The following is a 128,835-nucleotide window of genomic DNA, read 5'->3' as shown; positions in this document are numbered from 1 at the left end:
GGGACCAGCGGGCGGAAAGTTTCCTCGGAGGAAAGAGGCGTGGCGGGGCGGGGCGGGGGCGGAGGGAAAGGGCCGCGGGAAGGGGTGAGGGAGCGCCCGCGAGGAGGGGGAGCCGGGCCCCGGAGCCCCGCTCGCTCCCACAGGAAACCGCTGGGGAGGCCGAGCTCCGGGACCGCCCCGCAGATGATGATGACAATAACAGTGAGGATGGTGCGGGCCGGGCCGCAGTGTCCCGAGGCCTTAGTCTTTCTCAGCCCCCCAACACCCCAGACCATCGCTGGGGAGCATTTCCCCACTTAGCTTAGGTGAGTAAACTTGAGTCTGAAAGTGGTTGGAGGACTTTACCAAAAGGTTTAGGAGTAGAATCCACTGCACTGTCCCCAATTTTAAGAACCTACTTATGAAACATCCTGTATCTTGCTCTTCCCAGGGATGCCCTCACCCAGGAAGACACGCACGCGCACACACACACACACACACACACACACACACACACACACACACACACACACACACACACACACACACACACACACACACACACACCCCTGCCCCAGCTTTGGCGTGTCCAGCTGGCCAGTGCTAGACTGTGGGTTAATGAATGTTGGATTCCAGCTGACTGCCAGGCCGGGTCAGCCTTGCAGAACCCAGCCCAGGGCCTCTGCAAGTCTCTGTGCTCCCACACCAGACCTGGAGCCCCGTCCTTCCTCACTGACTCCCCACACAACTCACATATATTCACCTAGGTCCAGGGTTGGTGTGGACAGTGTCTAGTGATCTCTGCTGGCTGCCCAGGGCTTCTTCCTGCCCAGACTTCCAGCCAGCCCCTCCTGCAGGGCCCCCCTTCCTGTGCTGAGGCTGGGGTGAGGGGGAGGCCTTCTTGGCCCAAGCCTGGGAGAGGAGGGAAAGAAGGGGGGAGAGGAAATTGCAGACATAGCTGAAGGCGCTGCCTGAGGCTTGTGGGCCCCTGACACCCCCTCAAACCCCCAGCCCCCTCCAAGCTGGAGGATCCTCTCCTGGTTCTAGGACTGGGTTCAAGCAGAGGTCAGATCTGTAGATGATGAAGATGAGGACTAGCTTGGGGGGTTGGGAGAGGCTAGGGGCAGATTCTGCCGCCCCGACTGTGTGTCCATGTGTCCTAGCATCTGTGTGTCTCTGTCCCCACATGAACCCATCCCTGGTCAGGAGCCCTGTGTTGTACCTCCTAGAGCCAGGGCTGCACTGACAGCCAGGCTGCCACTGACCTGCACTGTCAGGGAAGGTCATCTCCAGTGGAGAACAATAGAAACAGGGTGGTGGGATGAACACCAAGGGATGTTCCAGTTGGGGATCTGAAGTGAGAAGGGAATCCTGAGGATGTGGAGTCCAGGAAGGAACGAGGGTCCTTAGGTCAAAGCCTCAGGGGTGGGATGGGAGGGATGGGGCAGGGCCCTGCATTGCGCCTTAGGGGGAGCTGGGAATTGAACCCAGGACCTTAAGCACACCAGGCATACATGCTACCTCTGAACCATGTTCACAGTAGAGCCTCACTTTTAGAGTGTGCAGTGAGGGTGCTGTTTCCACTAAAAAAGTTTCCACTAAGAAAACATCCTGGGTGGGAGAAATAGCCCGGACAGTGTGATAGCAGTAGATGTCAGGCAAACAACGGTCAAGCCTGAGTGGGTCTGAGGATCTGAAGGCATGTTGGTGGGCATGTTAGAGACAAGTTTCATTGGCCTGACTGCCCCCTAGGAAAGCTTATATGAGTGGGGTGTCAAGGGTCATTTGTCAAAGCTGGATTGGAGAGGCTTTTTTGCACAGCTACAGGCAAGTGACTGCAGGCAGCTGGGCTGGAATGTCTTTGAGAGTCCTTGAGAGTCAAGCTGGGGAACGCCCAGAAGTGAGCTCACCCACCTGGGAGCAGGAGCGTCAGGGCGAGAGACTCAAGCACCCAAGCCTGGAGCCCTGGGCACTCAGTCATTGTGGGCTCCTGGCATGGGTAGTGGTCCAGGGTAGCGCCTCAAGGATGGACTGGGAGGCAGATTGAAATAGTTCTGAGGTGAAGGGGGCTGACCTTGGGAGCAACCCCCAAAGTGCCCTAAGTCTGGGCACCCCTCCTCCATCTGACTAAGATTCCGGGTTCCTCTGTGGTGCTTCCTGACAGCTCTGGCCTCTGGCGCAAGCTACTGCTGGCAAAGGTCTGGATGAGCGCATGAGGGGTATTTGGGTGGATGGGCAGAAGGAACCTTTGCTGAGGAACATAGTGGGGAGCATGCTATCAGGGAGGAGGAGCTGCTGGTCCCTGCATAGGACACAAACCATCCTGGTGGGATGTGCACCCCAGCCCCACCAACCCTTCTTTTTTTGGGGGCCACACCCCATGTCATTCAGAAGTTACTCTTATCTCTGTACTCAGAAATCGCTCCTGGCAGGCTCAGGGGATCATATGAGATGCAAAGGATTGGGCCCGGAGAGATAGCACAGCGGTGTTTGCAGATCCAGGACCAAAGGTGGTTGGTTCAAATCCCGGTGTCCCATATGGTCCCCTGTGCCTGCCAGGAGCTATTTCTGAGCAGACAGCCAGGAGTAACCCCTGAGCACCGCTGGGTGTGGCCCCCCCAAAAAAAAAGATGCCAGGGATTGATCTCAGGCCTAACCCAAGTAGGCGGTGTGCAAAGCCAATGCCATACCACTGCTATCACTCCGGGGCCCCCAGCAACCCTTCTGCTTGATCTGTCATGTACCTGTTTCTTGCCTGCCCATCTCACTCCTACTACCTAACACCCCCAGCTCGGCCCTCCTGCTGTCAGTGCAATTAGACTTGTCACCAGATTTCCTTTTTTGGTTTTTGGGCCACACCCACTGATAATCAGGGGTTACTCCTGGCTATGCACTCAGAAATCACTCCTGGCTTGTGGGACCATATGGGAGCTGGGGGATCAAACCAAATCCTAGGTTAGCACGTGCAAGGCAAACGCCCTACCGCTTGCACCATCCCTCCAACCCCTAGAGGACAGATTTCTAAGGTTGGGGTATGCCTGAGATCCAGAACCTGGGGGTGGGGATGGGGAGCCATACCACCTGGCTTGTTTCTAGCTCAGTGCAAGATCTGACTTCCCTGCTTACTGCCCGAGTGGTCAAGAGCAGCCTATCTTCACCAAATGTCAGGGGTTGCCTAAGTCTTGAATGAGGGAAGGAAGAAGGAAACTCAGGGCCTCTGAGCAGCTCTCTCGGCACTCAGGACAGCTGTGGGAAAATCTGGGAAGTGCTTGTAAAATAAATGGAGTTTGGCTACTGATGAATGGAATCATGGGTATTGATGAATAGAATCATGGGTATTAATGAATGAATGGAGTCATGGACACTCATGAATGGAGTCATGGGTATTGAGGGCCCTTGTGGAAAATGGCAAGTGCTCTGCTAACTCTTCACCCCACCTTCAGACCATCCTGGTCAGCCTGCAGGATGGAAGGGATGCTCAGGAAGGTCCACTGCTGGTGTCCCACAGAGTTAGGGAAGAGATTGGTGAGGCTGAGTTTGAGGAGCCCCACCCCACGCCAAAGCCTCTCCCCAGACTCAAAGCTGCCTTTGGATCACTCCTCACTCCAGTTTTTTTTTTTTCCCTTTCAGTTTTTGGGTCACTCCCGGCAGTGCTCCAGGGTTACTCCTGGCTCTATGCTCAGAAATTGCCTCCGGCAGGCTCGGGGGACCATATGGGATGCTGGGAATGGAACCACCAACCTTCTGCATGCAAGGCAAATGCTTTACCTCCATGCTATCTCTCCAGACCCTCGTTTTGTTTCTTCTTCTTCTTCTTTTTTTTTTTTTGTGTGTGTGTGTTTTTTGGGTCACACCCGGCCGTGCTCAGGGGTTATTCCTGGCTCCAGGCTCAGAAATTGCTCTTGGCAGGCATGGGGGACCATATGGGACACCAGGATTCGAACCGATGACCTCCTGCATGAAAGGCAAACGCCTTACGAAAGGCAAACGCCTTACCTCCATGCTATCTCTCCGGCCCCTCGTTTTGTTTCTTAAATGAAATTTATGATTAATTTGGGGCTGGAGTGACAACACAGCAGCAGGGCGTTTGTCTTGCAAGTGGCCGACTTGAATGGACCCAGGTTCCTGACATCCCATATGATCCCTGAGCCTGCCAAGTGCGATTTGTTGTTGTTGTTGTTGGCCACACCTGGTAATGCTCAGGGGTTACTCCTGGCTCTGTGTTCAGAAATCGCTCCTGGCAGGCACAGGGGACCATATGGGATGTCGGGATTCTAACCAACGCCGGTCCCAGGTTGGCCGCTTGCAAGGCAAACGCCCTACAGCTTGCGCCACCGCTCTGGCCCCTAGAAATCACTCTTGGTAGGGACTGGAGAGAAAGCACAGCAGTAGGGCTCAGAAGTTGCTCCTGACACGGGGGGTGAGGGGGACCATATGGGATGCTGGGATACGAACCACTGTCCTTCCTAGTTCAGCTGCATGCAAGGCAAATGCCCTAACCCTATGCCATCTCTCCAGCCCCTTATTTTTGCTTAATTTTATGAAAAAAAAAAAAAAAGCATAACAGTATACCTTTGTGGTCAGTTGCCTGAAAGGTGACAGCTGCTAGCACAACGAAACACTGTACTCTCATCTGTTCATGGCTCTTGGGAAGTGCTGAACACAAGTGGGCATGTCCCTGCCACCTTCCCGCGACAGCTGCAGTCCAAGAACAGTGTGGTGGGGCGGGTGGATTGCACAAGCCTGTTTGTACATCAAATGGACCTACATTCTTAGCTCTGGTCCCGCTTTAATATGTCTTCTTGACCCTGCATGAAAGAGAAGCTGTTGCCTTGTGGGGGTTGGTGGGGTCACTGGCCTCTCCTTCAGCTAGATCCCAGGTTATGGCTAGACCCCCAGCTTCCCATTCCACATAGATGAGAAACAGTTTGGTGCTCAGAAATAGCTCCTAGCAGGCAAGGGGGACCATATGGGACACCGGGATTTGAACCAACCACCTTAAGTCCTGCATTGGCTGCTTGCAAGGCAAACACTGCTATGCTATCTCTCTGGCCCCTGGAAGTGTAGCATTTCAATCTGGAGACATAATCAGTCCTTAAAGAATAATGCCTGGGGGCTGGAGAGATAGCACAGTGGTGTTTGCCTAGCAAGTAGCCGATCCACGACCATATGGTCCCCACCCCACCCCCCACCCCCGTGCCTGCCAGGAGCTATTTCTGAGCAGACAGCCAGGAGTAACCCCTGAGCACCTCCGGGTGTGGCCCAAAAACCAAAAAAAAAAGAGAATAATACCTGATTGTCCATACACAGGCAGGACAATAAAACTGTTAGAGAAGTCCTTTCTATGGAGGTGACTTTTTGCTTTTGTTTTTGCTCACACCCGGCCAGCGCTCAAGATTATTTCTGGCTCAGCACTCAGAAATCGCTCCTGGCAGGCTCAGGGGACCATATGGGATGCTGGGATTCGAACCGCCATCTGTCCTGGATTGGCTGCGTGCAAGGCAAATGTTCTACCACTGTGCTACTTCTCTGGCCCATAGGTGACATTTTTATTTTGCCTTGTTTTTGTTTTTAGGCCACACTTGGGGATATTCAGGAGTAGCTCCTGGCATTGTATTTAGGAATTACTTTTGCCAGTGATTGGAAAACCATATGGGTGATTGAATCCAGGTCGACCACTTAAAAGGCATGTGTCCTTTTATTTTTTTTTGGTTTTTCTGGCAGTGCTCAGAGTTTACTCCTGGCTCTATGCTCAGAAATCGCTCCTGGCAGGCTTGGGGGACTATATGGGATGCCGGGATTCGAACCACCGTCCTTCTGCATGCAAGGCAAATGCCCTATCTCCATACTATCTCTCTGGCCTCAAGGCATATGTCTTACTAACACTTCAGTCCCATGGAAGAGACTTTTGGTTTTGGTTTGTTTTGGTTTGGGGCCACACCCATTAGTGTTCAGGGTTACTTGTGTGTGTGTGTGTGTGTGTGTGTGTGTGTGTGTGTGTGTGTGGTTTTGAGGTCATACCTGGCAGTGCTCAGGGGTTATTCAGAAATTGATCCTGGCAGGCTCAGAGGACTATATGGGTTGCTAGGGATATAACCCAGGTTATCCAGCATGCAAGGCAAATGCCCTACCCACTGTGCTATTGCTCTAGCCCCTCAGGGTTAACTCCTGTCTGTACACTCAGAAATTACTGCTGGCATGCTTGGAGGACCACATGGGATGCCAGGGATTGAACCTGAGTTTGCTGCATGCAAAGCAAACGCCCTACCTACAGTGCTATCACTCCGGCCTCATGAGGCCCCATTTTGAACAGAGGGAATGACAAAGGAAACCACATAGATAGCTCCAGAATAATTAGCTAATGCTGGGGCTAGAGTGGTGATAGATCTATCACCTACCTGCCTTGTAGACCTAAGGCCAGGAGCTGGATTCCCAGCCCCACCCCACTTCCCAAGCAGTAAGCACTGGGGATCAGTCACACAGCCATGTGCCATCTGCAGCACCACAATCAGAGTATGTATGATCCTTGGTCATTGCAGTGACTGAAGGGAAAGGCAGGAAACACAAGTGGAAAACAAGAACAGCTGCTGCTGCTGGCTGGGCATACAGAGCCAGAGACCAGAGTTGGGTGAACAAGGGCTGAGAGGAAGGGTGACAGCTGTAGACCTTTAGACAAGATGCCTCTGGGCATCACTGCAGGAGACAGAAGCCGGAGGGTTTAAGGAAGGAAACTAATTTATTACTGGGGATCAAATGCAGTGCTTTCTATGCAATTCATGAAGTTGACCACTGAGCCCAAATAGATCTAAAAAAAAAAGATTGGTAGTATGCTTGCTTTGCATGCAGTCAACCCAGGTTCTACCTCAGGATAAATTGTTCCACTAGGAGCAATTCCTGAACAGAGTGATGAGAAAATCTTGAGCACTGCTGAGTACGCCCACCTCCAAATTCTCTGAAATAAAATTATTTTAAAAAGTTTTTTTTTTTTTGGTTTTTGGGTCACACCTGGCAACGTTCAGTGGTAACTCCTGGCTCTACGCTCAGAAATCGCTCCTGGCAGGCTCGGGGGACCATATAGGATGCCGGGATTTGAACCACCATGCAAGGCCTCCATGCCATCTTTCCGGCCCCTCTCCTCTACTTTCTAATACACTTTTCTACCTCCTGAAAATATAATTGTTTTGTCTTGTTTTTTGGGCCACACCCGGCAGCACTCAGGAGTTACTTACTCCAGGCTCTGTGCTCAGAAGTTACTCCTGGCAGGCTCAGGGACCATATGGGATGCCGGGTCTCAAACCTGGGTTGGCCATGTGCAAAGCAGAAAATGTCCTACCCGCTGTGCTATCGCTCAGGCTTCTTCAAATTAATAATGTTTTAATAGTGGCATCCCAGTAGTGCTTGGTTGGGTGAAGTGTTTGGGATATAACTATGGCCTCCAAATAAAACTTTCATTTGTTGGGCCACAATCAACAGTGCTCCCATTTGACCTTGGTGGTGTTCATATGTGGGGGATCATACAAAGGACTAAGGATAGACTGGAGTTAGTTACATGCAAAACACTGTAACCCCCAAACATACTTCCCTGTCCCAATAAAGAACCTTTATTAAAGCTTTATATTTTTCCTCCCCTCCTCTTAAGCTTTATTTTTAAAGTAATTTTGTTTCTTGGGTCACACCTGGCAGTGATCAGGACTTACTTCAGGCTCTGTGCTCAGAGATCACTCCCTGATACTACTAGAACTAGATGATGCGGACTAAAATAGGGTTTCCACATGCAAGGCAAGTGTCTTAACTCCCGCACTATCTCTTCAGCTTCGAAACATGACTTTAAAGTCACTTTGGTTTTTCGTTTGTTTGTTTCTTGGATCATACCTGGCAGCACCCAGAGGTTACTCTTGGTTCTGCACTCAGAAATCACCCCTGCCAGGATCGGGGATCATATGGGATGCCAGGAACTGAACCGGGGTCCGTCCTGGGTTGGCTGCATGCAAGGCAAACATCCTACCACTGTGCTATCCAGCCTTGAAGTCACCTTTTTATTTATTTTTTATTTTTTTGTTTTCGGATCACACCCGGCAGCGCTCAGGGGTTACTCTTGGCTCTTCGCTCAGAGCCAAGGCTCTTCGCTCCTGGAAGGCTTGGGGAACCATATGGGATGCCAGGATCCGAACTACTGTCCTGCATGCAAGACAAACACCTTACCTCTGTGCTCTCTCTCCACCCCACCCCCCCAAGTCACTTTGGTTGCTCTAACCAAACCTTGATTAGGAGGAGTGGGCATGGGGAAAGCAGGTGTGAGTTAAGGGGCTGGTGGGGTGGTTATATGAAGGTGGAGAAGTGTCAATGCACTCATCTAGTTGAGAGGGAACTGCTTGTACACAGGATTGCTTGGGGTGGGGGAACAGAGTGATGGCAAAAGGTCAAAGTTGGGGCTGGAGCCATCGTACAGCAGGTAGGCCTCCTGCCTTGCACGCAGCTGACCTGGGTTTGATTCCCAGCACCTCTTATAGTCCCCCAAGCCACCAGGAGTGATCCCTGAATGCAGAGCCAGGAGTGAGCCCTGAGCACTACTGGCTGTGGTCCCTCCCCTCACCCTCCCAGAGAAGTTAAAGCTGTCTTGGTTTCAGCACCCACTCAGTTCAGTCGAGATATGCCTTTCCCACTCCGGATGTCTGCCCTGGTGAGGACATAGGAAAGGGCTAAACCCCCTGGGAACTTCATGACTTACTGAACTCTGGTCTGACACAGTCTGCCAGCCACACCCTCTCTGCATCTTCCTTCCTTTGCATCCAGTTTCCTAAGAGCCCTCTGGCGTCTGTCCCAGTTACACCTGGAGGTCTGTATCCTTTCAGCACTTAGTACCTCACCAGCCTCACCCCCTAGCACACAGGCCATGGGTCTGATGTGCACTGAGAGGAATGAGACAAGAGCTCTGGAGGGCCTGCAAATACTGCTCCGCCCCAGTTACTGAGACTCAAAGTCTCAGCCCATGTGAGACTCACTGGTGTTATAGCGAGTGCTGTTCTGAAACAGGGTGGGGATTCTAGATTCCCCTACACAGAAAAGAAGCTGGAGGTTGGGGGAAAGGCCTGAGGCTGCACACTGAGATGTGGCCAGAGCAGCAGCTGGCAGAGAACAGGAGGGTTGGGACTATGGTGCCTTCTGCAGGTACTTCCTGGACAGCCTGAAGCTAAGGTATGGCTGGCTCAAATGTGGAGAGGACTGTGTGTTTGCCGTGGAGCTGTGGTTCTGTGAGGGGAGGACTGAACTAGGGACCAAGCCTTCCCTTGGAAGAATTCGCAGGGGGTCACCTCCCCTGGCTGTAAGGACAACACAGCTGAGACCTTTGTTCCTTCTCTGACCGTGGCCTGTGTATGGATTCTGGAATGGAAGTGGTTCTTCAGTATGCTGTGGGGGGCTGGCCCACTTTTCCGCCTACCTCTGCTCTCATTTTGCCAAGGCTCTGTCTATGTCTATATTTAGGCAAAGGGAGGAAGGAAAGAGGAAGGAAGGAAGGAAGGAAACCTCTGGGCTGGCGGCAGAGGGGAGGGAAGGAGGTGGAGCAGGAAGAGGCCAGCCTAGTCTCTCCTTACCTCAGCTGCCCTGGCCATGGCCCTGTGGGCACACTGACAGTTTTGGACAGTCCTCAGTGCGAGAGAGGATCAATGCTCGCATGCATACATGATGGACACCCCTGCCATGGACAGCCAGGCACAGGGCCAGCCAGGAGGGAATTCCCGAGTTCCTGGGAGTTTCTGGGGCTGAGTCCAGCACTGTAAATGAAACGGGTGCAGGTGTAGCGGGGATGCAGAGGGAGGCGCAAGAACACAAGAACAGCAACAGTACAGGCTCCAGTGGCTCCAGAGCAGGAGATTTTATTGCTGACATGCAGGAAGAGTCCTCATGTAGTACAAAAATATGTCTTTATACAAACTTTTTGTGACTTTTTCCGTTTTGTTTTCTTTACAATAGGACATCTATCTCTCAGCGTGTGATGTGAGGGTTGGGGACAGCCCCCACCTCCTCTCCTTTGCTCTGCAGAAACATGAGCTGACCTTGGGAGGGATGGTCCATCAGGGCTCTGCAGACCGGTGGGTATTGCTTTGAGATGGAGGACGGTGACCCCTCCGGGGCAAGCAGGCCCCCAGGTCTGGGCAGGCTGTGGGCACTGGGGCTCAATCTGGTAGGAGCCTCCAGGACAGTCTGAAGCTGGGAACCCGAGCTTGCTCCTTTTCGAAATAAATATAGAAAAGAGGACAGCCCTGGCCCCCAGCAGAGGCCCCTGGCTCTCAGTAGCCGGCTGGCTAAGAGGGCCAAGCTGGGGGCCCAGGGTGGGTGAGAAGTGCCATAGGCGGGAGGCTGGAAGGCTCCCCACAGACCCACTGAGGCAGAGGCACAAGACGCCCATGTGCTGGAATGGGGCACAAAAGGGGAGGGGCATGGGCGGCCCTGCTACTGCTGGCAAGAGGTGGCCCCATTTTTTTCAGATGGGGAAACTGAGGCACAAGGAGGTTTGGGAACTTGCCCAAGTCACTCACAGTGAGTCAGCTTTTGGGGGGGTGGGCAGCTCACACCCTAAGAAGCATGGTCCTGGGATCCTGCTGCCCTCCACACTGGGGAGTAGGCTAGACAAAAAGGGCTTGAGGGCCTGGGACTATGTGGGGCAGGGCGCGTGGCCCCAGGAGAGTGGGGGATCCTGGTGAGAACAGCCTATCTGGCAAGACAGGCATCCACTTCAAAATCTCGGCTCAAAAGGGCGGCAGGGCTGTTCTCAAACCAGGCATGGCCCCCAGGTCTCCCTGGAATCCCCATGTCCACGATGATCCTTGGCAGGGGTCCAGAGGGGAGAAACACCTATTCTAAGGGGTCAGCACTATCAGCGGGAGTGCAGGAAAGTGGGTGTGGTGGTGGTGGGGGTACCTGACAGCCCAAGATTTCTGAGAGGGAGAGAAGCATGGAGAAAGGTCCCATCAAGGAGATGGAGGAGCCTGTGTCTGGAGGAGGGGGGTCGGCAAGAAGGGGCTTCTCTGAGCCTGGGGTTGAGGGGAGGCCATCTGGGGCTCCCTGCATCCAGCTAGGCTGGGGCCAGGGAGTGGACATGGCTGAGCCACCTGGAGATGGGAAAGAAGTTGGTTTCAATACAAAAATAAATATATTTGAATTCCACTTAAGATGAGGTGAAGGTTTCCAAAGCGTGGACCAAGGGACCTGGAGACCAAAACAGACTGTGGGAGGGGTCTGGGCAAGCCCAGGTGGGCGTCCGTCTGTCCGTGCGTCTGTCCATGCAGGAGCCGGCAGCCAGCGGCACCGTTAAGGGCCGTGCCGGAGTGGGTGGGGGTTGGGTGGGTGGGAGGCCTCCCACCCCCTCTCCCGCAGTCCAGAGACAGCATGGTTAGAGACAGAGGTAGATTAAAACGTCATGATTAAAAGCAGATTAGTTTTCTAGGCTTCTCAGATTAAAAAACAAAAAAACAAAAAACAAAAAAACAATCAAGCAATCGTTCCAAAAGGTAGCTTCATGGTACCTCTGCTGACCCAAGTGTCCTGGGCTGTCCATGCCTGGGGCCGGATGCAGCCGGAGGCGCTGAGCGCTCGGCCACTGCCCATAGCCAGCTGGGTGTGGGTATTCGGGTCCCTGCCCGAGGCCACTATTTCCGCAGGTAGCGCTGTGCCAGGATGGCTGCATCCAGGGGGTTCATGGGCTGCGCGTCGTGGCCTAGCCGTCGCACGGGAGGCACACTGCCGAACTGCCGCTTGGGCACCCAGCTCCGGGCCTCGTGCACTGAGCTTTTCTCTTCAGCCAGCAGCAGCTGCTGCCGCATGTAGTTCTCAAACTCGTACTGGGAGCATTCCTCTGTGACTTTCGCCTGCAGGTGGAGGGGGGAGAGGGTTGTGGGTGCTGTTCAGGGAGCCCAAAGCCCTGCTGCTAACCTGGACCCCTACTAACACAGCCGGGCAGGAGTGGCAGACTCCGTAGAGCTCTGATGGGCACCTCAGTATGCCCAGTGTAAAGTGAAGCAGGGCAGGAATTCCCCAGAAAGTTTCCTAAGGCACATAAAGTATCCAGAGGGGCTGAGCCCCACAGGACCCTTTTCTCTGCTCCCCAAGTGACCAGGAGATGGTGAGCCCTGACAGGGCTCAGACTTGGGGTGGAGGCTTTTTGAGCTCCTTCACTTCAGACCTGGGACTTAGAAATAGTTTGTTCCCTCTGAACCTGATTCCTTATTACATACTGAGCATCGAAACACACGCTGTAACCAGGCAGGACTGGGAGGAAGGGCAGAGGGGTGCTAGAGAGAGGCCAGGCTGTGAGCAGCTCAGCCCAAGGAAAGGGTGTTGGACTCTCCTCTGGATGCTCATCTCCATTTCCTTCATGGCTGGGCCAAGCCCTGCCCTCAGGGGGCACCTCATACCACCCACCATACCACCCACCACTGTGGCCATGTGGCACCCAGGTCTCTGGCCCCCTCCCAGCAGGATCCAACACTTTCTCCAGTCCTGAGAGGGGCTGGAAGGAGGAAGTGAGCTATCGGGAAGCAGGAAGTGGTCTGGGAGAGAAGCCTGGGAATCAGTGAGGCAGGGAAGCATGACTGTGTGAAAGGCTGCACATGTGAAGGACCGGGCAGATACTGCCCACCAGTTCTTGGCGGTGCTCCCACCACTTACCTCCTGCCCGCTGTCTGCACCGCTCATCTGGTCATCAATGTCAGGCACCACTTGTAGAGGCCCGCTCAGAGACGACAGGGACTGCCTGCAGGGGCACACCACTCTGGTCAGCCCAACTCCTGGCCAGGTGCCCCTGCCCTGACATCAGGAGCCCAGCTCCCAGGCTTCTTCTTTTCTCTCTCTTTTTTTTTTTTTTTGTTTTTGGGCCATACCCAGTGATGCTCAGGGGTTACTCCTGGCTATGCACTCAGAAATTGCTCCTGGATCGGGGAACCATATGGGACACCAGGAATTGAATCAGGTCAGTCCTGGATCTGCCGTGTGCAAGGCAAATGCCCTACTGCTATGCTATCCTGCTGACCCTCCACACCTTCCTAATGTGAGGGCCCCCCTTCTCTGAGCTCTCCTAGAGGCAGACACTGCCTTCTTGGCACTTCACTCATGTCGGGCCCACCTCAGGCTGGCATTCTCTGCTGTACAGTCAAGCCTGACTTCCACCCTCCCAGAAACCCTGGGACTCTGCCTGCCTAGAGGGAACAGAGGCTCCCGTAGGCTGTGCTCCTGAGTGGTCTGGCCCACACCCACTAACTCACCAAGAGGCGATAATGGCACTGAGGGCCTCTAGGACATCAGCAGCAGCAAGGCGCTGCTGGGGGTCGAGGACTAGCAGTTTGCGGATGAGACACACGGTGTTCTCAGAAACGCGCCCGTCCCTGGCAGGCAGAAGAGAGGGTTCAGTGGGAGGCAGAAAAGTGAGCAGGTGGGGTGCTCCCCCCTGTGGCCCGCAGGCAGGACTTACTCAGGAATGGTATACTCGGCCGCCTTGATCTTGCGGAAGAGCTCCTGCGGGATGCTGTCGTAGAAGGGGAACTGGCCGTACAGCATGGTGAAGAGCACCACGCCCAGGGCCCACATGTCACTCGGCTTGCCCCGGTATGGCCGGCCTGTGGGCGCAGGACATGCACTCAGCGATGCCAGGATTCCCCCACCTCGTGACTCCCCAACCATACCTCTGGCCACTGTCCTGCCAGCCTCCCCAGCTCTGGTCAGGTCCGCTTGGGTCCTGAGAGTACTCAGGTCAGCAGGACAGGGAGGGGATCCCCTGGCCTTGCAGGTCTTCCCCAGTACACTCCTGCTCCTCCTGGCAGTGGTACCTTGAACAAATCCCTACCTGCTTCTTCCTTGTTGCACAAAGCCCTGAGAGGGCCCCTTCTCAGTGTTGCCACCTCCCACTGGTTGTGGATAACAGTGTGGCATTGGGCAAGAGTATTGAGGTGAACCCCCTCAAGATTCCCCCAGAATCCACTACTGGGGAGTAGGGGTTCCCCTCTCCTTTCCAAGGAATAAACTAATCCCAGGGAGACACTCAAGGGAGGACATCAGGTTCTGGAGGTGAGATGGGTGAGGGCACCATGGGGGTGGGAGGTATGTTCTGGAGGTGAAGCAGAGGTGTACTTGTGATCACCAGGCCTGTCTCCCACATAGCTGCTTTCCCTTCTCTGGCACAGAGAGGCCCAGGTAGCTGACTTCAAGGTGCAGTGGAAGGGCCTCTGCAAGTTTCCACCAAAGCTGCCCTGCCCTAAGCTCGCTCCCACCCCTGCAGCATGGCCACTGGGCAGCAGCAGCAGCTCTGCCATTGCTGCAGTCCTGTAGGGCCATGCTCTACCTGCTGCTGTCCCCTGGGCCCATTCCAGTGGCGCTCACAGCAGCATCATCTTCCTTTCAGTAGTACCTCAGGGGGGACCCCAGATGCTTCCAGAGGGGCAGACCTTCTTGGCCTAAGGCAAGTACAGAGCCCAGAGTGTAGACCTACCACTAAGCACATCAGGGCTGATGTAGGCAGGGCTCCCCCTCTGGTCCTTCAGCAGGTCCCCCTCGCTCACCAGGTGCTTCCCAAGGCAGAAGTTGGTGATGGTTATCCGATGAGTCCTGGGGGCAGGAGTTTGAGTAAGCAACTGGGTGTCTGCACCCAGGGGTGCCATATACAAGCCCCTAGAATCACATTCCCTGTCCTCAATGCCTTTCCTGGGATGTTTGGGGGTACCAACAAGGGCCAGTCGACCTGGTGTCACTTGCTGGGAGCTGAGTCCCCTTGACCAGGCGAGTGTTTCAGGTGCTCCCTAGTCCTACCCTGGCAGAGCCATAGGGCTTGGAACCAACCAGCTCTCAGAAGACCCAGTAGGGAGACCCAAGCACACAGTTCCCTTCTGGATATGAGAGGAACATAGAAGGGCCTTGGGGAACCTCTTAGGTACGATACCCCCCTCTTTGGTCATTAGCATCACGGGGCAAAGGGCTATGTTTAGAGTTTGGAGGTGTGGGGCCTGGAGAGATAGCACAGCGGCGTTTGCCTTGCAAGCAGCCAATCCAGAACCAAAGGTGATTGGTTCCAATCCTGGTGTCCCATATGGTCCCCCGTGCCTGCCAGGAGCTATTTCTGAGCAGGCAGCCAGGAGTAACCCCTGAGCACCGCCAGGTGTGGCCCAAAAACCAAAAAAAAAAAAAAAAAAAAAAGAAGAGTTTGGAGGTGTGATGGATGCCACTTCTCCCATCAACAGTGACCTGCGAGGGGACATGCCTCACGAGGCCATGCAGACAAAGGAGATCACCTAGTCAGTAAGAGTTTGAGGTGCCAAAGCCACCTCCTTGGGGTAGACACCTGCTGGATGCCCATGTGTCCCAGACCTGCGGTTCAGCTCCATCAATGCAGACCCCTCACACTCGAGCCTTTGCCCCAGCCTAGAAACTGGAGCCTCTATCAGTGCCATCATAACGCTGCTTATTAGAAGGGCTTAGACTCCGTCTCAGCTCACACAGGGAATGAAGGACTGAACACCCTCACCTTGGGGGCTGGAGTCCTGCTGGACTTCTCCCAAGCCAACCCCAGAGGAGAGCCCGGAGAACGCAGGGAGACGGTGCCCAGGGTCCAGCCCATATCTAGGGCTGAGGACTGTGTTCCTCATAAGCTGGTCCCTGAAGTCTCTCTGAGAGCCTTTGAGCTGGCTGGAGGAATTCTGCTGGCAGACTCTGCCCAGAGCCAAACAAAGGCCGGCCTGTCCTCTGCATTCCAATGGGAAACGTTGACTCTGGCTCACCATGCTGGCCCACCCTTTGGATGCCACAAAAACTGAGCCAGTGGCCATGAGGTGGCCAGAGCTCAAAGGAGTAGCAAAGGGTCTCTGCCTAGGCTCCCGAGTGCTGGGAAGCATCTACTCTACTTGGCGCTGAACCTCCCAGGTCACTGCCTGATCGTGGGAGAGGTCAGGCCCCTGGGCCAGAAGTCCCCACAGAGCAGAAGCACTGGCTTTCTCTCCGCAACACAGCTGGCCATGACAGAGGGAAACATCCCACACGCAGGCTCCCAGGCAAGGGGCCCCACACAGACTCGGATGGGCTGAGGGAAATTCCTGGTCTGGTTCTTGCTGGCCAGTCCCTGGACGTGTGGTCACAGGCAGGCTATTTTATCTCTCTTGCTAAACCTCAATCTCCTCATCTGACTCCCCCAGGACTGTACTAGGATTTAACAAAATCAGATAATCCAAGGGAAGCACTTAGTCTGGTGCCTGGTGTCTGCCGCCTCTTCCAAGGCACGTCCACAGAACTAAGGGGAGTGCCCATGAAAGAGATGGGCTCTTTCATCTGAGGTGGCAGCTGAGAAACACACAATGAAAGCACCTGTGTCACTGCATTGAGCTCTGGGACCAGGCAGCCCTGGGTTCAAAAAATAAGGCAGGTCAGGTGGGTGAGCTTCAGGGGTAACCAGCAGCAAAGCTCAATCCTCTGCTATTTGAAAGGGCTGGAGCCTTCCACAGGAAACCTCACGGTCAAGTGCTTAGAATCTCCAGATCCCCAAAGCTGGGCCACACTCCTGTCCTGCCATCCCCCAGCTCCTTTGCTGAATTAGATCCCAGATCTCCAGGGTCCCAGACCCTGGCCTGGTGCCTTTAGGAGGGGTGAGGGCTGGAGGGGAAAGCTGTGTGTCAACAGGCCCGTGGGGTGAGTCACGCGTCAGCTATGGCCTCTGGGATACTGCAATGTTTTTTCTCTTTTTCTAGGAACTTGGTGTGCAACTTACTACAGAGAGAGAAGGAAGAGAGAAGCCACAGCAAACCTCAACCCCAGAAGGGGATTTCAGACATCAAGCCAGGCTGATATCCATAGCAGGGACCTATCCCAGGGTCTCTCCTTATCCCTCTCCCCTGGGAAGCTGCTGCTGGACCCCCCAAGTGGACATTGGGAAAGAGGCTAGGAACAGGCTTAGGGCCACCAGAGTGGGTGCCTGCATCACATCCTATGTCCTCATCAGGAGCAGCCTGAAGAAACAGGCAATGAAAACCTGTTTGTCCTCAAAGGTGAGAGCCAGAATGAAGGACGCATAGCCTAGACATGGCATGTGAAGGGGGTACTGAGGCCTGAGAATACTGGTGCACACATAAGCTCTCTCTCCTCTCTGTCTCTCTGTCTCTGTCTGTCTGTCTGTCTGTCTGTCTCTCTCCTTTACTCTATCTCTTTCACGCACACACACACACACAAACACACACACTTTTTTTTTTTTTTTTTTTGGTTTTTGGGCCACACCCGGTGACGCTCAGGGGTTACTCCTGGCTATGTGCTCAGAAGTTGCTCCTGGCTTGGGGGACCATATGGGACACCGGGGGATCGAACCGCGGTCCGTCTAAGGCTAGCGCAGGCAAGGCAGGCACCTTACCTTTAGCGCCACCGCCCGGCCCCCACACACACATTCTTTTTTTTTTTTTTTTGGTTTTTGGGCCACACCCTGTGACGCTCAGGGGTCACTCCTGGCTATGCGCTCAGAAATTGCTCCTGGCTTCTTGGGGGACCATATGGGACACCGGGGGATCGAACCGCGGTCCGGTCCGTCCTAGGCTAGCGCAGGCAAGGCAGGCACCTTACCTCCAGCGCCACCGCCCGGCCCCTCACACACACATTCTTATGAGTACACAATCACCACATATACACACAGTCACCATGTACACACAAGTACACATGCAAACACAAAACCCAAACTACAACATGGACACAATTAAGCACACATATCTGCAACCTGGGAAACACAGTCTCCCTCAAATCTAGGCCTCCCCAGACCTCCGGGAGAGGTGCGACCTTTGGATTCCACTCCCCACTTGCAAGCAGATGGAGAAGAGCAGCAGAAGCCAACCCTGTATAGGACCTGAGGTCAATGCCCGTGGAGTTAGAGAGAAGAAGTCTGAGGGCCTGTTCCCGTAGCAACAAGTGTAAGTAAGTGTGTGTGTGTGTGTGTGTGTGTGTGTGTGTGTGTGTGTTCGCTCATGTTTGCGTGTGCGTGCCTGAGTAGAACCAGGCAGTCTCAATGCTGAGTTGGGTAACTAGCTCGACTGTCGTCAAGGCCAGCCTGTGGGATCTTTTCTCTTGCCCTCCTTATAGGCAGTAGTAGGCCCCTCGGTTGCTTACCACACGAGGGTCTCTTTCCAGTTCTGGTTTTGTCACGAGGGTTCACATGACAGGCCCCTTAGCAATCTCTAAATTCCCACTTTGAGGGGGGACCCAGGAGCTAGGAGAGGGGCTTACTAGAATAAAGGACTAGAACAAGCTCCCTTAGCCCAGACAGCCCTGGACCATGGGTTCCTTCCTCTTTGTGGAGTGCAATGGGCACAGGTCTCATCTGCTTTACCTCTGACCTGCAAATCTTTCCTCAGCTTCCCGGAACTGAGAAAAGCTGCTGTCCTGATCCTGAGAATTGGGCATCAGCTCATTGCTGCTCTTTTCTGAGGACCAGGGCACTCGCTATGGGTTTGGAGTTGGGCACTGGCATGGAGGGGCAGCAGTGACCCTGTGACATCTTGAGTGAGTATAGTGGTCCAGGAATCCTCTCTGTCCCATGAGCAGCTTCTTTTCAAGTCACCTGCCACCCCCAGCTGTGTCTGTTCTGAGATGAGCTGTCACCATTACAGCGTTCCACACAGGATGGGAACAGCTCACGGGTAACAGGGCAAGGCAGGAAGGATGGCGCTGAGCAGGCCCTTCCTGTCCATTCTGGGCACTCATGAACCTACAGCCCTTTCCGGCCTGTGATAAGAGGCTAAGGCAATGCCTTGCGGGGTTTCCCTTTGAGGCCAGAATTGCCAGACCCCCAAAGACAAGTCAGCTTCTTCACTCTCTGGGCCTGGAGGTGTGGCCCTGACCTGTGTCCTGGCCTGAAAGCTGCCTGAGCTGCAAGAAGGTGCAAGCTGAGTCCTCTCTAGCTCAGTCCTGCCTAGCAGACCAGCTGACTCCCCTTGAACCCACACTGGACATGGCCTCACATGCCCTTGTGTGGCTGCTTATCCCTGGACTTTTTTTTTTTTTTTTTTGCCCTGGACATATTTATATTCACCAGAGTCCTTTCAGATACCAGATGATGGGCCATAGTGACACCCTCCCATGGTCCCAGCCCTGTGGTCATCAACACTCCACTCGAGCAAGTGCTCAGGCCCTAGGCAGCAACAGCAGAAACAGGTACCTCCCTGTTCCCTGTCTGTCAGGGTTCAGGAGGAGCTGGCTGTGTGAAAGTGTGCATGAGAGAAACCAGACCCACCTCTTATTGAGCACCATGTTCCCGAGCTTTAGGTCGCGGTGTACAATATTTTTCTGGAAAACAAAGAACGTCTCATTGGAACTGTGAGGGTGAACACAGAGGCAGAGCTGACCTGTCTAAGGCGCTGGACATCAGGAGTGCAGGAAAGGGGCCCTGTCTATCCCTAGTGTTGTGCTGTGAGCCCCTAACAGATGGGGCCCATTCTTATACCTCAGGACCCAGAGCAGGAGCAGAGGACAGGTAGGACAGGCAGTGCCAGCTGCCCACTCTCCTTTTGCTCATCAGACACCATCAATTAGGGGCCAGGATCAAGAGGAAGTCTTCACGCCTCTGGGATCCAGAACCTCTGACCTGAACACAGCAGCAAGGCATGGGCACAAGCTGTCCTGACTTGGACCCCAACCCAAGGAAAAGCTCAAGAGCTCAGATGCAGTCTGATGGCTTTCCCATGGCCACTGCCTCCCTCCCTGGAGACCAGCTCAACCTCCTAGGTTGTGAGTCATCCCAGGGTGGGCAGTGGACAGCTCAGCTCACCTGGTGCAGGGCCTCCACCACGCGCACCACATCGTAGAAGATGACCACTGTCTCCCGCTCACTGAGCCGCTTCTCCTTGATGACATAGTGCTGCAGGTTCATCAGATCTGCCGTCTTATCACTGAAGTCGTGGGCACACAGGCAGTCAAGGACCAGGCAGATGCGCTTCTTCATCTTCTTGACCATCCGCCCAGACTCTGTGTCCTCCATGAGTTCACAAGTCCGGTCCTGGAAGGCACAGGGTGGGTCTGGGGGTGAGCTCTAGAGAACCTATTGGGATCCCAGGGGAGAGACTCTGAGAAATAAACCAGTGTGGGTGAGCGTTGGGGAACCTCAGGCCTGGTGGGAGGTAGGGGACTTAGAGGTGGCATGAGCCATTGGGAACCTGTGACAGAGGGGCCAATTTTCAGGGCACCAAGGGCTACACCCAGTCAGGAAGACCCCCCCCATCTCCAGCTTCATATCTTGATGCTAATGCAGAGGACTCTGCTGTAGATAAGCACATAAGGGGTGTTTATGTAATGACACTGGACTTGGACATGCCTCTTGGATACCCCCACTATAATGACAATTGAACCTGTACACACCCCATCATGCTGGGTATAAAGGGGGGTGCCCAGGATAGTGACCAGAGAATTCTGTTGTTCTGCAGGGGGCCATAGACAAAGCATCCCATATACCTCACCATCACCTCCCTGGCTGCTAGAGTAGGTGGACCCCTCTTTGTCTAGCTTACTATTAGTGGTCATATATCTGTTTGGTCCTGGTACCCTCCCTTGTTTCCCCCTCTATTTAAGAGGCGGAGCTAGATAAATCAAGTTATGTGGTTTTGTTTGATCTACTTTTCTTTCTTAAACCCGGGCCTCCCAGCCCCACCCCACCCCCCACCTCTGCTGGTAAAATTCCATCCATCTCTCCCTCTCTCAGAAACCAGGCAGCAGGGGCAGCCTTAGCTTCCTGGGGAAATAAAAGATAGAAACTAGGTTTCGCTTTCTCTCTTTTCTCTCTTAGTCTCCTGTGGGCGGTTGCTACATGTTGGCATCCCTGGGTGGGTTCTTGGCCCCACCAGGCAGTGAGCCCTACCCACTGGTTTTGCAGCCTGGGTCCTGGCAGCCTCAGGCCCCTGCACTTGCAGCCCTGTAGCCCTGGCAAGTTGGGCCTCTGCAGCCTTGCAGGAGCTGAGCGACAGGCAGACTTTCAGCTTAGTGTGGTAATCTGCCGGATAACAGTGAATTTCTACAAGGGCGCACACAGCATATAGAAGTCTACTTCTATGTAAATGCAAGAAACCAGCCAAGACTGCTTTCAACTTCCTTCCCATGTCTAAAGAAATGGACATGTCTTAAGTACTCTGTCTGCTAAGAAGCCTAATTTCATCTAGCCTCTGGGTAAAACTGGTGAGATTTTGGCCATGGTGGCCCAGTGGTTAAAAGGAGACTCTGATTTATGATGGCTGAATTCAGGCTCCAGCAAAGCCTGGTGCTAGCTGCAGAACCTGGACTGGTGCTCTCTAACCTTATAGGCCTCTTGTTTCTCCTCCAGATATTGGAGCCTCCAATCATTACTCCAGAATTGCTGGGTGGGAGAAGTCATGAAGCTTTTGTTAAGAATAGGTTGTGCAGGGGCCGGGCGGTGGCGCTGGAGGTAAGGTGCCTGCCTTGCCTGCGCTAGCCTAGGATGGACCGCGGTTCGATCCCCCGGCGTCCCATATGGTCCCCCAAGAAGCCAGGAGCAACTTCTGAGCTCATAGCCAGGAGTAACCCCTGAGCGTCACAGGGTGTGGCCCAAAAAAACCAAAAAAAAAAAAAAAAAAAAAAAGAATAGGTTGTGCTAGCACAGAATCTATGGTTACAGGTTCTGGACCCATTTTCCTTATTTAAAAGTATTTCAGCTAGGGGCCAGAGAGATAACATGGAGGCAGGATGTTTGCCTTGCATGCAGAAGGATGGTGGTTTAAATCCTGGCATCCCATATGGTCCCCTGAGCCTGCCAGGAGCGATTTCTGAGTGTAGAGCCAGGTGTTGCTGGGTGTGATTCAAACACACACACACACACACACACACACACACACACACACACAAAAGTATTTCAGTTAAGACAAAAATCAGATGTGAACATGACCAAAAAGGATTCAGCCCGAACATACAAGGATGACTTAACATATCAAGTTTTCACTATTTATGGATAACCTGAAGTTATATTTATTTATTTGTTTGTTTCTCGGCTCAGGGATTATTCCTGGCTATATGCTAAGAAATCGATTCTGGCTTGAGACCATATGGGACACCGCAGTCCGTCCTAGGCTAGTGCACCCGAGGTGGACGCCGTAAGGCTTGCGCCACTGCTCTGGTCCCCTGAAGTTATATTTAGAAAATCCTAAAGACTATAAAAATGTTTCTAGAGTGGCCGGAGAGATAGCATGGAGGTAAGGTCATGCATGCTTCTGCATGCAGAAGGTCAGTGGTTTGAATCCCGGCATCCAATATGGTCCCCCATGCCTGTCATGAGTGATTTCTGAGCATAGAGCCAGGAGTAACCCCTGAGCGCTGCGAGGTGTGACCCAAAAACCAAAAAAAAAAAAAAAAAAAAGTTTCTAGAAACATGGGGCGGGAGCAGAGGCGCAAGCAGTAGGGCATTTGCCTGGCAGACACTAATCTAGGACAGATCTCAGTTAGCATCCCATATGGTCCCCCAAGCCAGGAGTGATTTCTGAGCACATAGCCAGGAGTAACCCCTGAGCAGCATCGGTGTGGCCCTAAAGGCAAAAAAAAAAAAAGTTTCTAGAAACAATAGATTTGTATTGTAGGATAGGCAACAGTCATGGTTTTCCTATATAAAAATAATGAAAAAGGTATTACAAAATAAAGGGCCCGGAGAGATAGCACAGCGGCGTTTGCCTTGCAAGCAGCCGATCCAGGACCTAAGGTGGTTGGTTCAAATCCCAGTGTCCCATATGGTCCCCTGGGCCTGCCAGGAGTTATTTCTGAGCAGACAGCCAGGAGTAACCCCTGAGCAACGCTGGATGTGGCCCAAACCCCTCCCCCCAAAAAAATAAATAAAAAATAAATAAATAGGGGGCCGGGCGGTGGCGCTAAAGGTAAGGTGCCTGCTTTGCCTGCGCTAGCCTTGGACGGACCGTGGTTCGATCCCCCGGTGTCCCATATGGTCCCCCAAGCCAGGAGCAACTTCTGAGCACATATCCAGGAGTAACCCCTGAGCGTTACCGGGTGTGGCCCAAAAACCAAAAATAAATAAATAAATAAATAAATAAATAAATAAATAAAATAAAATCCCAGGCCAGAGATATAGCACAGTGGTAGGGTGTTTGCCTTGCACACAGCTGATCCTGGATGGATGGTGGCTTGAATCCCGGTATCCCATGTGTGCTTGCTAGGAGTGATTTCTGAGTTCAGAGCCAGGAGTAACCTCTGAGCACTGCCAAGTGTGACCCAAAAACAAAATAAACAAACAAAAAAAAAAACCCAATAACAAAAATAATAAAATCCCATGGGCTGAAGCGATAGCACAGTGGTAGGGTGTTTGCCTTACACGAGGCCAACCTAGGATGGACCAGGGTTCAATTCCTGGCATCCTTTATGGTCCCCAGAGCCTGCCAGGAGCAATTTCTGAGCACAGAGCCAGGAGTAACCCCAGAGTGCCGCAAGGTGTGACTCAAAAACCAAAACCAAACCAAAACAAAATAATTGTGCTTCAGAAAATTAAGTACTTTGAAATCAACTCAACTAAAGATGTGAAATACCTATACAAAGAAAACTACAAAGTATTACATTAAGAAATAAATGGTGGGGCCCGGAGAGATAGCACAGCGGCGTTTGCCTTGCAAGCAACTGATCCAGGACCAAAGGTGGTTGGTTCGAATCCGGGTGTCCCATATGGTCCCCCGTGCCTGCCAGGAGCTATTTCTGAGTAGACAGCCAGGAGTAACCCCTGAGCAACGCCAGGTGTGGCCCAGAAACCAAAAAAAAAAAAAAAGAAAGAAATGGCGGGCCCGGAGAGAGCACAGCGGTGTTTGCCTTGCAAGCAGACGACCCAAGACCAAAGGTGGTTGGTTTGAATCCCAGTGTCCCATATGGTCCCCCGTGCCTGCCAGGAGCTATTTCTGAGCAGACAGCCAGGAGTAACCCCTGAGCACCGCCGGGTGTGGCCCAAAAACCAAAAAAAAAAAAAAAAAGAAAGAAAGAAATGGCAGGAAGGGAGGACAGGAGTGATAGGATAGCAAGTAGGGCATTTGCCTTGCACGTGGCCTACTGGGATTGGATCCCAATATCCTACCTATATGGTTCCTTGAGTACTTCTTTTTTTTTCTTTTTTCTTTTTTTTTGCTTTGTTTTTTTTTTTTGGCCACACCCAGCAGAACTCGAGTTACTCCTGGTTATGTACTCAGAAATCTCTCCTGAGGGACCATATGGGATGCTGGGGATTGAACCTGGGTCCATCCTGGGTTAGCCGTATGCAAGACAAACTCCCTACTGCTTTGCTATTGCTCTGGCCGGAAAAGTAATTTCTGAGCTTAGAGCCAAGAACCCCTGAGTGCTGTTAGGTATGGGAAGGGAGGGAGGGAAGGTAGGAAGGAGGGGGAAGGAAGGAGGAGGAAAAAGAGAGGGGAGAGAGGGGGGAGAAAGAAGGGGGAGAGAGAGAGACAAAGAGACAGAGAGACAGAGAGCCTGCCTGCTTCTCATAGAGGCAGGATGGGAAGTGGCGGTAGAAGGGACACTGGGAACATTGGTGGCAAGAAATGTGCACTAGTGAAAAATAGGTGTTGGAACATTGACTGAAGCTCAGTCACGAACAGCTTTGTATTTCACAATAATTTAATTAAATATAGAAACATAATCCAAGAAAATTACCTAAAAAAAAGCAGATGCAATTAAGGACCTTTATCCTAGTAGTGGGCTATCACCTCTGGGATCCCGGGTACTGAAGCCCACCTTTCCCCCCGAAAGAAGGATCATTCACACTTCTCCCCTCCCACTCCCCCAGACCAGGCATAGAGGCAGAAATACATGGATGATTCTAGAAATACTTTCTATTATCCCGGTTCCTTTTTCCAAAATTGACATAGCACTTGGGCTTGGGACTTGAGGCGAAGCTCTGAAAGCTAACACAGATGGAACACCAAGAAGAATCACCTACAATTTGCTTTCATGTTTGAGGGAGAGTCTTAATTTTTCTGAGTTGCCTAACAATACTCAATGTCAACTTAATAAAGGCCTTGGAGGGATGGATGTACAGGGTGAAGATACATTCCACTGATGCCTCGGGAGATGGTGCTGACAGGGCATGTGTGCAGCTGGGAATGATGGTGAGGACAAGCCTGGACCAGGGCATGCAGCTGGGAGCAGAACTTTCATTCCTGGGTATTCCATGTTTCAGACAAGGAATCATGGCTGAGGGACCCATGTGACTTGCTAGGATACATCATAGTTCAGGGATGAGCCCTAAATGCTGGATGTACCCCTGGTCCATCTGACAATCACAACATTCTAGCTGATCCCAGCATGTTCCTGGCTCTGGGCTCTGTTTTTTTGAGTGAGAGTGAGAGTGAGTGAGTGAGTGAGAGAGAGAGAGAGAGAATGTTTTTGAGTGTGTGTGTGTGTGTGTGTGTATGTTTTTGAGTGTGTGTGTGTGTGTATGTATGTGTTTGGTTTTTTTTTTGTTTTGTTTTGTTTTGGTTTTTGGTTTTTGGGCCACACCCGGCGGTGCTCAGGGGTTACTCCTGGTTGTCTGCTCAGAAATAGCTCCTGGCAGGCATGGGGGACCATATGGGACAACGGGATTCGAACCAACCAACCTCTGGTCCTGGATCGACTGCTTGCAAGGAAAACGCCAGCCCATGTGTTTGTTTTTTCTTTTTGTTCTGGACTCTGTAGTTGCTGACTGAGTCCTGTCTCCCTCAGTCTGACCCTTCCTGCCAGGGACACAGTTAGTGCAGTCTATTGGGGCTCTTTTTTTTTTTTTTGGAGACACACACAACAGTGCTCAGGGCTCCGTTTTTGGCTCTTTTTCTTGGCTCTCTGCTTTGAATTACTCCTGGTGGTGTTCAGTGGACAACATGGGATGCTGAATATTGAACTCAGGTTGGTTGCGTGCAAAGCAGTGCCCGCTGTACTATATTGTTCCAGCTCCTACTCTCAGCTTTTGGGCCATTGCTGGACACTACCAGGACTCCAGGGAACACAGCTGATCACAGACTTCTCTAGCAGGCCCGTGGTCTTTTCCTAGTGCCCACCCAGCCAATTCTGGACAGTATGATGGTGTGTCTTTAAGTAACTTCCTGCTTTCTTCAGTTCTTGGAAAAGCATAAACTGTGGTTATTCCCACCAGGCTGCGATCATCTCGGTAGGAGCCTGGCTCTGTTTGACTTCCAGCCCACCCATGGGCAGAGGCCACCCTGCATATACCTGGAAGAGTCCGTGGTGGTGTACCACGCCGTCCTGTGTGTGCAGGAGGGACAGCAAGGAGAATTCGGTGTGTAACAGCATCTTGCCTTGCCGCTCCTCTTGGCTTTCGATTCCTTGGTCCCCCCTCTCCTCAAGGGTCAGAATCTGCAATAAATATGAAGAAAAAAACCCAAACCCCCAAAGGCCTGACTTTACGAGGCACAGGAGAAATGGGGCTCACGCCTCCCCCACCCCATCCAGTGACACCGGCATGCACACACCCACAGGCACGTTCGAGGTGAGACAGTGGGTAATTCATGGGCAGATAAAGCACTTTAAACTGGGACCTGTTCAGCGCGAGACCCTGTGATCTTTATTGCTTCCTGGGAAGAAATAGCGCTACTCTTGCTCACAGAAGGTGCAGGTGTGAAGACAGAGGGGGGAAGGAGTGGGCTAGAGAATGGTTTCTAAGTCCCAGGGGTGCACACACATGCAGTAGCACAGACAGACACGTGCAGGAGAGCCAGGAGACATACACACTTGCCATACACATTAGTGCAGACACATGCACACATACACTCATGTGTACAGACATGCACACACACCATGCCTCACCTTCAGCTGGTAGAAGTCATCTGTGCCATCTTTCCTTGCCAAACACTGTACAATGCTGGGCACTGGTGAGTTGCCCAGGCGAGGACCTATGGCATGGAGAGTCACTGGCTTACTACCTTTCTGTTGTGGGTGAGGGGGTGGGTTGGGCCATACCCAGCGGTACTCAGGGGAGCAGATAGGGGTGTTGGGGACCAGAGTGGGGTCAACAGGATCCCAGGCAATTTCCTCCCCCACTATTATTGCTCAAGCCCCTCACTGGCTGACTTCTTAGACCTGTCCTGTGGCCATGGCACCAGCAGGTCTTTTGGAAAGATCCTGCAGGAGGATACCACTGTCACACAGTCCCTAAATTCACCCCTCAAAAATGGAGAAAATGTGAGTGTCTGCCCAAGGCATCCCTGATTTTCTTTTCTTTTTTTACTTTTTGGTTTTTGGGTCACACCCGGCAGTGCTCAGGGATTACTCCTGGCTCAGAAATTGCTCCTGGCAGGCTCGGGAGACTATATGGGATGCCAGGATTCGAACCTCTGTCCTTCTGCATGCAAGGCAAATGCCTTACCTCCATGCCATCTCTCTGGCCCTCGCACCCCTGGTTTTCTTTCTTCTTTTTTTTTTCCCCCCACTACCACAAATTATGCAGTCGAGTTTCTCACATTTGGGGAAATCGCAGGGGTCAGCACATCCGGAGTGCAATGGATAAGCCTCACCCTGGGAAAACCACTTTCGTGATCATGGTATCTCCCCTGCCAGGTAAGCATACCCCTGGTTTTCAAAGGCAGCTTTCTCATACAGGACTTCTACAGTGGGTATCCCACTGGGGAGCCTGGGTTTAAAGAGGTTCACTTGCAACTTGGACTCTGAATTGGCAACTCTGAGGGGAGGGGGGGCAATCAAGGAAAGCAGTCACTACAGCAGCTTTTGGAGCCTTTGTATTTTGGAAGTTCTGTGCTGTGGTCCTGTCTCAGCATTCAGAAATGGCCCAAATCCTGATCTGCTGAAAATTCTATCAGGGCTCTAGATTCATAGTATAGAATACAAACTCCTTATTTGAGGGGGGGGGGTGCGCTAAAGACTTGTCTAAAGAATTTTGCTTTTCTCTCTTGACCTCCTGACTTTGTTCTCCAGCCTCATGTTCTAACTTCTCAGTACTATTAGTTCCAGGCTTGGAACCAGAGGAGTAGTACAGTGGGTAGGACTCTTGCCTTACTTGTGGGCAACCCCTCTGGCACCCTATATGCTCCCCCGATCCCTACTAGAAGTGATCCCTGAGTGCAGTCAGGAGTAAGCCCTGAGTACTGCTGGTTGTGGCCCCAAACCAAAACAAATAGACTCCTATCTTAAGATCCTATCTTTTTTTTTTTTTTTTTTTTGGTTTTTGGGCCACACCCTGTGACGCTCAGGGGTTACTCCTGGCTATGCGCTCAGAAGTTGCTCCTGGCTTCTTGGGGGGACCATATGGGATGCCGGGGAATCGAACCGCGGTCCATCCTAGGCTAGCGCAGGCAAGGCAGGCACCTTACCTCCAGCGCCACCGCCCGGCCCCAAGGTCCTATCTTTTGTTTTTGTTTTTGGGCCATACCCGGGGTTACTCCTGGCTATCTGCTCAGAAATAGCTCCTGGCAGGCACGGGGGGACCATATGGGACACCGGGATTCAAACCAACCACCTTTGGTCCTGGATCGGCTGCTTGCAAGGCAAACACCGCTGTGCTATCTCTCCGGGCCCTTAAGGTCCTATCTTTTTTTTTTTGTTTTTTGTTTTTTGGGTCACACCCGGCAGTGCTCAGGGGTTACTCCTGGCTGTCTGCTCAGAAATAGCTCCTGGCAGGCACAGGGAACCATATGGGACACCGGGATTCGAACCAACCACCTTTGGTCCTGGATCGGCTGCTTGCAAGGCAAACGCCGCTGTGCTATGTCTCTGGGCCCTTAAGGTCCTATCTTAAGGTCACTATATGTGCTGTTCTTTCCAGAACCTTCTCGTTGCATTTCCCTCTCCATTTTGGGGTGGTTCAGATGTCACTTCCTCATACAGACTTGACCTATGTGCTATTCTGAGGCTTTTTTTTTTTGGGGGGGGGGGGCATGGTTCAGGAATCACTCCCGGCAAGGCTTAAGAGAACAAATGGAATAATGGGGACTCAAACTAGGTTCAGCTATGTGTAAGGCAAGCTCCCTATCCACTGGATTATCCTTTTGGCCCTCCTACACCCTTCCTATACTCATACACCAACCTGTTGACAGTTTTTTTTTTTTTTTTTTTTTTTTTTTTTGGTTTTTGGGCCACACCCGGTAATGCTCAGGGGTTACTCCTGGCTATTCGCTCAGAAGTCGCTCCTGGCTTGGGGGACCATATGGGACACCGGGGGATCGAACCGCGGTCCATCCAAGGCTAGCGCAGGCAAGGCAGGCACCTTACCTCTTGCGCCACCTCCCGGCCCCCGACATTTTTTTTTCTTTTTTAAGTTTTGGGCCACACTTGGCAATACTCAGGATGTACTCCTGGCTCTGTGCTCAGGAATTACTTCTGGCAGATCTGGGGGACCATATGGGATACCAGGGATCAAACCCTAGCAGCAATGTGGAAGGCAAATGCACTCCCCACTGTGCTATTGCTCTGGTCCTACTGTTGACAGTCCTAAGGCCCTTATGACTGGGAAAGCTTATGAAGAATTCACAGTTTCGTTTGTTTTTGTTTTGGGGCCACACCTAGTGGTGCTTAGGGGTTATCCCTGGGTCTGTGCTCAGAAATTACTTCTGGTAGGCTCAAGGGACCATATGGGATGCTGAGGATAGAACTTGGGTCAGCTATGTATAAGGCAAATGCTCTATCCACTGTGTTATTGTTCAGGCCCCTCATACTGTTTCTTTATATTATGTTCCATGGGGGCAGGGGGCTGGAGCTGTGGTGCAAGCCATAAGGCATCTGCCTTGCACGCACTAGCTTAGGACAGACTGTGGTTCGATCTCCCAGCGTCCCATATGGTCCCCAAGCCAGGAGCGATTTCTGAGCGCATAGCCAGGAGTAACTCCTGAGCGTCACTGGATGTGGCCCACACACACAAAAAAAAGTTCCATGGGGGCAGCAGTTTGCCTGTCCAGTCACTATGGTATCCCTGAGAATATCATAGGCCTTTGAGTGGGCTGCAGAGAACAACTAGCAAATTACTGTACCAAAATGCTGTTCTAAAGCAACACTCACACCCAGTCCCAGCTGCCAGGAGAGAGGGGGGTGTGTGTGTCTTTATTCCCTTCTGAAGCTGAGCATAGGCATATGGACCTGCTTCGCTCCTTCAGACTAGGGGATACCCCCAATTGACAGCATTTCTGTGCTAGCTCCACATGCACTAGGAGCTAGAGCCCTGCATGAAGTGGATCATCCCTTTTAAAAATGGTCAGAGGAAAGCTTTGTGCACCCTTCTCTAGGACTCTGAGTTCTGTTCTAATGCAGCTTGGGTGCTTCCATGGGTGACACCACAGGGCAATTAGAGGATTCTCTTTGGGGAGATGGTCTGGCTCTTGGCTGAGATTGATCTAAGAAGACTATAACCAAAATGTAACTTGGACCAGGCAAGAGAAGGCTCTGGGTCTTTACTGCCCAAACTCCGCTGCACATTCAGGGTGAGCTCAAAGTGAGGGCTGCACGCCATGTGGGTGGCCAGGCCAGATGGTGCCAGCCAGGGCCACCCTGGTCCCTCCCCCAACACCCACTGCTCTGAGGCTTACCAAGGATGAATGGCCCAGCTCTCTTCGCATTATTCCCGGAAATTCCACTTCCTAGAGCTTTCGCTCTGGCCGACGTTTCCCCAGCTCCTCTGTCGGATGCTCTCCGCTTCATCCTCGGCTCTGGCGAGACAGACAAGATTCCTCTCACTGAGTGAACAGGCGCTGAGTTCCTGTGACCCACTCCCCCCACATCCCAGCAAGTCTCGGGCTTGGGGCTGCGTCACACAGCTGCTGCTGTCACCTCCTCCCTCTCCCGAAGGGGGCCTCCCAGGTTCCCGTGACAAACAGAACCACAGCTCTTTACTTTTGCACTCAGGATTAATGAGGGGATCGAGTGGAAGTACTTGGAGCAGCGTGGACAGGCCACGGAGGTAGGCAGTCAGAGGAGGGGAGGATCAGGGGTCATGTGTTCTCTGCAGATGCCGAGACCACCGGGGGGGGGGGGGGGGCCCAGGTAAGAAATGACACAGAAAATCCACACTAGCTCCAGGGGACACAGGACTGTGTGTGCACTGCTGAAAGGCTGGAGGCAATCCAGGGAGGGAGAGATGGCTGGGCTAGAGGAAAGAGATTCAGGGCCTGGAGAAGAGCACAGCTTGTGGTTTGTGGGTGCGTGCACAGTAAGTGTTCATGACGTTAAGTGTTCATACTCAAGCCCTGCTTTGAGACCACACAGAGGATGAGGATCCCTTCCTCCTACCACAAATACATTAAGAGTGTGAGTTCCATGGGAACAGAGCTCAAGAAAAAGTCACGGTTCTAAATCCCCACACGGCAATGTTCTCCCCAGCTCCCAAGACAGCTGCAGAATCCTCAGAGAAGGATGTGCTGACCACACCCTGACTCCGGGATGGCATATATGTGTCCCCAGCCTGGATAGGGTGGCTGTCACTCACAGGCCCTTTGGATGGCTCTTGGGAGGTCGTGCCCACCTGTCACTCAACTGTTCACAGAGTGAGCAAGTGGGTTCCAGAGCCTGCACACAACTCGTTTTCTGAGACTGTCCACCAGATGGGTCCTCCAGATGCTGCCACTGTTTCCATCTAGAATTCACCCAATATTCCTAACCTGTTTCACCTACTTACTAGTGTCATGTGTTTTCTTTTTCTTTTTTGATTTTGGGGGCCACACCTGATGGTGTTCAGGGGCTACCCTCAGCACTGTGGAAGGGCCCTTCCCAGCAGTGCCGGAATTCGAACTCAAGCCTCCCATATGTGAAGCACATGTTCCAGCCTGTTAAGCCATGTCCCGAGCCCTTGGAGAATTTCTTCTCACATGTGTGGAGTTTTTTTTTGGGGGGTGGGGAGAGCAGTCCTCAAGGTGCTCACAGATCATGCCTAGCTGGACTCTGAGAACAATATGGGATGCTGGGAACTGAATCCAGATCATCTATGTGTAAGGCTTGTCCGGCCCAGTGTACTAATACTCCAGGCCCCATGTGTTTCTTTTATACATTTCCAGATCAAAGTATTTTTTAACTTTTACCACTATTTTTACATTAATCTTACTGATTATCTAGAACTTTCGATATCCTGAGGCTGAATTGATTGAGGAAGCTATTTTCAAAGATATTACTGAGTACCTGCCTTGTATGAGGAGGCCCTGGGTTTCTTCCCAGACATGAAAAAAATAAAAAGCGGGGCCGGAGAGATAGCATGGAGGTAAGGCGTTTGCCTCTCATGCAGGAGGTCATCGGTTCGAATCCCGGCGTCCCATATGGTCCTCCCGTGCCTGCCAGGAGCAATTTCTGAGCCTGGAGCCAGGAATAACCCCTGAGCACTGCCGGGTGTGACCCAAAAACCACAAAAAAAAAAAAAAAAGAAAAAAAAAAAGAAAAAAATAAAAAGCTCTTTTAGGATGTTGCCTCTTTTTCCACATTTCTCTTTTTTTTTGGGGGGGGGGGAGTGTAGGTGGGATTGGGTGGGTGGGGCACATCTAGCAGCACTCAGGGGTTATTCCTGGCTCTCTGCTTAGAAATTACTCCTGGCTGGGGCTGGAGAGATAGCATGGAAGTAGGGTGTTTGCCTTGCATGCAGAAGGACTGTGATTCGAATCCGGGCATCCCATATGGTCCCCTGTGCCTGGCAGGGGCAATTTCTGGGTGTAGAGCCAGGAGTAACCCTTGAGCACTGCAGGGTGTGACCCACCCCCCCCCCAAAAAAAAAGAGGGGCCCGAGAGATGGCGCTAGAGGTAAGGCTTGCAAGTGCTAGCCAAGGAAGGATCTTGGTTAGATCCCCGGTGTCCCATATGTTCCCCCCAAGCCAGGGGCAAGGGCAATTTCTGAGCGCTTAGCCTGGAGTAACCCCTGAGCATCAAATGGGCGTGGCCCAAAAACAAAAGAAAAGAAATTACTCCTGACTGGGGCAGGAGAGATAGCATGGAGGCAGGGCATTTGCTTTGCATGCAGAAGGACTGTGGTTCAAATCCCGGGATCGCATATGGTCCCCGAGCCTGCCAGGAGCGATTTCTGAGCATAGAGCCAGCATGTGACTGTGTGTGCATTGTTGAAAGGCACTGAGCACTGCCGAGTGTGACCAAAAAAATCCCAAAAAAAGCAAACAAGAAATTACTCCTGGCAGACTCAGGGGACCATTGAACCTGGATCAGTCCTACTATTAATGCTCTAGCTCCTCATTTTTCTTTTTTCTTAAATGATGCTAAAAATAAAGCCTGAGGGCTTCTGACTTGAGAAACACAAACACTGAGCCACATCCTCGACCCCTGGCTCTTTAACTTTTGTTTGAGTTAAAAAAAAGTTTCTGGGGGCCAGAGAGATAGCAGGGAGGTAAGGTGTTTTCCTTGCATGCAGAAGGATGGTGGTTTGAATCCCAGCATCCCATATGGTCCCCAGAGCCTGCCGGAGCGATTTCTGAGTGTAGAGCCAGGAGTAACTCCTGAGTGCTGCCAGGTGTGACCCAAAAACAACAACAACAAAAAAATTTGTTTCTGGAACCGGAGTGATAGCACAATTAGTAAGGCACACAACACAGCCTTGCACACAGCTGACCTTGGACAGACCTGGGTCTTATTCCTGGCATCCCCTAAGCCTGCCATGGGCGATTTCTGAGCACAGAGCCAGGAGTAACCCCTGAGCACCGCCAGGCATGACCCCCCCCAAACAAAACAAAACAAAACAAAACAAATCTGTTTTCTCTTAAGTCTCCCAAGTGTTGCTGGGGCACTGGGGGAAACTCATGGCATCCCTCTGTTCGATAATGTTCAAGACCATCATGGGATACTTCAGGCACCAAGAATCCAACCTCAGCTCTCTGCAGTCAGGCACATTCTCCAGCCCTGTGCATTATTTCCCCAACCGAAAGACATCTTTTTGTTTGGGGTCACACCCAGAAGTGCTCAGGGGTTGCTCTTAGTGGTGGGTGGAGAACCAGGTAGAAGAAAACAGGCCTCCTGAGTTATTAGATCTCTGTCCCCAGAAAGTTACTTATGTTTACAATAGTTCCAATGTCATCATTTTTCATTCGTGGTGCTACTTGTTCCAGCCCACCACCAGTGTCAAAATCCCTCCACGAGGGGGACATACCTGACTGTGCTCAGGAGTCACTCCTAGTGATGCTAAGTAGACCATTCAGTTATGGTATCAAATAGGCTGGCTGTGTTCAAAGCAAGCACTTTGCCCACTGTACGATATCCCCAGTCTACAAGGTTATCTTTGTATGTAGTCAGATGATTGTCTTTTTCTTGTTTTGTTTTTGTCGCTACTTCTGGAGCAGGGCTACCTTTACTCCTGAGAACAAGTAGACAGGCTCCAGTTGGGCAAAACCCTCACATGGTGTCTCACAAAAGTGAGAGGCATAAAGTAACTCTTGAAAAATCTGCAGAGCTGGGGGCCATGAGGGACAGATCCCTGTTTCCATTGAGAGTCACCAGACCCTGTGACTCAGCAGGCCATGGTGGTCTCCTGCAAGATATCTTCGCCGTTATCTTGGCTGGGTATTTGTGAATCCAAGAACAGTCCCCAGAATGAGAAATTACTTCCCATTCCCTTGTCCCCTTTTGGGGGAAGACCTTGGTAATATTTATCCGCAGCTAATAATAATCCACACAGACAAGAACGATAGGGTTTAAAAGATCGGGCAAGGAGAGCCAGAGAATCCTCCTGCAGCCAGCAGCTTTTTCACAGAAGGACCCTCACTCCTGTTCCTCAAGCTATTTATTGCCAACTTCACAGCGCCCCACCTGGAAGGGTTAGGTGGGGCAAAAGTCACAGAACAATCCTAAGGAAACACTTTTAAATACAATTCCAAGAATCATCTTATGGAAACTTTTTCATATGCTACAGTCTCCCATGGAGTGGAGGCCATGGTGATGCTTGGGCCTGACTTCTGCCCCAGTGGGGCATGTTGGAAGCATAGCCAGAGTCAAGGACATAAAAGCAGGGAAGAACCACCCTGCTTCTAAGGAAGCTCTGAAAGCTGGAGAGCAAAGGGTCTGCAATGAGCTTTGGCCTCTACCTGGCCAACTTCTCTGCCTCCTCCATCTCAATGTCACCTTCTAGGGTGGGTAGGCGGCTGGGCAGAAGAGCCCTGGCACTGCATGTGTTGGAGCTCAAGCCCCATGTGGGCAGATGTCCCCAAATAGGCACAGAGAAGGGGTGTCCCTATCTCAGAGCAGCCTGCCTCAGAGTTTCTACTACTCAGTCTCACTGGGACTCTCTGGAGAATTTACACTTTGTGACTGGGATCAGATGCTTCATGGATGACTCGTACCAACAGAATCTAAATTTCATGAGACAAGAGAATGTGGGCACCACTGCCCCCACGGCCTGCCTAAACCTTACGCCTGGAAGGAGGACATCCCCTAACCCTGGCCCTGCTCTCTGCTTCCCTGCAGCCAAGTTACCTCCTCTCTTTGCAGTTCCCTGGAGAGCAACCAGGGACATGGGTACAGCTGTGTGACACTGCCTGCCTGCACTCTTACGCACAGGCCTGGTCTAGACAACAGTTTGTCGGAGCAGCTGCAGCACAGACAATGAGTGGGCTCTGCCTGACCCCACCCACCCCGCTCAGGATTCAACTCAGTGAGCGGCATGGGACCTGCTCCAAGCGGCGGGTGGCAGAGGAATGGCGGCAGATGGGCAGGGTGGGACAGGTTGGCAGGGGAGTGTAGCAGGCAGACTCCCTTGCTGAGTGTTCCCTCGAGCCACCACAAGGCAGACCTACAAAAGAGAATCTGCTGCAGGCCTCGGGTAGGGGAAGTGGTGGCAGTGTGCAAATATCCAAAGACTCTGCAGCCCCCCCACTCATGGAAGACAGACCACCCACAGATCCTCTGAAGTGACCTTCCAGAGACACATCTGCCAATAGTCCACAGACACTCCAGGGCAGGGTGTCTGTCTGCAGGGTCCTGCCTCACATTGTGATCTGAGATGCTGAGACGCTGGTCCCTAAATTGGAGAGGAGGGCCCTAGCACATGGTCTCGCTAAGGGAGTCATTTGCCTAGAGTATCCCAGCCCAGCCCTGGTTCAAGCCTAGCTAGGCTGCTTTTTTTTTTTTTTTTTTTTGGGGGGGGGGGCACACCCAGCAGTACTCAGGGGTTACTCCTGGCTGTCTGCTCAGAAATAGCTCCTGGCAGGCACGGGGGACCATATGGGACACCGGGATTCGAACCAACCACCTTTGGTCCTGGATCGGCTGCTTGCAAGGCAAACACCGCTGTGCTATCTCTCCGGGCCCTAGCTAGGCTGCTTTAAAAGTCTCTGGAGTCAATCTGGTTTGCACTACATACTTCAGGAAGTTCAGTGAGGCACGGGGGGAGGGGGGATGAGGGTGTACAGGCAGGAGAGAGGCCTAAAGAGAAAGTAGTACCTACCCTCAGGCCTGAGAGCAAAGGGTTCCATTGGCATGGCCCTGTCTGGGCAACATGATGCAGGTCCAACAGAAGAGGGCCAGAGGGCCTCTGTTGAGACAGCTACATAGCATGCCAGAGGAGGGGTACTTGCTCTACTCTGTCCAAGGAGTTCACAGACTGTCTCCCCCAAAGCTGGCAATGTTTAGTCAAGCTCCCAGAAAGGAAAGAAACCAGACCATTGGGATCCAAGGGTATGTGGCAAGAAGAGAGCTAGGTGGGGAAAAGCATGGCCCAGGTCATGTGACAGGGGCCAGAGTTAAGGTGCTTGCCCTGCATACAATCAACCCAGCAATCCACTGAGCCTCATGAAGAATAATCTCTAAGCACAGACCCAGGAATAAGCCCTGAAAAAAAAAGCCTGAGTACTGCTGGGTGTGGCCTCCGAACAAAAACAATAAACCAAAAACAAAACATGAAGAGGACACAGCTTCCAAAAGGAGGTGGGCATAGAGCTGGGACAGGAGGATGGAACGACAGCCTTGCATGCAACTGACCTGAGTTTGATACCCCACATCCCATATGGTCCCTGGAGCACCTTCAGGAGTGATTCCTGAGCACAAAACCAGGAGTTAACCCCTAGGCACTGCTGGATATAGCCCAAAAGTTAAAAAAAAAAAAAAAAAAAAAGGAACTGGGCCTGCCCCCCGTTCAGCCTCTCCTCATTCTGCCATGATTGAGTAGCTGAAAACTAGTCAGGGCAAGAAGGGCTTCTCAGCCAGCACCAGGCCATGTACCCACAAAATCAGAGTGAGTCTCATCCCCAAGGAAGGGGAGCAGCAGTGAATGTAGCCATTTGGGGTCAAAGCTCTGTTCTCAACCTCATTTTAGGCCACTGGACTCCATAAACAGAGCAGTAAAGACAGAGTATAAGGGGCAAGCACTATTGCATCAGGCTCCCCACATGCCTGCTGGATGTGAGTGCATGTATATGCGTGAGTACATGAAGGCGTGTGCATGTGTGTACATGTATCAGTGGCAGCAGCAGCTGCTTCCCATGACTGGTCAGGGTCAGTTTGGGCTGACTGCATCAATATTCAAGTTGTCCCTGTCAGCAGCCCCTCTCTTGGGTGCATGTTCCTGGCTCTGTCACAACAGAGCAAGCACAGAGTTTGGTGGGCCTGCCTTCTGGGGGGTGTTTGCCAAGGGCAGATCCTGCACCAGCCCCTGGCAGTGAGAGCAGAGCTATGCCTGCTGTCAGTCCTATATGCCATGCAGGGTCAAGGGTGTTGGGGTGTTGTGTCCAGATCTGCCATAGCTCCTAAGAGAAAGCAGAGAAGACTGACAATAGGGTGCTGGATAAAGCCACATGGTCAGAGATGTCTTAGTCACTATAGATGTAGAGAGATCATCTGTAGAGCACTGTGGTGTGAAGGGAACTAGGTTCTTGTCATCCCATGCTCAGCCCAGACACCCTCAGACAGAAGGGACTAACTCATAGGCTGGAAACCCCCAAATCACTAAGAATATTGGAGGCAGTGAGTGCTGGGCTAAGCATGCCATTAACCAGTCACATTAAATTGCTTGTTCTGGGGTCAATGAGATAGCACAGTGGATGCAGACACCCCCATATAGTCTTCTGAATCTTTTTTTTTTTTTTTTTGGTTTTTGGGTCACACCTGGCAGTGCTCAGGGGTTATTCCTGGCTCCAGGCTCAGAAATTGCTCCTGGCAGGCACAGGGGACCATATGGGGCGCCGGGATTCGAACCGATGACCTCCTGCATGAAAGGCAAACGCCTTACCTCCATGCTATCTCTCCGGCCCCAGTCTTCTGAATCTTATCAGGTATGATCCCTGAGCACAGAGCAAGGGACAAGCCCTGAACATTATTGATATAAACGTTCAAACCAACAAAATAAAGCTACTTGCTTATTTTATATCTGCAATACAGGCTCATGACTGGCCTTAGGTCTTCTTGACCTCCTGCAGAAGGCTCAGCACTTGAGTGCTAATTTCTCCTGCTTATGCAGAAAAGATAGGGAGTAGATTAGAGTACAGGGAGCAGAAAGAAGAAAGTGACCAGATTTTTTTTGGTTTTTGGGCCACACCCGGAGGTGCTCAGGGATTACTCCAGGCTGTCTGCTCAGAAATAGCTCCAGGCAGGCACGGGGGACCATACGGAACACCGGGATTTGAACCAACCACCTTTGGTCCTGGATCGGCTGCTTGCAAGGCAAACACCGCTGTGCTATCTCTCCAGGCCCGAAAGTGACCAGATTTAAGAGACACTGAAACCTTCCTGTTGGCTGGTCTGAAACTATATGCCTAAAAATATACTTAACTTGAGGTGGGGAGGAGGAGATTTGTGTTGTAGCTGAAAGGTGGAGAGAAGCACGTGTTATAGCTGAGAAGGTAGAGGAAAATGCGTGTGTGCATGCGTGCGTGTGTGCTGTGTGTGTGTGTGTGTGTTAGAGCAAAAAGTGATGAAGATACTGTCAATCCCAGATGCACATACTGGGGTGTGTGTGTGTGTGTGTGTGTGTGTGTGTGTGTGTGTGTGTGTTAGAGCAAAAAGTGAAGATACTGTCAATCCCAGACACACATACTGCTGTGGGGGGTATAGGGAATGTCTGACCTTCTGACCAGAGGCAGGCACACAGAATCTCTCCGTCCCTGTTGTCTATGGGAGCACAGGATAAACCAGCTGGACACAATCAGCTGACACAGGAAGTCCTATCCAGGATGTTGAGGTCACCTGAATGGGTCCTACATTGCAGCCCATTTGGGGGTGAGATGTTGAGATGGAGGAGGAGGCTGGAATTAAGAACAGGCGCCGCGAGTCTAAGATCACTTGGAACAAGACTGGAGGACGGAAGCAGCACATACACTGGGTTGTGACACTTTCAGTATCAAAGGACCTAACTTCTGAGTATGTGCATTTGTCAAAACAAACTGTACAGTTAAAATAGCTGTGAAATTCATTGTGTATAAAAATATCCCTCATTTTTTGGTTTTATTTTGTTTTTAGCACATGCCTGGCAATGCTCAGGGTTTACTCCTGGCTCTGTACTCAGGAATTTCTCCTAGAGGGACTGGGGAAAACATGAGATTTTGGGAATCAAACCCAGTTTAGCTGCATGCAAGGCAAGCACCCTAACTTGTTCAAGTACCTCTCTGAATCCTTTCTTTTCTTTTTTTTCCCTAAAGCAAGGTGCAAACTTAACCAAACGATCAAAATAAATATCACCAATAACAGAATACCACCAGGTTCTTTTGGCTACTGAAAAGATAGCAATTACTACTGCTGCTTTGCTAAAGGCATAACTTGAATCTGATCCAGAGGTAAACCCAAAGTGAGGACACCCACTAAACAGCCTGTGGCTCTAGAAACAGTGTCACTGACATGTTGGGTCTGGTCCAAATACCAAAAGAAAGTCATAGACCAGAGAGTACTTTGGGCAAATCACTAATCCTGCAGATGACTGACCCGGGTTTGATCCCTGGCACCCCATATGGTCCCCTAAGTCCTGCCAGGAATGATCCCTCAGCACAAAGCCAGAAATAAATCCTGAGCCCCACTGCTGTGTCCCGAAAATAAAACACACAAAAAGAGCAAGTGCTGAACCAACAGTCAACTTTCAACATATAACCTGGTCACACTGAAGATTGTCTTGCACAGGTTAGTGAAAGCCAGGGGGAAGGGTCACAATGTCCCCATTAATTCAGGTCTCTGGAAGCCAAGGAGGAGGTGAGACTGAGGGAATAGCACTCAAAGCCCTGCTGCAGTAGGATCAGAAGAACCCCTTTGTGGGTACATGGCTCCCAGAGGCAGAATTGGAACCTCGAGCTGGTTAATCTGGGCAGGCTTGCCCTGAGTAGTTATAGTTAGTTCAGTCTCATATGCCCCTTCTGGTCTCTACCCCAAGCTATATGGTAGGAAACGAGGCAAGCGATCACCAGGTCTGCCACCTGGTGGCAACTTCTGGCAGGGCATCTTGGGAGGGGCAGGGCCTCACAGGTGATGGTATTTAGTGGGTACTAAGGGAAGGCTTTAGGAAAGGGTCTAGGAAAGGAAGACCCGGACCCATCTCTCAGAGCCCAGCTAGCTGCAGTTTCTCTTCCATACATGGTCTACGTCCTGCAGTCTCTCTTAAGTCTGTCGTCTCTGCTTCTGATTTGGGATGGTCTTTGGGTGTGTGTGGGGGTGGGTGTGGGTGTGTATCTTTTTTTGGGGGTGTGTGTGGTGTGGTGTGGGGTGGGGTGTGTGTGTGTGTGTGTGTGTGTGTGTGTGTGTGTGTGTGTGATGTGGGGTGTGTGTGTGGTGTGGTGTGGTATGGTGGTGTGTGTGTGTGTGTGTGTGTGTGTGTGTGTGTGTGTGTGTGTGTATCTCCTCAATGCCAACCTTATGGTTCTATGTACCCTGAAATCCAGTTCCACCAAATGACTATTCCCTGAGAGTGCAGGAGTATCTGGCGTGGCCCCATCCCTGGTGGTCTATTTTTCACACACATTCTCAGGCTCCCAAGAACACTGCTCCACCCTTGGTGTGAGAACCACGAGTTTTTCTGCCTCGCTTTCTGGGGTTATGGTCCCCCATGAGTAAGCAACCCGGATTCACTTCTGCTTCCCTGCACTCCCCCCATTAGCTAGCAAATTGCTGATTTAGGAAATGCAGACTGGACAGAAGCAGAGATACTCAGTGAAAGGTCATGGCCAGAGGGGCACCCAGGAGAGGTGAAACAGGAGGCCAAAGTGATAGTAAAGAGTAGAAGCACTTGCCTTGATTGTAGCCAACCGGGTTCTATCCGTTGCACCCCATATAGTTCCCCCAAGCCTCACCAAGAGTGATCCTTGAGCACAGAGCTAGGAGAAAGCCTTGGGTAAGTGGGTACAGCCCAAAACCAAAACAAAATATAAAAGAGGAGTGATTACTGCTGCAGATAACTGGACTGGGAAAGGCATTAGGGCACATCAGTCCAGGAAAAGGCCCAGGTCAGAAATGTAGGCCTGGGGCCGGAGAGATAGCATGGAGGTAAGGCATTTGCCTTTCATGCAGAAGGAAGGTGGTTCCAATTCCTGTGCCTGCCGGGGGCAATTTCTGAGCCTAGAGCCAGGAGTAATCCCTGAGCACTGCTGGGTGTGACCACCTCCCCCCCCCCCAAAAAAAAAGAAACGCAGGCCTGAGGGGCCAGAGTGATAGCACAGAAGAAGGGCGTTTGCCTTGCATGCAGCCAACCCAGGATGGACCCCAGTTCGATTTCTGGCATCCCATATTGGTCCCTGAGCCTGCCAGGAGTGATTTCTTTTTTTGGGGGGAGGGGTTTGGGTCACACCTGGCAGCGCTCAGGGGTTACTCCTGGCTCTACACTCAGAAATCGTTCCTGGCAGGCAGGCTCGGGAGACCATATGGGACGCTGGGATTCGAACCACCGTCCTTCTGCATGCAAGGCAAACGCCCTACCTCCATGCCTCAGGAGTGATTTCTTAGTGCAGGGCCAAAAGTAACCCCTAAGCACCGTCAGGTCTGACCCCCAAACCAAAAAAGAAAAAAGAAAAAAAGAAATGCAGGTAGGCCTGGGGTTGACCTGAGATACTTTTGCTGCTACAGTGCAAACCCGGTGAGAAATTAAACACCTTAAACAACTTGCCCAAACTATGCCCAACTTCTCTGGGCAAAGGGTCAGTCGGCCCTCTTTCTGCGAAACCCCAGCAAAACTTATTCTGTAGCAAGCTGTGAGAGTATGTGTATAAATGCCAGCTGGCCCCTTCCCACTCAGACAAGTCAGTCCCCTGGCCTAGTGTGGAGACCCTTCTGCAAGTCAGAAAATTCCACACCACTCTTGTTTTCCCCAATAAAGAATTTGCTGAAGAGATAGTACAGCAGGTAGGATATTTGCCTTGCACATGGCTGACTTGGGTTCAACCCCTGCCACCCCATACAGTCCCCCAGAGTCCATCAGGACTGATTCCTGATTGTAGAGACAGGTGTAAGCAATGAGCACAGATACGAGTTCCTCCATTAAAAAAAAAAAAAGAAAGAAAGAAAGAAAGAAAGAAAAGAAAAGAAAAGAAAAGAAAAGAAAAGAAAAGAAAAGAAAAGAAAAGAAAAGAAAAGAAAAGAAAAGAAAAGAAAAGAAAAGAAAAAGAACTTGTGGCATAGCCATGCAGCTATCTCCAGATGGCAAGAAATGATGAGTCTGGGGGAGAGGGAGCGAAGCCTGGGAGCAAGATCCACTGAGACAGCCCAGGGCCCTGCTTCACCCACCAGATCCTCCATTCAGGAACATGCCCATTCCCTTGGAAATTCCCACCCAACTTTGGATGAATTTCAAACTCTGCACCTACTTACATAGTCACAAAAACTTGTGCATAAAGCACTTATTACTTCTTATAAAGAATGTATGACTAGGGGCTGGAGAGATAGCATGGAAGTAAAGCATTTGTCTTTCATGCAGAAGATCGGTGGTTCGAATCCCGGAATCCCATATAGTCCACCCCTAGCCTGGCAGGAGCGATTTCTGAGCATAGAGCCTGAGCACTGCCAGGTGTGACCCAAAAATAAAAACAAACGAACAAACAAACAAAAGAATGTATGAATACATGTCTATAATCATCCTGTCTCCCAAAACCAAAACACATTTCCTAGGAAAAAACTGAGGCTCAGGGTCAGAGAAATGGCTCAGTGGGCTGACTTAAATGTTCTGCATGCAGGAGACCTGGGGTCAATCCCTGGCATCACATGGTTCCCAACCACTTCGAGGAGCAATCCTCAGACAGAGCTGAAAGCAGCCCCCATCCCTATCCCAGTAAGATACAGATAAACTGAGATAGCTAATGTGACCTGGTTAGTGGGCTGAAACTTGGATGTGCAGACTTCCCAGCTCCCTATGCAGGACTCTAATTCAGGACGCTATTCAATGGCCTTTTGTCCCCAAGGTCGGCCGTGCTCCAGGGATGCCAAGCTCAAAGGAGACAGTGCTCCAAGACTTCCTTCTCATAACCATTCTCCCAGAACCAGGGGGTAACCAAGGCCTAGAGGAGGAGAGCAGGGGAAGCTGGGGAAAGCAGAACTGCAGGCCTAGTCAGACTGACAGGAGCTCCCCAAAAGGAGACACATGCAAGGCTGGGCTTCTGAGGTGTCTCCCAACCCTCACCAGTAAGTGGTGACTCTCCATTCCCCAAACCAAGAACTCTTTGAGCCATTACCAATGTCCCACAGACTGGTCTCCACACGAAGTAATCTAAAGAGGCAGGAGGAATCCAAGCCCATGATACTGAGCGTTTCAAGCCAGGACAGGACCCACTGCCTACTGGGTCATGTGAACCTGAGTCTAAACTTCAGCTTGTTATTCTATGTCCCTGGGTCAGTCATTGACCCCCTGTGAGAATCAACAACCCTACCTGGGCCTCAGTTTCCCTGTCTGTAAAACATGGGGGGCTACCCAGTACACACTAAAATGCTCCCTGTCAGTCTTCCCATTCAGTGAGGGGAGGGACCCCTAACCTGTGGGGTGGGCTGGGGGAGGCCCTATGCTTCTCACTGTTATTTGGGGCCCCTCTATGAGTGAGTGACAACTCCCAGAGCAGACTTGAACCCCATGTTTGAGCCACCTCCCTGTAAGTCACTGGTGCTGTGTGCATCATGCCCAGGATGGTGTGGGGGAAAAGGGAGGTGGATCAGTAATGTTCCCCACCCCCACTTAGCCAGGGTGACCTGGGACAGCCCTCCCCCTCCACCCCTACCCCAGTGGCCACAGCACAACTCAGCTTGTCATTCTCTAAGAATTATCATTCTCTAGGCTACTTCAGGGCACTGTAACCCCAGTCACCCAGGCTACAAGGCAGGGGTGCCCTTCTGCAGTGCTCTCAAGGAGGGTGCTCCCGCTGGCTCTCAGGCACAGAGGGTGCCCTGCTTTCAGGCGTGGATGGGGGCGAGTACCTGTGGCAGCCAGAGAGGAAGTGACTCAGCTTGGGGAAGTGGGTGGGGCGCTGAGAACTGGCTGCTCCCCTCACACATCCACACAAAGGCAGGTCTCAGGGCTCCTCTGCTGAACTACAATGAACTGAAAACACAGCCTGGGTGCCAGCAGGGGCCCAAATATCCACTGCCCCCAGGAAGTGGGCCCAGCTCTCATCCCTTGCAGGAGTAAAGATTCCCACACTAGCTTGTAGGACCAGCTCTGCCTTCACCCCCTGCCCTGAGACTGTGCCCAGAGGACACACTTCAACCCAAAGTGGGAGGGGGACGGAGGAAGGGCAGGGGTTCACCGAAGCTGCTTGCCAGCCTACCACCAGCTTGCCCCTCCCAAGCGCCTCCGGAAGCAGCTGATGTGACAACAAGAACTCCGTCACCATCACAGTGTGTGGGTGTTGGAGGAGGAAGGGGGCAATCTCTGAGCTCTTCCCAGATTGCGGCCTGGGATCTCCCATCCAGTTGAGCACAAGGCTTGGGAACTATTCTGGACTGGGTATTGCCTTCTGCTATGTAGAGTAGGGAGGCCTGGGTACTCAGGTCCGCCTGCCTTGACGCTCTTAGCTTAGAAGCAAAGATGCCACTGGTGGGACCCTGGCCTGAGCCCAGGATTAAGGCCCCTCGGTGCAGGCTACGAACTCTTGCTGTGCAGTGACTCAGGCCAGAAAAGGCCTGTGAAGGGTCCCCTGAGGAATGCAGACTCCTGCCACCCACAATGGCCCAGATTACCGAGGAGCAAGCAGCAGGCAAGAACAAGCTACAGGCCAAGTCTAAGAACCCCTTTGTGTCCACCCCGTGATCTGGATTCCACATTACTGCGCCCCGCAGTCACTTTACCTCTGGTGAGGACACGCAGCCCTGAGAACAGCTGGGGGGTGTGGGCAGCACCAGACCAACCTTCAGTTTTTTCCGTTTCATTCCAGCTTTCAGAGTGACAGGGAACGGGAAGCCTGCACCAGGCCCAGGTGCCTGTGATTCTCTTTGTACTGTTTTTAACAGCAAAAATCATTACAATCTTCCTGTGAGAAAAGCAATTTGGACTGGGGCCAGCAACCTGCCTTTCCTTAAGTGCCTGGAGCAAAAATTGAAATCAATTTCACAACTTGGACAGTAAACAATACAGTGGAGCCCCTACTGTATCCTTGCTGTTGAGAGCTGTGGTGGTGGCACAAGGGCTGGGCCCACAGAGGGAGACAGCTAGATCTGACATCGGAGTCCCTCACTTGCTGGTGAGATGGGTGGGCACAGGCCTCACCTGTTCTGAACCAGAGACTGATGAAAGGCATCTTAGGCTTTTGTGAGTCTCACAGAGCAAAAAGCACAGAAGGACAAAATCAGCCCACTACATTCATTGGCTCTGGGGTGCTGGGTCCACTGCAGGTCACAGTGCACCTAGACAACACACAATTGACCTTATCTACACACACCAAGGTTCCCAGTCCTTATCTACAGGCACCAAGGTTCCCAGGACGACCATGTGCAGTGCCCCCCAACAACCTAAGCAATAAATTCAGGCAAACCAGCAGAAACACTTCAGATTAACTTCAGAATGTGGTCAATTCTGAAGCTTTTGGCCTTTGGGTGTTTGGAAACCTTTAAGGGTTACTATAATTTTCATGGCCCCCACATTCAGTTGGGCAAGCCCATAGAAGAACATGATCCCTTTTAGTAGTTAGGGACACTGACTCCCATCTATGACTGATGTTTCCAAAAGAAAAGATACTGGGGCCAGAGAGAAAGCATGGAGGTAAAGCATTTGTCTTGCATGCAGAAGGATGGTGGTTCGAATTCGGCATCCCATATGGTCCCCCGAGCTTGCCAGGAGCAATTTCTGAGCGTAGAGACAGGAATAACCCCTGAGTGCTGCCGGGTGTGCCCCAAAAAAACAAAAACAAAAACAAAAACAAAGGGGAGATACTGTCACCAGGGATGTTGGAATGATCCAGATTTAGGGGTACATGGCAAGAACCATAAGTACAACTGAGGTGAGTGGTTCATTCTTCTGTTTGCTTAAGAAAGATAGATTTTCACGGGGGCACTAAGTAATATTTTTTTCTGAAAATGGCTAAAGGTTGAATAAGCATGGAACCCTCTGACCATTTTAAAAATTTATTTAAAGAAAACGCATCACAGAGTTGCCATAGTTGATACCTCTGACAACTTTTTAAACATTGGGGAGTTCTGAAATAGCACAGCAGGTAGGGCACTTGCCTTGTATGCGGCTGATCCATATTTTATCCTGACACCCCAAATAGTCCCCTGAGCCCTATTAGGAAAGATCCCTGAGTACAGACCCAGGAGTAAGCCCTGAGCACTGCCCCCACCCAAATATCTAAAAATGTCTAAAACCAAGGGACTAAAGAGATAGCACAGGGATAAGGTACTTTATTGAAGAGTGAATCTGGGTTCGATTCCCAGTATCACATACCATCCCCCGGAGGTGGTAGATCCCTGAAAAGAGTTAGAATTAAGTTCAGAGCACTACCAGGTGTGGCCTAAAACAACAACAACTACAACATCATCATCATCATTATCATCACCACCATCATGATCATCATCATTATCATGTCTGAACCCACTGGAACAGGATGAAGTCGGGTAGCTGGTTTGGGGACCCTTTAGACTAGGTGCCCTGCATCCTGGGCATGTGTGTGCTGTGGGACTGTGGGAGACACATGCCATACTCTTGATCTGCCTCATCTCTCCTTGGACACTTGCACTATAACCTGCAGTAAGGAACACCCCTGACCACCTACAACCCTGGAGAGCTCCAATCTTTCCAAGAGGAGACCTTAAGATTGGCTCCTCAGGAGGCTTCTTGGAGACACTCAGATGCTGGCAAAGTATATACCTGGACCTCACCTGTGCTACACACATTTCAACACTAGGTCCTGAGTATAGGTCCAGGGCAAGGCTGGCCCTGCAGCAGTCACACATAGCTCTAGCCTGACCCTCACTGCTCTGTCTGCAGTCAGGACCTCACATCCACTTTAAGGAGGAGGTGAAGGTTGGAGAGACAATTTGATGTGTGGCCTCCCTAAGCTACAAGTGGCAGAACTTAAGCCAGGTTTGAGGTGAGCCTAAGTTCTTACCTGGTAGGTGACATGGCTGAGTGTTCTTACTACGAACAGGGCCAGGGGGCAGGGACTTGTCAAGACAACTTCCGTTCTCTGGCAGAGGAGATGACAGCAGCTCTGTCACTGTCCCTTCCAGCTCTACTACTCTGTAAGTCCAAGATTCCATGCGGGCTGGGCTGGGAGACACATCAGTGTGGGCTGGAACCTGACGTGGCCACTGCCTGCCTGACAGGCACAGGTGACTTTACCTGTGCCTGTCACCTGGTGCTCTTGAGCACAGACAACCCCTTCTCCCCTAACCATGAGTACACCAGAGATAAGGAAAAGGACTGAAAAGTGGAAGCTATTAGAGCTAGAGTGATAGCACAGCAGGTAGAGGGCATTTGTCATGCATGTGGCCAACCCAAATTCAATTCTGGCTTCCTATATGGTCCCCAGGAGAAAGGAGTAAGGCCTGAAAACTGTCATGTATGAGCCAAAAACCAAAAGAAATTTTTAAAAAGTGGTGGGGTCTTTTTTTGTGGGGATAGGGGTAAGCTTTCCCAGTGGTGCTTGGAGCCCAGCCTGGCAGTGTGAGCAAAGATAAAACAGAGCAGCTGGGCTCAGGGGTGCTGGAGAACTGTGTAGAGTTGGACACTAAACTTAACGAGTTCCAGCCCTTTGAGCTAAATCTCCCCAGTCTCTCTCCTTCCTTCCTTCCTTCCTTCCTTCCTTCCTTCCTTCCTTCCTTCCTTCCTTCCTTCCTTCCTTCCTTCCTTCCTTCCTTCCTTCTTTCCTTCCTCCCTCCTTCCTTCCTTTCCTAAGCTAAATTCCTTCCTTCAGAAGAGACCACCTTAGAAGAGAAGTCAGTATCCCCAAGAATTCAACCCCAAGACCAAGAGGTCCACATCTGAACAGGAGAGACTGCTCAAATGAAGCATGTATTTTCCATGTTGGGGCCCCAGCTCAGTCCCCAGCATCATGTGGTGTCCTCAGATACTAAGTTTGAAGTAACTTCTGATGTGGCCCCAAGATACAGAGAAAACCAAACAAAACTAAAACCAAGTCCCCCGTTAAGCAATAAGCAGCAGGAGTCTGGCACTCCAGACTGAAAAGTTGCCCAGAATTCTAAGCTACACCAGTTCCCAGCAGCTCCTGATAGACTGAACCAACCTCTTCCTGAGAGGATCTGCTATCCCCTCATCACATTTCTCGAATTGGGTCCAAACCCAAAGGCAACTGATAGTTTCCCCAGCCTACACTTGCCAATCCCAATCAATCAATCTCTCACACACACAATCAATCCCAATCAATATCTCTCTTTTACACACATAGACACACACACACACACACACAGAGCTCTGATCTGAATGTGCCTTTCTTGGTTTGCCACCTACAGTCTTTCTAGAGTATCTCTGAAATCAGACCAAAAATTGCTGTGCTAGGTAAGTGCTGAGGAACCTGCTCTCACCCAGGACAGACTGCCAGAGCCAGAGAGAATGAATGTCACCAGCCTAGGCTTCTGCAGAAAGGGGTGGGACAGGGCCTCAGCCCAAAGAGGACCTCTGCTGGGAAAAAGCAGTCCCATCCAGTTTAGTAAAAGGAGGTCCAGTTCTCCATGCAGCACCAGTACAACCCAGGGGGCCAGAGCACTGCAAGGGTGGCTTGTGCAATCCCCAATACTGCAGGGCCCAGGCAGTTCTAAATCCTCAGGCCCTTGTATTGAACTGTTGGTTGGCTGGGTAAGAATCACCACTCAGGAGCGTCTAACATCTCAAATAATAGAGGGATCTAGGCCAGGGATGTAGCTTAGTAGTACAGCACTTGTCTTGCATCCTGAGGCTCTGAATTTGGTCCCCAGAAACAAAAACAAAAAACAAGCAAAACAAAAAACCCAAACAACTAATTAAAGGGAGGCTAGAAAAAATATTAAATAAGAAGAACAGAGAGATAGCACAGCAGCAGGGCATTTGTTTGCCTTGCAAGCAGTCAACCCAGGACCAAAGGTGGTTTGAAACCCAGCATCCCATATGATCCCCCGAGCTTGCCAGGAACGATTTCTGAGCAGACAGCCAGGAGTAACCCCTGAACGCCACTGGGTGTGGTCCCAAAACCAAAAAAAAAAGAATAGGGGCCGGAGAGGTGGCACTAGAGGTAAGGCATCTGCATGCAAGTGCTAGCCTAGGACGAACCAAGGTTCCATCCCCCGGCATCCCATATGGTCCCTTCAAGCCAGGGGAGATTTCTGAGCACAAGCCAGGAGTAACCCCTGAGCGTCAAACAGGTGTGTCCCCCCAAAAAATAAATAAATAAGAAGAATAAAAGATTCAGGGCCAGAGCAATAGCACATTGGGAAGGGTGTTTGCCTTGCATGCAACCAACTTGGGTTCGACCCCCCAGATTCCCATATGGTTTCCAAAGCACCGCAGGAGTAATTCCTGAGAACAGAGCCAGGAGTAACCCCCTGAACACATCTGGGTGTGGCCCAAAATCAAAAGGAGAAGAAAAGGCAGTACCTCCTCTGGAAGGTCTCCTGTGGCTCCCTAGGGTGGGCAAAACTACATGGAAGCCAACAAATAAGCAAAGCCTAGCATGAACAGCAAGTGACAGAGACTAGTCCAAGTCCACCAAAGCAAGCTTGTCAGGTAAGTCATACCTATGAGAGGGTACAATAGCACCAAAATATGATCCCCCCCAAAACAAAAACAAACACAAAAAATAAAATATGGCCAAAAAGTGCCTGAATTAATGGGAAAAGTCTGAGAGTCAAAGCAAGCCAGACTACTCTGCCCCTTCTTGGACCTCGGTTCCAGATGCTGAGAGGAAACGCTGACCTACCGCGAGCCCTGAGCCACTTTCCAGGCCACAGTCTCACCTGAGCAGAGAGGAGGAGAAACGCTCTGGTTTCACTGCACTTTCTCTCCTTACCTTCCTGGCACCACAAACACAGGGACATAGCTCTGAAAACCTCTCCAATTCCAAAGGGCTGATCGGAAGCCCCGCCCACCGACACACCCCTCCGTTCGGACCAATCAGATTCGCGTCAGGCGCTGCTCTCCCGCCCAGAGCTGGGGGGTTGGGTGGGGGATAGGGGAGTATGACAGCTGCTTTTCACCTCCAGGAGAGTTTTGGGTGAGCTCCCTGGGCCTCCTGGAATAAGTGAGCAGAATCGAATCGAATCGAATCTCTAAGTCCCTCTTACAGGGGGACCCCGAGCAGGCTCTCTCCCCAGGACCCTCTGGCTCTCCCCGGACTGAGTCTGCTTGGACAGAGTAGACATTTTGTTTGTTTTTTTTTTTGGTTTTTGGTTTTTGGGCCACACCCGGCGATGCTCAGGGGTTATTCCTGGCTGTCTGCTCAGAAATAGCTCCTGGCAGGCACGGGGGACCATATGGGACGCCGGGATTCGAACCAACCACCTTTGGTCCTGGATCGGCTGCTTGCAAGGCAAACACCGCTGTGCTATCTCTCCTGGCCCCATTTTGTTTGTTTTATTGAAGCGCTCAGGGCTCACTCCAGGTTCTGTGCTCAGGGATCCTAGTGGTGAGGCTCAGGGGGACCATATGGGATGCCAGAGATTGATTGAACCTGGCTTGATTGCTTGTAAGGCAAAAACCCTACCTGCTGTACTATTGCTCTGCCCCGCCTCCCCCAGGTTCTCTTTAGGGTCACCAGGTGGCTGAAGAACTTAGAGCTTCTGCAGACTCAGTCATCTGAGACTCTAGAAAATTGCTAAGTTCACAAACCTGGCCAAATCTGGACAGAGAAAAAAAGGGTGAAGAAAGGGAGCTCTCTGTCACCTGACCAAAGTTGGCAGGCTACCACCACACTTAGCACTCAATCCTCTCTCCTAGTAAGTCGAGGGATTGAGAGCACCTGAGTGGTGGACTTTGAGGCCATCTTCTCCAAAGCACTATTGGTCACTGATTCGTCAGGCTCACCTGCCATTATTGGTTCTCCCTTAACCCTCATTTCTAAATCCCCACAGCATGCAGGGCCAGGCATACTGATCAATGGTAGAACACTTTCTTGCTTTATACATGAGGCTCTTGGTTTCCTAGCACTATCCCCCCAAAAGAATTCCAAACACTACCAGAGTTCATTTTCCCCACCAGTTCTCTCTTCCACTAAATTGCCTCTGGCCTGATTCAGAGCCCACAACATCCCTCCAGAGGGACTTCAGACTTCTTCCCTCCCCAGTCCAGTCTGCACCACAACCAAGGGACTCATGAGAACATGAAGGTTTGAAGGTTTGATCGCACTACCATAGCTTCAAACTAAGCATCCCATCTTCAAAAGTTCCAGCATGTTAGCATGGGGGGGTCTCATCTTGGCATGTCCCCAGTCAGGTTCCTTTACTGCAGAACTTTGAGGAGCTTCTAAATCACACCCATCCGCCACTCTCCAGGCCTGGGCTGGAGACTCTGCTCTCCTGTTTGAGTGCTGTGCAAACCTTCAGAAAATTTCACCCAACCTCAAAGGGCAGCCCAGTTGACAAGGACCAGTTCAAATTCTAAGGACTTCCCCATAATTCTCCCTTCCTGGCACACACTCTTTCCTTGCAGTTACCACCTAACTACACTCCATGGGTAGAGGTACAGGACCTTCCTATTCATCCTTCAGAGACCTCTGGATCCTGTACAATGACATCCCTGCAGTGCACCAGTGTGGGATTGGAGCTGCCACAGAGAGTGGGAGCAGTGCTCCCTAAGGCCACTGACTCCCATTCCAACAAGGTCTCTCTCTCTCTCTCTCTCTCTCTCTCTCTCTCTCTCTCTCTCTCTCTCTCTCTCTCTCTCTCTCTCTCTCTCTCTCTCTCACACACACACACACACACACACACACACACACACACAAGGGGACACCACAGAAGAAAATTCAGAATCCTTTTCCTTCCATGTATGCATGAAAATCCACTTTTTTTGCCTCATGAGTTCTCTTCTTTGAGAGAGCTGAGCTGAATCACCCACAGGGCAACCCTACAGACAGACTGGGTAAACTCCCCACAGATTGCCTCTTCAGAGAAACTATAATACAGTTCTGTGATCCTGTGATTCTTTGGACATTTCTGACAGCTCAGTGGAACAGTTCTAGTTGCCACTAATTGCTTCAACAACTTCTCGGATCTTCTCTTATGCAGCCTGTATTACAACTACCACTTACCAAGCATTGGTGCCAGTGTGTGCCAAGTATTCGACCTACATCTTACTTCATCTTCATGAATGCCCTCACAGGGAGGGGCTCTGCCTGTCCCCGTTTTAGAGAAGAAACAGCTGAGCATGAAGAGAGTAAGCAGCCTCTGGTAACTGGATGGGCTGGGATTAGAACCCAGATCTGTGCCAGCAGAACCTAATAAGTTCTTAATCACTAGAGTCTGCTGCCTTAAAGCAAATCAGAAGCACAGAAGCACAGAGGAGCAAAAGTACCATTCCCTTGCAGTTCAGAATTCTGGACTGCAATGTGGGCACAGAAGCCAAGGGAGCCAGCCACGAGGCAGGGGGGTCTCTTCCTTCTGAAATAATCTCTAGGCTTCTGATCTCCCTCTCGTTCCCTACTGGAACTCCAGAGAGCTCAGTCCAAAACATATATTCAATGGGTCAATGCTCTGTTTAAAACCTTTTTCCTGGAGGCTGGGATAAAAATACAGTGGATGGATGGGGCCGGAGAGATAGCATGAAGGCAGGGCATTTGTCTTGCATGCAGAAGGGCAATTCCGGCATCCCATATGGTCCCCAGAGCCTGCAGGAGCGATTTCTGAGCATAGAGCCAGGAATAACCCCCTGAGCACTGCTGGGTATAACCCAAAAACAAACAAACAAACAAAAAAAAAAAAACAGTGGATGGGGGCCAGAAAGATAGCATGGAGGTAGGGCGTTTGCTTTGCATCCAGAAGGACAGTGGTTCAAATTCCGGAGTCCCATATGGTTTCCCAAGCACTGTCAGGAATGTTCCCCACGGGCCCGAGAGATAGCATAGCAGTAAGGCTTTTGCCTTGCACGCAGCTGATCCAGAACGAATGGTGGTTCGAAACCCAGCATCCCATATGTTCCCCCCAGCCTGCCAGGATTGATTTCTGAGCACAGAGCCAGGAGCATCCCCTAAGTGCTGCAGGGAGTGACCCCAAAAAAACAAAAACAAAAAAACGGGGGGGGGGGTGTCCCTAAGTATTGTTGGGTGTGACCCCAAAACAAAAGCAAAAATATCAACAAAACAAAACAAAAATATAAAAACAAAACCCTTTTCCCGGTTCCCTGTTGCCCTGGGCATAAAATCCCAAACTGCTAACTGCTAAATGGCATTTCTTTATCCACCCAGACTGCCTTCCCTACATCATACGCCTTCTTGGCACCAGTGAACAACCAGTTTATTCTGGAATAAACATGAGTGCTCTGGTCTCTCTACAGCAGGATACCCATCTCTTTCATTCTCAGCTCAGCCTCCTCACCCTTCTAGAAGTAGCTCCAGGAACACTTCCTGCCAAATCTTCCAAGGTACCTTTCACCAACTCAGAGTAGTAGCTTCCTTCAGTGATCTCCCAGCACCCTGCTCTTGCAATTGTGAACACTGTGTTACTTTTTTTTTTTTTTTTTCAGCTTTTGCACCACACCTAGTGCTTGAGGTCTCAGGGGACCATGCAGGGTCAGGACTTAAACCCCTGCCTTCTGCATGTAGAACATGCACCTAGCATATTGACCTATCTTTCCAGCTTCATTGCTAGCATTTAAAAACTATAATGTTTACAAGTCAGTCCATGAGCTTCTTGAAATAACATTTTACTGAAAATTTACTGAACAAGTATCAGATATGTTTTAGGTGTTTTGTGCTTTTAAAATTTTTTTCTTTATACACTGTCATATCTCCCACCCCCTTCTATAGCTGAGAAAAACGAGGCACAGACAGGTTAAAGGAGCCCAAGGTCACACAGCTAGAGAACTGCAGAGCCAGAATTGAGCCAGAGAAAGTCTAGCTCCAAAGCCCACTCTCAATCCCTGAATCAGTCTTCACATCACCCATTCAAAACATTGCTGTCCTCATGTGGTCGATGAATGAATGAATGAGAGCTGCCTCTTGACAGTCTAGATCTGACAAACTGGCCTAGCAGGGCCATTAAGGAACTGCACAAGCACTGTTGACAAACAAGGATGTTTTGGGGCTTGACAAAGACGTATTCTGTTCTTCCTTATCTCAGGCAAAACTGAGCCAGAGGGAAAGGCGCCCAGCCCAGAATGACTACCCTCTTCCCACCAGTCTCAAAAAAAAAAAAAAAAAAAAAAAAAATCAAGCGAAGCCAACCGGTTTCCTCCCCTGACTTGAAACAGAGCAAAGTCTATCCTGCCACAGAAGGTAGCTGTCATCTCTTCCTTCCGCCAACAAACGGGGCATGGAACCCAGGGAGGGAGTGGGGGTGGAGAGCGAATGCGCTGCTAGGGAACCCCAAGGCTCCAACCGCTGGAAGGGAAGGGAAGGTGGCCTGGGAATGGGAGAAGAGGCCTGACACGGCAGGGCAGGGCAGGGCAGGTGCCACCCCAACCGCAGCAGGAAGGGGTGCTCCTTGGGTCTGACAGCCGGCCAACAAAACGCAGTATTGACGACGACGACGAGCAGGTAGGTTAGCTCTGCCCCGCACCTGCGAGCTTGGGGGAGGCGAAAATTCCCCCAGCAGCGGGGGGAAAGGGAGTCTGGAGGCCTTCTGGGGGGACAGAGGGGACACTCCTGCGAGCTTCCAAGTTACTCTGGGGATCAGGAGGGAAGTCTGAAGAGGCAGAGGTTGTCTCCTGGGAAATGCCGGTGAGCTTTAGCCGCCGGGGCCTTCAGGAGCGAGCAGAGCGTCTCCACCGCTCCAGGCTGGCAGTGCCCCCCTCGCCGGGCACGGCCGTCCCCAACCCCGCCGCCAGAGAAAGGCGAGACCCCGGGAGAGCCGGCACCGGCTGCGATCGTTTCTTTCACGCCACGAGGGTCTGGGGTGGTCACAGCCGGCCACGGTCACGGCCACGATCACGGCCACGTCACGGCCACGGCCCCTTGAGGCCTACCTCGCCCACCGCGCCGCCCCGCCAGCCCCCGCCCCGCGACCCCCGCCCTCACCTTCCCCCGGTGCTCAGCGCTGCTCGCCCATAGTCCGTAGCCCGGAGCCGGGGCTGCTCGGCGCTCCGTCCCGGGAAGGGCCGGAGCCGGGCCGGGAGGAGTCTTGGGGGAGCCTGGGAGCCGCTCACCGCCGCCTCCCAGCGCAGCCACCCGAGCCGCCACCGACGCCGCCGCCGCCTCCCTCCATGGCTGCGGCGCCGCCACCTGACAACGGAAGTGACGCAACGCCCACGCCTCCGAGCCCGAGCCGCGGCCCCGCCCACCCCTCGCCGGGACCCGCCCCCGACGGGGCTTCGGCAGCCCCGCCGTGGTAGAAAGTTAGGGCGCCATCTTTACGAAGGGCGGAAGCGCTCTGGCAAGCGGCGGGAATTCCCATCGAGGATTGGATCGAAAGTGGAGCTTTGGGCGAATTCTGACGAGCGATTGGAGGTTGGTATATGAAGGGGGCGGGACTTATTGCTTTATCTGTGTCCGCGGTAAGGTGAGGGCGGAAGTCCCGCCCCCGCCTCCGCCTAGACGCCACAGAACCTCGTGTGCCCTTATTACGCGCTCTCCTGGTCTGGTGGAGGGAGGAGGAAGTCTCTGGTGGTTGGAGGGCTAGCCATTGTGTTTTGAAAAGAAAAATGAAAAGGAAAAAATGGCTCTTCCTTGACTTAAGTCCCCACCACCACTATTTCTCCGTTTCTGGAGTTCTGTTCTGTAGTGAGCTTGACAGAAATGACAGAAATTCCTCACACCGCCCCCTTCCTTCAGGGCCTCTGGCCATTGTTGAAACCTCGCTTTAATTAATCTGAAAAAAAAAAAAATCCCGAGATTCTTGAGCAGGGACATTTTGCATTGAACTTTCTACGAACGATCCCAGCCCTCTAGCCTCAATCCCTCCTGCCAGTTTCGGTCCCTTTCTCCTCCTACAGCGACCACGCCCTCCATGAATCAGCTTCTTGCACCAGCGGATGAGCCCTTTAAAGGGATTGATTGCATCAGGCTGGTGAGTCACTTGGAGCCCTCCGAGGGCCTGGCTTCCCTCCTTTGGCATGCAGCAGCAGCTAGAAGGGCTCAGTGGCAGCAGCAACCGTCGACCTCGGCTTTATGTCTTTGTCTCGGGCTAAACCAGGATGCTTGCTTGCTGCCTGTCAGTCACCCAGCGTCCCCTTTTACTCTAGCCACATGTGGGCGCCACGTCGTGAAGCCTTTGTGCAGAGATGGGTTTTCCTAGGGCGTGTGGCCAGGCTCTTACTTACTTTGGACACATTTGTCATCCCCACACAGGCAGTGCCCGGGCATGAGTTGGTGTGAGTGAGCCTGGCAGTCTCCTAACTGGTCCACCTCTTTGTCTCTGCCTGGTGACGGGGCTGACTAACAACAGTCATTCAAGACAGCTCCCTCTGCTGTGTCACACCCTGTGCAAAGCATGGCAGAGATATCAGCATTCGGAGTTTATTAACAGATAATATTTAGAGTTCTTTTTTACTGTTTGTTTTGTTGTCTGAGAGGGTCCCATCGTGTGATGCTGGAGAGAGGGACTGTAAAAGGGTCCGAAGTGGTCCACTGCTCCAATTCCCAAGGAAGAGACAATCAAACATGATATAAAAACACACGGTATTTATGGCATTTATTTATCTTGGAGCACTCAGAGGTTCCACCCTCTCCTGAGGCAGCAGGTTCGTTAGTGGAACCCCCTCACCCCAGTCAGAATCTATCAGTCTACTCCATTGGCTCACCAACTGTTAGAATTCAAAACAACTTTGGGGCCAGAGAGATAGCATGGAGGTAAGGCATTTGCCTTGCTTGCAGAAGGATAATGGTTCGAATCCCGGCATCCCAGATGGTCCCCCGAGCCTACCAGGAGCGATTTCTGAGCATAGAGCCAGGAGTAACCCCTGAGTGCTGCCAGGTGTGACCCAAAAACAAAACCAAAAACAAAACAAAGAATTCAAAAAAACCAATAATGCAATTGGAAAAAGGTGCAATTTCTTAACATTCCCAACACCCCCTGATGTCAATCAACCTAGCCCACATCCTGGTGGTCCGTGAAGATATGGCCTGTTCCCTTTGGGAAAGTGCTGATCTGGCAGGACGGTGATTGCCTTCCCATGGCAACGGGTTTGTCATCTCACAATGTTAGGGTGGACAAAGAAGGCCGGTTACAGGGAAATTTCGTAAAAGGTGAAAGAATTTATGTAATCTGAAGAGAAAACAGTAGTATACTAGGAAATTTAGATGCCCTTACACTATAGCAAGCCTTTAACAGAAGCGAGAAATAACATTAAAGCCCATCTTACTATAATTTTATGCATATTCCTTCACACTATATGTCTTAATAATTCTAGCAGTACCCCTATTATTCTTTTTTTTTTGGGGGGGAGCCACACCCAGTGATGCTAAGGGGTTACTCCTGGCTATGCGCTCAGAAATCACCCCTGGCTTCGGGGACCATATGGGTTGCCTGGGATCGAACTAGGTCTGTCCTGGATCTGCTGCATGCAAGGCAAACACCCGATCGCTGTGCTATTGCTCCGGCCCATACCCCTATTATTCTTTAATGCTTGATTTAAAATCATGTTTTCTAGTGAGTAGTTACCCTCTAGTTGAAAATATGTAGTCATTCCTTATCTTTCTAGTCCAGCTGTTAGCTAGCCAGACCTACTCTGAACAGTGAGTTGTTTACTGCTCGCTTGTCAGGGCCTGTAATGGCAAGAGGCCTGAAATGACAGAGCTTGTGTCAGCTAAGAATTCTATAAGCAAGCAAAAACAGAAGCCAAAACATGGAAAACTTTAATATATCATTTTTCAAAATGCACACATCCAAAGCCCAGTCTAACAAGACTACTCTGAACCAAGTACTCTGTGGATCATGCTGTGCAAAGATTCTATCAAGGACTCTAGTCTTTTCTTTTTTTCTCTTTTTTTTTTGGTTTTTCGGGCCACACCGGTTTGATGCTCAGGGGTTACTCCTGGGTAAGCCTCAGAAATTGCCCCTGGCTTGGGGGAACCAAGGATGCCGGGGGATCGAACCACGGTCGTGATCTTTCCTTGGCTAGCACTTGCAAGGCAGACACCTTACCTCTAGCGCCACCTCACCGGCCCCTAGTCTTTTCTTTAAGCTGTTTCCCAAGGGCTGGAGAGATAGTATAGGTAAGGAGGGGAATAATGCACTTGCCTTGAATAGCACCATCCCCCAGGGTTCAATCCATAGCATTTCAGAGCCCAGCAGGAATAATTTCTTTTTCTTTAAACTTTATTTATTTATTTATTTATTTATATTGATTGATTGATATTTGGGCCACACCCAGTGATGGTCAAGGGTTACACCTGGCTCTGCCCTCAGAAATTGCCCCTGGCAGGCTGGGAGACCATAGGGGATGCCGGGAATTGAACTGGGTCCTTCCTGGGTTGGCCACATGCAAGGCAAATGCCTTACCGCTGTGCTACCTCTCTGGCCCCACAGGAATAATTTGAGTGCAGAGCTAGAAATAAAAAAAAACCCTGAGCACCACTCAATATGACCCAAAACCCAAAAATATAAATATAAATTTAAAAAACAAAGGGCCAGAGTGACAGCACAGCGGTAGGGTATTTGCCTTGCAAGACAGACATAGGTACAATTCCTGTCATCCCATATGGTCCCCCTAGCCAGGAGTGATTTTTTTTTTCATTTTTGGGCCACACCCAGCGGTACTCAGGGGTTACTCCTGGCTATCTGCTCAGAAATAGCCCTTGGCAGGCACCGGGGACCATATGGGACCACCTTAGGTCCTGAGTCAGCTGCTTGCAAAGCAAATGCCGCTGTGCTATCTCTCCGGCCCCAACCAGAAGTGATTTCTAAGTGCAGAGCTAGGAGTAACTCCTGAGCATCACTGGGTGTGGCCCAAAAACAAACAAAAAGAAACTGTAATAGTAGTAATAGTAGGGCTGGATGTTGAACCCAAACTGGCTGATTTCAAAAGGATGGATGTGAAATTCTAGCTGAGCCCCTGCAAACTGGGGACCAAGCAAACAACCTCACCCCTGCAGCAAAATCTAGCTAACACAGGATCACCACAAGATTTAGTGACTAGGAAGAGCTCTTTTATCTGGCCCTGGCCTATCTATGTTTGCATGCATCTTGTAGGCAAAGTGTTTGAAGTGGACTAGCAGAAGTCCAAATCTGGCCCCCAAACTCCCCACTTAGACAAAGGGAAAAACCTGGGGATTCCGGAAGCCCTGCCTCTAACAGGAACAAAATTTGGATTTTCCAGAGCTCTGATTATTTGCTAGATGAATCACTGGGTGCTGACACCACCATCCCCACCCCCAAGAGACTGTCAGCTGATTCAAAATATAGGATTTTAACAAAGGAGAAGAGGAGGAGAAGCAGAATAGAAACTAAAAGTGCCAGCCAGAGGAAATGCAAAGCTAGCTTGAGCAAGCAATAGAAAGAAATTGCTGAGTGTCACACACATGATGGCAAATTCTGCTGGCTCTTTACTGCCATAATGAAGTGACACCTGTCACAACAGATCAGAAATGGTTGCTTGACAAAGTACTGGTAAAACTGTCTGTCACAGGAGGAGACCTTTGATCCTGAAAGTTTCCCTCAACTTGTGAAGCCTTATAAGCAGCTCTGTTTGTTACTTTCAGGCCCCAAGGCCTGGATCTGGTGCCCTGAGTCATCCTTTTATTTATTTATTTATTTACTTATTTATTTATTTATTTATTGCTTTTTGGGCCACACCCGATGACGCTCAGGGGTTACTCCTGGTTATGTGCTCAGAAATCGTTCCTTGGGGATTTTGGGGGTTTGGGGACCATATGGGACATCGAGGTTTGAATCCAGGTCTATCTTGAGTCAGCCACATGAAATGCCCTACCGCTGTGCTATCGCTCTGGTCCCTACTTTTTTTTTTTTTTTTTTTTTTGGTTTTTGGGCCACACTCGGTGACACCCTGGATTGCTTCTGGATATGAACTCATAAATCGCTCCTGGCTTGGGGGAACATATAGGATACCAGGGATCAAACAGTGGTCCGTCCTAGGTTAGCATGTGCAAGGCAAATGCCTTACTGCTTGCACCACTGCTCCGGCCCTGAGTCATCCTTGAGGTAAGTAAGGGCACTGCTACCCTTTGTCATCAATGGGATGGCAAATGGCATGGTATGGGGATTGGGGTCTTGGTATTGAAGTTGGAACTGTGTTCAGGCTGAGGAAGTGGCTCAGTGCATAGCTCATGTCTTATATGATGCAATGGGCTTAGTCTCCAGCATTACCAGAGAGAGAAAAAACAGATCTAACTTAAAATTTTCATGTTCACTTTTACTCAATCACTAATCTTCTCTATGCATGTTTGCCTGTTGATAAAATGGCAATTCATTGTAATGACCAAAGAAGACATATATTCTCAAAAAGATATATATTCCTAAAAGATTAATGGCGTGCCTGCTCTGTGCAGACCATGGAACTAGATGCTGGAGATCCAGCTCTGGCCACCTTAAGCAATCAGGGGCCTGCATACAGCTGTGTCCAAACAGTAGCTATTTATAATGATAAATAGATCAATCATGGAGTCCAGGGAGAGCTCTTCCTCTCTCCCAGAGGAAACTAGACCTCCATTGTGAAATGAGGCAGTTGGACTGAGAGTTCCAATGTCTTCACCCTCCAGCCTCTCTGCATAGCTCCTCCTATACCAGCCATCTGTTTGATAAGATTTTGAAGCTCCATATAGATGCAATATCATATTTTTTGGCCTTTCTTTGTTGTGTTACCTGCAACTTTAGCTATAGTCAGTGGAGGTTGTGACCCATGAGGACAAGCCAGTGTGAACACGGAAGGTCTAATTCAGAAGTTTCCAAACTTGTTTTGTCTACTCACTCACTTTTTAGGGAAAAAAGTACTCAAGGTCCCCTGAAACTGGACCTTCTTTAAGAGAGCAAAAAATACTCCTCTAGCTGTACCTGATATTACTCCCTTCCCTTCTGGATTTTTACAACAGATGGTAGTGGTATTGGGGGTAGGAGATATGCAGTTTATTTCCCACTTTGTGAAACACCAGTCCAGAAGCAGGAACCAAGCCAACTAGACGATTTTTTACCTACTTTATATTGTTCACTAGGCTGTTGTGAAACAATGTAAGAAATCAGGGGACTGGGCCCGGAGAGATAGCACAGTGGTGTTTGCCTTGCAAACAGCTGACCCAGGACCAAAGGTGGTTGGTTCAAATCCCCGTGTCCCATATGGTCCCCCGTGCCTGCTAGGAGCTATTTCTGAGCAGACAGCCAGGAGTCACCCCTGAGCAACACCGGGTGTGACCCAAAAACTAAAAAAAAAAAATCAGGGGACTCCTACTGCTATAAGGGCTGAAGGCTTTTAGCTGGGGAAGCCAGACTGCATCTCATTAATAGAAATGTTCACCTTGGGGTCCATACAGATAGCACAGTAGTAGGGTGTTTGCCTTGCAAGTGGCTGACCGGAGACAAACCCAGGGTCGATTCCCGGCATCCCATATGGTTCCCCTGAGCCTGTCAGGAGCGATTTTTGAGCGCAGAGCCAGGAGTAAATCCTGAGTGCCACTTGGTGTGGCCCCAAATTAAAAAAAAATGTTCTCCTTCCTTCAAGTCTTATCCATCCAGGAGTTTGCCTCCTATAGGGCTAAGAAAGTTCTGAATTGGAAGCTTCCAGCTTCCAATCCAAGAAACATCCACCTCTCCTCAAAGCCTCCTCCTGCAAATGAATGAGCCCTGGGAGGGAAGGGGCTTCACAGTGAATGTGTCATTTCCAACCAAGGTTATAGAGATGAGTAGCACAAAACCTAGACTCAGTGGCGACAAGATTTTAAGTTTTTACTTCTGGTGTCACTCAGCTTTTGGTACAGATGCATTTGCTACCTCATTTGTAGAAAAAAAAAATGATCCCACAAAATGTGGGGATTTGTTTCTACCTATTGAATTCCAAGGTTTAGCCTTCCGAGAGGAAGGGAAAGCATTCCTGTGCAGATATGAATTTAGAAACCCTTGTTCTAAATTCTTTTTTTTGGGGGGGGGCACACTCATCTGACACTCAGGAGTTATTCCTGGCTATGTGCTCAGAAATCGCCCCTGGCTTGGGGGGACCATATGGGATGCTAGGGGATCGAACCGAGGTCCGTCTTAGGCTAGCGCGTACAAGACAGATGCCTTACCCCTAGCACCACCTCTCCGGCCCCCTTGTTCTAAATTCTAAAACAATGGGATTAAAGTGATAGTACAGTGGGTAGGGCGTTTGCCTTGCATGTAGTCAACCTGAGACCAACTCATGTTCGATATCCGGTATCCTGTACGGTCCCACTGTCAGGAGCGATTTCTTTGTTGTTGTTGTTGTTGTTGTTGTTGTTTTTAAAGCTTTCTTTATCAAGTAATAAAGCTCTCTAAAAATTAGCTGTGTGCTAAAGCATAGGGCTTCTTGTTGTTTTTTTGGGAGCCACACCCAGTGACGCTCAAGGGTTATTTCTAGCTATGTGCTCAAAAATCGCTCCTGGCTTGGGGGACCATATGGTATGCCAGGGGGATCGAACCACAGTCCATCCTAGGTCAGCCGTGTGCAAGGCAAACGCCTTACTGCTGCACCACTGCTCCAGCCCAGGAGTGATTTCTGAGCACAGAGCCAGGAGTAACCCCTGAGAGCCACTGGGTGTGGTTCCTCACCAAAAAATCCCTAAAAAACAAAATAAATTCTAAAACAAGGGGAGCTCTGGGAAACTGAGACTGGGGTGTGGGTGATTCCTGGGAAGAAACACTTCTTTTCAGTTTGATAGCTGGAGGGGACAGTGGGACTGAATCACAGGGAAGGGTGTCCTTTTTCTGAGTATAACAAATGGTAGGAAGTGACAAAATCCTCAAAAGAAATAGCTGTGTATGTCAAATTGGGGCAAAAAGGGCAGTGGAACCCAGGTCCTGGAGAAGTCCCTGGGCCTACTTTGGTTTGGGCAAGAGGCAAAGAAATCTCAAAATAGAGGGGCTGGAGCAATAGCATAGTGGTAAAGGAGTTTGCCTTGCACGTGGCCAACCCAGGACAAAAGGTGGTTTGAATCCTGGCATCTCATGTGGTCCCCTGTTGAATAACAGCCCTGGATAGGGTTGGATGATGACGGGATGGAGGGTGCGGCCTTTGTTCTCCAGCTCGGGCCACTGGTCTGCAACCCTCTCCAGCAGGCAGGTCTGAGGGTTCAAGATAGCAGCAGGGAAATGATCCACAGATATCAGGCTTCAGGAGACATCAGCTTTATTCAGGCCCTAGCCACCACATGTGTGGCCTATCATAACCTTTCAAGCCATCTCCATTATTGGTCCTGCATCTTGCTCCATCTCTCTTGCTGAATCTCTTGCAATCTCCCTTCCGAATCCTCTTCCTGCCCCTGAGGTGATTCCTTTGATACCTCCCAAAGCCCCTACCAGAAATGGGCAGGTCTTACCCTCAGGTAGGTAACACAGGAAGATAGGGGTGGGGTGACAGTCCCCTGAGCCTGACAGGGGAGATTTCTGAGAGCAGAGCCAGGAGTAGCCCTGAGTGCTGCCCAAAATAAAACAAAAACAACAACAAAAAAGAAATCTCCAGGGCCTGGAGAGATAGCACAGTGGTAGGACGTTTGCCTTGCACGTAGCCAAATCCAGGACGGATGATGGCTATTCCATATATATGGTCCCCTCTGCCTTCCAGGAGCGATTTTTTTTTTTTTTTTTTTTTGGTTTTTGGGTCATACCTGGCAACTCAGCGGTTACTCCTGGCTCTACAATCAGAAGTCACTCCTGGCAGGCTTGGGGGACCATATGGGGGATGCTGGGATTCGAACAAGGGTCTGTCCTGTGTTGGCCACGTACAAGCAAATGCTTTACCATTGTGCTACCATTCCAGCCCCCCAGGAGTGATTTTCAGCACAGAGCCGGGAGTAACCAAAAACCAAAAACCAAAACCAAAACCAAAAAAAAAAAAAAAAAAAAAAAAAGAAAGAATCTCTAAATCAAGAGGGGTATGTGTTATACCTGAGGGGTTATTTGGTCAGGAGGCTTGGCAATAATCAGAATGGGCTGATGATAAAAAAAAAAAAAAAAGACCACAGCAAGGATGGTAGGCAGGTAGCACCTGCCTGTTACGTATACATAGAGCCCAGGTTCAGTTCCTGGTACTGTGTGACCTCACTGAACATCGCTGGTGTGGCTGTGGAAAGTCACCCCAAACCTAGACCCAACAAAAAAATAACCAGAGTAGGAGGATAACAGGTGAATGCCAATGAGATCCCCAGGCTGTGGCACCTTGACAGATGTGTCCTCAAGTTCAAACAGTTCCAAGGGAGGTGGGACTTATTTTGGCAGCAGCTAGGGAATAGGACTGGGAGTTGGAGGAGAGAAAACTCAAGTTCTGTTTCCTGTGCAGCAGAAATTAGAACCACACATCTTTTCCCCACATGACCTTCGTCCCTCTCCTGTTTCCCCCACTCTCACTCACCTCTCTCTGAGGCAGGCAGTGCCACAGAAACTCCTTCTTCAATGTCAGCCATAGGTTACTGAAAACTGTGACTGATTGAAGAGCAGGAGAACAAAAGCAGGTTCTCTACAAGGTCATGTTTCCCTCAACAGCACTAGTCAGGTTTTTCTCTAATCCTTATAATGAAATGCTGAGTGAAAGGAAGATATTTCAAAATCTATTCTCCTTATCTCCCACCCCAGGGCCGGGGCACTAGTCCTCCTCACCTCTTTTCTTAACTTTACATTTTAGACTGTATCAGCAGAACTCAGAGGCCACTCTCAGCAGTGCTAGGAGGGACTGCATGGTACCAGAGGATCAAATCCCACTGGGCTTCACACAATCACTCTGCTACAACCCTGCCTCTTCCTTTGGCTCTCTAAATGGCAGGCTTCTTTATAGGTTTAATTTCACTTTTTTCTTTTCTTTTTCTGGAAGTGGCATACTGGCAGCACTCAGGAGTTACTCCTGGCTCTGTACTCAGAAATCACTCCTGCCAGGGTTGGGGAAACATATGGGATGCTGGGGATCGAACCCAGGTCAGCCGAGTGCAAGGCAAATGCCTTACCTGCTCTGCTATCGCTCTGCTCCCCTTTTAATATCACTTTCCAAAAGAAAAACTCTATATTCTTGAAGTGCCCTGCTTACTTCCTTACTGACATTGCTGAAAAGCTACCTTGGGTAAACAAAGCACAAGTCTTCAAGACCCAAGGACTCAGGCCTTCCAACAATTGGGCCTGGACTACAAGGGAGGTTGGCAGGTACCCAGGTGTGTTTGAAGGGATTCAGCATCCCCTGGCATATGGCAAGTCAGGCATTTCCAAACTGCCACCGGTCATTCATCCCCCAAGTATTGCTAGTTCTGATAGGAAACACAGTAATAGTGCCTTGCCTAAAACAAGAGCCTGCTGTTGGGGTTAAAGAATGCTTCTAGAATGTTTGGAGTCTCCTACTGCTGCTCTTCTTCCTGACCTGGGCTGGGGGAGTCCCCTTCTCCTTTGGTAAGGATGAAGAAGCCCCTGGTGGCTCATTTATATGTATCTCTAGGAGACTCATACCAGTTCTTCACTATAGAAAAGGTATCCCTCCCCAACTTTCTGGCAGTAACGTCATATTTCCAAACCTCCCTTTTGTGTCTGCCAGTATCTTCTTCCCAGCAATCAACTGGTACCTAGATTCTTGAATGGTAGGTCACCATGACCCCCATGGGTCATATAACTGAATGTGGGCAATACCAAAATGTTAGCAACTGCAAAATGTTTCTGAAGGCACAACTACTGCAAAGAAATTCAAAATCAAGCATGTTGTATATTTGAAGTGGTTCCTGTAATGTTCTCAGGTATTGTGTTTCAGGTAAGAAATGCACTTTTTTTTTTTTTTTTTGGTTTTTGGGCCACACCCGGTAACGCTCAGGGGTTACTCCTGGCTATGCGCTCAGAAGTTGCTCCTGGCTTGGGGGACCATATGGGACGCCGGGGGATCGAACCGAGGTCCGTCCAAGGCTAGCGCAGGCAAGGCAGGCACCTTACCTCTTGCGCCACCGCCCGGCCCAGAAATGCACTCTTATGAGTGGGAAAGTTGAAGAAGCCCTGAAGTGGGGGTAATGTTTATTTCCTTGAACCTACCAAAATGGCCCAGAAAGCTCAGCGAAGTATTCTTCCCATAGGTTTCTGGCTGTGCTTTACCTACTAGTAAATGGGGAATGAAAGACTGAGATTTGTGGAAGGGCTCTGGTGGGTGGGTGCTGCCTAATCCTGCAGTTGGGTGGGAGTGGCGGGCATAGGATCCATCCTGGTTCACATATTTTGAACAGGGAGGAAGTAGCAAAGTGTCTTTTCTAGACACAACCCAGCAGCATCTGATGGGCTTAGAGCAGGACTTGGAGGACTTGGGTAGACCATGGCTATTGGCCCTCTCAACATGCCCTTCAAAAAAGTTTGTTGTACTGCTGACAGTTCAAAGGGTGAAATACATGAGGTTTTTTGGGGGGTGGGGTGGGGGTTACACCCAGCAGCACTCAGGGGTTACTCCTGGCTCTATGCTCAGATATTGCTCCTGGCATGCTCAGGGGACCATATGAGATGCCGGGATTTGAACCACCGACCTTCTGCATGAAAGGCAAATGCCTTACCTGCATGCTATCTCTCCGGCCCCTGAAATACATGTTTTACATGCCAGAGACACAGGTTTGATCACTGACACAAGTCCCCTGAACTCAATTGGGAGTAGCTACCAAGTACCACAGCAGAAACCTGTAAGATGTGGCCAAAATGTGAAAATCAAATGGAGTCTCTTCTTTTTGGTCCACATAGCCTGACCCAGCAGTGTTTCATGGCTACTCCTGGATTGGTGCTTGTTAGTGGGGGCAAGAGGGAAATATGACCTAGAGAGAGTGTTCAGGACCCTCCCTAGGGATACTTGGCCTGCCCTGCCTTATTCAAATCTTTGGCCCAGCAGCTATCAGTCTGAATCTCATTTTTGTGGTCCTTAATGGAGAACCTCCTCCATTAGATTATAATCTTCTCTCAGGAAGGAACCAAATGTTACTTGGGAGCATGAGCTGAACAGAAGGCCTGGTCCAGCAGTGGTCTGTGGGTGTTTGAGGAGGAGAAACTGGCTGCAAGAAATGGAACTGCTCTTACTGAGGTGGGGGAGCGTATGCACAGGATTCCGCTACTACAAAACAACTTGGATTCTAAGCCCTTTTTCGGGGCCAGAGAAAGAATAGTGGATAGGGTTCTTGACTTGCACATGATCAACAGGGGTTCCATCAGCACTACAGATTGTCCCCTCCCTGACCAGCGTTAAAGGAGTAGTGATATCTGAGCACAGAACCAGGAGTAAGCCCTGAGCACTGATGGGAATAGCTAGGCACCTAACCCTACTCCCCAGAAAAAAGGGGGGGTGACCCTGAGGTCCAATTTCTAGCATTGCAGCCTAATTCTCTGCAGTTAGATGGACTCCTATACCTGAGTAGAATGCTCAGGATTATTCTAACCTCTCATAGCTGAAAAGAGTGAGGAAACACAGGGCCTGGAGAACCACATCCCACTTGACCAAACTCTACCACTTCAATCTACTGAAGATTAGCAGCTGTGGGGTAAGCAAAAATGTACCACTCAGCACCCCCAGACTCATGAAACCCAAATAGGTGGGAGTTAGGAGTAGTAACTCTGTGAGCAACCAAACTTGAGACCCAGTTTCTTAGGATATAGGATCATTGGGAGCTGCAAACACTTCCAGGAAAGCCTGAGGCCTAGAACTGCTGGCATCCCAATTCAAGTGGTTTTTTCTGGGGGGGGGGGGGTGTGTGTGTTTGTTTTTGGGCCACATCCAGTGATGCTCAGGAGTTACTCCTGGCTATGCACTCAGAAATCGTTCCTGGCTCGGGGGACCTTAAGGGATGCGGGGATTGAATCCAGGCCTGTCCTGGGTCAGCCGCATGCAAGGCAAATGCCCTACCACTGTGCTATAGCTTTGGCCCTGTGTTTTTTTTTGTTTTGGCCACAACCAGCAGTGCTCAGGGCTGACTCCTGGCAGGCTTGGGGGACCATATGGAATATTAGGAATTGGCAATGTGCAAGGCAAACATTCTATTCACTATGCTACCTATTACTCTGGCCCCTTAATTCAGATTTTTTAGAAACTTAATACTTGCAAGAGAAACTGGGAAAATACACAGAAGTGGCTCAGGCTGAGCACATTTAATAATCCTGAATGGGAGAGAGTTGAAAACTATTCGACAAATTCCTGAAATCAGCAAATCAATGTTTCAGAAACAAAGAATCCAAAGGAGGGATTGTCGCCTATGGCAAGGCCACATATGAATAAGCAGGATTCCGGGTCCCGAAAGAAGTCTGGGAGGACATCCTGTGAAGGCAGCTATGGCAGGTGGTGTTGGCAGGCACCAGTTTTCAAACTGGCTCTACTCCCTTTCTTGGTTCTGGGCAGGGAGAGAACGTGGACAAGTGGTTCAAGAGTACCAAGGTGGAACTAAGTGAGTCTAAGAACTAAGTGGGGACCTGCACAAGGGCTAAGCTCACTTATATTTCTTGGTGGGAAACTCTCGCCGGCCTTGGCCTTGGCCCTTGCCGCCAAAGTTGCGAACCCGGTGGATAAGCTGCAGCTGGTGCTCGATGGTGGCGGTGATGTTCACATCATCTGGGATATGTACATAACGGACATTTCGGCCTGTCACAAAAAGGTCATCCAACTCGACCTGATGCCCCCAGCGGTCCGTGTAGGTGACCTTGCCCAGGCGGATGTTCATGAAAGCATCAACATTGTCTATGCGTCCACGAGCCACACTCTCATCCCGCAGGTCCACAGTGGTGACCTGGCCTTGCAGTCCCTGCAGAAGGATGATCAGACTGTTCTCGGAGATGGTCCGCTCTTTCACTGAGTGACTCAGTGCCATCCTCCCAGACTGCTGACAGCTCACTGGAGAAGAAGCTCAGATGGAAGCTGGAGCAGAGTAGAAGGCATAGGTGAATGTATACCCAGCTGACACACCCACCCCAGAGGTTCTGATTCATTTATTTGTTCAGGGATGTGGCCAGGTTTCCTATTTTCTAAAAGTCCCCCAGTTTATTGTAATGTGCAGATGAATTTGAGAACCACTGATCTAAAGTGTAGACTGCACCATGCTACTGAGAGTCTCACCTGTGAATCAACATTTTCAGCACCTCCTAGGTACTTTTTAGAAATTCTCACTGTGTGAGCTGGAGAGATCGTAGAATGGATAGGACACTTGTTTAGCACATGGCCTACCTATGGCATGGCATCCCTATGGTTCCCTGAGCACTGCCAAAAGTAATTCCTGAATACAGAGCCAGGAGTAACCCCTGAACATCTCTGGATGTGGTAGAAAAAAAATTCCACCACCACCACCAAAAAAATACTGGGTCTAGGCCAGAGTCATAGTACAGAGGTAGAACTTTTACCTGACCTAGGTATTTATTCTGGGAATCACATAAGGTCCCCCGAGCTCACTGGGAGTGATTCCTAAGAGTAGAGTCAGGAGAAACCCCTGAGCACCACCAGGTGTGTTCCTAAAAATCTAAAACAAACAAACAAAAAAAAAATGCTGAGACTAATTGCTGACCTTTTCTCCTCCATATGAACACAAATGAACCTCTCACCAAAGGTTTACATGAGAATTACCTGGAAGACTTAACTAAATCCAGATCACTGAGATGGGGCCAGAGCAGAGATACTCAAATGAGAGGTTCCAACCCCCATGGCAGTGTCCCCCCCCCCACCCCCACCCCCGCCCAGTCTATATTAGCACTGCTAGTACAGACCCTAAAACAAAACAAAACACCAAAAATATCATATTACTGGGACTGGAGAGTAGCACAGCAGTAGGGTGTTTGCCTTGCACATGGCCAACCTAGGACAAATCCAGGTTTGATTCCTGGCATCCCATATGGTCCCGAGCCTGCCAGGAGTGACTTCAGAGCAGAGCCAGGAGTAACCCTTGAACACCACCAGGTGTGCCAAAATATAAACCGTCCAAAAACCCCAAATCCACCAGATTACTGCAGTGTCTTAACTCAGTGGTGAGGCTCAAGCAGTGCTTGCTCCTGGTGGTGCTACAGGGACTATTCAGTGCCAGGAATTGAACCTGGGGCTCCTATATGCCGAGCACACACTAGCTCTGAGCCATCTCCTGGACACCAATAATGCATTTCTTTGTTTGGTTTTTGGGCCATAAGTGGTAACGCTCAGGGGTTACTACCAGCTATGCTCTCAGAAATCACTCCTGGCTCGGGGACCATATAGAATGCTGGGGATCGATTCCAGGTCCATCCTGGGTCAGCCATGTAGCAATGCAAATGCCCTACCACTGTGCTATCACTCCGGCCCTTTTTTTTTTTTTTAAATTATCTTTATTTAAGCAGCATGATTACACACATGGTTGTAGTTGGGTTTCAGTCATAAAAAGAACACCCCCTTCACCAATGCAACATTCCCACCACTCCCCCACACCCTGCTGTATTAGAGACAGGCATTATACTTCTTTCACTCATTGTCATGATAGTTGTTAGTTATTTCTCTAACTACACTCATTGTGATGAGCTTCTATTGTAAACGGGTCCTTCCAGCCCTCATCTCTATTGTTCAAGAATGCATTTTTCTTTTTGTTGGTTTTTATGGGGCCACACCCGGTGGTGCTCAGGGGTTTCTCCTGGCTCTCTGCTCAGAAATAGCTCCTGGCAGACTCAGGGGACCATATGGGACACCGGGATTTGAACCAATCACCTTTGGTCCTGGATCGGCTGCTTGCAAGGCAAACGTCACTGTGCTATCTCTCCAGCCCCCCAAGAATGCATTTTTTTTTGTTTTTGTTTTTTGTTTTTTGGGTCACACCCGGCATTGCTCAGGGGTTACTCCTGGCTGTCTGCTCAGAAATAGCTCCTGGCAGGCACGGGGGACCATATGGGACACCCGGATTCGAACCAACCACCTTGGGTCCTGGATCAGCCGTTTGGGCAAATGCCGCCGCCGTTGTGCTATCTCTCCGGGCCCAAGAATGCATTTCTAACATTCTCTCATTTGATAACAGTGGTCAAAGACCACACCCTGAAAACAATGGTCTACATCTCAACCTTTCTACACCTGTGCTACAGCAGAAATAAAAATTATACAAAAAGGGCCGGAGAGATAGCAGGGAGGTAGGGCATTGCCTTGCATGCAGAAGGACGGTGGTTCGAATCCCGGCATCCCATATGGTTCCCAGAGTCTGCCAGGAGCGATTTCTGAGTGTAGAGCCAGGAGTAACCTGAGTGCTGCCAGGTGTGACCCAAGAACCAAAAAAAAAAAAAAAAAATTATACAAAAAGTAAAAACGTATCAGTATCTATATAGTTTTGCCATATGATTCAGGCATCCATGAGTTAAATGAGAATAACTTTTGTGGTCTGGCAGTAACTTTGTGCAAGGGTTGGAGGACCAGTCTGTAAAACCATTTTACAGCTACCAGGTAAGCAAAAAAAAAAAAAAGCTGATTAAAAAAGAAAAGAAGGGCTGGAGAGATGCACACGGTAAGGCAATTTGCCTTGCAAGTGGGCCGACCCAGGACGAACTGGGTTCGATTCCCGGCATTCCATAAGGTCCTCCAAGCCTGCCAGGAACGATTTTTTTTTCTTTTCTTGTTTTTGGGCTACACCCGGCGGTGCTCAGGGATCACTCCTGGCTCTGCGCTCAGAAATCACTTGACTTCCAAAGTGTAGGGGCAGTATCATCATCATTTGACATCTGGTACCCTAGACTCAGACCCGGCGAGGCAAGTTGAGGAATTTTTTATCCCCATCAAGAACCCCGACAAGTGGCGTTAAAATGGGCCCGAGCTGTGGGGTCTGGGGGACTCGGCACAGCGCCTTGGGGGTCCTCCCCCGCACCTGACATCTCCAGGCCTGCGCGGCACAAAGCAGCAGGCCGCGGCCCGGGGCTCTGCCGTGCCTAGGCGGGCGAGTAGGCCACGCGGCTCCCGCAGGGCTGAAGCCAATCGGCCAAGTGGGCGAGGACGACCCGCTCACTCCCTGAGCTCGGGGAGATGAAAAAGCCTCTCCTGCGCGCTCACCTCGGCCATGGAGGGTTCCGGGTCGCCTCGCGCTCCCGGCCCCACAGCGCCGATCTCTTCCGCTTTCCGGGTCTCTCTTTTTCTCGTTCGCCACCGAAGTCCGCCAGCGCCTAGCTGGTCGGCCTCCGGCACTAACGGGCCACCGCAAACGCGGGCCGCTCTGCCCCGCGGGAGCATAGAGCGCCAGAAACTACAACTCCCAGAATACCTCGCGGTCCGGCTTGTTTTGGGCCGAGGCTTGGTCCTAGATCTAAGGGGGTGAGGGTGGGGTCCTTTATTCATTCACCAAATGTTCATGGGTCCTTGTAGGGCCCCCATCGAGGAGTCCAGACTTAGAGTGTATGACACGATCCATGATCGAAAGACCCTTAAACGTTAGCAAAGGTGTTTATCCCTAGTTTCTTTCTTTTTTCTTTTCTTCTTCTTTTTTTTTTGGTTTTTGGGTCACACCGGCAGCGCTCAGGGGTTAATCCTGGCTCTAAGCTCAGACATCGCTCCTGGCAGGTTCGGGGGAACCATATAGGATGCCGGGATTCGAACCACTGTTGGTCCTGGGTCGGATGCTTGCAAGGCAAACGCCCTACTGCAGTGCTATCTCTTCGGCCCCTATCCCTAGTTTCTTTGTATCTTTTTGTTTGCAATTTGGTTTCATCCAAAACAAAGATGGTCTTATATGTAAATCTGGGCGGGACAGGCTCAGGATAGATGCCACATTTTGGGGTGGTCTTTATATTCAATAAAAACGATAGTTCTGGCAGGCAGAAGGCTTCAGACTAGGGAGAAGACTGCAGACTACAGTTGTTTCACCCTCAGCCTGGTTTGGATTATTTCATTCGCACCCTAATTTAGACTCATTTAGCTGGGTTTCAAGATAAGGCACGTGGGGGTGATTTTACACAAAGGGAGCAGGAGCTTGTCTAGAAGAAACAAAGAAACTATGATCATAGTTTTCAGAGAATGAAAGCTGGTATTTAATGTTAGTTTATCGAATGACCTGGTGTGTCCCCGAGGTGGTGATATTTAAGCCTGAATAGTTGGCATGAAAACAATCCTGTGAAACCTTGAAGAGGGGCACTGTGAGCAGAGAGAAGTAGAGAGTACTTGGCCAAGATGAGCTTGGATGGGTTAAACATGTAGTAGCTAGCTCAGTAGCGAAGACCAGAGGCAGAGCGTTGACTACTGTGTGAGTTTGGAGAAGGCTCAGGATTTTTTTCTTTCTTTCTTTTCTTTTCTTTTCTTTTCTTTTCTTTTCTTTTCTTTCTTTCTTTCTTTCTTTCTTTCTTTCTTTCTTTCTTTCTTTCTTTCTTTCTTTCTTTCTTTCTTTCTTTCTCTTTCTTTCTTTCTTCTTTCTCTTTCTTTCTTTCTTCTTTCTCTCTTTCTTTCTTTCTTTCTTTCTTTCTTTCTTTCTTTCTTTCTTTCTTTGTTTCTTTCTTTCTTTCTTTCTTTCTTTCTTTCCTTCCTTTCTTTCTTTCTTTCTTTTTTTTTTTTTTTAGGATTTCTTGATTAGAACAAGGCTCTGGGTACAGTGCTGGGCTCAAACCCCTCCTTGCTAAGGCAAGACTAGGCTCTGCTATTTTCAAGGATGACTACCAATACTAGCTTTTGCGGAGCTCCATCTAAAAAGGAGGTTGGAACAGCCTATTACTCTCAGATCAGAGGGAGTGGCTTGGAGATCACTTTGGTTGCACTCCAGGCTGCAGTTTCCTGCATGCCTGCATAGCCAATTGGGAACATAATTTCTCATTTTATAGGACTCCTTTTCTCATTCTCTATTCATATTTTATAAGTAAGGTTTCACTCTTACTCTTCTCAGAGTCTGAAATGGAGCGCATGAGCTAGTCATGGTGTTTGAGCACTGTTGGGCTTGGCTAGACCCCAGTCCATAGTGCCAGTCCAACCTCTGAACACTTAGGAATATACACCCAGGCCCACAAGTGTAGGGAGCAGCCCTAGGGCCTCTCTGGGCCTAACTTGGAAGGCACCTCCTTCCTGCAAAAATAAAAAGGTAGAACAAACAGAAAACAAAGTCATGTTCCTCAACTTACTACCCCAGAGCCCAAATCACCCCTGTAGCAATACACAAGTACTCCCCTATCACTATTTAGCCAACCTGTCACTAGCATCTCACTTCTCTGACCAGAGATGGACTCCATGACGAGAAAGTCTGTGGTAAGGGGCTGGAGAGATAGCACAGCGGTAGGCCATTTACCTTGCATGCAGCTGACCCAGGATGAACCTGGGCTCAATTCCCGGCATCCCATATGGTTCCCCGAGCCTGCCAGGAGTGATTTCTGAGTTCAGAGTCCAGGAATAACCCCTCAGTGCTGCCAGGTATGGCCCCCCATAAAAGAGTTTGGGGTAATTTCTACCCATTGCTTCTAGTTCTTTTTTTTTTTTTTTCTTATAGAAAACTGCTTTATTTTGTATCATGTTTCATTTTGGGATAAGGTGAGCAGTTGAGTCATACCCTGTGATGCTTAAAGGCTATTCCTGGTTCCATGCTCAGAGGTGACCTGGCAGAGTTCAGAGACCATAGGTGGTGCTGGGTTTCTGAACCAGGGTCAGCAGCATGTAAGGCAAGTACCCAACTCCCCCCCCCTACTATGTTAAAGTGAAACTGAATTCACCCACTGAATAAAAAAATGACATCAGTGTTGGATACCAACTGTGAGGCGAGGGGGTGTATTCAGGGAAAGTCTGTCTGTGGCTCAGGGGAGAGGAACAGGGAGACTTGCGAGTTGGCAGAAATAGTTGAAAGTGATCGTCTCCCAGGAAATAAGTGATGCAAAAACAGTTAGCAGGAGTGCAAATCATGCAGGCAGGCAGGCAGGCACCAAGGCAGAGACCATCTGGCGTTGGCGGGTGAGAGTAAGGATGGGGTGAATGGAGGGGTGAGGAAGACGGGTGAGAAATGGGAGGACGGGGGAGCCAGGGATGAATAAGGATCATGGAGCAACTGACCTGTCTCTGAAAGACTGAAAAACTGGCTACACCAACCTATGCATCACACAGAATTATCCTGGATCAGAAGCCTTTGAAACTCCTTAGGGGGGGAACTTCCAAAGTCAAAATCTGAGAGAGTGGAAAAAAAGGGTGTTTAGAGACCAGAGTGATAGTACAGGGAGAAAGGTGTTTGCCTTGCACATGGCCAAACTGGGTTTGATTCCTGGTATCCTATATGGTATCCAGAGCCCACCAGGAGTATAAGCCTTGACCACCATTTGGTGTGGTCCATAAGGAAAATAATAAAGATTAATAATTTAAAAAAAAAAAAGGGAAAAGGGTGTTTAACAGGCCAAGAGCCTCAAAAGCTCCAAGGTAAAGCAGATGAAATGCAGTGCGGGGCACCTGGTTCTGTGCAGTGACAGCAGGGTCATGCAGGAGGCAGGACTGGGGCTGGTGAGAAGAGCATCAGAGGCTGCCGGATGCTTGGGAGTGGTGTGAGAAATCCCTGGAGAAGCAGAGCAGCTGAGGCTGAAGGTGTGGGTGGGAATGGTGTGGCAGGAAAAAGGAAGGGGGGAGACTGCCTGAGGTGGGCAGGTGAGCTGTGGGAGAACATAACAAAGCAAGTTTTTTATTTTGTTTTGTTTTGTTTTTGGGTCACACCTGGCAGTGCTCAGGGGTTACTCCTGGCTCTACGCTTAGAAATCGCTCCTGGTGGGGCCAGAGAGATAGCATGGAGGTAAGGTGTTTGCCTTGCATGCAGGACAGTAGTTAGAATCCCCGCATCCCATAAGGCCCCCCGGGCCTGCCAGGGGCGATTTCTGAGCATAGAGCCAGGAGTAACCCTGAATGCTGCCCTGTGTGACCCAAAAAACAAAACAAAACAAAACAAAGAAATCGCTCCAAAAACCAAAACCAACCAACCAAACAACAACAACCAAAAAAACCCCCAGGAGCCCCAAGGCTTGAAAGTGGTGGGAAGTGAAGGATTTAGGAGTCCCAGTTTCTGTCCCCTGCTCCTCCTCTAGGGGGTTTTAATGCTCGGGGAACCATTTGTGGTGACTGGGATTGAACCAGGGTTGAGTGTAAGGCAGCACCTTAATTCCTGTACTCCCTATAGCTCCTTAACATAATATCATATATTATTTATAACATTATATAAATGACTTATATATTAAAAATAGAATAAGTAATATTTTTATTTTTGGGTCACATCTGGTGGTGCTCAGGGGTTACTCCTGGCTCTGCACTCAGAAATCACTCCTGGCAGGCTCGGGGACCATATGGTATGCTGGGATTCGAACCACCATCTATCCTGGGTTGGCTGCATGCATGGCACGTGCACGCTGGGCTATCACTCCAGCCCAGTATAAGTAATATTTCTTCAATTAAACCCATTAACCTAACTACAATCATGCTTGTAATCATGGTACTTAAATAAAGATTTTTTTTTTTTTTGGTTTTTGGGCCACACCTGGCGGTGCTCAGGGCTTACTCCTGGCTGTCTGCTCAGAAATAGCTCCTGGCAGGCACAGGGGACCATATGGGACACCGGGATTCGAACCAACCACCTTTGGTTCTGCATGGGCTGCTTGCAAGGCAAACGCTGCTGTGCTATCTCTCCGGGCCCTTAAATAAAGATTTTATAAAAATTGTTTAAAAAAAAAAAAGAAAACTCAGAGGCCGGAGAGATAACATGGAGGTAAGGCTTTTTGCCTTGTATGCAAAAGGATGGTGGTTTGAATCCTGGCATCCCATATGGTCCCCCTGAGCGCTGCTGGGTGTGACCCAAAAACCAAAAACCGGGGCTGGAGAGATAGCACAGCGGCGTTTGCCTTGCAAGCAGCCGATCCAGGACCTAAGGTGGTTGGTTCGGGTCCCAGCGTCCCGTATAGTCCCCCATGCCTGCCAGGAGCTATTTCTGAGCAGACAGCCAGGAGTAACCCCTGAGCACTGCTGAGTGTGGCCAAAACAAAACAAAACAAAACAAAACAAAACTAGGGATTAATATTACAAGCATAATTTTTTGCTTGAAGGCTTGATATGTACATATACATACATGATTTTAGTGATTTAAATTCAAACACATTAAAAAATTAGTCCCCAAAAATAAATGCATTACTTATGTTATTAATAACGTGGTGGGGCTGGAGAAATAATACAGCAGTAGGGTGCTTGCCTTGCAAGCAGCCGATCCAGGACGGATGGTGATTCAAATCCCGGCATCCCATATGGTCCCTGGTGCCTGCCAGGAGCGATTTCTGAGTGCAGAGCCAGGAGTAACCCTGAGCACCGCCAGGTGTGGCCAAAGGGGGTAAAAAAAAACACAAAAAAAATCATGTGGGGTCCAGGAAGGTGGTGCTAGAGGTAAGGTGTCTGCCTTGCAAGTGCTAGCGTAGGACATACTGCGGTTCGATCCCCCGGTGTCCCATATGGTCCCCCCAAGCCAGGGGCGATTTCTGAGCACATAGCCAGGAGTAATCCCTGAGCGTCAAATGGGTGTGGCCCAAAAACCAAAAAAAAAAAAATTATGTGGTGATACGTCTTCGTCTTTTTGTTAAGAGAGATGCTGTTGGTCAGAAAGTAAAAGGATATAAAATGTATCTGTGTGTGTGTGTGTGTGTGTGTGTGTTGTGTATGTGTGTGAAGTGTTAAGGTAAACAAATAATCTAGAATAATCCCCCTTGACCCTAGACTGCATCTTGATCTTTTCCTTTGGAAAAGGGTGAAAATTTCTGAGAATTTTCTTCATTTCAAGTCCTGGCCTCCACAGGGAAGACACAGCTATGAAGGAGCTTTCCTAAGCCTGATTCTTGTAAAAACATCCTTTGTTTAGAATTTAGCAGCCAAATGGGTAAGCAAAGGTTGTGCTCATTTTCAGATTTAATATAGGTCTTTGTGATTAGGTATTGTGATAACACTAACATTTTCATTTCAACTCTTTGGCTTGAGTTGGTCTTTCTGCTTTTCTTTGTTTTTTGGCCACACCTGAGGCACTCAGGGTCTACTCTTTTTTTTTTTTTTGTGGTTTTTGGGTCACACCCGGCAGTGCTCAGGGGTTACTCCTGGCTCCATGCTCAGAAATTGCTCCTGGCAGGCACGGGGGACCATATGGGACTCCGGGATTTGAACCGATGACCTTCTGCATGAAAGGCAAACGCCTTACCTCCATGCTATCTCTCCGGCCCCTCAGGGTCTACTCTTGGCTCAGCTTTCATAAGTTACTTCTGGCAGGCTCAGAACCATATGGGATGCCAGGGATTGAATCCAAGTTGTCTGCATGCAAGACAACCGCCTTACCCCTTTTATTATCACTACTGCCCCAGAGTTGGTCTTCCAGTCAGATTTAAATCAGAGTGTTAAGTCAGATGGAAGTGATGGGGGAATGGGATCTTATTTAGACTTAGGGATAAAAGGGTCTAATTATCCACTCAGGTTCATATCTCGACATTAGGCTCAGGAACTAGGGCCCAAAGAACAGCTCAGGGTAGAGCACTGACTATGTAAGCATATGGTCATAAATTTAAACTCTAGTGTCCTACATATGTTGCCTCAGCCTGACAGTTCTACCATCATTGATTCCAAAGTGCTGAGTGATACCTGGCTATACCCGAGTTGGGTGTGACTCCTGGTAAGCCCTGAAACTAAAGTGCCATCTTAGGCAGGCACATATGTGAAAACTACAGTGACTTCCTGCAAGAAGCACAAGCATAAGCAGGTGTTCCTGAGTTAAGAGTGTAACACGGTGCTTAAATAAAGATTTCTTTGTTTTGTTTTTGGGTCACACCTGGCAGCACTCAGGGGTTACTACTAGCTCTACGCTCAGAAATTACTCCTGGCAGGCTCGGGGGACCATATGGAATTTGAACCACAGTCCTTCTGCATGCAAGGCAAACACCCTAACTCCATGCTATCTCTCTGGCCCCTTAAAGATTTTATATATATATATGTTTTTGGGTTACGCCCAGCGGCACTCAGGATTACTCCTGGCTCTGTGCTCAGAAATTGCTCTTGGCAGGCATGGGGGACCATATGGGATGCTGGGATTCGAACCACCATTTGTCCTGAATCAGCTGCATGCAAGGCAAAGACCCTACCACTGTGCTATCTCTCCAGCCCCTAAAGATTTTATATTAAAAAAAAAAGAGTGTAACACCAGCTTAAGGAGCACAAGCCTCAGTGGACACTGCAACTGAATATATAAGCACTGCAAGCATATGTGTGACCCCCTGGAGAGCACAGTTTAAAATGAGCAACCACCCAGTCAGGTATATATGCATACCCTGATGATGACAAAGAGAGGGGAAGGGAGGAAGGAATGAAAAAGTAAAGGCAGGAGAAATAGTACAGTGAGTAAGGTGCTTGCCTTGCAAGTTGCTGATCCAGATTCGATCTCCAGTAGCCTATAAGGTTCCCAGAGCCCATCAGGAGTAATCCCTGAGCACAGCCAGGAGTAATCCCTCCAGACTAGTTGCATCCGGAACTCACCCTCTTTCCCATGTAGAGGTAAAACTGACACATGGCGACAATAACTACTCAAGATGAGAGAACTTCTCAGATGCCCCTGGGCAGGGTTGGATGACTCCCTAACCATGAGCACTGAGAGGGAGTTAGAATTGGTTCGCCTCTTGCCAGTCATCCCAGGGTAACTGTTCTTTTCTCTTTCCCCTCCTGACTGCCTTGCTTTCTCTCCATGACCTGAACCACCATGCAAATAAAACTTGTTTTTCTCTATTTGTGCAAGTCTGGAGACATGAAACTCAGATTGCCTCATCTTATGGCTGCCTTACCAGAGATCTGTATCTTGTTTATTTACCATGAGGACAGATACCTTGGAAATCACCTGCATCGCTTGGGCTAGGTGGAGGGAGGGAGGTGCTATTTCTCGGTAGCTCATGGCCCTCTCCCAGGGCTCCAGATGTGCTTTTACTGGACAGCATAGGCAGGTTCACCACTGTGTGGCAGGGACCACATGCAGACCCTCAACTTTTCTCCTGCCTTGGTTACCTGGCCAGGTTCCCCCGACTGGAGAACCAATTTCTGTTTTTTTTTTTTTTTTTGGGGGGGGGGACACTTGGTGACACTCAAGGGTTACTCCTGGCTATGTGCTCAGAAATTGCTCCTGGCTTGGGGGATCATATGGGAAGCTGGGGATTGAAATGAGGTCCGTCCTGGATCAGCCGTGTGCAAGGCAAACGCCCTACCGCTGTGCTATTGCTCCGGCCCCAGGGGCTGATTTTGGATCTGTGCTCAAAAATTGCTCCTGGGGCCCGGAGAGATAGTACAGCAGCGTTTGCCTTGTAAGCAGCCGATCCAGGACCAAAGGTGGTTGATTCGAATCCTGGTGTCCCATATGGTCCCCTGTGCCTGCCTGGAGCTATTTCTGAGCAGACAGCCAGGAGTAACTCCTGAGCACCGCCGGGTGTGGCCAAAAACAAAAACAAAATCAAACAAACAAACAAAAAAATTTCTCCTGGCAGGCGAATTGATTCCTGGCTGGGAATCGAACAACCGTCTCCTGGGTTTGCCATGTGCAAGGCAAATGCCCTACAGCTGTGCTATCTCTCTGTACCCCACTTTTCCTTCTCAATGGACTTCTATGGGGTCTTTGTGAATATGGAAATATGATTTTCAAGGGAGGGCAATGACTTTTACATTTACATTTTATTGGAGGTCATACCCGATGGTCATCAGGGGTTATTTCTGACTCTGCACTCAGGAATTACTCCTGGTAGGTTTGGGGGACCGTAAGGGATACTGGGGTTGAACTGTGGTTGGGTGCATGCAAAGCAAGTGCCCTACCTGCTGTACTATCTCTCTAGCCCCACAATTACTTTTTTTTTCCTCTAGTGTGCCTTGGATCAATAAAAGCATAGCATCTTTGGCCCTCACATTCCCGAACTTTGCCTCTGCTTTTGCTTTGGAAACTGGGAATGGTACCCAGGGCTTTATTCCTGTAAGAGTCCTTCCCAGCTCTGATGTGCTTCTGCTCTTGTCCAGGTGTGGGGTCTGAGAAGTCCATGTAGTTGGTTCACTCCCAGAAAATGGCCAGAACAAATCAGCTTCTCTTTTGGGCTCAGGATAAGCCTGGAGTGGACAGGGTAGTTGGACAGGTTGCCATTAGGATTGTATCCTGCCAAGAGAAGTTGCTTACCTGGTACCTGGAAGGAGAAGGAACACACCTTAGCACCATCTTGACTCCAGCCATGGCTCTACTTGGCTGCTGATGGTGAAGCTAAGGAGACTGATACTTGAGTGCAACATGCTGGCTGTCTTGAGAACACAAGCGTCAGAGTCCACATCAGTTGAAGAGCAACATGCACATCATTGTTGTCCGTGATATCCAGTTTGCCTGAAGTAAGCCCCTATTGCCTGGGCTCAGAGCAGTGCAGAGTATCACTGAGCATGCCCATCACTGACTCTGCCTCAGAGGCAAGATGAGGGCTGTCTACATGGGCCCTGTGGGACTGGAGGGGATAGTACAGTGGGTAAGGTAGTTGCATTACATGTGGCCAATCTCAGGTAGATTCCAGCCACTGCCAGGAATAACCCTGAGCACAGAGCCAGGAGTAAGTGCTAAGCACCACCAGGTGTGGCCCCAAATCCCAATAAATAAATAAATAATATAAAAAATGGCCTTTGGGGGCCGGAGTGGTAGCAGAGCTGTAGGGCATTTGCCTTGCACACAGCTAACCCAGGACAGACCTCGGTTCGATCCCCGGAGTCCCATATGGTCCCCCAAGCCAGGAGCGATTCCTAAGCACATAGCCAGGAGTAACCCCTGAGTGTAACTGGGTGTGGCCCAAAAAGAAAATAGAAAAAGAAACCATAAACAAAAAACATGGCCTCTGTTGAGGTGGCTGCCTTTTCACTTTTTCAAACTAATTTATGGGGTACAGAACATTCCCTGACCCCACATAAAGGCTTTGAAGTATCACAAAACATAGGCACCGGTGAGCTGTAGTTTCCCCAAGGAAAGCTGTCACACTAAAATGGCAATAGGAATGCTGCTTATGTTCTTGGAGCCTGGAAACTATGGCTCCCTGGTCCCCAACATGCAGAAAAGCAGGGGATGCTTTGGCTGGTTGCTAGAAGCCCAGAAAGAGAAAGGTTCTATTTAAAAGTCAGGGTATATTTTGCTGAGAGTTTGGTGTGTGCCTCCAAGAAGTCTGCTTTCGAGGTCTCCCATAGTTCTTACAGCAGAAACAGGATGGCAGGGAATAACTTTGAGTCTAGAAGAGTGTTCTGAACCCTGGGCCTTCCCTGGGGCTCAGATTCAGGCAGCCTCGCCCTGACGGGGAGAGGGTGCACGGTACATACTGCTATAACTCATCCATCATGGCAAGCAAATCATCCCCCTTGCTGGCACTCTGTTTCTGCTGTTCCATGGGCTCAAATGCGCCCATGATCCGTGCCAGCTCTTGGTTCCTTTGCTGGTCCTGTAAGAAAAGGGGAGACAGAAGAACATGAGGCTGTGGCTGTGGGCAACTTTCTGCGCCACAGGAGCTTGGTTTTCACTAGGCTTCAGGATGTTCCTTGTTCTGGGGTGGGAAGAGGGACAGGAGTTCCAAGTTACAGGAGGGAGAGTTGAGGCTATTAGGAGATGAGGAGATGTTTGGCCCTGGGTAATTCCCCCCCATACCTGGATTGCCTGTATGTTGATGACTTCATAGGATAACTCTTCAGGTCTGGTTAGAGCAGCTTGCCTGCATGAGAGCAGAAAAATGGGTTGAAGGGCAAAGCTTTTGTCCCTTTGAGCCTGGCAGACTGGCTTGTGTCAGCCAGTCATCTATTTTTCTGTTTCAGCTTCTGCCCTTTCTCCTCCAACCTTCCACCCATTTCCAATTGTGCCCTTGCCTCCAAACAGACAAGTCCTTTCCTGTTTCTGTGCCTTTACACATACTGCGTCACCTTCTCCAAGAGAGATCTCCCATTCTTCTGTTAGGCAAGCTCCAGACTTTTGTGGGGTTTTCCAAGTAGTACTAAAGAGATTTGGAGCCCCTCCTAGTAATTCTTGGTTGATAGGTGGGCCTGAGGATGCAGCCCTGTGGTGATGGGGATTACCTGGCCAACCCAGTGGTACCTGGAGGTTTCTAGGGCCATACCTGAAAGGGCTTGGAGGACCATGAGGTACTGGGCATCAGACCTGGGGCTGACCACAAGCAAAGCATAGGACTTAATATGCTATACCATCTCTATACCCAACATCCAGACTTTTTTTTGTTTTTGTTTTTGGGCCACACCGGTGATGCTCAGGGTTAACTCCTCGCTATGTGCTCAGAAATAGCTCCCTGGCTTAGGGGACCATATGGGATGGCGGGGGATTGAACCAAGGTCTGTCCTAGACTAGCATGGGCAAGGTAGATGCCTTACCGCTTGCACCATCTCTCTGAACCCCAGACTTTTTTGTTTGTTTTTTGTTTGTTTTTTTTGTTTGTCATACCCGATGGTGGTCAGGGGTTACTCCTGACTCTGTGCTCAGAAGTCACTCCTGGCAGGCTTGGGGGACCATATGGGATGCCGTCTGTCCTGTGTTGGCCATGTGCAAGGCAATCGCCTTGTCACTATGCTATCGCTCCAGCCCCAGACTGTTTTAATAGGATTATCTTTTTTCCCTCTTTTTTTCCCCCTTTTTGATGCCCGGGATCAAAACCAGGACATGTGAAGCATTAGCTCTCCCACTGAGCTACTAACCTGGCCATTTCTGCAATTATCTTGACAAGCCACACTAAAATTTTTATTCTAATGAGGTCAGAGTGATAACAGCTGCCTTGCACGCAGCTGATTGGGTTTAATCCCCAATATACCATATGGTCCCCCGAGCCTGCCATGTGTGATATTTTTTAAAAAATAATTTCTTTTTTTAAGCACAATGGTTAACAAATATGTTCGTAATTGGGTTCAGCTATAAAATGCAATCCCCTCTTCACCAGTGCAACTTTCCCACCACCATTGTCCCACACACACTTCCTACCTCCCCACAACCCTCTGCCTGTCTGCCAGGAGTGATTTCTGAGGGCAGAGCCAGAAGTAACCTCTGAATGCTGCTAGGTGGCCAAAAAGAAAAAAAAAATTTATTCTGAGACCAAAGCAATAGTACAGAGGGTAGAGCATTTGCCTTGTATGTGGCAGACCCAAGTTTGATCCCTCATTCTATGAGCCCCGGGCACTACCAAGAACAATTCCAATTACCCCTGGGCTTTACTGGGTGTGGCTCCAAAATAATTGCTATTGCCCTATGTGCTGTTAGAGTCATTATTTTACATCTGCATACATGCATCAAACCCTCTACTATTATCCCATGGCCCCTGTCCTTTCTGCCCTCCCTGCCCCTTACCCATACTTCTTGTTCCTTCTGTATTCTGCTAAGTATAACATTAGATTTTTTTGTTTTTGTTTTTGGGCCATACCTGGTAGTGCTCAGGAGTTACTCCTGGCTATGTGTTCAGAAATTGCTTCTGGGGGCCGGGCGGTGGCGCTAAAGGTAAGGTGCTTGCCTTGCCTGCGCTAGCCTCGGACGGACCGCGGTTCGATCCCCCGGCGTCCCATATAGTCCCCCAAGCCAGGAGCGACTTCTGAGCGCATAGCCAGGAGTAACCCCTGAGCGTCACCGGGTGTGGCCCAAAAACCAAAAAAAAAAAAAAAAAAGAAATTGCTTCTGGCTTGGGGGACCATATAGGACACCGGGGGATAGAACCACGGTCCATCCTAGGCTAGCACGGGCAATGCAGATGCCTTACTGTTTGTGCCACCACTCTGGCCCAACATTAGATTTCTTTTTTTTTTTTTTTTTTTTTTTTTTTTTTTTTTTTTTGGTTTTTGGGCCACACCCGGTAACGCTCAGGGGTTACTCCTGGCTATGCGCTCAGAAGTTGCTCCTGGCTTGGGGGACCATATGGGACACCGGGGGATCGAACCGCGTTCCGTCCAAGGCTAGCGAAGGCAAGGCAGGCACCTTACCTTTAGCGCCACCGCCCGGCCCCAACATTAGATTTCTTTTTAGACCACCAGTGATGCTTGGGGGGGACCATGAGGTACTGGGAATCCAACATGGGGCTCCTTGCAATGCAGGACATGTGCTCCCAACCTTCAAGCTATCTCCCAATCCTAGAATTATAGTATTTTTTGGGGTGGATCACAACTGGCTGTGCTCAGGAGTAACTCCTGCATCTATATTTAGGAATCACTCCTGGAAGGCTCAGGGATCTATATTGGATGCCAGAGGTTGAATCTGGGTTGGCAATGTGCAAGACAAAAGCCCTACCTATTGTGTTGTGCTATCACTCTGACCCCTAAACTTGTTTGTTTGTTTTGTGGTTTTTGGGTCACACCCGGCAGTGCTCAGGGGTTACTCCTGGCTCCATGCTCAGAAATTGCTCCTGGCAGGCACGGGGGACCATATGGGACGCTGGGATTTGAACTGATGACCTCCTGCATGAAAGGCAAATGCCTTACCTCCATGCTATCTCTCCAGCTCCCCTAAACTTGTTTTAAATGAATCCAGAATGTTGCACTGGTGAAGGGCGGTGTTCTTTTTATGACTAAATCTGACTACCATCATGTTTGTAACTATGGTGCTTAAATAAAGATATTATTAAAAAACATAAACGAATCCAGAAGGTGCAGATTATTCATGGTGAAGAATTCTTTTTATTGTTTTTGTGGGGGGCCATACCCAGCAGTGCTCAGGGGTTACTCCTAGTTCTGCGCTCAGAAATTGTTCATGGCAGGCTCAGGAGATCATATGGGATGCCAGGAATTGAACCCAGGGCCACCCTGGATCAGCCACGTGCAAGGCAAATGCTTTACCACTGGCTATCTCTCCAGCCCCATCATGGTGGAGAATCATTCTTTAACTAGGGCTTTGGAATTTGCTCCTGTTTTTCTTTTTCTTTTTTTTTGGTCTTTGGGCCACACCCGGCGTTGCTCAGGGGTTACTCCTGGCTGTCTGCTCAGAAGCAGCTCCTGGCAGGCACGGGGGATCATATGGGACACTGGGATTCGAACCAACCACCTTTGGTCCTGGATCGGCTGCTTGCAAGGCAAACGCCGCTGTGCTATCTCTCCGGGCCCAAGTATCACTCACTTATAATGGTCATTTGTTGGTTCTTGTCACAATTTGTGTGTGTGTGTGTGTGTGTGTGTGTGTGTGTGTATCTTTAAATAAACAGGTTTAAAACCTATTCTTCTTGGGTTGGAGAGATAATACAGAGGGTAAAGTGCTTGTCTTGCATGTGTCCAATTTGGGTTTAATCCCTGGTACTGCAATATGGTCCCCCAAATACTGCTAGGACTTATTCCTGAATTCAGAGCCAGGAGTAAGCCCCAAATACTGCTAGGTGTGGCACAAAACCCAAATCCAAATCCAAAACAAAACAAAAAAAAAAAACAACTCTTCAGGGACTTGAGAGATAGTATTAAGGCCTGGGGTCTGAGCCATAGCACAGCGATAAGGTGTTTGCCTTGCACGAGGCCAACATAGGATGGATTGTGATGTGACCCAGCTGGGTGTGACCCCCCAACAAAACAAAACAAAACAAAACCAAGAAAAAAACTCAAAATAAGGTTAAGGCCTTATATAAAGCCAAATCTGGTTCAATCCTTGGCACTGTATGGTTCCCCAAGAGCAACAAGAGCAACCCCAGAGCAGCCAAGTAACCTCCAATTACTACTGAATGTGCCCATAATTGTCCTCCCCAAATACATATATTTATTTAATTTTAGTTTGAGGGCCACACCTCATTTGGTGTTTGAGGGTTACTCTTCATTCTGCCTTCAAGAATCATTCCTGGCAGTGCTCAGGGGACTCATGGGATGCCAGTGCTCATGGAATGCCATAGATAGAACCAAAGTGAGTGGGGTTGCATACAAGGCAAGTGCCCTACCCACTATACCGTGGCTCTGCCTCTCCCCAAATACATAACTTTAAAGAAATAAACATACTCCTCCTCTTCATCAGTGGTAAAGAGATTCAACCGGAATCCTGGCTCAGGGCCACTGGATTTCTTAATCTCCATTCCTCCCATCAGCCTGGCCAAGAAGTTCAGTTCCTCTTTAGCAAGAGGGTTGGGAACAAGGCTCTCCTGTAGGAACAATAGCAGGACCTTAGCCACATGAAGGTGATCATATATCCTGCCCAACCCCAGGCACTGGTGGTCTTATAAAACAAGCAACACCAGTAACTGTTTGCATTATTGCTAGGAAGGGTGGGGTCCAAATAAAGTATAGACAACAGGCTTCAACCCAAAGAGAAATAATGCATAGCATAAACCAAGGAGCAAGCCAGGGATTTTCACACTTTCAAGAAGATTAGGAGGCCCCAGGGATCCTCCTTAAGCTGCCTTCTTCCTTGGAGGAGAAGAGCTTTGCTTACTCTTCAGGCCCTGGGTATTTTACAAGTGGTCTCTGGAAAGGCTCCAAGGCCAAGCCACTTTTCACATAGGAATGACCACACTGCCCCCTGGTGGTAACTAGGCTGCATGTACACCCCGTTTGTTTCCTTTTCCTTTTCTCCCTCCATTCACCTTCTCCCCTTCTAACCTACAATCCTCCTCTCCATCCACTATGCAGTCTTCCCCTGCTAATTAATCTGCCTCTATCTCCAATGATGGGAGAGCTTATTGGTAGGAGATTTCTTGAAACCAATCCTTCTCACCCTCCCGCTGAAAGAACCACATCGTATTGGTGAAGCTCTTTCCCAATCAGGCTCCAGGAGACTGTGCGAGTGACTCTTTGGCCACTAGTCTCTGGTATTGCTGTCCTATAGTCACAGGTTGAGACGCACCTCTCTGCTTCTCCACAACATGATCCTTCTTTGCTTCTCCATCCCTGACTCTTCTGTTACCTGTTGGCCTCCTCCTTTTTCCTTCTCTCTAGCTATTGTGATGGACCTTCTCAAACCTCCTTTGATGTCACCCTATTTGTACAACTCTTCTGTCCCTGTTCTGCAGTCTCACCCCGTAAGATAGAACATATGTGACCCTAACACAGCACTGAGTTCTAGTTGCCTGGTAGCTGGTTCCTGCAGTACTATTACCAAGTTCCTGTTTCCTTCCTTTCTGTCCCAGTTCACTCAGAGCCCATTCAGTGAGGGACCATATCTGAGATAGTCTGTGTCCCTGGTGGTCCAGCTACTAGAATGTTTCTTTAATTTTGATCTATCCAAGGGCTAATGAGGTCAGTGAGAAATGGAAGGAAGCTAGAGCATGTCAAGATTCCTTTCTGAAGTTAGCCACCATATCAAAAGACGGAGGGAGCCCTGGAAAGCAACCTGGCAAGAATACACATGTAAGCTGGGCCTTACCATGACAGTCCATGTGCAAGGGCACAGCTATTCCATGTCTTGCTGGGTGGCTCCTGCTAAATTATGGCGGGCTGTGGAGCCAAGCCTAACATTAGCTAATTAGTCAAATCACTGCAAATCTCCATGAGAAACTACAATTATAAACCTGCGTGCTTGGGAGGCTGAATGGAGTAGATGGCAACTGAACTATAGCTCTCTGCTTCGAAGTGCTCCCAACCTCTGCAGGTCTACAACTGATCTGGCATCTTAGACATGAGCTCTGAAGGGAGATAAGGAGGGAGGCTCACCTGTGTCTGTGCAGCCATGCTATGTGATGTTTCAGATGTGTGGGTCTCCACGGCCCGATTTGCACTGTACCTGGGGCAACAGAAGAGAGAGGACTGTGCTGCTTTCCTTCTAACTGGGAATAAAAACTTGGGGTTTGTTTTTGAAAAGTGGAGCTCTCACTCCCCAGATTTTGTGATAGAATAGGACTAAGTAGGTGGAACCCACTTAGGTTTACTTCAGAGAAAGACCTGGTTGTGTAGAATGATTCCTTTTTCAAAGTAATGTGCATGATCGTTAAAAAAAAAAAAAAAAAGGGGGCCCGGAGAGATAGCACAGCGGCGTTTGCCTTGCAAGCAGCCGATCCAGGACCAAAGGTGGTTGGTTCGAATCCCGGTGTCCCATATGGTCCCCTGTGCCTGCCAGGAGCTATTTCTGAGCAGACAGCCAGGAGTAACCCCTGAGCACTGCCAGGTGTGGCCCAAAAACCAAAAACCAAAAACCAAAAAAAAAAAAAAAAAAAAAAAAAAAGATTACATGAAGGCCAGACCTTTCTGGCTAAACAGGACAAAAGAAAATTTTGGCTGACTCATCCATGGCAACTTCATCCTTCCATTCATTCTTTTATTTGGTTCCAGAGATCAAACTCAGAACCTCATACTCTACCACTGTGAAATATGCCTGACCTGGGGGCCATTTAAAATAATCTTTCCTGGGCCCGGAGAGATAGCACAGCGGCGTTTGCCTTGCAAGCCGATCCAGGGCCAAAGGTGGTTGGTTCGAATCCCAGTGTCCCATATGGTCCCCCGTGCCTGCCAGGAGCTATTTCTGAGCAGACAGCCAGGAGTAACCCCTGAGCAACGCCGGGTGTGTCCCAAAAACCAAAAAAAAAAAAAAAAAATTTTTTTTTCCTGGGACCAGAGCAATAGTACAGCGATAGGGCATTTGCCTTGCGTGCGGCTGACCTAGGATGGGCCTGGGTTCAATCCTCAGTGTCCCATATGGTCCCCCGAGTCAGGAGTGATTTCTGAGCGTATAGCCAGGAGTAAACCCTGAGAGCGTCACTGGGTATGACTCAGAAACCAAAAACAACAACAACAACAACAACAAAATACAAGCAAACAAACAACTTTTCTTGGGGCTAGGACATGGTTCAGTGACTGAAGAGCCTGTCTCGAGGGCCTGATAGCATGAGTTTGACTTCCAGTGATGTCCACATGCACCAGAGATCAGCCTAGCAATCGTTTTGTCTGTTATCCTCAACACCACAAGCAATTTCCAGCTGCTTCACTTCCTGGTGTAAGGACCAGGGCTGGTACTGTGCCACCTCCCCATCCCGTCCCCTAGTGAGCATGTGTGTGAGAATGGCAACTTAAAGAGTGCACTGCACAGCAAGCTCACAAATATGTGAGGTGTGTGTGTGTGTGTGTGTGTGTGTGTGTGTGTGTGTCCCAGTTGCACATCCACCAATCTCAGGTGCCCTTTGGAGGTATCAGGGCTTCCCATGGGCTGCCTCTTAGGGAAAATGACTTTGCTTGTCTGCAAGGATTTCCACAGCAGAAGTCGAGCTGTGGGTTAAATGCTGTGGCCTCCCTTGGATTAACATGCACTCAGGGGGTGAAGATCTGCTTACATATTAGTTCCTAGTTTCAGAACTCGGTCTCCACAGAGTTCCAAAGAACCTTCTTTTGGGGCTGAAACATAGCTTCCACCGTGCTTGAATTCTATCCTCTTCACCTCTTGGCCTTTGCTGTTGAACATTCTACAATATAAAGTAGGTCATGATGAGAGGTTCCCCAATCATCGTTAGTCCTGGAGGAGGCTTTTTTCTTTGCACTATGGGACAGAAAGGGAATCCATGCACTTCCTTTAAGATAAAGATGTCATTTGTGGTACTAAGAATACAATACTACTACTAATTATTATTAATAATAATACACCTTTAGAGTGTATATCTCCATGCATGTGCGCACATACATGTGTACCCAGTGCTGAAGCATTCGTTATCTCACCTATGCTCACAGAAACCCTTTTATGGATAAGAAAACAAATCATGGAGAACTGGGTGGTTTGCTCCAAGTGTCTGCCAAGTGACAGAGCTGGCCTGGGAGCCTAGTCTCCAACCTGAACTCCATCTCCTTATGCCTTAAGAGGGTTCCTGTGAGGTTGAAGGACATAGTAATTCTGGGAGTTACAGAGGCAAAGGAGTGGTCTTTGCATTCTGGGTGGTGGCCAGAAACCATAGATTGGTTGGTTTCTGGATTCCCTTCAAAGGTCCTAAAATTATAGTGATCTGATAGTGACTGTGCAGAATTCACCTGATAAGTCCGGGAACTTCAGTCCCCCAGGGAACAGGCCCAGACACTGGTAACACAAAGCGCCCATTAGAATTCTGAACTTTATCCTTGAGGAATATGGACACCTGGAAAAGAGAGATAGGGACAGAGGGTGATCTGGGTGTGTGTGCACAGGCTCTCTGAGGTGAGTGTGAGTCCTGGGAGTGTGTGAAGCTCCTGCAGGAGTTTAGGAGGAATGGGGAGAAGAGTGGGCCTCTCGGTCATACACCTCCAAGGTCAGCATGCTGACAGAAGCTCAGAGTGAAGATTCAAGGTGACCTGTGGTTCTTCCTTCCTTCCTTCCTTCCTTCCTTCCTTCCTTCCTTCCTTCCTTCCTTCCTTCCTTCCCTTCCTTCCTTCCTTCTTTCCTTCCCTCCTTTCTCCCTCCCTCCCTCCCTCCCTCCCTCCCTCCCTCCCTCCCTCCCTCCCTTCCTTCCTTGCTTCTTCCCTTCCTTTCTTCTTCCTTCCTCCCTCCCTCCCTTCCTTCTTCCTCCCTCCCTTCCTTCTTCCCTCCTTCCTTTTTCCTCCCTCCCTCCCTCCCTCCCTTCCTTCTTCTTCCCTCCCTCCCTCCCTTCCTTCCTTCTTCTTCCCTCCCTCCCTCCCCCCTTCTTCTTCTCCCCCCCTCTTCCTCTCTCCCTCCCTTCCTTCCCTCCCTCCTCCCCTCCCTCTCTCCCTTCCTTCCTTCCCTCCCTCCTTCCCTCCTTTTCTCTCTCCCTCTCTCTCTCTCTCCCTCCCTCCCTCCCTCCCTCCCTCTCTCTCTCTCTCTCTCTCTCTCTCTCTCTCTCTCTTTCTTTCGGGCCACATCTGATGATACTCAGGGGTTACTCTTTGCTATGTGCTCAGAAGTCATTCTTGGCTTAGGGGACCTTATGGGATGCTGGGAATTGAACCCAGGTCCATCCTGAGTCAGCCATATGCAAGGAAAATGCCCTACTGCTGCACTATCACTCCAGCTCCATGCTACCCCTTTTCTGATAGAAAACAGATGAACAGAGATATGACTTACCCAAAGAGAGGGTTCAGAAGCCAGAGAAATAGGACAGTGAATGGGGTACTTGCCTTGCATGTAACTGGCCTGAGTTCAATCTCTGGCACCACATATGGTCCCATGAGCCTTTCCAGAAGTGATTCTTGAACACAGGGCCAGGAATGAGCCCTAAGTATAGCTGGCTGTGACTGATGAGAACAACTTGGTGTGACCCCAAAATTGAATAAACAAAACAAGACACCAAGAGAAGGCTCAGTGACAGGACTAGTAGACAAAGGCAAGGCTGTGACTCCATGGCCACGTCATGGCTCACATCCACCACACTGTGCAGTTGAGGAGCAAGAATCCTGTCTCCACTCCACAGAGGAGGGTAGTAGGTGCTGCTTCAAGGCCTGTCGGCTCCCATGGGGCAGAGCAGGACTAAAGCCCTGAGCTCCAAGCTGGTGGCTGACCTGGTGTGCAAGGGCTGCCGTGGGTGCATCTGTGGCCACTAGTTTTAGAAGGGTTTTATGAGGCTGAAAACATCATGGTGCTTATTCCTACCCCCTGCTTTTGTATTCTGTATCGGGATTTTGGTCCTATTAAATGCTAAAATAATTTTGTAGCAGTTAATTGTTGTTATTGGATATTAGTTTCCTCATCTGTAAAATGAGATCAACTTGAAGGTCCCTTCAAAGGCCCTAAAATTGTGTAAAATCATATTAGTAATCTCAAGAAGATAATCTCTCTGTGGGTGGAGAGATAGAACAGGGTTTAAGAAACTTGTCTTTCATCCTACCCCGCATTTCACACCCCTGCTGCCACATATGTTCCCGAGTACCACTAGAAGCCACTTTTGGACACTACAGGGTGTGGTCCAAACATCAAAATCAAAGCAGGATCTGGCCTGGAGTAACAGCTCTGGGGCTTAGAACACTTGCCTTGTGAATGTCTGGTCATGAGTCATGAGGTCATTGTGTCCCCTCACCACTGAGGGCCATTCTGGCAGCCATGCTATCTGTGAGCCCTGGTGCCACAGTGTGGGCCCTCATGAGCAGTACAACAAAAATTATGTGCAAGTGCCACAGCCAGGAAGAGTGGCCAGTACCACAGTGTGCCCCTGTGAGTGCCACACCATGCTGCTCAGACTTTTACTAAAGACTTTTACTAAAGTGAGCATGTGTGTAAGAGCCATAGCAAAAGGATCACGGTGAGCTCTGCAGAGGGATGGGTGGTATCTGGGAAGTGCCACAGCTAAAAGTGTGCAAGCACACAGACAGGCAAGTGTGTAACCCTCAGTTACTTCAATGATGACATCAACAGTGACACATGTGGCTGGGCAGACAGTACTGGGATTAAGGAGCACGAGGCTGACCCCGGTTCCTTCCCAGCAAGGAAGGCTTAACCCCTGTACCATCTCTCTAACCCTAGGAATTTTTGTATTTGCTCTGATTAAACAATGAACAAGGGCATATTAGATCAGAGCTATGTAATCTTGGCTTAGTGGGTTGTTTTCATAGTAAATATAAAAACTATGCAGCCTGTTTTGAAAGCAAAAAATATGTAGAGGCAATCATGAACTTCACTGGAGAACAGCTGAGGCTATAGATCAGTAAGCAGGGAGCAGACCAGGGAACCAACCAAGATTATAGACCAGTGACCTATAATAGACCAGCGAGGCTGCAGATCAGTGACTGAGTATTGGCAAGGAAAGAGTCCTATTTCTCTTGAAATATTCTACAATGTTTCACTACTTGTCCACTTAGCAATTAAAGTTTAATATACTTTGTGGTTTAATATAATATAATGACTTTTGTACAGACTTATTATTATGAAAGTCTTTTCATTATAATGGATTTTATCTTATCAGAACTGAGAAATCAATACAGCTGCTTAGATGACTATGATCCATAAAGATAACGTCCAAATATGCTCAGTCTTGGTAGCACCGTGATGCAGATCTTTTCTTTTGTTTTGTTTTGTTTTTTTGGTTTTTGGGCCACACCCGGTGACGCTCAGGGGTTACTCCTGGCTATGTGCTCAGAAGTCGCTCCTGGCTTGGGGGACCATATGGGACACCGGGGGATCGAACCGCAGTCCGTCCAAGGCTATCGCAGGCAAGGCAGGCACCTTACCTCTAGCGCCACCGCCCGGCCCCCAATGCAGATCTTTTCAATATTTTACAGTAATGCAGAACTTAATCTTATTTTTCTCTCATATTTTAAATATTAATCAATGACTACTAGAGATCTTAATTATGTTGATTTTATTATTGCTCCATCCATTGCAAATAAAATTATTCATGGGGGCTAAAAGTAAAATTGGTCTCAGAGCTAAAATCTGTGTATTTACTTTGGTCCAAGGTAATGTAATGACTGACAATCAGTCTGTGAATATGTTCAATTTCTTTTGTTTTTGTATCATATTTGTGAACATAATATCCATGCACATAAACCAAGTTAAAAAGGTTCACAGGGTGCAAACAAGAAACTATGTCTTCTTCTTCTTTTTTTTTTTTTTTTTTTGGTTTTTGGTTTTTGGGCCATACCTGGCAATGCTCAGGGGTTACTCCTGGCTGTCTGCTCAGAAATAGCTCCTGGCAGGCACGGGGGACCATATGGGACATCGGGATTCGAACCAACCACCTTTGGTCCTTAATCAGCTGCTTGCAAGGCAAACACCGCTGTGCTATCTCTCCGGGCCCGGAACTATGTCTTCTTTTACCCCTGCCCTCCATACACCTCAAGGGATAGCTGTGGGAGCTATTTTTTTGTTTTTGTTTTTTTGGGTCACACCTGGCAGTGCTCAGGGGTTACTCCTGGATCTATGCTCAGAAATCGCTCCTGGCAGGCTCGAGGGACCATAGGGGATGCCGGGGTTCGAACCACCGTCCTGCTTACCGCTATGCTATCTCTCCAGCCCCCTATTTTTCTTTTTTGTTTTGTTTTGTTTTTAGGTCACATCCAGTGACACTCAAAGGTTACTCCTGGCTATATACTCAGAAATCACTCCTGTCTTGAGGGATCATATGGAATGCCAGGGATAGAACCCAGGTCCTGGGTCAGCTGCATGAAGAGCAAACGCCCTCCAACTGCATTATCGTGCCCGCCTGGAGCTATTTTTCTTGTCTATCTTTCTAGCACTCAAACCAGAAAGAGATGAGTAACACCTCTGTACGACATTTGCTGCCTCAGTTGATCCTCCAAATTCAAAATCAGGCATAATTATTTTCATTCTTTCTTTGTTTTTTTGGGGGGCACACCCAGTGGCACTCAGGGGTTACTCCTGGTAGGCTTGGCGGACCACGTGGGATGCTGGGATTCGAACTACCCTCCATCTTGGTATGGCTGCATGCAAGGCAAATGCCCTACTGCTGTGCCATCTCTCTGGCTCCTCATTTTCATTTTTCTGATACAAAAACTAAGCCTCAAGTGAAGTAATATTCTTTTCTTTTCTTTTCTTTTTTTTTTTTGTTTTTTTTGTTTTTGGGTCACACCCAGCAGCGCTCATGGGTTCCTCCTGGCTCTATGCTCAAAAATCGCTCCTGGCAGGCTTGGGGGACCATATGGGATGCTGGGATTCGAACAACCGTCCTTCTGCATGCAAGGCAAATGCCTTACCTCCATGCTATTTCTCTGGCCTGTGAAGTAATATTCTAAGGACCTGGAATTGACTGTGCTGGAGCTTGGGTTTATATGCAAGAGGTTTGTAAGCAAGAGGTTGGGTTAATCTCACTATATTACCCATCTTTCCTGTATCAGTGTGTTAAACCAGGGGAAGGATCAGAGTCTACTGTAGTCAGAACTTCAGGTGTAGAATTGTCTAGATAGGATAGGAGGTCAAAGGGGAGGCCATGCTGAGCCAGGACAGAGTGTGTGGTAGCTTTTGCAGGCAGATGGGACAGGAGGGGGGAAGAAGGTTGTGAAAGGGTTACTTTGTGGACTTTAAGAAAGGAGCAGAAGCAAGCCAGAGACAAAGGATCAGAGGTGATGCTCTTGTTCTGAGTCATGAGGGTCTATCTAGAGAGATAGGGAAGCTGGGGCAAGATTTTAAAAATCAGTCCACCGATAGTCATTAAGCTGTAGACTCTGTCTGTGGGCTAGTCAGGGAGACCTTCAGCCAATAGGTACAAAGAGCAAGGATGAGAGGAGGCAGAAGAAGAAAGTTTGGAACCAGAAAGATGGAAAAGAAAGAATAAGGCATTATTATTATTATTATTATTATTATTATTATTATTTTGAGCCAGATCTGGCTGTGTTCAGGGTTTTCTCTTGTTTCTGCTCAGGGGTTAGTCTTGGCAGGGCTCACCATATGTGGTGCCAGGGATAAAACCCTGGTTGGTCACATTTGACTACTTCTCTGGCCCCAGCTTATTTTTTAAGGCCACACCTGGCAGTAGTCAGGAGTTACTCCTGGACTTATGCTTGGGGTTGTTCTTGGAGGTTCTTGGGGATTGAACCTGGGCCTCCTGATGCAAACACACTCAACCCACTGAATTATCTGGTTCCAGAAGTGAAAGACAGGGAACATGTAGAGGCAGGGAAAAGTGGAACTGGCATGCTTCTGTCAAAGAGCTTTGGGGATAACGGGGCAGCTTCTACCAGTGTCAATTAACAGAGGTCAAGCTCTGGATGACTGGAAGACTACTCATTGGGTTAAAGAGCATGCTTTGCATGCCAGAGCCTCAGGTTCTATCCTAGAACTTCATGGTTTCTCAAGCAAGGAGGGGAGTGGTCTCTGGGCTCCACTGGGATTGGTGAGTACCAGTTGGTGTGGCCTGGGCATGAGGTAACTAGGAAGGAATGGTGGAGCCATAACTTTCCTTAGCTCAGTTGAACACTATTGACATTTAGTGTCAGAAAGTTTATCATAAAGGAGCCAAACCCAGAGGGTATCACCAACTGGGCCATCCCAGCTCCCGTCTTCATTTCCCTAGGATAGCAGAGGCAAGTATATGTATGGCTAGGCTGTGCCTGCACTCACCCGGATGTGCAGGTCCTGAAAGAAGATGAGGAGCGTCTGCCGGATCAGCTGGAATTCTCCAGCAGAGAGGGTTCCATATATCTGTAGAGCAGAAAGGACATTTTCCTTTGTGAGAAATGAGAAATGAGAGAAGTGCAGACAGATGGGTTTGGCAGGTGCTCAAGAATGGGCCAGAGAACTCAGTAAGACTCAGCTGCAAAGAGGCAACACTATCCCCCGATCAAGAGGGGACACTTTACCTCTCCTGTCCTCCAGTAGGCCAGGGGACTTTCTTCTCTAGGACGTAGCAGAATATACATGCTACGACTCCTTGCAGGGTCCGGAGGAAATGGCTGTGTTCTGGGTCATTGCTTCCTCTTCTAAAGCCTCACCCAGATCACCTGCAATGACCAGGTCTCTGGTGCTCCTTTGTCTTCTCCCACTCTGTCTTCTCTATCAAAGAATCTGTCTGTCCCTGTTTTTTTCTCAGACTCTCTTGGGGTGTGTGTGTTCCCAAGCATACTCAGACAGCCCTGTGCTCTTTTTTTTTTTAACTTTGTTTATATTGATTATGATTGGTTATTGCTCAGGGGTTACTCCTGGCTATGCACTCAGAATCGCACCTGGCAGGCTGGGGGATCATATGGGATGCCAGGAACTGAACCACCATCCGTCCTGTGTTGGCTGCGTGCAAGGCACACGTCCTTCTGCTGTGCTATCTCTCTAGCCCCAAGCCCTTGTGCTCTTGATTTGGCCTCAAGGACTTGATGGTTTGGTGTCCAGCATACTGGAAACCACCAGAACTATACCTGATGGTATCTGGGGGACACTGCAGTGCCAGGGATGGAATTTAGGGCCTCTGCGTACAAGGCATGTGCTCTGGCCCTCGAATGCTTTATCAGAGGAGAGTGAGACCCAGCAGTGGGGCCAAGTGGGGAAGGGCTGGTGATTCTCTTACATCCATCAGCTGCCGGAAGGTCTCATCCACTTGATAAAGGATAGTTGGCGAGTCTTGTATGAATCCTTTGATGGCATCTAAGTGATTGAAAGTGATCAGCAACACATCCTTGGGGCGGGGACACAGCAACACTTGGTATTTGAAAGCCATTGTCATTAGGTCATAGAGCTGCCAAGAAGATAAGGACAGAGCAAATCAAACTATAAAAGCAGAGGTGAGACATTCCCACAGAATCAGCAGGCATTTCCTGGAACCCATTCTGGGTTCATCATTCAGCCTGGGCGATCGATCTATCAGGGGCCACACCAACCAAGAGAGTTTGAAGAATGAAGCTGAGTAGCATTATAAGTAACATAGTCAGGACACAGAAGCTAATCAGAATTTTGCTAGAGACCCGTAAAATGTGTTGCTACGGAACCCTGGGGTGGACACTGGGCTCAGGGAGTGAAAGTACAAATCAAACCCTCTGTGACAGTGAGTTTGTTGGTAGCTCCTTCAAATCTCAAAGCCCAAGTTTTCTCACTTATAAAACAATGTTATCGGGGCTGGAGAGATAGCACAGCTGTAGTGCATGTGCCTTGTATCCAGCAGATCCAGGACAGATGGTGTTTTGAATGCTGTATCCCATTTGGTCCCCCAAGCCTACCAAGAGCAATTTCTGAGTACAGAGCTAGGAGTAACCCCTAAAGGCCACTCAGTGTGCTCCCCCAAAACCCCAAAAATGATGTTATTAAGGACTTGGAGTGATAGTATAGTGAGTAGGGCTCTTGTCTTGCATGCACCAACCTAGGATTGATGTTTGGCATCCCATATAGTCCTCTGAGAAATGCCAGGAGTGTTCCCTGTGGGCAAAGTCAGGAGTAATCCCTGAGCACTTCCTAAAACAACAACAACAACAACAAAACACCTACAAAAACAACTATGACTCCCTCAGCTCCTAACTCCATCTTATATTAGCAGGTGCAAAGCAATGTGGAAGAAGCAGAGAATTAGTTCTCTCATGGCATCAGACTACTTCTCATGTAACAAGAAGTCCATCCCTCACCCTAATTGGGAATGATGGAGATGAGAAACTGGTGAGGGCCAGAGCAGGCAGATAGATTGTGTAGAAAAGAGCCTCTTGAGTGATTCCCGACTGTGAGTGTTTCCTGTGCGTGTTTTTCCACTGTCTGTCTCCAAAACCTCTTGGGAGTGGGCCGAAAAGGGCCCACAAAAATAGCTCTCCCAAAGGCTCCAGAAGAGCACGGCCGCTCCACTTCGCTTCACGGCCACACACTCTTTCTAACCAATGAACCCCACCACAACACGCAGAAAAAAATCACACTACAAGCGTGACAATGGGGAAACCTCGCAGGCAAACACCATGCACAGAGAATGAAGACAATAGCTCGGATGACCTAAAAAATTCCAACCATCTGATTAACCTCTCGGATAAAGAGTTTAGAATAGCAATATGGAAGATGTTTATAGAACTCAAAGAAAGCATAGATCGATATAAAGAAAACACAAAGACAGAAATCAGAAAACTCAAAACTGAAATAACAGATCTGAAAAACATGGTAGTTGAACTGAAAAACTCAGTGGATGGCCTCACCAGCAGGGTAACATCAGCTGAGGACAGAATCAGCGTGCTGGAAGATGCGATGCAGAAAAACTCAACAAAACAGAAGAAATTGGAAAAGAACCTTAAGACAAACGATCAGGCAATGGAAAAAGTACTCAAGGAATGTGAACAGATGAAAATAGAAATCTTTGATAAACTCAACAGAAACAACATAAGAATCATTGGAGTCCCAGAGGCCCAGGAAGGAGATCTCCAGGAAGAATCAACTGTCAAAGACATCATCAAAGAGATTCTCCCAGAGATAAAGACTACAAGAAAAGAGCCTCCCTAGAGGAGCCGGAGAGATAGCACAGTGGTAGGGCATTTGCCTTGCATGCAGCCAACCCAGGATGGACAGTGGTTTGAATCCCAGCATTCCATATGGTCCCCAGCCTGCCAGGAGCAATTTCTTCTTTTAATTAACTTATTTAAAGAAAATGCATTACATAGTTAACAAAACTGATAATAATACACTTTTTATACGCTACCTCCATGCTATCTCTCTGGCCCCTTATCAAGTAAGGCGTTTGCCTTGCATGCAGGACAGTGGTTCGAATCCCGGCATCCCATATGGTCCCCTGAGCCTGCCAGGAGCGATTTCTTTCTTTCTTTCTTTTTTTTTTTTTTTGATTTTGGACCACACTCGGCGGTGCTCAGGGGTTACTCCTGGCTGTCTGCTCAGAAATAGCTCCTGGCAGGCATGGGGGACCATATGGGACACCGGGATTCGAACCAACCACCTTTGGTCCTGGATCAGCTGCTTGCAAGGCAAATGCCACTGTGCTATCTCTCCGGGCCCGCCAGGAGCGATTTCTGAGTGTAGAGCCAGGAGTAACCCCTGAGCACTGCCAGGTGTGACCCAAAAACAAACAAACAAAAAAAAACAAAAATAAAAAAGAATAAGAGTTAAGGCCTTCCCTGGGTGCCAGCTCAGATGGCCAGAAGTGGGTTCAGGTAGACTCTTAGTGGTCCTCAGGTTCCCCCCTCCCTCCGTACTCCAGGGGGGAGGTGCATGGGGAGGAGGGCAGGCAGACATCTGGCTTCTGGTTTCCTCTTTGATTCTGGAGACCAGCTCTTGCCAGGTATAGGGTTTGGGGAAGCCCCATACCAGAGCTTTTCTCCCTAGCCTGGAGAGTGCTGGGAGGCATGGCAGGCCCCCAGCCGTCCTTGTCTTTTTCCCCTGACTCCAGGCCTTCCCTGGGTGCCAGCTCAGATGGCCAGAAGTGGGTTCAGGTGGACTCTTAGTGGTCCTCAGGTTCCCCCCTCCCTCCGTACTCCAGGGGGGGGTGCATGGGGAGGAGGGCGGGCAGACATCTGGCTTCCGATTTCGTCCTTGATTCTGGAGACCAGCTCTTGCTAGGTATAGGGTTTTTCTCCCCTGGACTTCAGTCTTTCCCTGGACACCGGTCTAGGTGGACTCTATAGGGTCAACAGGCTTTCCCCCTATCTCTTCCTACACTAATGGGAATGCACTCTGGGAGGAGGGCAGGCTGTTCTAGCACTGGTTTATATTGGGACAGTCAGTGGAAATTTTTTCTCTTTTTTATATTGATATTATTGTGTGCATATATTCTATATATCCATAATATCCATCTTGTATTGGGATCTTGATACTGCCCTACAAAGCTCATTTATAATATTTTACTGCCTCAGTCTCAACTCTTACTTCCCCCCATCCTCCCATGTAGGTGTAGCTAATGACATGAAGCTCACCACATAGAATAAGTGCAGTTAGAGAAATAACTACACTGAAAACTATCATAACAACGTGAATGAATGAGGGAAAAAGAAAGCCCGTCTTTTCTTGTCTGTACAGGTGTGGATGGGGTGGGGAGTGGGTAGATCTGGGAAATTGGTGGTGGGAATTCTGCACTGGTGAAGGGGGGTGTTCTTTACATGACTGTAATCATACAAGTACAATTATATTTGTAATCACGGTGTTTGAATAAAGATAATTAAGAAAAAAGAATAAGAGTTAAAAAATGCAGTAATAATGGTGTGAGAGTGGCAACTGTTGTTTGCATTGGCCCAGCAAAATATGGGTAAAATGGGGGAAAAAAAAAACACCTTACCCTAAATACAAAGAGACCTTATCTCTGAAGTTTTCTGGCATGAGACTGACTCTGAGTTCCAGGCATCCTAGGTTGTCCAACCCCTGAGTCATTCTTTGTGGTCATGGCGAAAGCCAGGAACAATTTCTGAGCACAGAACCATGAGTAACCCCTGAGAGCTGCCAGGTGTGACAGCCCCTCCCTAAAAAGAGCCTCCTTTGGGCACATACAGACTGTGGCCAGAAGAGGGATTCTGTTGAGGGAACAGCTTCCACTTGTCTTTGGGCCATGAGGTACCATTTTCCTGAGGGGGGGAGGAGAGCCTGACTGGATGGCCCAGGTCCTGCTGGCGACTGTAACAAAAGAAGCTAAGTAAATGACTAAGTATGGCCAGACTAGGACAGGAAAGGCTGTAGAGATACAGGAAAAACTATGGGGCTGGAGGCCGTCGAGATTTTTAGCAGGTAAGGTGCTTGCTTTGCATGCAGCCAACCTGAACCTGAGTTCAATCCCCAGCATCCCATGTGGCTCCCTGAGCACCGCCAGGAAAAATTCCTGAATACAGACCCAGGAATAACCCCTAAGTATCACTGAGCACCCACCAAAAAAACTACTATGGGACAAAGGCAGTAGAATTGGAATCACTGATATTTTCTGGGCAGGCCACATAAAAGTGGTGATTAAACAAGTCTGGTTAGTCTGGCAAGGATAAAAGGTGAAAGAAGGAAGAGCCACCACATAGGGAGATTAGCTGGGTCATTATTTAAGCTCCTAATTAGTTCGCAATAATATCTACTGATCGTAGGATGAAAGAACATTTCAGACTTAAGGTCTATGGTGGGAATGGACAAGGCAGGGCAAGGAAGATGGTGCGATATTTAGAAATGAGTTTCCAGCCCATGGTGGTTACCTGACCAGATTGGGTGAAGCTGAGGTCAGTTCCAAATTCCAAGTTGTGGAAGTGGCTCAGTGGCAAAGCACTTGCCTTGCATGTATGATATGAGGCTCTGGACTCTAGCCCTAGCACCACCAATAGCCAACCATATGTGAGCACTACAACCATGTGTGTGAGCACAACTGTGTGTGTAACACAACTGTGAGCACCACAACCTAACCAAGTGTTTAATGCAACAATGGCAGGAGCAAAAGGGTTAGGGTTAGAGCAAAAGGAGGAAGGGAAGGGAGACTACACCAACTGAGGCTGATCCATTCTGGAGTTTCCTGTACATCTCAACTTGTCATGCATTGATTTTAATTTTTACTCATTGATTCTCTCTCTCCCTCCCTCCCTCTCCCTGCCTCCCTCCCTCCCTCCCTTTCTCTCTTCTCTCCCCATTCTGGAGTTTCCTGCACATCTCAACTTGTCATGCATTGATTTTGATTTTTACTCATTGATTCTCTCTTTCCTTCCTTCCTTCCTTCCTTCCTTCCTTCCTTCCTTCCTTCCTTCCTTCCTTCCTTCCTTCCTTCCTTCCTTCCTCCCTCCCTCCCTCCCTCTCTCTCTCCCTTTCTTTCTTTCTTTCTCTCTCTTTTCTTTCTTTCTTTCTTTCTTTCTTTCTTTCTTTCTTTCTTTCTTTCTTTCTTTCTTCTTTCTTTCTTTCTTTCTTTCTTCCTTCTTTCTTTCTTTCTTTCTTTCTTTCTTTCTTTCTTTCTTTCTTTCTTTCTTTCTCTCTCTCTCTTTCCTTCCTTCCTTCCTTCCTTCCTTCCTTCCTTCCTTCCTTCCTTCCTTCCTTCCTTCCTTCCTTCCTTCCTTCCTCCCTCCCTCCTTCCTCCTTCCTTCCTTCCTTCCTTCCTTCCTTCCTTCCTTCCTTCCTTCCTTCCTTCCTTCCTTCCTTCCTTCCTTCCTTCCTTCCTTCCTTCCTTCCTTCCTTCCTTCCTTCCTTCCTTCCTTCCTTCCTTCCTTTCTCCTCTCTCCCCCCTCTCTCTTCCCCCTCTTCCATGCCCTCACATTTCCTAAATAAAACTATTGTATTAAAAAAGAGAAAGAAAGAAAGAAATTAAGGAAGGAAGGAAGTTGCCTGGTTTGATATAGCTGGCAGTATGTGGCTACCAAGATCTTCTGGAGAACTTGGTTAGAACTTTTTACACAGTCCCACAATCCCACTCCCATATGCAAATAGCCAACAAGTCTGAGAAAGTTGCCTGCAACAGGTCAAATTGGGGTGAGCACAGTGCTCGAGACCAGTTTCCCCATCCTTCCATTGAACATAGGGCCTGTGAGTGCTGGACTGGAGGCCCAAAGCAGTGTAGAAGAGTGTGTGAGGTGAAGAAATAAAAGTTTTCAGTTGGGGCTGGAGTGATAGCACAGCGGTAGGGCGTTTGCCTTGCACACAGCAGATCCAGGACAGACCTGGTTCGATCCCCGGTGTCCCATATGGTTCCCCTCGCCAGGAATGATTTCTGAGTACATAGCCAGGAGTAACTCTTGAGTGTCACCAGGTGTGGCTGCCCCCCCAAAAAAAACAAAAACAAAAACAAGAAAGTTTCCAGTTATTCCATAAAATGGGTTCCATACCTGGTTACTGGTGAACTCAGACCTAAATTCTAAATATTGTCTCATTTCTCACTGAAACTTAAATTTAAATCTTCTGTTTTTGTTTTTTGTTTTTTTGGCCACACCTGATGGCACACAGGTTACTCCTGGCTCTGCACTCAGAAATTGCTCCTGGCAGGATCAGGAGACCTTATGGCAGGGGTTTCAAACTCGAGGCCTGCGGGCATCTGTGGCCCTCCGTACAACATTTTGTGGCCCTGCCCTAGAGGAATCTTTTGTTTTGTTTTGTTTTAGTTGTTTGGGTCACACCCCCCAATGTTCAAGGCTTACTACTGACTTTGCTCTCAAGGATCACCCCAACTTTGCCTCCTGCGGCCCCCAAATAAATTGAGTTTGAGACCCCTGCCCTATGGGATTCTAGGGACTGAGCCTGGGTCTGGGCAAATGCCCTATGGCTGTGCTATCATCACTTTGGCCCCAATTTAAGCCTTCTTCTTCTTTTTTTTTTTTTGGTGGTTTTTGGGTCACACCCGGCAGTGCTCAGGGATTACTCCTGCCTCTAGGCTCAGAAATTTCTCGTGGCAGGCACGGGGGACATATGGGATGCCGGGATTCGAACCGATGACCTCCTGCATGAAAGGCAAATGCCTTACCTCCATGCTATCTCTCCAGCCCCAATTTAAGCCTTCTTAATGGCAGAGGGAGAAGATAACACATATCAGACATGTGCCAGGCCTAGGAGTGTTATTATAATATGGCTCTCATCAAATACTCCCAGTATCTTATGAAGTAACTAAGCTATGATGGTTCCCCCATTTTATAAGTGAGAAAAGAGAGGCTCAGGGAGAGAAAAGCAAGTGGCAGAAGGTGAGAAAATGTCACTAACAGCAACAGTCTCTAGTCAGTGGTGCACCTCCAGCAAGCAGACAGCGCTGACTTTACACTCCTAGCATCCACTGTGGGGCTTCAGGATAAAATTGCTCAGGTCTGGGCTAGAGAGATAGCCAACCCAAGTTCCATCTCCAGCACCACATATAATCTTCTGAGCCCTGCCAGGAGTGATCCGTCAACACAAAGCCATGAGTAGGCCCTGAACACAGTCAGTTGTGTCTCAAAAGCCAAAGAAAAGATAAACCTCAGGAAATGTGCCCAGGGATGATGGTCAGTGGTAGGGTACCTATCTTTCAGGTGTGAAGTTATGAATTCGACCCCAGCATGCTGACTGTGATCCTAGCAGCATAATGTTTGGTATGCCAAGAGTCACAATAAAATGTGCCAACTCTTTTTCTTTTCTTTCTTTTTTTTTTTTTGTTTTTGGGCCACACCTGGTGATGCTCAGGGGTTACTCCTGGCTATGTGCTCATGAATCGCTCCTCGCTTGGGGGACCATATAGAATGCAGTCTGTCCTAGGTTAACGTGTGCAAGGCAAACACCCTACCGCTTGCGCCATTGCTCTGGCCCCAAAAATGTGCCAACTCTTTACAATGCCAGGTCATCACAACAATAAAAACTAAGATAAAGAGAGGGGCTGGAGACATAGTGAGATCCCTAGAGGGTCTCCTAGAAGAAGTGATTTCTGAATAAAGCCAGGATCACTCTGAGTAATCCAGGAATAATCCTAGAGCACCAATGGGTGTGGCCCCAAAAACCAAACCAAACAACCAAACCCCCCCCCTCAAAAACAAAACAAAACAAAACCTGGGGCTAGAGAGATAGCATGAAGGTAAGACTTTGCCCTGCATACAGAAGGATGGTAGTTCGAATCCTGATATCCCATATGGTCCCTCAGTGTGCCTACAGGAGTGATTTGTGAGCAGAGAGCCAGGAGTAACCCCTCAGCACTGCCAGGTGTGAACCAAAACAAACAAGCAAACAAACAAAAAACAAAAAACTGAGATAAGGGGCTGGAGAGATAGCATGGAGGTAAGGCGTTTGCCTTGCATGCAGAAGGTCATTGTTTCAAATCCCGGTGTCCCATATGGTCCCCCGTACCTGTCAGGAGCAATTTCTGAGCATGGAGCCAGGAGTAACCCCTGAGCACTGCCGGGTGTGACCCAAAAACCACAAAAAAAACAAAAACAAAAACAAAAACAAAAACAAAAACCTGAGATAAGGGGAAAATAAAATAAAATTCAAGAAATTAAAATTTTTGGGTGGAGATATATATATATATATATATATATATATATATATATATATATATATATATATATATATATATATATATATATATATATAGCGGTAGGGGACTTGAGCTATAAATAGCCAACCTGAGTTCAATCCTCAGCATCCCATATGGTCACCTGAGCGAGCTGCCAGGAGTGATCTTTGAATGCAGAACTAGGAGTACACCATGGACACTGCTGGGTGTGGCTCTCCACAAAAAAGAGAGAGAAATTAAAATTTCACATGACAGGGGCTGGAGAGATTATACTTAAATATTGCTGGGTGTGGCACAAAAACAAAACAAAACAAGACATACAGAGACATAAACACAGGGCTTAGCTTATTATGACAGTGTTTGCTGAGGTCAAACGCGCCCCCCTTTATGGAGCCTTGCGCTCCCCCTGGGGGGCGCGCCCCACTATTTGAGAACCACTGCTCTACGCTCAGAAATCGCTCCTGGCAGGCTCGGGGAACCATATAGGATGCTGGGATTCGAACCACCGTCCTGCATGCAAGGCAAATGCCTTACCTATATGCTATCTCTCTGGCCCCCTTCTCTGACATTTTTGATTTGGGTGTCCTTGACAGACTTTAGTTCTGGTCAGGTGTTTTGTTATATGATCTGCTAATGGTATATTTATATTTTTCTCCTGTTTATACTGAATTTGTGGGGAGTTTTTAGAAAAGATCACTGAGGTAACTTTCTGTCCTTATCACATACCTACTACTTGCATGATCTTTCCATGCTAGATAATGGGGTTAGGGGGTCCAGATGCTATAGATGTACAAAAGACAGTGAGGGATCAAGCTCATGACCTCACATTAGCTCAGGCACTCTCAAGCCATTAAGCCCTGCCTTGTCAGGGTCCCTAATGTAGAGCTATCAGGAGTTTGAACTCACAACTTTTCACTGGTCAGGTAAATGCCTTAAGCTACTGCACCATCTTTTTGGCCCTGTCTAATCACTCATGATATTGACTTCGATCACTTAGTTAAGGTCATGTTTATTAGGATTCTCCTTGGCCAAGAAAACTATTTCCTCTTCGTTTCCATACTACCCCTATTTCTGGGCAGGTTGCTCACTGCTACTCACACTCAGAAGGTGAGGCATTGGGGCTTGAGACTGGGGTGTGGCTCAGCAGAAAAAGTACAAATATTGCATCTGGATTCCCTGCTTCTCTCCTGACCCTCCAAACTGAATTATGCTCTCCTGTTCTCCCCTTTGTGGGCAGAGTATGTCTGTAAATCATTTGGAATTTTTTTGTCTTTGTTTTTTGGGTCACACTCGGTGACGCTCAGGGGTTACACCTGGCTATGTGCTCAGAATCGATCCTGGTTTGGGGGGGCCATATGGGACACCAGGGGATCGAACCACGGTCTGACTTAGGCTAGAACGCACAAGGCAGATGCCTACGGCTTGTGCCACTGCTCCAACCCTCATTTGGAATTTTTCTGAACAAACTCTATTGACAAATTCTTCTGAGATTTGTCTATTCTTTGACATTTATTTATTTTATTTATTAATTTTTTTCTTTTTTCTTTTGTTTTTTGGGCCACACCCAATTTGCTCAGGGCTTATTCCTGTTTCTTATGCTCAGGGATCATTCCTGGTGATATTCATGGGATCCTATGCTGTTCTGGGTATCAAACCTGATTTGGCCATGAACAAGGAAGGGCCTTACATATTCTCTCCAGTCCCTAGAATGATCACTTTTCAAAACAGAGTAAATTGGTTTATACACCCAGCAGTGGCTCCCAAATTCAGTCACGTGCACAGCTGGGGGATTTACTCAAAGCATAAATTCCAGCTTACTGAACTATCTCCTGGGTACCCTAATAATCATTTCCCAAATAAATGAATATCTTCAGGGAAATAGCTAAAAGACTTTGAAAATAAGACTTTTAGAAAAAAAAAAAAGACTTTAGGGGCCGGAGAGATAGCACAGTGGTGTTTGTCTTGCAAGCAGCTGACCTAGGACCTAAGGTGGTTGGTTGGAATCCCGGTGTCCCATATGGTCCCCCATGCCTGCCAGGAGCTATTTCTGAGCAGATAGCCAGGAGTAACCCCTGAGCACCACCAGGTGTGGTACCCCCCCCCCCAAAAAAAAAAAAAGAGAAAAAAAGACTTTGGAAATAGCTAATAGACTTTGCAAGCAGAAGCTCCATGTTCAACTTGTTTTTTTTTTTTGGGGGGGCCACACCCGGTGATGCTCAGGGGTTACTCCTAGCGGTCTGCTCAGAAATAGCTCTTGGCAGGCACAGGGGACCATATGGGACACTGGGATTCGAACCAACCACCTTTGGTCCTGGATCAGCTGCTTGCAAGGCAAACACCGCTGTGCTATCTCTCCGGGCCCCCAGGTTCAACTTGTTTAACCTCCTAGAGCACTGAACAGGAGCAGCCTCTGAACACTACTGGGTATGGTCCCCAAACAAACAGATATGTTTATACAATAAGAAAAGACTGAGGAGATCTGGATTTGCTTTAAATAATGCTTACTTTATAGAGGTGAGATTGAAGTAGAATAGGAGGTTTTAGGGTTAGGAGTTTATATAGGGTTAAGTTGTTCATCAGCATGGGCATGGATACCATCAACCCTTTGGGCAGTTGTCATTACAAATAAACAAGAAGGACTGCTGTAGATGACTTCAGGGACCCAACCCAACTTTGAGCAAGTAATATTGACATATGCCTGATTTATGCAGGGTGCCACTGCATGCCTTCTCACATTGGACTCCAGTCCATGATCACCCATAAAGGTTCAAGAAATTCCTTGGTTAAGGGGACACAGGTCATTGTCTGCTCACCTTGTCCATGCTGGCCTGGTTGAGTCTCATAATAGAGGAGTGGGCCAGGCGGTCATAGACAGTCCTCAGAGCCTTCTTAGAGTAGAGCTCCTGGGGCTTGAATAATTCCTCCATAAATTTCCGATTGAACATGGTAGAGATGATGTCATTCAGAACTGCAGAGACAGCCAGAAGAGAGCTGAGCTAGATCTGGAGGATGTTTTATTCAGACATACTTTGTGTCTACAAATGGACTGGGGGACTAGGCCTGTGCCAAATGGGAGGTTGAAGGGACTTGGGGAGACACTGTGCCAGTGTGCTGGCCTTGATGGAAGGGCCCAGAATGCAGTGAAGCCATTCAGCAAACATACTGGGGACAACACAGGATGTACTGTGCTTCAGGCATCATGAGTCACTCTCATGGCATCACTTCACTGAAGCCAGGGAAAATTAATCCTTTTTAAGAAATATTCCCCTTAGCATTTTATATTGAACCTCCAATTTAATCTAAGGAAAAAAGCATCATTAAAAAAAATCTGTGTGAGGCTGGAGTGATAACATAGTGGTAAGGCATTTGCCTTGCATGTGACCAACCTGGGACAAACCAGGTTCGATCCCTGGCATCCCATATGATCCTCCGAGCCTACCAGGAGTGACTTCTGACCACAGAGCCAGGAGTAACTCCTGAATGCTTCTGGGTGTGGCCCCAAATCAAAAATATAAAAGAAAAAAACACATCTGTGACATGGTGTAAAGAGATAGTACAATAAGTAGGGTACTTGTCTTGCACGCAGCTGACCTGGTTTGATCTTGATACCACCTGAGTCTAACCAGTAGTGATCTTAGAACCAGGAGTTTGAGTGTGCCCTGAGCACAGCTGGGTGTGGCCCCCAAACAAAAGAAATAACTGTAACATTTTATGGTTCTGGAGAGAAAGTACAGTGGATAGGATTCTTGCCTTGCACATGGTTGACTCAGGTTCCATCCCTGATACCCCCTATATATGATTCCCTAAACTCTGCCAGGAATGATCCCTAAGCAAAGGGCCAAGAGCAACCCCTGATTATTGCCAGGTGTGGCAAAACAACAACAACAAACAGCTCAATAAATTAAAAAATTTTAACTTAAAATGAAGAAATTGTGGGTCAGAGAACTAGGACAGGGACAAATTATTTGCCTTGCCAGCAGCTAACTTTTGATTCTGGATACTGCTAGGAGTCCTCTGAATGCTTCTAGGAGTGATCACTGAGCACAGCTGGGTGTAGTCCCCAAACAAAAAACAAACTTATTTTTAAGAAATGGTATCGGGCCCGAAGAGATAGCACAGTGGCGTTTGCCTTGCAAGCAGCCAATCCAGGACCTAAGGTGGTTGGTTCGAATCCCGGTGTCCCATGTGGTCCCCTGAGCCTGCCAGGAGCTATTTCTGAGCAGTCAGCCAGGAGTAACCCCTGAGCACTGCCCAAAAACCAAAAAAAAAAAAAAAAAAAGAAATGGTACCAATAATATACCATTGATTCCCCCTACCCCAAGCATTTTAAGAAAGCAGACACACCTAGTGGTGCTCAGGGGTTACTCCTGGCTCTGCTCAGAAATCACTCTCCTGGCAGGCTCGGGAGTCAATATGGGATGCTGAGGATTGAACCCAGGTTTGTCCTGGGTCAGCAGCGTGAAAGGCAAATGCCCTACTGCTGTGCTATCTCTCTGGCCCCAGAAGTAATGATTTCTAATTTTATAAGGCACACTTAAAAGTCATGCTGGTTTTTATTGCCTTCATTTCTAGATTCCATCACAAATACTGACATCACACTCTATACTGATATATCCTATGTTATTCAAATGAACAATTTCCACCTGGCAAGAATAGAAGATCCATGGAAGTTACAAACTAACATCTCTGTGATTTCAGTTCTGCTTCCACTCATACTTGTCAATGTTTGTGCCACTCAAATAACAGTTGAGAGGTAGAAAAATCTGAGTTCCTATAAGAAATAGAAACAGGTATGGCTGGGACCGGAGAGATAGCACAGTGGCATTTGCCTTGCAAGCAGTCGATCCAGGACCTAAGGTGGTTAGTTCGAATCCCGGCGTTCCATATGGTCCCCTGTGCCTGCCAGGAGCTATTTCTGAGTAGACAACCAGGAGTAACCCCTGAGCACTGCCGGCTGTGGCCCAAAAACCAAAAACCAAAACAACCCCCCCCCCAAAACCCAAACAGGTATGGCTAAATACAGATCATTCTTACTTTCATCTGTGTTTGGGGCCTCCCCAGCTGTGCTTGGAACTCAAGGGCCTTGAGGAATCAAGAATCATACAGACCTCTCTCATCCTAGGGATGAGCTCTAATCTTCTGAGTTATTTCCCCAGCCCCTCATTTTTTCTGGCTTCAGTCTATATAAAATGCATAAATTTGCAAGGAGAAATACAACCATATAGCAGACCTCAAAAGAAAGACTCTGGGGGCCCGGAGAGATAGCATGGAGGTAAGGCATTTGCCTTTCATGCAGGAGGTCATCAGTTCGAATCCCGGCGTCCCATATGGTCCCCCGTGCCTGCCAGGAGCAATTTCTGAGCATGGAGCCAGGAATAACCTCTGAGCAGTGCCGTGTGTGACCCAAAAAAGCCAAAAAAAAAAAAAAAAAAAAAAAAAAAAAAAAGAAAGACTCTGAAAACTTTTCCAGACTTGTGAAGTCTGGGAAAAAGCATCAGAGAGGAAGAATTCAAGTTAAAGAAGCCTCTAAGCCCTGATTATATTCATGTTTTCAAACTGTCTCTATTCATCAAGGTACTAAATTATTTCCCTCAGGTCTTTGCGCCTTAGCAGGATGTAGGAAGCTTAGACCCAAATAGGTTGGTTCTAAAAGAAGGAAAACCCCAAGGTGATTGTTAGTCATTCTGGCAAAGTAAAAAGCAAACGAAGCATTTCCCTGGGGAAGTAATAAGCTATATATCACCATGGCTCCTTGCACAAGAACATTTAGAAAGTCCCCTGTTGGAAAGAAAATACAGCAGGCCCTGTCTCAGATGGCCAGAATAGTGAACTCAATTATCCTCAAAGAAGAGATGGTGGTTTGACGTGGGGTCCTGCTGCCCAGGGCTTCCGCCACTTGTTTGAGTCTTTGAAAAGAAAAATGGGGCACAAATGACCCAGTGTCCACCTCCTCCAAAGCTTCAGTCATGCAGCCCTGGCAGAAGCAGGTCTACCTGCCAAGAGCAGACACTAAGTTAGATTCCAGGCACAAAAGAGGAAGAAATGGCCTGGCCCTGGAGAAGCAGCCAACGCAGTATTATTGAAGTGGAACTTGAGATGTGGAGTTTAAAGTTGACCTGCTAATTTGTCCTGGTGTTAGTTTTGGCACTCCTGTGAACTCTGTGTCATTTCTCCAGGTAGGACTGTACTTGGAGCAGATCTCATCAGCATGAGACTAAGGCCAGTGGGAGAGAGAAGTAATGACTAATGATCATAGATGGTGTACCAGGAGGGTAACGGCAACAGAAATCTCCACACCCAGGTTTCCATTATTACTAACTCATTATGAACTCGGCTCCTTCCTTCCTTCCTTCCTTCCTTCCTTCCTTCCTTCCTTCCTTCCTTCCTTCCTTCCTTCCTTCCTTCCTTCCTTCCTTCCTTCCTTCCTTCCTTCCTCCCTCCCTCCCTCCCTCCCTCCCTCCCTCCCTCCTTCCCTCCCTCCCTTCCTTTCTTCCTCCCTCCCTTCCTTTCTTCCTCCCTCCCTCCCTTTCTTCCTCCCTCCCTCCCTCCCTCTCTTCCTTCCTTTCTCCCTCCCTCCCTCCCTCTCTTCCTTCCTTTCTCCCTCCCTCCCTCCCTCCCTTTCTTTCTTTCTTTTTTTTATTTGGTTTTTGGGCCACACCCGGTGATGCTCAGGGGTTCCTCCTGGCTATGAGCTCAGAAATCGCGCCTGGCTTGGGGAACCATATGGGATGCCGGGGGATCGAACCTAGGCTGTCCTAGGCTAGTGCAGGCAAGGCAGGCACCTTACCTCTAGCGCCACCACGCTGGCCCCGAACTCAGCTTCTTTCTGCCCATGTTTTTAAAAATATTTTTTTGGGGGGGCCAAAAAGTGTTACTCCTGCTATGCATTCAGAAATTGCTCCTGGCTTGGGGGACTATATGGGATGCCAGGGGATTGAACAGCAGTCCGTCCTGGGTCAGCCACATACAAGGCAAATGCCTTATTGCTTTGACCCCCTTTTTAAAATTTTTTTAATTTTTACTTATTTGTAATTTGGGGGGCCATATCTAGCAGTGCTCAGAGATTACTACTGGCTCTGTGCTCAGTCATGGCAGACTCGAGGGACCATATGGGATGCCAGGGATTGAATCTGGGTTGGCAAAGTGCAAAGCAAAGACCCTATCTGCTGTGCTATTGTTCTGGCTCTTGCTTATGATTTTTTTTAAATATGTATGATAGGGGCTGGAGCAATAGCACGGTGGTAAGGCATTTGTCTTGCACGCGGCCAACACAGGAAGGACCCTGGTTAGAATTCCGGCATCCTATACGGTCCCCCGAGCCTGCTAGGAGTGATTTCTGAGCACAGAGCCAGGAGTAATGCCTGAGTGCCGCTGGGTGTGACACACACACACACAAAAAAAAAAAACCCAAAAAGAAAATGTGTATAATAAGTGGTAGGACCACAATGTAAAAGCCTTTCAAATCTACCCAGCTCCCCTGAAAAATGAGTCAGAAAGTGCTAGTGGCAAAGATGGTCATGCAGTGGAATCATTTAGTACACCATGCACTTCAGCTGGATTCTTTGTCTGGCCTGAAGAAAGGATTCTCTTAAAAGCAACAGAGTTTTCACCACGAACTCTGCTATAATTCTGCTTGCCTTCCTTTCGAACATGCAATTCAGAATTTGGGATTGAAGAGAGAAACTCCTATTGCTGGATAGTCCATGTTTTGCTGCCTGGCTATGTTCCAGGCCATGAGCTTAGATACATTTAGTGAATGCTTTCATTTAAATTCCCTGGACAGTGCCCATGGGAATCATTTTGGCTGTGTGATAGCACTAGAACTTTGGTGAGATTAACATGCATGGAAGGGGAGGAAGCTGTTCTTCTGAGATTGCATAAATTAGTCAACTAGTAGTAAATCATTAAAATGTGGCTTTTAAAAAAATTCCACAACTCAAAATTATTAAAAAAAAAACAACACACCAGAGTCTTAGAGAGGCTAAGGCCCAATGTTCCACAGCTAGTGTGCATGTGTATGAAATTAGCACAGATATCTAATGCCTGTACTCTTAGTGGGCATACAGAATGCCTTCTCAGCAGATTTGGTATGTAGAGAGCATTTAAAACACTGGGGCCAGAGTGATAGCACAGAGGTAAAGGTGTTTGCCTTGCATGTGGCAGACCTGGGATGGATTCAATTGCCAGCATCCCATATAGTCCCTCTAGCCTGCCAGGAGCAATATCTGAGCAGAGTCAGGAGTAACCCCTGAGGGCTGCTGGGTGTGGCCCCCCCCAAAAAATACAAACAAAAAATACAGGGGAGGCTGGAGAGATAGCATGGAAGTAGGGTGTTTGCCTTGCATGCAGAAGGGCAGTGGTTCGAATCCCGGCATCCCATATGGTCCCCCGAGCCTGCCAGGAGCAATTTCTTTTTTTTTTTTTTTGGTTTTTGGGTCACACCTGGCAGTGCTCAGGGGTTACTCCTGGCTCAGAAATCGCTGGGATGCTGGGATTCGAACCACAGTCCTTCTGTATGAAAGGGAAACGCCTATCTCCATGCTATCTCTCCAGCCCCAGGAGCAATTTCTGAGTGTAGAGCCAGGAGTAACCCCTGAGTGCTGCCATGTGTGACCTCCCCCAAACAAAAACAAAAACAAAAACAAAAAAAAATATAGGGCCAGAGTGACAGCACAGTGGGTAGGCTCTTGCCTTAAATGTGGCCATCCCAGTTCGATCTCTAGCATCCCATGTGGTTCCCTGCCAGAGTGATTCCGGAGAGCAGAACCAGGAACAACCCTTGAGCATTAACAATGACAAAGGGCCAGAGAGATAGCACAGCCATAGGGTGTTTGCCTTGCATACAGTCAATTCAGGCATCCCATGTGGTGCCCAGTGCCTGCCAGAAATGGCAGGAGCACAGAACCAGGAGTACCCCTGAGCGTCATCAGGTATGACCCCAAATTCCCCCCCCCCAAAAAAAAAAAACAACAATATAGGCCCATGGCTAATGACACATGTAACTGGACCTATGTCAAACAGTAGGAAGGGTGACAAAGCCTGTAACTAAGTCCAAGGTTGGAGTCTAATGAATGGCTGGTTGTTTCAGAGTGCTGCTGGTTGGAGGCGGCCTCAGATCTGGAAAGCTAAGGCCCTGCCCGCATGCACAGTTTCATGCCCTCCTCCCCAGACCTGGCAGCCATGCATTCACATGCACACAATGTTCTTGGCTGCTCCACAGTCTCTCTGGATGCTCAGGAGTGGGGTGCAGGAAAATAATGGGGGTTGATGTTCAATGCTTCAGTGACCTAGTACTATCTATCACAGACAGGACAGAGAGGACAACATACCCAGCTGTCCCAAGAAAACAGAACTAACTGAGGGAACAGTGTCTCACTTGGTTCTTGGGTTAAAGTTTGCTTGATTTTCTTCTCCTACAATGTCTTTTTTTGTTTTTGTTTTTGGGCCACACCCGGTGACGCTCAGGGGTTACTCCTGGCTATGCGCTCAGAAATTGCTCCTGGCTTGGGGGACCATATGGAATGCCTGGGGGATCAAATGTGGCCCATTCTAGGCTAGCGCAGGTAAGGCAGATGCCTTACCCCTTGTGCCACTGTTCTGGCTGTCCCCCATTTTTGGTATAATGTCTTTATTTTAAAAAAAAAGTCAAATATATATCTAGTGTCTTGGTTTTTTTGGAGGGCTGAGAGGCTCCCAAATGTTTGGGAGCCCACACTGGTGATTCTCAGCCAACTAGTTTGTTAGTTCAGAGCAAGGATCTGAAGATGAGATAATATTTAGGCTCTGCAGTGCTAGGGAGTACCTAGGCCCTTCCAATGGTGATTGGGGTCTCTAGGTCTATACCCAGAAATGCTTGGGGAGCCCTGTGTGCTGGAACTTAAACCCATGTCAGAGGCATGTACTATCTAACCACTGTACTACCTCCTGGTTCTTTATGCCTCTTTTTTCAGTGAATCACTGAGGGGCTCCACAGTGGATAACCCCATGGATAAAGGGCAGGGGGAGCCTGTGGTGCAGAATGAACGCATGCGGCCCCCAGAGCGTACCTCGTTTTCTGTCCAACTCTGTCCATTCATCTATAAGAAGCATACAAAGAGAAAACACCAGTCCATGAAGCAAAACATTATTTTCACAGAGGTTTTTTTTTTTTTTTTTTTGGTTTTTTGGGCCACACCTGGTAACGCTCAGGGGTTACTCCTGGCTATGTGCTCAGAAGTTGCTCCTGGCTTGGGGGACCATATGGGACACCGGGGGATCGAACCGAGGTCCGTCCAAGGCTAGCGCAGGCAAGGCAGGCACCTTACCTTTAGCGCCACCGCCCGGCCCCCACAGAGGTTTTTAAATTCCACTTCCAGCCCAGGAGACTTTCTTTTCATTGTTGTTGTTGTTATTGTTGTTGTTTTTTGTTTTGTTCTTTTGGTCACACCCAGTGATGCTCATGGCTCTGTACTACCCTACTCACTGTGTAATTGCTCTGGCCCTGAGGAGACTTTTCATGTTTGCATTTATGCATTCCCATTGAAACTCTTGAGAGGATGTTGGATCACTAGTTCCCCACATAGCCCTCAACAGGATGTATTGCCTGGGAGAAGCGGGAGAGGACAGCAGAAGGACTAACTCCCCTGGGCTCATATAGAAAAGCCCAAGCAGTCACTGCCAATAGTGGGAGAGTGAAGAATGATGAGAGTAATGTGGTGACCTCCACAGGAGAGAAAGGAACCTCTTTGTGTCTAACTTGATTTTTTTTTTTTTTTTGGTTAGGGGAAGGGTTTGGGTCACATCTGGAGGTGTTCAAATGTTACTCCTGACTCTGTGCTCAGGGAGTGCTTTTGGCAGGGTTCAAGAAACCATGTGGTGCTGTGGATTGAACTGGGGTTGGCTGCATGCAAGGTAAATTTGTTTGGCCCTACAACTTAAACTTTTAGTATGTATACATATTATTATTATTATTATTATTATTATTATTATTATTATTTGCCATACTTGGTTGTGATCAGCAGTTACTTCTGGCTCTAAGCTTAGAAATTACAAATTGGCGGGGCCGGAGAGATAGCATAGAGGTAAGGCGTTTACCTTTCATGCAGAACGTCATTGGTTCAAATCCCAGCGTCCCATATGGTTCCCCGTGCTGGCCAGGAGCAATTTCTGAGCACGGAGCCAGGAAAAACCCCTGAGCACTGCCGGGTGTGACCCAAAGACCACAAAAAAAACAGAACAAAAAAAAAAATTCAAAGTAAATGAAAGGAAGGGCCGGAGAAGTGGCGCTAGAGGTAAGGCATCTGCCTTGCAAGCGCTAGCCTAGGACAGACCTCGGTTAGATCCCCTGGCATCCCATATGGTCCCCCAAGCCAGGAGCAATTTCTGAGTGCATAGCCAGGAGTAACCCCTGTGCGTCAATGGGTGTGGCCACAAAACAAAAACAAAACAAACAAACAAAAAACAAAGTAAATGAAAGGAAAAATAGTTTATCTGTGCTTTACTTTTTATTGGTTTATTTTTGTTTTTGGGCCATCCCCAGCTGCCATCAGAGCTTATTTCTGATTCTATGTTTAGGCAACATTCCTGGTGATGCTCAGGGCTAGGTTTGGCCATGGGTAAGGCAACTACCTTTCTCACCTCTTTTACTATTATGCTGATCCCAATTTCTAATATTAAAATCCAAGCATTATGTATCTTCAATATATAACTTAAAGGTTTTTTTTTTTTTGGCCACACCTGGCAAGTTTAGGTGTTACTCCTGGCTCTGTGCTCAGAAATCTCACCTGGCAGGCTTGGGGGACCATATAGGATGCCAGGGATCGAACCCGGGTCCGTTCCAGGTTGGCCATATGCAAGGGAAATGCCCTACTGCTGTACTATCACTTCGACTCAACCTAAAGTTTCTTAAAGATAGTCTATTTTTTGTTTTTAGGTCACACTCAACAGCGCACACTTTCTTTTGTACATAGTCTGGCTGTCCTCAGAGTACCATATGCAATGCCAGGAATTGAACTAGTGTTACAGCCGCAGCAACTTGCCAGGTAAGTGTGTCATTTTAGGGCTCTATGAGGTAGTCTGAAAGCACAGTTAAGTGTAGACTTAACTAGATGCTCTGTTAAACATTTTAGCAAAATTCACTGCTTTGTCCTCACAAGACACAGACTTTTGGAAATAAAACAGTTGTAGAAGTGGCAACCAAAAGTCCAACCTTCTTTTTGTGGGAGTGTGTAATGGGGGGATGCTCCTAAGAATTTTTAGTCTGGTAATCCAGACTGAATAACTAAATGCTTGAGTCCAAGGATGTGGCATTGCACAGGCCTGGCAGAGCGCTGGGAAATTAGAGATAATATCTATGGTGTTTGGGGGTGGGGTGTAATTTAGTGCCAGGGACCAATCAAGATCTTACACCTCTGATCTTTGAGCTAATCTCACTAGTCCAAATGTTTATCCTTAAAACAAATACTAGTTTCTCAGGCATAATGTCTGCAACTCCTATCTTTCGGTGGCATTTATTGAATAGGCAGTCTTTCCTGACAAGCTCGTGGGAATTTAGAGATGAGGAATTTCTACCCTTAGAAGGTCATTTGGGGGGGCCGGAGAGATAGCATGGAGATAAGGCGTTTGCCTATCATGCAGAAGGTTGGTGGTTTGAATCCCGGCATCCCATATGGTCCTCCGAGCCTAACAGGGGTGATTTCTGAGCGTAGAGCCAGGAGTAACCCCTGAGCGCTGCCGGGTGTGACCCCCCCCAAAAAAAATAAAATAAAATAAAAAGATGATCATTTGGAAATAGGGAACTGCTTAGGGTGCTGGAGAATGTATGCTCAGGGGTGCCCTCCCACTGGCAGTGATGCTCAGCTCCAGCAGGGGACATTGTAGAGCCCTCTTTTTCCCCCTAGGCTGCAGGAGACCAGAAACCATGTTCTGTTCTGTTTCTTCAAAGAATTTGTGAGAATTTCACTTTTGTTATTATTTGAGTGGGAGGAAGGTCCAAGGCTGCATAGAGTTGACTATTAAAATGAAACAACAACAACAACATATAAAAACAGAGCCTGGCTACCATGTGGTTGCAACTTAAAGTGATCTGAATACACTTGAGATAAATCATTTTTGTAGCAGGAGAGATAGTACAGGATTTACTGTGCTTCTCTTCAGGCTGCAACCACAGTTCTGTCTCTGTTGCTATACATGGTTCCTCCTGTGCACCAAAAGAAGTCTCTACTACTGAGTCAGGAATAGCCCCTGATCACCATGCATCCTGCTCCTCAATCACACCTCAGTTTACCTTCTGCAAAATGAGGGGAATAAACAAAAGGCGATGCTTATTTTGGAGTACTTTAAGAAAATGTGAGTGAGGCAAAGGAAGTTTTTATTATTCTCAAGATTAATTAAAAAGTGGGGGAACGGGGCTGGAGAGGTAGCATGGAAGTAAGGTGTTTGCCTAGCATGCAGAAGGATGGTGGTTCAAATCCTGGCATCCCATACGGTCCCGAGAGCCTTCCGGGTGCGATTTCTGAGTGTAGAGCCAGGAGGAACCCCTGAGCACTGCCAAGTGTGACTCAAAAACCAAAAAAAAAAAATTGGGGGAACATTCACTATGCAATACTCCAAGGTTGCCTCATACAGTGCACTTCCTGTCTGTTAGTACCAGGCACAGCCTCTGTTATGGGAAACCACGGCAATGTCTGTACCATTGGGAGCAGAAGGGCCTCCCGGAGACCACTTAATTGGCAAGATAATGGAAACATCTAGAAGACATAGGATTTCCAGCCAAAGCTTCCACTAAGACCAATTCCCATGTTTGGCCTCTGACAGGCTCCTGTGCACAGGCATCTGTCAGACACTCTTGTTTCTGCTGCTGCCCCAATTCTAAACAGCAGAAAGGGGGCTGGAGAGATAGCACAAGTGGGTAGGACACTTGCCTTTCACAAGGCTGACTGCATTTGATTCCGTGCATCCTATATGATCTTCTGATCCATGCAGGGAGTAATCCCTGAGCTAGCACCAGCAATGAGTCCTGAGTATTGCCAGTGGGGTAGAACCCAGAAAAAACAAAAAAATTAAATATCAGCAGAGTATGTTAGGACTTATTGGCTGAGATGAATTCTGGAGCCCAAAGATCTGTGTTTTGTTCGTTTGTTTGTTATGGGGCTGTTCTAGTCAGTGCACAGTTAAACATCTCAGTTGGCACTATGAAAGGAATGTGTGACCCAGTGAAGAATAAAAAAAGTCTTAAAGTTATTTGTAAATACAAGGCCTATAGCTCTGGAAGATGAAGGAGGTAGTTTCCTGTGCTCACAGAGTGCTGCCCAGACCTCTTGAAAGACAATGTCATTACTTAGTGCATCTTTCATTTAATCACTACAACATTGCATATATATACATATATATGTATATATATAGCAATACATACATTGCTATAAGGTATGCATAATTAATTAAATTTGGAATTCATAAATACATGCATATTTGGGGATTTGGGGGTCATACCCAAAAGTGCTCAGGGCTTACTCCTGGTTCTTTGCTCAGGGGTCACTCCTGATGGGATATGGGGAACCATATGTTGTACTGAGAGGATCAAGCTAGTATCAACTGTAGCATGTGCAAAGCAAATAAGTACCTTGCTTTTATTATCTTTCTGCCTGTCCCTACCCATTTAATATATATTTAGTGGTCTTAGGCAACAGAGTTTGGGGAGGGGAACTCTGGGGCCATTCCAGCCATGATATGACAGTTGGTGCTAGGCAGTGCAATGCTGGTCAGGTCATGGCCAGTGGTGATAGAGTATGAAGTATGTGCCTTGCACATACTTGGCATATGCTCTACCACTTAAGCTATCTTCCTGGCCCATGATCATTCACAATTTATGGAAAAAGAAACAAGTTTATAGAGGTTATACTCCAAGGTCATGCTGCTAGTTAAATCAACAAAGCTGGGACTCATTTATGACTCCCAAGAGCATGTTCTTTGTTGTTAGGTTATGCTAACTTTAGGAAACAGGTTACCAGTTCAAGAAACACCAGTTAACTACCTGGTACTGTTAGCCTATACAAAATAACATCTCAAGGTAAACAGAACCTCTCGAGGAAGAAAGAGCAGCATCATACAAAATAATCAATTTAGGTCATCTCAGTCATCAAATATTTGCTGAATTGCCAGCTAAAGTTGAGTTTGGTTCAGGCACTATACATTTAATACAATACTATAAATAGTTCCTTCTGGTTTAGGTACTGAAGTAGAGATGTGTGGGGTTGAGTAAGGTGATTACACTGAGGAGATGGTCACATACACAGGCCACTTCAGTGATAAGAGCCAATGATGGGGTAGAGAGGACACTTGGAATGCTGTGGGAATATGCACAGGTCTGGACTTTACCTAAAGATGATTGTGAAGCTGACTGGAGGTGAAATTACGAGGAAGAAAACAGGTCACAGGGGTTGGGAAGTACTAGCATGTAAACACAAATGAAAAAACTTTAAGGGGAGACGTAAGGCAGTCTGGTGTTAGGATACAAAGCAGATGGTGTACAGTGGCAGGAAGGTTACTGCTAAGGCAAACAGGATTCAGACCAAGGATGACCTCGTACTGTCCAACCAGGACTTGGCCTCTATGAAGACGACATAGACAGCTGACACTGGGTTCTTAGTGGGGCAACTTAGAAGACTCTCTGGCTATGTGTACAGCTTGAGGGTAGCATTTCTCAATTACAAAGCCGAAGAAGACATTTTAATACGGCCACAGGGAGAAACTGCATAAAAGGGGGAACATGATATAACATAAGGGGTCAACTGAAAGGATACAAGGGCCATGGGAAGGAAACAAGACTGGAAAGAGCCAAGGAAGAAGGTTGAGAAACATTAGTCAAGTAGTTATTTTTTTCTTTCTTTCTTTTTTTTTTTTCTTTTTTTGGTTTTTGGGCCACACCCGGCGGTGCTCAGGGGTTACTCCTGGCTGTCTGCTCAGAAATAGCTCCTGGCAGGCACGGGGAACCATATGGGACACCGGGATTCGGACCAACCACCTTTGGTTCTGGATCGGCTGCTTGCAAGGCAAACACCGCTGTGCTAGCTCTCCGGGCCCTATTTTTATCTTTCTACATGGATGTGGACTCAGTCACAGATGCAAAAGAGACTATTTGGGCATGTGTGGTTAACACAGGCAGATAGTCAGCAGAGAATGTTTTTATCAGTGCCAGGTCAGCTATAGTTTGATAGATTCCTCTCCCTTGAAATACAATAGTTCCTTCATACTTAATCCCAGGAAACTTAGTGAAAGTGATTGTAGGTTGAGAAAGGGGAAGAGAAAGGAGAGAAAGGAAAAAAGTGTGTGGCTTCTGGATGGTCATTTGACCATCTGGGGGTTGGACACTGTGTCTAAGAGAGAAAGATCATGCAATTTAGAAACCTATAATTCTGGTACTGGAAGTGTTATAGCAGCCAAGGTTTTTAGCTTTCACGCAGCGGAATGAAACTTAGTATGGTCTCCTAAGTCTGCCAAGAGCAATACCTGATAAGGTCCTAAAATCCTGGCAGTGTCAGGTGTGGCCAAAACAAACTAACCAAAAAGACACATAATTTCCCCTACAACTTGCACTGTCTAATCAATCACTGTGGCAACAGTGACATTACTTTGTTTTAGTTTTAGGGGCACCTGCTTAAGGGCTACTCCTGCCTCTCTGCACTGGGGTCCCTCCCCAGGATGCTCCGAGCCCCCTGTTGCTGCCAGAGAACACACCATAAGAAGGAGGACATGAGATGCTGTGGGAGTATGCATAGGCCCTGACTTCCTGAAGATGACTAATATTGCCTCCTGTGTGCAAAACATGCTCTCAGCGTTCTGCATATTCTCTCGGCCTGACACCTCCTTATTTTCATTTGTCTATGCTACTGCAGAACCCTGCAATTCTGGAAATCCCTTCTGAAATGAGTGTGAACCGGCCTGCAGCTGATAAAGGAGGAGAGGACAGTAAGAACTGAGTGAGATTCAGAACCAGCAAAGGGCATGTAGTCCAGGAGAAAAGGTGTGCTGCTACCTTTGGGAGCAACCAGTTATCAAGAGACAGTTACCAAGAGACATGCCATCGCCCCAGTTTGAAGGGGTGAGTATATAACAAGAAGATGTCAGGTGCTCTACCAATATTCAGCGGGGGCCTTTAGTGCTCTTGCTGAAAAGGGGAATATTTTGGGGTGGGGGTGGAATCTCACACTTGAGGGGGCTCAGACCCCATGAACCCGACTGCAGCTAAGTGTGTGGGTGCTGGTCAACGGGTCCCCCAGGGGTCTGGCTAAGGAGGCCGGGTTGTGGGTGCCAGGTGTTTGAGGGGTCCGGACTGTGGGCCACAGGGTCTGGCTGGGTGGGTGCCGGATGGGTGAGGGGTTCCCGGCGCCTGGTGGCTATGGAAGCCGGGTGTGTGCGGGCCGGGCTGCGGGTGGTGGGCAAGGCAGTCTGCGGGGGGCCGGGCGCCTCTCACCTTTGCGGGCCTTGTCTCCGGGGATGTTCTGAGCCCGCAGCCGCTGGTCCAGGATATAAAGCATCTCCCCGCCCAAGTTCAAGAAGAGCAACGGCAGCGTGCGCACCGACATGATGCTGGGAGGCGAAGCCGGGGTGTAGGTAACCAGAGACCCCGGATTCCCACAGAGGCGTCCCCACGGGCTGGTTACTAAGGCAACGCGGCGGGCGGAGAAGCAGCTAATGAGAAGTCTCCTTGTTGGGAGGCTCCGAGGGAGGACGCTTATTGGTTCGAGTACCGAACTCTGCGAGCGGATTGGCCAGGGCCTAGGCCGGGCCGGGAGCGCGCGCCTCGAGTTTCGGAAGCTCTAGGGACCACTCTGGCTGGACAAGGGGAACCTAAGAAAATACCTTCACAGTCGACTCTGGCTTGATGGATTTTTTTTGTTTTTGGGCCACACCCCAAACGCTCTGGGGTTATTCCTGGCTATGTGCTCTGAAATTGCTCCTGGCTTGGGGGACCTTATGAGATGTTAGGGATCGAACCGGGTCCATTCTGGGTTGGCCGCGTGCAAGGCAATTGCCCTACTGCTGTGATATTACTCTGGTTCCATTGGCAATTTTTTTTTTTTGACATTTTTTTTTAATTACGTCTCTGCTGTTTTTAGTATATCTTTGGGCAGATTTTTTTTTTTTTTTGGGTCACATCCGATGATGCCCAAGGGTTACTTCTGGCTCTATGCTCAGAAGTCATTCCTGACAGGCTCAGGGAACCATATGGGATGCTAGGATTTGAACCAGGGTCTATCCTGTGTTGGACATGTTCAAGGCAAACACCTTACCATTGTGCTATTGCTCTGGCCCTTGGGCAGTTTTTTTTTTTTTCGGGGGGTGGGGTGTCACACCCGGCAGTGCTCAGGGGTTACTCCTGGCTCTACACTCAGAAATCCCTCCAAGCAGGCTCGGGGGACCACATGGGATGCCGGGATTTAACCACCGCCCTTTTGCATGCAAGGCAAATGCCCTACCTCCATGGTATTTCTCCAGCTCCTGGGCAGGTGTTTTGATCAGCTTGTTGTGTGATGTGTATGTATTGGGTATACATAGTGTCCCTATGCACTTGTCACACACATTTCCCCTTTTGAGATTAGTTGCACACTGGGATAGGTAGTGGGGTCTCTACTTTGGAGAATCCTATGTTCTCTCTAGAGCCCATTACAATTCTCTCAACAAATAAAACCCATGGGGCTGGAGAGAGAGCATAGCGGTAGGGTGTTTGACTTGCACAAAGTCGATCCAAGACAGAAGGTGGTTCAATTCTCGGCATCCCATATGGTCTCCCGAGCCAGGAGTAACCGGAGCAGTGATGGGTGTGACAAAAAAACAAAAACAAAATAAGCAAATAAAATCCATTTTTATTTCACTGCTCATTTCCTGAAATTTTTTTCTGAGAGAAAGGTCTAGGATCTACTAGGGCAACACAGACCTAGATCACTCCATCTTCTTCCCCAGCCCCCTTAAATGTTGGCAACTGATTCTGGAGACCATGTGGCCAGGTTGTGTCACTCACAAACCCTGCCAGATAAGCAGCCTTCCCTGTTTCTGGAGGTGCTAGCCAAACACTGCCTCTTCCAGTCTCTCTCTCTTTGCTTTTTCGGCCACACCCAGAAGTGCTTAGTTTATTCCTAGCTCTGTGCTCAAGTACTCCTGGCAGTGCACAGGGAACCATAGGGGATGCCAGGTATTGAACCTAGGTAGGGCCCTACCTGCTGCTCTTCGCAGCCATCCTGCCACATCTCCTTTGCTGTGTGCTGTCACTTCCATGGACACAATGAGTGACAGGGAGCTGTTCCTGTGAGTGCTGAGGTGTGTGATGAGTGTCGAGGACTTGCCCTCAATACATCCTAGGATCACACAGCTGAAGTGTGGGATGGATTTCTCCTCAGGCCACCATGAGCCACAATTGATCCCCAGCTTGTAGAAATAAGGTAAAATGACACGCTTCACCAGATTTTATTGGTTCTCTTGGACTGCCTTGGGTTCGGTTTTGGAAGGGCTTTCTGGCCTCCTCAGTTTTTGTTTCTCGGCTGCTGCTGCAGCTTTCAAAGCCCTTCTTTCCTTCTTTAGTTTTTGAGTTTCCTGGAAAACCTGGAGATGAAGAGAGGCAAGAGATGACTTTGTGAGCTTCTGCAAACCCCCACCTTGGAGCATTGGGGTGGTAGCTGATTCCCCAAGATTGCCTGAGCCTTTCTCCATAGCATGTAGCCTTGTGTCAATACCGTCAAAGATCCCAGGGCTCACCCCAGACCTCTGGGAAACAACACCACCCCTCTCTCCTACTTTATCCACCACAGACCCAGAACAACCAATCCAAACAATCTGACACGCACCCGAATGCACAGCGCCTTCTTGGCCGCCATGCGACGGTGGACTTTCCGAGAATACTGAGGGGGAATAGTGTACTCAATCCCCAGCTCCCTGCACGTCTTCTCAAAAACCTCATAGTTGGTGTTCCGGAGGTTTTTGAGCATCTTTTTCCTCTGGTCGAGGCTCATCAGCAGATAGCGCTTGTGGGCTTTGTCCTGTGAGACAGTGGATATCTCGTTAAATATCACATAAATGAGTGATGTGCCATTGCCTGACAACCATGGAGGGTCATCTTAGTGAGTCATAAAACCTCCCAATAATCTTTGGCAAGTACTAAAGAAACATTGAGGGAAGTTTTTTTTTGTTTGTTTTTGGTTTTTGGGCCACACCCGGCGGTGCTCAGGGGTTACTCCTGGCTGTCTGCTCAGAAATAGCTCCTGGCAGGCACGGGGGACCATATGGGACACCAGGATTCGAACCAACCACCTTTGGTCCTGGATCGGCTGCTTGCAAGGCAAACGCCGCTGTGCTATCTCTCCGGGCCCAAGGGAAGTATTCTTACTGACACTGCCATCTGGCAGATGGTCAAAGATATTCTCTGATCTAGAAAAGGCCCTGCTAGAGTGCTGAGGAAAGGACCTTAAGAGGTTAGGTTTTGAGTCTCAGTTTTGGGGTCTAAGCCTGAATCTCATGCTTTTCTACACTGCCCACTGAGCCTCACTGTAGCTCAGCTACTGTCAGGTTGGATGGAAAGTGGTGGGGAGTGTCGAGGGGTGGGGAAGACCTGGCACTCTTCCCAGAGCCACCCATGGCCACAGGTTACTTGGAGGAACTTCAGCAGCTTCTGAAGCTAAATACTCTTTTATCTTTTTTTTTTTTTTTTTTTCTTTTTTGGTTTTTAGGCCTTACCTGGCGGTGCTCAGGGGTTACTCCTGGCTCTGCACTTCAAAATCCCTCCTGGCAGGCTGGGGGACCAGATGGGATGCTGGGAACCAAACCCAGTCTGTCCAGGGTTGGCTGCATGCCACGCAAATGCCCTACCGCTGTGCTACTGCTCCGGCCCCTGTAGCTAAATACTCATTTTTGTTTTATTTTGTTTTGTTTTGCTTTTTGGGTCTCACCTGGTGACACTCAGGGTTTACTCCTGGCATTTTGCTCAGAAATCGCTCCTGATTTGGGGGACCATCTAGGACGCCGGTGGATTGATCACAATATGTCCTAGATTAGCCGTGTGCAAGGCAAATGCCCTTCACTACACTGGCCCCTCAATACTCTTAAGTAAACAAACTCAGTGCTGCAGCCTCCACTGGTTCCAGCAAACAGAGATCTGAGACAGTGTGTTCATGACCATGTATTTATGAAAAAAGAGAAGCAGCTGCCTCATTAGACCAGTTCTGTGCCTGACTCTGAGAATATGCTCTTGGGGGTGGCCAGAGATAGGATAGAGCATAGTCACTTGTATGTGGCCACAACAATGCTGAAAATCCTGTACTTCACCGGTCCCCTAGCCAGAGCATGGTCCCTGATCACAGAGTCAAAAAAAAAAAAAAAAAAAAAAAAGGATGGGGGCTGGAAAGATAGCACAGCGGTAGGGCTTTCTCCTTGCATATAGCCGACTCGGGACAGACCCGGGTTTGATTCCCTGTATCCCATATGATCCCCTGAACCTGCCAGGAATGATTTCTGAGTGCAGAACCAGGAGTAACCCCTGAGCACTGCCAGATGTGGCCCCAAAACCAAATTAAATATTTAAAAAAACAAGAATGCAAGAGAGTAAAAGATGGCCTTGGGGGTCTGTAGCAGTGATGTGGAGCAATAAGGCATCTGCCGTGCCAGTGCTAGCCTAGGACGGACTGTGGTTTGATCCCCTGGTGTCCCATATGGTGCCCCAAGCCATGAGTGTTTTCTGAGTGCATAGCCAGGAGTAACCTGAGCTTCACCGGGTGTGGCCCAAAAAACCAAAAAAGATGGCCTTGGGAGTGACAGAACTCTATTTCAAGACCCAGCATATCATTTCCTAGGGTGGAGTGGTAATATAGTGGGTAGTACTGTAAAGCCACATAAGGCAGCTGACCCAATTTCAATCCTTGGCACCTCTTATGGTTCCTTAAGCCTGCCAGGAGTAATCCTTGAATGCTGAGTCAGGAATAAGCACTTGACATGCCAGGTATGACCCTAAAATTAAAAAGGTGGTGGAAGCACTTCACCATCCCTACTAGCTGATTTTTCTGTAAAATGGGTCAGAAAGATTGCTATGTGGGCCCGGAGAGATAGCATGCCTTGCATGCAGAAGGATGGTGGTTCGAATTCCAGCATCCCATACAGTGGTCTCCTGAGCCTGCCAGGGTTGATTTCTGAGCATAGAGCCAGGAATAGCCCCTGAGCACTGCTGGGTGTGACCCAAAAAGAAAGATAGCTATGTGAGCACAATGAGAAGAGGCCTAAGAAGTACTTCCCTTAAGGCTTCAATGCGCTGTGCTGACTCATTATCTGTCTTTGCAATCCTGTCAGCAGGTGCTATCAGACTTC

General features: G+C 48.9%; 4 protein-coding genes and 1 non-coding gene across 7 annotated transcripts in view; all 5 read right to left on the bottom strand.

Annotated features, from left to right (window-relative positions):
- Positions 1 to 9,829: 9,829 nt before the first annotated feature.
- Positions 9,830 to 55,605, bottom strand: STK40 (serine/threonine kinase 40). Its single transcript, XM_049774845.1, has 11 exons — positions 55,416 to 55,605; positions 30,495 to 30,614; positions 26,770 to 26,855; positions 26,176 to 26,319; positions 19,754 to 19,981; positions 19,220 to 19,272; positions 14,459 to 14,574; positions 13,445 to 13,589; positions 13,239 to 13,358; positions 12,646 to 12,730; positions 9,830 to 11,846 (listed from the first exon to the last, which is right to left on the bottom strand). Exons 2-11 carry the CDS (start codon positions 30,604 to 30,606, stop codon positions 11,628 to 11,630), a joined length of 1,308 nt encoding a protein of 435 aa, XP_049630802.1. The 5' UTR covers positions 30,607 to 30,614; positions 55,416 to 55,605; the 3' UTR covers positions 9,830 to 11,627.
- LOC126012674 (U1 spliceosomal RNA) lies at positions 27,359 to 27,527 on the bottom strand. The gene has a single exon (XR_007497100.1). It is a non-coding gene; the product is annotated as a U1 spliceosomal RNA (small nuclear RNA).
- A 12,969-nt stretch (positions 55,606 to 68,574) lies between the features above and the next one.
- On the bottom strand, positions 68,575 to 72,614 carry LSM10 (LSM10, U7 small nuclear RNA associated). Its single transcript, XM_049775115.1, has 2 exons — positions 72,470 to 72,614; positions 68,575 to 69,349 (listed from the first exon to the last, which is right to left on the bottom strand). Exon 2 carries the CDS (start codon positions 69,300 to 69,302, stop codon positions 68,925 to 68,927), a length of 378 nt encoding a protein of 125 aa, XP_049631072.1. The 5' UTR covers positions 69,303 to 69,349; positions 72,470 to 72,614; the 3' UTR covers positions 68,575 to 68,924.
- A 9,149-nt stretch (positions 72,615 to 81,763) lies between these two features.
- On the bottom strand, positions 81,764 to 124,132 carry OSCP1 (organic solute carrier partner 1). 3 transcript variants are annotated; one of them, XM_049774894.1, is made up of 12 exons: positions 123,962 to 124,132; positions 116,559 to 116,588; positions 109,326 to 109,480; positions 98,203 to 98,370; positions 97,266 to 97,346; positions 91,298 to 91,401; positions 90,613 to 90,741; positions 89,003 to 89,072; positions 87,356 to 87,495; positions 83,055 to 83,118; positions 82,733 to 82,851; positions 81,764 to 81,784 (listed from the first exon to the last, which is right to left on the bottom strand). In XM_049774894.1, the coding sequence occupies exons 1-11, from the start codon at positions 124,071 to 124,073 to the stop codon at positions 82,735 to 82,737; spliced, it is 1,170 nt and encodes a 389-aa protein (XP_049630851.1). In that variant the 5' UTR covers positions 124,074 to 124,132; the 3' UTR covers positions 81,764 to 81,784; positions 82,733 to 82,734. The 3 variants fall into 3 exon arrangements, with proteins under 3 accessions (XP_049630851.1, XP_049630850.1, XP_049630852.1); XM_049774893.1 differs by lacking the exon at positions 81,764 to 81,784 and having other exon boundaries at positions 82,524 to 82,851; XM_049774895.1 differs by lacking the exons at positions 81,764 to 81,784; positions 116,559 to 116,588 and having other exon boundaries at positions 82,524 to 82,851.
- A 1,807-nt stretch (positions 124,133 to 125,939) lies between these two features.
- Positions 125,940 to 128,835, bottom strand: part of MRPS15 (mitochondrial ribosomal protein S15) — an 8,938-nt gene continuing 6,042 nt past the window's right edge. Inside the window, exons 7-8 of the mRNA XM_049775006.1 lie at positions 126,330 to 126,521; positions 125,940 to 126,087 (exon numbers count right to left, since the gene is read on the bottom strand). Coding sequence (XP_049630963.1) covers positions 125,953 to 126,087; positions 126,330 to 126,521 — 327 coding nt within the window. The 3' untranslated portion in view covers positions 125,940 to 125,952. The remainder of the gene's footprint in view (positions 126,088 to 126,329; positions 126,522 to 128,835) is intronic.

This window comes from Suncus etruscus, chromosome 6, assembly GCF_024139225.1.
Source record: "Suncus etruscus isolate mSunEtr1 chromosome 6, mSunEtr1.pri.cur, whole genome shotgun sequence".
In the NCBI taxonomy this organism is placed as follows: Eukaryota; Metazoa; Chordata; class Mammalia; order Eulipotyphla; family Soricidae; genus Suncus; species Suncus etruscus.
This window is presented reverse-complemented; position numbering and strand designations above follow the sequence as displayed.

Excerpts from the sequence above, each read along its gene's own strand:
- STK40 (XM_049774845.1), bottom strand. The coding sequence starts at position 30,606 with ATGAAGCGGAGAGCATCCGACAGAGGAGCTGGGGAAACGTCGGCCAGA. Across the intron at positions 19,273-19,753 it reads TGGTGGAGGCCCTGCACCAG|AAAAATATTGTACACCGCGA; the intron begins GTGAGCTGAGCT and ends TTTGTTTTCCAG. Across the intron at positions 13,590-14,458 it reads CAGCCCTGATGTGCTTAGTG|GCCGGCCATACCGGGGCAAG; the intron begins GTAGGTCTACAC and ends CTGCGCCCACAG.
- LSM10 (XM_049775115.1), bottom strand. The coding sequence starts at position 69,302 with ATGGCACTGAGTCACTCAGTGAAAGAGCGGACCATCTCCGAGAACAGT.
- OSCP1 (XM_049774894.1), bottom strand. The coding sequence starts at position 124,073 with ATGTCGGTGCGCACGCTGCCGTTGCTCTTCTTGAACTTGGGCGGGGAG. Across the intron at positions 109,481-116,558 it reads AGAGTTGGACAGAAAACGAG|TTCTGAATGACATCATCTCT; the intron begins GTACGCTCTGGG and ends CTGTCTCTGCAG. Across the intron at positions 97,347-98,202 it reads CCTTCCGGCAGCTGATGGAT|ATATATGGAACCCTCTCTGC; the intron begins GTAAGAGAATCA and ends TCTGCTCTACAG.